The 102,675-nt window shown below is 33.3% G+C and overlaps 3 protein-coding genes and 1 long non-coding RNA gene across 5 annotated transcripts; all 4 read left to right on the top strand.

Moving 5' to 3' along the window:
- The first annotated feature begins 14,874 nt into the window (after nucleotides 1-14,874).
- LOC18435577 (plasma membrane ATPase 4) lies at nucleotides 14,875-26,634 on the top strand. 2 transcript variants are annotated; one of them, XM_088852976.1, is made up of 20 exons: nucleotides 14,875-15,244; nucleotides 17,928-18,047; nucleotides 18,164-18,262; nucleotides 18,348-18,485; nucleotides 19,013-19,443; nucleotides 19,825-20,031; nucleotides 20,119-20,238; nucleotides 20,329-20,448; nucleotides 20,541-20,663; nucleotides 20,816-20,920; nucleotides 21,142-21,286; nucleotides 21,378-21,542; nucleotides 21,787-22,025; nucleotides 22,138-22,170; nucleotides 22,944-23,025; nucleotides 23,158-23,318; nucleotides 24,114-24,287; nucleotides 24,631-24,813; nucleotides 25,605-25,786; nucleotides 26,298-26,634. In XM_088852976.1, the coding sequence occupies exons 6-20, from the start codon at nucleotides 19,873-19,875 to the stop codon at nucleotides 26,392-26,394; spliced, it is 2,088 nt and encodes a 695-aa protein (XP_088709102.1). In that variant the 5' UTR covers nucleotides 14,875-15,244; nucleotides 17,928-18,047; nucleotides 18,164-18,262; nucleotides 18,348-18,485; nucleotides 19,013-19,443; nucleotides 19,825-19,872; the 3' UTR covers nucleotides 26,395-26,634. The 2 variants fall into 2 exon arrangements, with proteins under 2 accessions (XP_088709102.1, XP_006845683.1); XM_006845620.4 differs by having other exon boundaries at nucleotides 19,013-19,327.
- A 5,986-nt stretch (nucleotides 26,635-32,620) lies between these two features.
- On the top strand, nucleotides 32,621-34,381 carry LOC18435578 (uncharacterized). Its single transcript, XM_006845621.4, has one exon. The coding sequence runs from the start codon at nucleotides 32,971-32,973 to the stop codon at nucleotides 34,045-34,047; it is 1,077 nt and encodes a 358-aa protein (XP_006845684.3). The 5' UTR covers nucleotides 32,621-32,970; the 3' UTR covers nucleotides 34,048-34,381.
- Nucleotides 34,382-46,835: 12,454 nt separating this feature from the next.
- Nucleotides 46,836-51,407, top strand: LOC148779633 (uncharacterized). The gene is made up of 2 exons (XR_016045367.1): nucleotides 46,836-47,103; nucleotides 50,978-51,407. It is a non-coding gene; the product is annotated as an uncharacterized LOC148779633 (long non-coding RNA).
- A 13,885-nt stretch (nucleotides 51,408-65,292) lies between these two features.
- LOC18435579 (uncharacterized) lies at nucleotides 65,293-71,150 on the top strand. Its single transcript, XM_006845622.4, has 3 exons — nucleotides 65,293-66,583; nucleotides 69,600-69,724; nucleotides 70,535-71,150. Exons 1-3 carry the CDS (start codon nucleotides 66,129-66,131, stop codon nucleotides 70,894-70,896), a joined length of 942 nt encoding a protein of 313 aa, XP_006845685.2. The 5' UTR covers nucleotides 65,293-66,128; the 3' UTR covers nucleotides 70,897-71,150.
- Nucleotides 71,151-102,675: the final 31,525 nt, after the last annotated feature.

Here is a 102,675-nt window from a genome sequence, read left to right on the forward strand (position 1 = left end):
ATTTTTTTTTAAAACCCCAGATGATTTCAACTTAAGCAAGAAGGTTTCACATATTTATAGATCAAAGATTTGGGCAAGATTTTTGCTGATTTCGCATTTTACTTTATTTTTTTAAATTGATAGTCTATCTTTGATGAAATTGCACCATAGGCCTAATTTTTTCTTTATTCTGATAATTTTCATATTTATATTATTTTTTTACTTTTTCCATATTTTTCCCCAGCCCTTGCTATACTTGGGCAGTACTTACCCATGGTCACTTAGACTCACGCTAGTAACTCCACAAGGTCAGTGCCGAGTTTCAAGGCCCGATCCGAGTTGAACATTAGTTTTGGTCGAAATATAAAATCTGGATTGTAACGTGGATGGGACCTTGGTTTGATTCACGTCCAAAAGAATTTGATCCATTCTAAGATCAATTTTCAAAGGAAAATTGTTTCATGCGGGCTGGACCGCATGATTGCATACGCGGTCCAAAAAGTGTAAAGCATCAATTTTAAAGATGGATGCAAGTAGGTGTTTCATCTAAAAACAATGAAAACATACGGTCCAAATATTTTTTTACTAGAATTATTATTTTTAGTTTTTAAAATTTATTTATTTATTCATATTCATGATCTCTATGTTAGAGATTACATGTCCTTAAAAATTAAGTCAAAAAATCTATCTCAAAAATAGATTTATTAATGGGTCTGCATTTGTACATATACAGGCTTGGCCACATAGAAACCGGGTCCATTTCCAAATATATTTTTATAAATTGTACTAAAAAAACTAAAAATAAAAAAGAGAAAAGAAAGTACCGATGTCATCTAGATTTAGTCTTGGAGGAGATCTGATTTGAAGCATTTTTTGAGCTCTAAATAATTTTGAATGAAATTAATCATTGAGTGGAGCACTTGATGATTAGAAATTTTTGAGGTCGCACAGGCACTCTTGCATACAGTGGCTGCTGATACATGAGGATTTAAAATAGGAAAAGAAATTGGGTGTGGATTGTACAAGGCTGAAGCCCTAAATAATCCAAGTGAGGAGCACTTTCAAATAGTGTCAAAAAAAATGTTTAAGTATTGGAAATATTTATAATGGTCTGAAAATTTATTTTTATATCTAATTATAAAAGTTAACGCTTCAAAAATAGTGTAGATCGAACACTCCGATGAACACTTGAAAATCTTGGAAATTGACAGCCTAGATAATAAATTATATGATGCATTATTTCCATGACTTGCAATCCTTTTTTCTCATTTTCATACATCTTGAGGTCAAGATGATCGATTTGAGGATTTTTGGGCATTGAAACAACTTCTTCTAGTGAATTTCTGAGGTGCACTTTAATTTGATTGTTTAGGGCCTCAACCTTATATAAACTTTTCCCAAGGAAATTTTTATTTTATTTTCTTAAACATAGTGGTTGATAGTATTATTTGAAAAGGTCAAAAGATTTCATTCTCCGAGCAGTAGTATATTTTTTATTTCCTCCCTCAAGCAAATCCACTCTAGGAATAATTTTAGGATTCCAAATTTTGAGATGTAATCTCTTCAACCTATAGATTAACGTCAATAAAAAAATATTTTCAAATTTCACTCTCTATAGACTTGAAAAAAAACAACATTAAGAAATAGTGCAATTTTTATGAGATGAGATACTAAGTGTTTGAAAACTCAAAATTCAATTTTTTTATTTTGAAAGCAATTATCAAGTAATGCTTAGGCGGTTCCCAAAATTTTAGATTGACATGTCTCCCAAGTAAATCTCCTGACCGAGGTAGTATGTGCACAATACATGCTCCCATGGAAGCATACTATGCATGCCCTTTGGAAGATACCAAATATAACAAAATTTAGAACCGCTCGGTGCCACTTTTTATTTCTTATATTTCTGCATTTTTCATTTTTTTTTTTACCATATTCCTATATACAAGTTTTTCCCGGGCTCCAAATGAATAATTTGGTCTCAGTCACCACTTATTGTTTTCTTTAAGGAGATATGATTCTCTTTTTGAAGGAAAAGTTAATTAACAGAAATGTGCCAAAAGAAGTAGTGTCCTCTCTTTTTCCTAATTTCCTTCCCTCTTCAAAACCTTTAGTTGCCCTTGTCTATAGGGTGAAATTGCAACAAGGTGACGTTTTATACATGTAGTTTTCATGTCGAAAACATGCTTATAGCTTTAAAATCCATGTTCAACTCTAATTATGAAATTAAAATTTCAAAAACGATGTAAATCGAATAGATCTATAAGCACTTGAAAAATCTTGAAAATAGATGGTCCAAATAACTTGTTACAAGATGCATTATGTCTATGATTTGAATTTCTTTTCTTTTTTTTTATATTCATACATCTTGAGAATCTAGATGATCAATTGAAAGGTTTTCTAATTTTAGAGCACTCATTCCTACTAATTTTTGAGGTGTACCTTACTTTTATAATATGAGGCTGCAATCTTAGATAAACTACTCCTTATATAAGAGAAAGAGAGAGAGGCTTGTGTAAGGAAGATGAAGAGACTGGGGACCATATATTTCTTCATTGCTCAGTTAGTCATGGGTTATAAATGTGGGCCATGCAATGAGTTGAATGGTTTTTGTCTTTGCCTCTTAGACACACATAAATTATTGATCAGCTCACTCTTATGTCGTTGCCCAAAATAGGGTTAACTTTGTCCGAGATTATTTGCATGGCTCTTCTTTGGGAGCTTTAATTGGAGAGAAATAAGCCGAACTTTGAAGGGGTGAGCCCAGTTTTAGTTCAATTAAAGGATAAGATCCTTCACAATGTATAGTTTTGTTTTTTCAATATAAAGGTAGTTTTGGTTTTTCAATATAAAGGAAGGTTATGGCGTGTGTAAGATGGATATCATTTTTAATTTGTCATTTGGTTCAACAATCTTTGGTGAAGGTTAGACCTGCCAGTATATAGATGTGTTAAGCTTAACTTCAATGGAAGTTCTCTTGAGAATCCAGAACCTATCGGAATTGGAAGAGCGGTTAGGTATTCCTTGGGAGTGGAGATTTTCACATATTTTGGGTTGTGTGGTGTAGCGACAGCCAAAAATGCAAAGATCGGTGTGCTAATTATGGTTGAATGGTAGATGATGATTCCTTAAATATGATTAATTAGAGCACTGGGAAGCGTAGGACTCTATGGAGTTTAAAAAAGTTTTGGATGGAAGCTTTGGATATTTGTTACCATCAAGTAGTGGTCTTTACCCAAATTTATAAGGAGGCAAATGATAAGGCAAATTTTTTGACTAAAAATAGGGCGTTATCCGACCAATTGCTTGTTTTTTCTTCTTCCCCTTTGTAACATAGTTGTTTTCAGTTATTAATAAAATTTTGTGCTCTTGTCAAAAGAGAAAAGGAGAGACGGATCAACACAGGAGACAAAGCTACAATGAGTAATAGCAACTCAACTACTTTGGCTGATGCACGCATGCTGGTCATTAATATTCACTTTTCTTTCTTTCACATTGAGGAGGCAAGCCTCTCTCTCTCGAATTGCTGGGGTTTCAAACCTTCCCTTTTCAATTTCAACATTCTAGATGAGAGTTTTTCTATTTGTTTTTTTGCTGACATACTTATTATGTGAAAATTTGTTTCTTTTTTTTATATTTTATTTTGATTTTTTAAAATCTTTAGACCATATATACTGAGATCGTTATTTTTGGTACAAACAAGTATAAACAATCTTTAGCTATCAAATGTAAAATTTGATGAGTTGAATATGCATAAAGTTTGTTTTTTGGATAAATAATGATTTACTTTCCTCTGTTGAATTTCACATTTAACGGCTCGGAGTGTGTTTTACCTTTATAAACCTAGGTAAATAATCTCATGGAATACACTCAAGCCCAAGCCCGATTCCCAAAAGTGTACCCAAAGAGTAGAATTTGCATCATGTTCTTTTAAGGCCAAAAATTGAAGAAGAAAATGGAACAAAATTTTTAGAATTAGCCACTCAGTTTTTAGTCATGATAATGACACTTCTTTCTCACAAGCCACAAAGTTGTTTTTTTCATAAGCTCATGCATTACAATTCGCCTTTTGCAAGAGTTCTTAAATGTAATGGGGAATTACAATTCGCCTTTTGCAAGAGTTCTTAAATGTAATGGGCAAAAACAGAAGCTTGGTGTACAAGTTCCTAAAATCAAAATGAAGGATCCATGTCACCACATTACGCAATTAAAAAACAAGATGGATAATATTTAGAAGTTTTAAAATTAAAATAAAAAATTAGATTCGAATTCGGACAACTGAACGTATGCCAATGACCACACTCAAGTAAAAAAAATAAAAAATTTCTCACACACCAAGTTGTCGGATTTGGCATTTAACGACTGAGTGATTGCGACCGCTTAACATTAAAGGTAAATGGACTTAGTCTGCAATCTCAATTAATGAGATGTTATACAATGTAATCCCAATTTAAAAAATTTTAAAATTGTTTTTTTTTTTTTTTTAATTATTTAGTGAGAAAGACAGGTCCCTACCTATTTTTTAAAATAGTTCGGGAGTTAGTTCTTTTAAAGATGTTGTGTAAATGGGAAAAAAAAAAAACCAAAAAAGTTATACCGATAACTTTCTCACTTTCCAAATTGAAAAGGAGGGTGCTCCCTCGTAGGATTACTTTCCTTAATAGGAAAATGACTCTATTTTAATGTGCATGCGCATGGGGGAGAATCTTGCCTAAGCACGCTATCTCCTTAAATATAACGTGTACAATAACAATATCCTTTGAGTGTGCATAGCTTACTCCCGCCGGAGCACACTATGCAATTACTTTGATTGGCAAAGGCCTATATAGAAAACTTTTTTCTGGTGTAAAATTTTGTGATCTATTTAAGACCACATGAGTATCGTTGAAAAAAAAAGAATTTTGAGTTCCTAAATACTTATATCTAACAGTCAAGAAATTGGACAATATTCATTTAGGATATTATTATTTTTAGTCACTGTGTGTATGTGGAAAAGTTACTCGTGAAAGTTGGTCGTTTGAGGAGGTTACATGCCCAAAATTTGTGGTCATGAGAATACTCCTAAGTAGGGTTTTACTTGAGGGTTTGAATGACCAATGCACTCCTGCGGGAGCATACAACCTTTTGGCAAATCTTTTTAGGAGATAGATCAAGACAAAATTAGGCATGTTAATCAAAGTAGTTCCTAGTGCTAAATAAGGAAAACGTTTATATAAGGGTGAGGCCCTAGGCCATCAAATTAAGGTGTACGGCATAATTTCATTGGAAGATATTGTTTTGATGCTTAAAAACCCTCAATTTGTTCATCTCCACCTCAAGATATATGGACATGAAAAAAAATAGATTTCAGGACTCGGAAATAATGCATCTTATAATATATTATCTAGATCGTCAATTTTCAATATTTTCAAGTGTTCATAGATATGTTCGATCTACACTGTTTTTTGAATATTTACAATTAAAGATAAAAATGAATTTTCAGGCCATCAAAAAGATTTCTGATATTGAAATAACATATTTTAACATTAAACAAGGGTGCGCCTTTACTTTGATTGTTTAGGGCTTCAGCCTTATACAAACTACACCCAAAAAGAAGATTGTTTGAGCATTTACTTTTTGGGTTAGGTGAGATGGATTCAAATCTTGGATGTTAGTGTGATATAAGTTAATCCAACAAGCCAAGAGGACTGGGATTATTAGTTTTTTACTTTCAAATTTCCCAGGAAAAAAAATATGCTTCAAGTGTTTGTACAATTAGTGATATGCTTTATTTAAGGAGACTATGATTTGAATCCATCTCACCTAATCCAAAAAGTAATTGTTCAAACAATCTCCTTTTTTTCTTTAAATAATCTTAAATTATGATTACCCAAACAAGCACAACCACATTGCACAAACTTGAAGGCAAAATTTGACTAAACTACTTTTTTATAATCCTATACCAGCAAAAAATTGGCTACCATACCTGTAATTTATCTAAAGACATCCTCTATCTTCCAATGAAACTTTGACATTGCCAAAGGTCTCCATGTTATAAAAAACCTTGACCCAGTTAATTGTTGTGCTCAATGGTTTGAGAGCAATAGGTTTGATTTAGGCTTCATAACACAGTTTCAAGACGATAGCTTTTGAGGGTCCAAAATCATAGATTGGCTCTTTTATTAGCAAGATAGAGTTAATGGTGACATGAGCTTTAGGGCTAGGATTTGAGAGGTTTGAGCAATGGTGAGCCTAAGGGATTCATTTGAAGTGATGGGGTTGACCTTTTCTTTTTCCCTTCTTTTCTTGCTTTTGTTCACAAGTGAGAAAAGAAATGGCTGGAGCTTGGGGCTTTGGCTTTAAATAGAGAAGGTGAATTGACCACTAAAAGCCTCTTCTACTGTTTGCCTTTTCTTTGCTCTTTCACATGGGTAAGTGGGGACTGAATGGTTGGACCCTAGTGTTGTGAATTGACCCCCCAAAAGGCTTGGACACTGAGCCAAGAGGCCCCTGTTTCAATTTCAATGCTACATGCATTCACTGTTGTGTTGAAAATTCCTCATTTTTCTAAAAGCAAGACAAATCTCCAAACCGGCTAGGACATGGTTCCTAGCTAAAGAAAGGTGAACTTTCTAAAAGATTGAGAACTCAAAAAGAAGAGGTTGCAAGCAAAATGGGACAAACATGCAGTTGTATGAACCTACTTGTGGAGACATGGCCACAAACTATCCGGAATGTCAACTCGAATTACTTCAAGAAGTGTTTCAAAAATTAGGAGCAAGTTTCCACTCAGTAAGGTCCAAGTCCAATTTCATGTGCCCACGCCGACTTGGGCGATTCGGAGTCAGACCAGACTATATTTCACAAATGAAATTTAATGGATAACGAGGGGATTAGGGTGATTACAAAATTTTTCGACCAGGAATAACCAACACCCAGATCTGATCCAATTCAGTGATTCCCAAGTCGGACGAGTGATTTCTGAAATACCCTGATTTCAAGGAGAGTGGCTCTGGAAAAGAAGGGCCAAATTGAACCAACAAAATGTTTTTAGAGGCAAATCCAAATTCTCGATTGAAACCTTGTACACAAACTTAGGGCCATCAATTTGATGAAAGGACCCCCACAAACCTGAACGAAAAGTGAACCTTAGCTTGTCTCCATAAGGCAGCCCTAATAGGCCTCAAAGGGTCAACCCTACATTCCAAATAGTGGTGCCTCTTCTTTTTTTGTCCTTTTTTTTTAGGTAAGTAAACAATTTGCAACTTATTGACCCCCCTACACAAGTGACGCTCATTTCAAATAGCGGTGCCTTGTCAACTTATGCCTCTCATTTCCAAAATAATATCCACTACAAAATTGCACACTTAGTGGCCAACTTTTCTTCTCATTTCTTCTTATACATGTAAGTTGGCCAATGCTTATTATATGAGAGAGAGATGAGGTTTTAGTCAACTATGAATGAGGTCTTGAAAGCCTTGTGACAAGGGCGGCATGAACTTTCAATGCCCAAAAAATCTTTATTTCAACAAAATTATTTAGAAAAACTCTAAATAAACAAAATTAAAAAATTTGGGCTCTTAGTAGAGCCAAAAGATGAGTCAAAACCCTATTACATTATTCCACACTTCGGGTCGTTTACCTTATGTAAAATAAACCAAGAAAAGAAAAAGAAAATTGAAAATATAAATAATTAAGGCATGAACCCGTGATGTGTAAAGGGACTAAAATTTCAAAACCCTAAAATATTGTTTAATGAACATGAATCACTCCGTTTCTAGCGGGTAACGTGACTTCTTCTCCAAAAATAAAAAATAAAAAATAAAAAAAATGCATGCACTCGTGTGACTTATTGAATGTATGGCTCGGTTAGTAGGTGGGTGTATCATTTGGATGGAGATGGACGGTCGAGATTAGACTTATTGGAAATGAACTGATGAAATACTTGGTCTAAGTTTCATGTGAATTTACGTGGAATTCAATCAATTTTATAGGCACCATGTTGGGGTTGGAGAAGGAATCAAGTTTAACTTTTGCCAGTTAAATTTAATATAATTATATAAAAGGATACAAACTATGGATAAGTTTCCAATAATGTTCGGAATTCATAATTCAAAATTCGATGGTAAACTTGAGGTTTCCATTAATTCAGGCTTTGTGTAATTAGGTCTATTCTTTCATAAATATTACCAATTGCAATTTACCCATAATTTCACCAAAATATTAGTTTATGATATTTTTTTTAGATAAAATATTATTTTTATGAAACATAGATTATGAATACAATAAAAATATTTTTTTTGTATAAGATAATCACAATCACTATTAGCCATTACTTGTAAGATTCAATCGCCATGCAATTTACGCTTGTTGAAGTACCAATTTGTGACATCCCTGGCCGCTTGATTTTAATGTGAGTGATCTTATAGTCATAGTTCTTAAGAGTATCAGACCGACCAGTTCTTAAGAGTATCAAACCGACCAGTCGAACTGCCAATTGGTGCTTTGATATATTTGGTCCAAAGGTAAAACTAAATTTGGTTGAAAATTTACCATAATAATGTTTGATTAATTTTTTACTGGTTAGACCAGCTGGTTTTTTAACTAATTCAATTTAATTTTTATGCATTTCATATTTTAAAATCCTATTTTTATTTTTTTAAATTTGATCTAGCCAGTTCGACTAGTGATCGGATTGGTTTTTACATGACTAAAACCCTCAACGGTTCAGTAGCCGGTCTGTATACATAACATTCTTTATAGCATACAATAATTAAAGGATATGGTTTTTATGAGTCCTCAGCCTCATATGTAGAAATGCGGCCCCCTTAATAATCTATTTTTGAAATAGATTTTGACCCTAATTTATAGGAAATGTATAATCCCTAAAATGAAGATTATTAATGTGTAAAAGGAAAATTTGAAATTTAAAATCATATTTTTTGAGGAAATATTGGAACCATAGGTATTACTTTCTATTTGGGGGGACCATCATTTACATCCATCTTTGGATGGATGATTTCTGCCTATCCCTGTGCATATAACACTTTTTTATAATTAAGAGGTATTTTTTGTCCACTAAATGTGAAATCCAACATATTTAAAGTATGTTATAATATTCAAAAAATTTTATTTTGAATTTTATATAAAGTTAATAATACCTCTCCAACCTCCCAAATTCATGTCTAATAATGATTGTAATCTCTTTATACCAAAAACAAAAAACAAAAAATTTATGTCTAATAATGATTGTAACCTTTTTATACCAAAAAAAAAAAATAGTCTTGTATGGATTTCTATTTAAAAAAAAAATTAAAGATTAAAATGACTTTATTTAGCCTAAAATATTGTGACTTAGTAGGAATCAAATTAATCATTGGCATCACGATATTTAGGGACAAAATACTAGCCGAAATTCACTGAAACACAATCCATAATTTCGTTGAATCCTAACGGTCGATTCTGATGGGAATCTCTCTTTGTTAATCTTATGAGTGAGGCGTATCAATACCTGGGGGCTTTCCTCATATAGCATGCCAATCCTTAAAATAACAAAAATAATAAATTATTAATAATTGCTACAATTTTTTTTGGAAAAAACAATTTAAAATACCAATAAATTAATAATATAAATTGTCAATAATTTTTTTAATAAGATGACGGCGATGATTGAGAACCGTTAGGCAGTAGAGACGGCGAATAGAAGTTTCCCTGTAGAATGGACCAACCTGACGGCATTATTTAACGGAGACAAACTGACCGTTAGGCACTTTGCTGGGGTTGTAAGGGGCACATGGCCCAAAAATAGTCTTCATTTACCCTTCTGTAAAGGGGTATAAATAAGGGGGCTTATTTCTACACCCACATTTTAATAATCCACCTAAAAGTTTTTTTTTTTCCCCTTGGGCATTTACTAAAAAAATAAAATGTGAGACTACTCAAAATTGCTCGAGTTGGCTTGACCAATGTCGAATGAAGGATCCCTCAATACCAAATAGCCCTGAACCTCTTTGGTTGGCTAGAACCAAGCAATTAAGTCCCTCCATAGTCGTAGATATATTCTTTCATGAATTTTTATTGTTTTGTTAGGTAGTTTTTTAAAGTTCAAAGCAGTGATCTGACTCGGGAACCGATGGTCCTAATTCAGATCTCTGAATATCTAATTTATATCCAAATTCTTGTTGTTAAACCAAAATCAAAACGTATAAGAAGCATGTTCCTTCTTTTTTTCGCTTTTTTTTTTCTTTCCTCTTTTTACTTTTTGTTCTTGATGTTCAATCTTTTTTGGTGGATTATTAAAAATATAGGTGGCCAACTAGGCCCTTATAAATGAATAATCGCCATGAAGTAATTAAATTAATGCCCAATTATTTTAGTCAAAAGCGGGCATCATGGCACGCTCTTCAACACCTTTTTTTTTGGAGTTCTTTTTCTTCAATTATATGACATTTTTAATAAAACATATATTATTAAATGGTGATAATTAAAAATGATGCAATTTTTATGAGGTCTAGGCTTTATGAAAACAATGTAAAGCCGCACTTCAAATCCTCGTTTGGAAAGCAATTTGGGCATCATAAATCCCCATACTCTAAAATCAATTTTCAACATCAATTATGAAATTTGAAGCTTAAAAAGAAAGGCAAATCTTGCGGATCCATAAATACTTATTTTTAAGGTGAAATAGACCGTCTATAAATGTGTTGCAATACACATTATTTTTAAAACTTGGAGTCTTTTTTTATTTTATTTTTTCCATTATCATAAGAGTCAAGAGATGAGTCGAAGGCTTTCTAACGTCATAACTATAAATTTTTGTGCCGTAGCCGTATCAAAACATTTTCCAATTAAAAATGAGAAGTCAATAATATTGGTTATCAAAGTTACATCACCTTAATCTAACTTGTGAGTTGCCTATTGATAGGGCCTGATTAAGATTTGGGTTAGTTACTTGATTTTATAGTTTTAGGGATTCCACATGCTTAGCCTTTTGTTTTCACAAGAATTATCCTTGGATTGAAAGGTCGGTGTCAAAACTAACTGCTAGAAATTGACCAATGGAAAAGGTCGAGAGATTTTCTTCCCACATTTGGAGGAAACTTGTTAAAAAAAAAAAGAGATTTTCTTCCCACATTTGGAAGAAACTTGTAAAAAAAAAGACTTTTGAAACTTGGGAAGAAACTTGTAAAAAAAAAAGACTTTTGAAACTTGGGAAGAAACTTGTAAAAAAAAAAGACTTCTGAAATGTTAAGCAAAGATTTCTAATATCCAAACGGCCTACCAAATTTGGCTTGAGAGAGAGAGGTGCTTTAGATTGGGATGAGAGAGAGCGGGATATAAGAGGGGGGTATTTTTCTTGAGATCCTATGCTTTTGTTAAAGGGTGTGGTTTTTATAGGCTATGCCCTAAACAATCAAAGTAAGGTACAACTTCAAATAGTATTGAAAGATGCTGTTTTAGTACCGAAAATTTTTATGATGGCTTGAAAATGTATTTTCATATCTAATTATAAAATTTCAAGTTTAAAAAATTGTGTGTATCAAGCAGATCTATGAACACTTGAAAATCTTGAAAATTAATGGTATAAATAATGCATTACAAGATGAAATATTTTCAAAACTTGAAGTCCATTTTTTTTTATGTTCATGTATCTCAAGGTTGAGTTGAATGGATTTGACGGTATTTTTTGTATCAAAACAACTTCTTGTACTGAACGTTTTAGGTACGCCTTAATTCTATTGCTTATGGCTTCACCCTTAGATAAACATTTTCTTTGGTTAAATCATTTGTTTTCTTTTCTTTGGGTAGGTAAAATGAAATTGTATGATATTTATTTAAAATAAATGACGAGAGTGGGATTTGAACCCACTCTTGTTTATTTGGTTATCAATTATAAATAAATCAACTCCTGAGTTTGCATATAAGAGGGGAGACATGTGAGCAATTGCGATTGACAAGTTTTCGGCTTACAAGGGGGAGGAGGCATGTGGGGGTGCTGGTTGGCAAAAATTCTATCTTTTCTCTAGAAAAACATATATTATTAATATAAATTTTAAATCATTTATGTCTAAATACTAATTGGACACATATACCATGCTCGGACGGCGGCGTACTGCCCTGTATTTGGGAGGAATTTTTTGTTTTTTTGGTTTGAAATTTTGGAAACTACCTAAGAATCAATAGATTACAATTGTCTTTTTTAAAAAGGTAAATTTTTGTGTTTTTGGGTACTTTGATCTCACCCTTAAAAAATTGGACGGTATTTGTTTGATTTTGATACAATATTTTGTTCTAGTATATAGAGAGTTAAATTAGGGATTTTTTTTTGCTTTTCAATTGAGGTTGTCTGTGGGTTGAAGAGGCTACATCATGGGATCCTAAAATTACCCATCTATTGAATTTACTCGATGGACTAAATGGATGGTATACTCATGTCGGAGTATAAAATTCAAATTTACTTCTTTTTTTTTTTTAAGGTATAAGATCCTCATAAACCAAAATTTATCAAGATTCCACATTTTCCAAATACCAAATTTGTTTATTTGAAAACAATACCTTTGAAACAGTGATTCAAAAATCACCTAGGATACATTTCGTACACATGAAAATATTTGCGTGAAAAAACTCTTTCATCTTATTAGATGTGGGAGCTTTTTTCACGCTAACTTATCCAAGCACTTTTTTCTACACCAATTGGTACACTTATCCGAGCACTTAACTATATGAGGGAGCTTTATGCGTAAAATTTATTTCGCAGAAGTATTTTCACGGATAGCAAATGTGCCCAAGTCCGACTTGAAATAATCCAAGTGATCTCGGCAAACAAATATTGGTTCTAGCGAAACATATTCTATTTTTCAAACACTATCCAAAATTCTAAAGAGCACATCTACCATGCTCCAACTGGAGCATACTATACTTACTCCCTTATGCAGAAGACTAACTTTGGGAGATTTTTTTTATCCATAATTGTGGAAAACACTTAAAAGCCACCAGGTGATTATCTTCAAAAGAAAAACAAATTGAATTTTTGAGTTTTCTAATACTTAAATCTCACGCTCTAAAAATTGAATGGTTGCAATTTACAAGGTTACATTTCTAAAATTTGGGATCCTAAAACTACTCTAAATTAGGTTTTGCCTGAGGAAGTCAATGGAGAGTATGCTCCTAGGGGGAATGAAATGTTCAGGAACCCTAAACATATTAACCGCTCAAATATTTTTAGAAAAATAAAAAGATAAAAATTAACTTTTATTTCCTTTTTCATTTTATTTAGGTCCATTGCGGTATCATTTAACCGAAATTTGGACGACATTTTGGAGGCTTTTCGGATGTGCATCACCTTACCGGTGACACCGGCAATAACCGGTCGCAAAGGCCCCGAAATCGAACGGTTGTATGATGGTGGCTTAAACGTTGAACAAGTCTTAAAGAATTAAACGGCCGATGCTTTCCAATCGTTGTCTAAGGGGAGGACTGCCGCTCCATTATTGTGGAAGCCGCTCGTGCTTTAAATCTAAGACTTTGTACTTTCTGGGTCCGACCTTTCCCGTGTGAAATACGGTTAGCAAGCGGTTAAGTAAGGACAAATTACTGATATAACCCCCAAAAATTCACAATTGCAGTTCTACTCATGGGATATCATTTGCACAATTAATTAATAAAACGCCATTTTGTTCACTATAGCCTCTTTATTGTTTTGTTCTTTTTTTTTAAAAAAGAAAATTTGTGTTGGGTTATTTTTCTCATGGATATTTTTATGAGGTTGAGAATGTTTTTCACCAGGAAAAACCTTAACAAATCTTTGAAATATTGAGTTAAATCACATAAATAGGCAAAATTAATTTTTGGTATTTTTCATTACTTTTGGCAATTGTCCTTTATTGCCATATTTAAGGGGTGTTCATTTTTTATTTTTTTTTGGTAAATAAGGGGTGCTCATTAACGCATATAATTTTTAGACTATATTTAATTAAATTCTCGATTTTTAAGGGTTAGTGGTAAAGTGCCTTAATTAACCATCATTGTTTTATTTGTTATTTTGGATGGTTAATTGCTTCCAACAATACCCCAAAGTGAATGTCAAGTTTTTTTTCTTTGATGAGGTTTGACTTTTTTTCCTCTATTGTATTTTCCTAAATTACCTATTAATTAAGAGAAACTATGACACCTAACATTTGGAATTTTGAACTAGTTAACATCGATGCTCTTGATCTAATTTATAATATCACGTCATGTTTAATCAAATGTAAATAACAACAAATGATACATCAAATAAGGTTTTGAAATTTATCGGATTTTTTGGTAAAATATTAAATGGTTCTACTTATAGAGATTATTTCGACAATTTTTTCCAACATCTAGTTAGTCGATTGCAACATAGAATGCAGATGAATGAGTTTTTTCCCACTAAATTCAAACCAAATTTAAAATTCCTATATCTTATTATTTAATAATAGTGAATTTTATCATGAAAAAAGTATCAAAATGCATGTAACACATTAAGTGTCCAACATTTACCTATTTATTTTGATTTAATTCAAAAAATTTAATAGGTAAAAATAAGTAAAAGAGTTAAGTAGTAATAACTTAGGATAAATTTCTCATGTGAACTAGGATAGGAATCAAGATTCTTAGTTTATTGAGGGTAGAATAGGAATCACACATAAATATGTCCTCCATTCGTAGAAGCCTTTTCTTGGAAACCTGACCACCGGCGGTTGACTGTTGCAAAAGGTCGGCGTGGGTCCCACAATGGAACATCGTCCTCGCTACGTTACAGTGGGCGGAGAAACGATTCCCTAGGCCAACCGACACGTGGCGGTCATCTAGGGCTGGAGGCGGGCCCTCGCTAATGCGCAATATTTAGGAGGTGCTTAACTCCGGGTATAAAAACCGCGCCTCTGGGGCAAACTCCATAAGAAAAGGGACCAAAACTCAGCCCTGGTTTTTCTCTATCTCTCTAAACTCTTCATCTCCCCAAACTCTATCCCTAATATCTCTCTCTAAAACTAGGGTTTCGTTCTGGTGGAAACTAGGGTTTCGGGGTTTTGCTGAGGATATAGGTTTTTTTTTTCCGTCGGTCGGCTCTGGTTTGTGGGTCCAGTAGTTGTTCACTGGAAAATGACGGGAATTTGGGTTTTCCTGCTTTGATATGGAGGTTTTGGAGTTCTGTGGTGTTCGATTGTTCTAGGTTTTGAGTTTGAGGAAGAGTGCTCAGGTTTTCCTATTGTTTTGGTGCGGCATGGGGATCAGTCTTGAGCAGATTAAGAATGAAGCCGTTGATCTGGTAAGAAACTTGACGAACTAGAAGTGGACTTACTTATCTGTTGATTTTTTTTTATTCGGGAAGAATCTGTTGCTTTTGATGATTATTGTTTGTTTTCAGTGAAATTTGAGTTTATTTTGGTTGATTTTGAGAAAAAATAAGGGTGGCTTGGGTTTCATTGAATTTTTTGATCGGGTAAATGTTTTATTAGATGTTTTCTTTCGTTTCATTTGATCGGGTAAATGATCTTAGAAAGGAAAGTTGATGTTGAAGCTCTTGACTTTCCGAAGATTTCAGTTCATTTTTGGTAGCCTTTCAATTATTTCCTTTTTTTAAAAAAAAAAAAATATTTGAGTTCATTTTAGGTAGATTTTTAATTATTTAGGGATGAATTTCGAATTATTTTAGGTGGATTTTGAATTATTTACGGATGAATTTTGAATGCTTTTGGGTGGATTCTGAATTATTCTGGGATGAATTTCTTTAGTGATCAAGAGAACCACTGGTTCTCAAGTATTCCTCATACGATTGTGTTTCCTTTCATCATTTTATTTTTATTTTTATTTTTGGACCTTGTAGTGCTCAAGGTTACCTGGCCATATTGAGATATTTTATTTTTTTTCTGGATATTTAATAATTTTTTGCTCTTTTTAATGCACGGTAGCGCCATGGCTTTCTTAAACAATCAGTTTCCTGTTAATTGGGTTGAAAAAGAGAAGAACTTTGCCCCAAAAAGTGAAGGAATTATGGTTTCTGTGCTTTACCTGTTTATTATCTTTTTCGAAGAACTGCAATAGAGATCAAATAGGATCGAAACAAACTTCGCAAAAAAAGGCAGAGAAAGCTCGATCTGTGGACTCTCTCCGTTTCTCTCTCTATTCCTCTATTTATTATTGTCTGTCTCTATTTTCTCTCTCATTCTAGTTTCTCTTTCTAGTCCATCTCTATTTTCTCTCTCATTCTAGTTTCTCTCTTTCTAGTCCATCTCTATTTTCTCTCTCATTCTAGTTTCTCTCTTTCTAGTCCATCTCTATTTTCTCTCTTTCTAGTCCATCTCTATTTTCTCGCTCTAGTTTCTCTATTTTTTTTTCTCTCTCTAGTGTCTCTTCATTCAAGACATTTCTCGTTCTGTACACTCTAGAAAATAAGTTCTTCCGTATTTTTTCTGTCCTATTTTCCCGAATTTGATTTGATTTCCTTTCCATTTCAGAGGATTGATATTTTGTTGTTTTTTCCTTTTTATGGTTAATATTCTTATATTCATTGAACAGTTCTTCGCAATAGATGGTCACTGCTATTTGCTTTTTCGGTTGAAAGTGCGGCATGCGCAATTTTGTGCGGTTTGGACTTTGGACCTTGGACTTTGGAGGAATCTGATTCGTTTTTTATTATTAAAGCACAGGTTCCGGGTGCGTCGGATTGTGCAGAAATAAGTAATGAGGTCTTGTTTGTTCAGACTCGAGAGAGACCTTCTGTGGTTTCTCTCTCTTCTTTTTCATCTCCACAAAAGAGAATATAACCCTAACCCTATAAATTTTCCAAATGACGGAAACTTTGAAGTCTTTTTATATAGTCAGTGCCACTTCAGGATTGTTCACCTTATAAAATGATGTGCTAGAAAGACTTTCGAAGTGTCAATTTTTTTTTTCTTCATATTTTTCAAAGTGTCAATTCTATGTGAATATCAAAGTTTTCGTCTCTTATTTAACCAAGTTGCACTTTTTAAATTGGGTCATCGCCTTTAAAGCTTTTTTTTCGATTAATAAACTGTCTTTTTGCATCATCATTGTTAAAGCTTTTTTTGAATTAATTGGGATGGGTCAGCCCATCCCAATTGTTAATTTAATATTGACATTTTTATCATGCACGAGGATCAAATCTAATATATACTATTCAGATACACTGGAAAGGTCTATAGAGTTGCTGTGAGACAAATTTTTATGAATTTATTGTCCTGATTATTTTTAAGATCCCCAATTACAATATTTTTTTATGCAAGTCAAAATCCCCAACAGTAGTGTCATTTACCAAAAAGATAGGGCTACTCCTAAATACAGGGTTTAATTTGGCCGATTCGTTAAAAGTTGGGAGTCCTTTTCCATGAGAAATATGTCCTATTGATTTCTTTTTGTTCTTTAATATTTGATTCTTTTATATATAATCAATAGTGGAGGTGGGTCCTCTAATTCGAAATTTTCTTTACAACACCCAACATGTTCTTTGTATGTACTCTTAACAAAGTAACAAGCATTTTCCTTTAGTTTATGCTTTGTACTCGGATGTACATATTCGTACACCAGAGAGCGCCACTCCTTTCTCCTTCCGGTCTATCGTCCTGAAGTTACCTCCAGTAAAGCTCATCTAAGCAAAAAGATGCTTCTCTTTTGTCCACTTGGGAAATTTAATATTTTTGTCCGACCCGAATCGCCAACCAATGGGTAACCGGACCAGTTATCCGATTTCTTAGACACAAGGCGTCACTCTGTTTTTACCTCGCAATAAACCCAGTGACCCAGTTGTAAAACCGTCGAAAGTTTTTGGTTTTTGGGTTTGGGGTTTTCACCCAGCTACTGGGATGGGGTTTCCACCAACCTACTGAGATGGAATAGAGAAGCTTGCGCTGCCATGGTTTTGGGTTTTGGTGGGTTTAGTAGTGGGGTGTTTGCTGTGATATTCCTTCACTGATCTGGGGCTTTGGTACCAGGAACACATACCCATCGAGGAAGTCTTCGAGCAGCTGAAATGCTCAAAAGAGGGTCTCACTTCAGACGAAGGAGCCAACCGGCTCCAGATCTTCGGACCCAACAAGCTAGAAGAGAAGAAGGTGGGTTCTTTTATTTAATGTCGTGTTTTGTGTTTTAGATTGTTTTGTTTTCTTTAGAAAAATTTTTATACCCTTTGATATGGATTAATTTGAGGGTTCCTGATAATCAATTGCAGGAGAGCAAAATCCTCAAATTCCTTGGTTTTATGTGGAATCCTTTGTCATGGGTCATGGAGATGGCTGCTTTGATGGCTATCGTCTTAGCAAATGGACAGGTGGGTAGGGAAACAATTTGTAATCGGCGAATTCGTAGAACAGGTTTAAGCAAACTGAGAAATTTCGCCTTTTTCTGTATAATAGGGGAAGCCTCCAGATTGGCAGGACTTTGTGGGTATTGTAGCGTTGCTTGTTATCAATTCAACCATCAGTTTCATTGAAGAAAACAACGCTGGCAATGCTGCAGCTGCTCTCATGGCTGGCCTTGCGCCAAAAACAAAGGTAAGAGTAGCAGGTTTCTAAATATTTCGATTTATTTGAAGGTGGGCTTCTTTGTAATTTTTTGTGTGACATAATCAACAATTCATGCATTGAGGGATGGGGTTAAGTTTGTAGTTGGTTGGATTATAAACTCTCAATGACTTGCTTTTCCCCTTTTTTTGAGGGGTTTTGTATGATATAAGTAAGTATATGCTATCTCGTCTTCTTCCCAAATGCTGCCATTTATCTAAAATCTAAGATCACCCCCTGCCTTAAATAGATTACATGTTCTGCATGAAATCATTAATTGTGGGGGCTGCCGCTCTTTATATGGGGAAGTCCTCAATCTCAATATCCGCTTCATCATAGCATTATCCCAATTATTTGGGGTCAGCTAGGCCTCAATCTCAATCTCAATGACTGTTCTGATTGAGTTAATTTCAATATGACTGTCATTATTGATCCTCTCTTTCTCTATCTCATATCTTCATCTTTAATATGTTCATCCAGTATTGTGTTAACTGGTGCTATTTGGGTTTGTTGCATAGGTCCTTAGAGATGGGAGGTGGAGTGAGCAAGATGCTGCCATTCTCGTTCCTGGTGATATTATTAGCATCAAACTTGGAGACATTGTCCCTGCTGATGCTAGGCTTCTCGAGGGTGATCCATTAAAGATCGATCAATCTGCTCTCACTGGTGAATCTCTTCCTGTTACCAAGAGTCCTGGAGATGAGGTTTTCTCTGGTTCCACCTGCAAGCAAGGGGAGATTGAAGCTGTGGTCATTGCCACTGGTGTTCACACCTTCTTTGGAAAAGCTGCTCATTTGGTGGATAGCACCAACCAAGTTGGTCATTTCCAAAAGGTTTGCTTGTGAAATCCTCTTGTTGTGTTAGCTTGGTCTTTTGCTATATATGGACCTTCTTTGGAAAAGCTGCTCATTTGGTGGATAGCACCAACCAAGTTGGTCATTTCCAAAAGGTTTGCTTGTGAAATCCTCTTGTTGTGTTAGCTTGGTCTTTTGCTATATATGGTTTATCAGTGTTCTAAGACTTGGGCAAGTCCACTAGGATTCAACCAAGTTGCTCGGACTCGACAGGGTGCTGAGTTTGTAAGGAAGCAGCCAAACCTGCCTGCTTCCTATATTTTACTAATATTACTTGTACAGACTCAGCCAAATCTCTGACAAACTTGGCTTCTGTGCAGATGACTCGGGACTCAGGACCCTACTGAGTCTTGAGTCCCAGCCTTCTTTTTGAACATTGATGGTGTGTTATGTCAAGAAGAGATTTGAAAGTTATTATGAGGATATACTCTGCATGGTATTATTTTTGAAATTTTCTTTTGGTGTTTTATCTCCAGGTTCTTACAGCCATTGGCAACTTCTGTATCTGCTCGATTGCGATTGGAATGATTGTTGAGATCATTGTTATGTATCCCATTCAACGCCGAAGGTACAGAGATGGAATTGACAATCTTTTGGTTCTCTTGATTGGAGGCATCCCAATTGCCATGCCCACTGTTTTATCTGTGACCATGGCCATTGGTTCACATAGACTGTCTCAGCAGGTAAAGTAGTTAATCTTTAGTGGGTGTTGATCTCAAATGGTTACTCCTTTACAAATCTCTCAAACTATTTTTTATCGCACTGAGCAGGGAGCTATCACAAAAAGAATGACGGCCATAGAAGAGATGGCTGGCATGGATGTCCTCTGCAGTGACAAAACGGGAACTCTAACTCTTAACAAACTGAGTGTTGACAAAACTCTCATTGAGGTAATTTGGTTTTGGGTGGATTCAACTTTGGAATTTAAATTATTCTCTCTCAAGATTGTGATGCATACGGGAATGGTGCTGAAATTTCAGGTCTTTATTAAGGGTGTGGACAAAGAGCATGTGATCTTGCTTGCAGCTAGAGCATCTAGAACTGAGAATCAGGATGCAATTGATACTGCCATAGTTGGGATGCTTGCTGATCCTAAAGAGGTAATACCAAAGAATCTCAAGTCTTGTCATATGATTTTATTGATTTTATTTAAAGTGATCAGCAGTTTCATTGAAATTTTTGAGGTCCACAGGCTAGGGCTGGTATTAGAGAGATTCATTTTCTACCATTTAATCCAGTGGACAAGAGAACTGCTCTCACCTACATTGATTCCAATGGCAATTGGCATCGTGCCAGCAAAGGTGCCCCTGAGCAGGTAAAATTGATGCTTTCTATTCTGGTGTTTCATTCAAAACTGTTCTTCTAAAGAAATTGTTTCTTATAAAGGAACTATAATATTTGACCATTAGATTATGGTTTATAATGGTTCTTGTCATTCTTATTGTCCGTTCTTGTCATGGGAAACAGATATTGAGCCTCTGCAACTGCAAGGAAGACGTTAGGAACAAGGTGCACTCTGTGATTGATAAATTTGCAGAGCGTGGGCTTCGTTCTTTGGCTGTTGCTCGACAGGTTATTAATTGGAACTTTCATTCTTCCTGATTGATTAAAATTTGATATTGGACTATCAGTTCGATCTCAACGTCTAAACAAAATAAATTCTTCTATGTACTTCAAGGAGCTTGTAAGCTCTCAATTTGTAGCTTGCACTTTCCGGATTTGTTCTATTTTTCATATAGCTATGACTACATATGGAACATTGCTAATATAATTTAGTTCAAAAACTGATGCAGGAAGTGCCTGAGCAAACAAAGGAGAGTCCAGGGGCACCATGGCAGTTTGTTGGTTTATTGCCGCTGTTTGATCCTCCTAGACACGACAGTGCGGAAACCATTCGAAGGGCTCTCAACCTTGGTGTAAATGTGAAAATGATTACTGGTATTTTGGTTTTTCTCTACCCTTTTTGGATCTCAGTTTGGACTTATGTTTTCTTCCTTGTTCTCACATTTTGAGGCGGCCGTATGTTCAGGGGATCAGCTTGCTATTGCTAAAGAGACGGGCCGTCGGCTTGGAATGGGTACCAATATGTACCCCTCCTCCTCATTGCTTGGCCAAGACAAGGATGCCTCAATTGCCGCTCTTCCTATTGATGAATTGATTGAGAAGGCTGATGGATTCGCTGGAGTTTTCCCTGGTGGGGTCGCATAGACAATCAATTGGGCTTATTTGTTTTTCACAATTATTTGAATTTTGATAAAATTTTAATTAACTTCACTACTCATAGCAGCTTGATCTTTTAACTAACCTTTCAAACTCCCAATTATTTACACATTTTATAGCATTTCGATCCTGCTGACCCCAAATAATTGGGATAAGCCTCGGATGATGATGATAGCATTTTGATCCTAAGTTCCTAACTCATGTGAACTGTGGAACAGAACATAAGTATGAGATTGTTAGGAGGCTCCAAGAGAGGAAACACATTTGTGGAATGACTGGTGATGGAGTGAATGATGCACCTGCTTTGAAGAAGGCAGATATTGGAATTGCTGTTGCTGATGCTACTGATGCAGCCAGAGGTGCATCCGACATAGTTCTCACAGAACCTGGGCTTAGTGTCATTATCAGTGCAGTCTTAACCAGCAGAGCTATTTTCCAGAGGATGAAGAACTACACCGTAAGCACAAACCATCCGAATTTTCAACCATCTCTTTTGCATCATTACTTCACTAGTAATTACATCAGAAACTTATTGATTCGGTGTTCATTTTGGCCCCTTATCTTTGCAGATCTATGCAGTCTCCATTACAATTCGAATTGTGGTAAGTACATATTCTTCATCGCATTTTATTGGATACTGGTATTCACAAAATATGACATTTCAATATTTGAATTTCAGTGGTTATTTAATTATCAATGGTTTTAAAAATAGTCTGCCCGGCGCCTAGGCGCCTACCTAGGCGGCCTGGACTAAAATACCGCACGCCCAAACCTAGGCGGCCCTACATGGGCGCCCAGGCTGGCCATGTGGGTGCCTAGGCAGGTGCCCAAGGACGTGGTTTTTCTTTTTTTTTAAAAAAAAATGCCCAAAAGGGAAAATGGGGTAATTTTGAAGTTTAAATAGGTTATGGGGGTTATTTTCATCCCTCGAAGTTGAAAAGAAAATTTCTTAAACCCTCAATCTCTTAGTTATCTCTTAGCTATACATGTTTCTGTTAATCAAAAGTATTTTTTGTTGTTTGAAGAACTTTCGTAAAGTTTTTCATTTATTATGAAATATGGAGAGTTGGAGACTATTACTAATACATATCCTATTAGACTTTTAAATTTTGTATGGTTTGAGTTTTGAAATTTTGAACAAATTTATTCTCAACATGCGACGTCATATTTTTGTACATAAAAAAAATATGTTACAATAGTTTCAAATGTAATAAATTCTAAAGTTGACACAAATATATGTATATATGCTACATATCTACATTACTTGTACAACAGGGCGCCTAGGGGCCGCCTAGCGTTTTTTGAAACCTTGTCAATTATCGAAGAAAATAATTTTACATCCGTCCTGATTGTTCTATTTCCTTGAATATTACAGTTGGGTTTCATGCTAATTGCATTGATATGGAAATTCGACTTCTCACCCTTCATGGTTCTAATCATTGCCATACTTAATGACGGTGAGTACTTTTCACATGGCTGAACTTTTTGAACCAGTTTGGGACCACCTTTTATTGTTACCTTTGCATTTGGATTACCCTTCCTTGCCATCTTCATTGATTTTGTTTTCATGTGACCACTTTTGACTTTAGGAACAATCATGACAATCTCAAAGGATCGCGTGAAGGCATCCCCCCTGCCTGACAGTTGGAAATTGAAAGAGATATTTGCAACTGGTGTTGTCCTTGGGAGTTATCTTGCATTGATGACTGTTGTTTTCTTCTGGGCTGTGCATGACACTGATTTCTTTTCGGTAGGTTAAACTTTACCCAACTTGTTTAAAAAGGAGATTCTATTGCGCATTTCAAACACGGTGACAAGTGAAACATTTGAATAGATTTTGAGCATATCACAGAAATTTAATTAAATTCTGATTGTAAGTGTTTTTCTTTCAAAACTTAGTGGCTTATATTTGTGGAATTTGTTGAATTTCAGCAAATAATTATCCATATATTCCATAGCAAAAATATAGAAACATAGATCACATGAAGAGGCATGCTACCTTTTTGCTATGTGAAAACTGGGTCTCATATTTTAAGTTGTTAATTTTTGCAAAGAAGAGGAATACTTTTATGCATCTTTGTAGAATAACTTGAAGACATTATGTGAAGAATGCTTAATTGATTTTCCTTTTTCTTTGGATAAGAATAAGAACCGCCCATTATCACGATTTCCATGGTCCGGGAGTATCATCTTCATCATCATTAGAGCCTTTTCCCGACTAATTGGGGTTGGATACACAACTCCCGGTCCGCTATTCTGTTCTATTAAGGGTCATACTTTCAGTTAGGCCATAAGTCCCTATATCTTTTCTCGCTATTTCTAACCATGTCCTTTTGGGTCTCACCCCTTGCCTTTTTTGAGCCTTACATTTAAACTAACTCACATCTCTTAACAGGCGCTATACTTAAAAATTCAGTTCTACTCTTGAGAGGGGAAATGAAAAGGGTTTAGAAATAGAGCACTTACTTTATTGTGGTGCAAAAGGTGCGCCATTTTTTTTGGGTTGCTGAATTTTAACCTTGTTGCTCTGTGTTGGCACTTGCAGGAAAAGTTTCATGTGAGACGAATAAGGGACAGTGAACATGAAATGATGGCTGCTCTGTACTTACAAGTGAGTATTGTGAGCCAGGCTCTCATTTTCGTCACCCGCTCTCGAAGCTGGTCCTTCGTCGAACGACCTGGACTCCTCTTGGTCAGTGCTTTCTTCGTGGCTCAGTTGGTAAGTTTCCGCCCCTCTGACAATAATTCTTTTATGGAAAGTAACCTTTTACCTCCAATTTCAGAAGTTGACTTTTTATTATTCAAACTTAATTATTGGAAAAGAAAAAAAAACCTAGAATTTTGAATACACTGGTTCACTTTTTGGGACTTAGGACGAGTCTCAATAGCTTGACATGTAATATGAGCAGATCAATTTTGGCTTTGTAGACTCATGATCACTTTTTTGTATTCTTGTTTTACATTCGTCTAGACTTTACTTATTCCAAGCCTACAAAACCTCTCCCTTCCTCCCTCTCTCTCACTCTTGACAAGTCTGGAAACTGATTAATGGGTTTCTTCAGGTGGCTACCCTTTTGGCAGTTTATGCAAACTGGGGTTTCGCAAGAGTCAAAGGCATTGGGTGGGGTTGGGCTGGAGTTATTTGGATCTACAGTATTGTCTTCTACGTGCCACTTGACTTGATCAAGTTTGCCGTCAAGTACATTCTAAGTGGAAAAGCTTGGGATACTCTGCTAGAGAAGAAGGTGCTCTTTCTCACTCTTCCATCTCTCTCTATATCTCTCCCACCTCCCTATATATATGCCCAAGAGTTGATGCATTAGTATTACGACCAACGGCCCATATTTGATCCAATCTGGTCAGACGGTTAAGATTGAGTTTCATATTTGAATTTCAATATGTTTTATTCAAATAACTTGAAATTTTGAGAGTCCACTGTTCTCAATAAGGCACACCAAATAAGTAAATAAATAAAATTACAATTAAATTAAACAAAATACCCCTGAATGTTTTGGGGGTATTTTGGTATAATTATTTTTTATAAAATATATTTTGTTTTTTTATTATTAGCAACTATTTTCAAGAGTGGACACTTCAAATTTCAAGTAATTTGTATTTATAGACAAAAACTAAAATTTAATAATAAAACCTGACCATGACTGTCTATTGAATCTAAGCCATTGGGTGTGGTACTATATTGTCATTGTTTAGGCTAAAAAACCATTCTTTGTAATTAGTTATATATAGAGATTGTATACTATAAGGCCATCTACATTTGGTGCAAGAAGGTGACAATGACCCCCTAGTCATCAGATGTGAAATCCCTACTGCTGTTACAAATATCTAAAAGAGCTTTTGGGAGTTGGAGCCCATTCAAAAGCGAGCCCTTATATTTCATTAAAGTTGGTTCTTGGGTTTTCTTTAGAACTATTTTAGTGAGATTGAAACTTTAGGAATGCATCTTAGCTTTTTAGAACTCAGAGGAGATCAATTGCGTCATCATTGTACATCAATTGGTTTTGTTTTGTTTTGGCAGACTGCTTTCACTAGTAAGAAAGATTATGGAAGAGAGGAGAGAGAAGCTCAGTGGGCTCTTGCTCAACGTACACTGCACGGCCTCCAGCCCCCTGAAGCTTCAAATCTTTTCAATGAAAAGAGCAGTTACAGGGAGCTCTCAGAGATAGCAGAGCAGGCCAAGAGGCGGGCTGAGGTTGCGAGGTATATTCTCCTTTTACTCTCATTTAAAAAGAACTCACACCCTCTCTAAAGTCTAAACTGAGCACACACTCTCTCTCTAGACTACATAAAAGTTGATGAACAAAAAAGTTAATCTCTCTTCTCTCTCTTAATATGCATGGAAGTAGATGAGCCCTATAGAATGAAGTATCTTTCCTAAACTATTAAGTGAAAATCTCTCTCGCTCTCTCTCTCTCCCCCGTGCTAAAGTTGATTGATGAGCATCTTAAAGTAAATCACTCTCTCTCTAAGCTACATGAGAACTTATGAATATAGTGTGAATACTCTCTCCAATTTACTTTGAAGTAGTTCAACATTATAAGATGAATTCGCTCCCCTACATGCATGAAGATTGATGAACATCATAGATGAGTATTCCCTCTCTTTGCTTCTTTGCTGAACTGGAAACTTGATAAACACCAAAGAGCCATTCTCTCTGAATTGTTTGTATTGGGTCCAAACACTAACATTGGTGGCTTGTACTGTTTCATAGGCTTCGAGAGCTGCACACTCTCAAGGGGCACGTCGAGTCGGTTGTGAAGTTGAAGGGGTTGGATATTGAGACAATTCAGCAACATTACACCGTGTAAAACACTTTAGACAGGATTCACAATCGTGTTAGAGAGAGAGGGATGGATTGGAAAAGGGGGAAAAGTGAGATCCCATAGGCTAGAATTAGATCTTGTTTTGGGGGTGCACTATAATGCTTTTAGCTTTTGCTGTGTTAAAATTTGGCAGTGAGAAGGCGAGGCGCCTAAGGCTGCTGCTTCTATGTAAAACCAAATAATCTGAAGCTGAAATTTCTATCTATTTTTTTTTTCCTCTTTAAATTGGATGTATCTTTGTTTTGGGTTATTCTCCATGACTCTTTCTCACACTTTACTCTCTATCTTAAAACTTCATCAAAAGAGTAATGATGGGATTGTACTGTAAGGTCAAGTTCATAAACACCCATACCCATTAGATGAATGGCGTTGTGACAGAAAATATGAGGAAAACTCTTTTGGGACTTTTAGCTTAGCCAAATGCAAATTCTTAATAGCGGAATATCACATCCAATGGGTCAGGGTATTGGATCAGGGTGATTGTGACCTTGTACTAAAACCAAAAATAAATGATCCAATCATCACTTTCCTTTTTTGTATATGATGCGTGCCTTGGATGTAAACATTTCATATTCTTATTTTTAGCCTAAGGTATATAAATTATGATTTGTGTTTCTACTTTCAGTCTTAACATAGATATTTTCCTTGGTCAAGTAAATGTGAGGGAAAAGAGACAGACTATGAACTAGTGATGTGAAGTGAGTCATGTATATAGCAAAAAAAAAATGTTGACATGTAAAATGTCGTGCATGGAATTAGAGCTGGGTGGGTGAGATGGAGATTTGAAATATATGATCGCCGCGTACCAATGAAGCTGAAGGGGAAGTCCTATAAGACAGTTGTGAGATCAGCTTTGTTTTATGAAGCAGATGAATGTAGTTGAAGTAAAGATGTTGAGATAGATGAGTAGCAAAATTAGACAGGTCATTCAATCAGTTAGGGATTTAGTTAAGTTAAAACAGGTTTAACCATTGGTTGAACGAATTAGACTTTTCTTTTATTTAAATCAAGAAGATACAAAAATATTACCCATAAAATATAAAATATTTTACAAAAGTTGCTCAAGACCATATTGGTCAAGTTAATGATCAACTATTTGACAGGTTCGAATGTCCAACCTTGCTAACATTAGTGTACCATGTGACATTCGCCAGTAGATGCCTTTGTTATTTAAACTACGATTTCTGCCCCTAGTGAGTGTGACCTAGGTAATCCTTTTCAAACAGAAGCCCATTTCCATTTTATTAGGTGGGCTCAAAAACGGCCCTATTCGTGGGCTTGTAATTCAAGCTCTGTTGCCGTAAAATCCCATTACCTACCCAACAATTATACAGGCCCTATTAACTACACAAGTAGCAGACGTGTTTAGATATTTTTGTGGTCCTTTTCATGCCTCATTGTACAAATGATTGAGGTTTGTGTAAGGTGTCAAACGGCACACCTCAAAACTATGACGAAAGATTCAGTATTGGTGCCTGAAAGCTTTGTGATGGCATAAAAATATATTGCCATCCCTAAAGTTTTAAAAATATTGACGATCAAGTTGATATACAAACACTTGAAAATAATGAAAATGAATAGTCTAGGTAATATATTAGAAGATGAACTATTTTTAAGACTTAAAATCTTTTTTTTTTTCATATCTATGAATCTTGAAGTCGAGATGATCAATTTGAAGGATTTCCAGTATTGAAACAAATTTTTCTGGGGTTTTTTTTAAGGCTCACTTCTAAAATATAATATTGGCCCCTTACATAAATTTTTTCCATGCTGAAAAACCGAATTCCTCCATTTAAATGTCGATTCATCCATACTTCCATTTCTTATAGAGGAAGGCTAACTCCTTATAGAGGAAGGCTAAGTGCTTGCTGGCTAGGAGCTGTATGAGCTGTAATGTCTACGTACGGCTCCATAAGAAGGGCGGTGGACGGAAATGGCCTTCTTGTACCTCACTTCCGTCTTTAATGGGGTCTTGACATTCGTTGGGCTTCCCTCTATGGGAGCCTGCGTCCCGACGTTTTTACAAATTGTTCATATAATGTCATGTAAATGTATATCTCGGTTATTGACGAAACTCAAATATGGGATTACAGGAAATTATGTGATCTTTAGAGCAATGTTAGAAAAATCGTGCGATCTAACCGTTAATCGCCCAATTAGATCGGAAGTGGTCGGTTTCGATTTTCGGCAATTTTGGTGATCAACTGGTATCTACAAAAAAAAAAATTTAAAAATATATATATATAAATTCCCAAAAATAAAAAATTTGGTTTCTAATGTATTTTTTTTATATTCTTTACATTATGTTAAAGATTAAAAATTGTTTTGGTCATTAATACTCACTTTTATATTATTCAATCTTTTTCAAAAAATTTTAAAAATACTCCTAACCACAAATTGATTCGTTAAGTTCCTTTTTTTTCTATTAATTTTCAACTTCATTTGAATGTGTTTTGTTTTAATCATTCTTTATATGCTTTTATATTTAAGTGTTTACTTCTATTTTTTATCTTTTTTATATTTCAACACTTTTTTGACCACCCAGGACTTATCGGGTTAGAACGATTGAATCAGCTGATTTATTGGTTAGGCTAGTTAAACTACTTCCGGACCCATGTCCGATTAACCATTCCAGTTCGATTTTACGAACATCGGTCTAAAGGCTTGGGGTGCCTGATTTTTGGAAGACCATTGCTTGAGGGTAAAGAGTTCAATTTCTCCATGACTGCTCTTTGGTGCAATTAATACAAGTAGAGCATTGGCTCTGAGGGTGCCAAAACTAATTTTTATAGCCATCTAATAGAATTTATCAAGTATAATCCTAATTATTCGAGGTTAATAATCTAATTTAATTAATTAAAAAAATTATATAATTAAATATGCTTATACTATAAGCCACTTTAGAAAGCATAGAATAGTTGGACCTTGGTTTACACATAGTTCAGTCATAAATAGTTGATTAAATTCAAAAAACAAGGAAAAAAAAAAAAAAATTGAAATTGTTAGGAAAGGAAAAAAAAAAAAAAAAGGACGGGATGGGAGGTGGGGTGGTTGTTCGTGACTGCGTGCCACCCCGCGTCAAACGATAATCTAAGCATTCAAGTACTCAAAATTGATTTTTTTTTAAATTTATTTCTTTTTCTATCAAAACCATTTCACTAAAAGTCATCCCAAATAAATTCTTCTAGCCATGCCTTTTGGAGCTTTGGAGGATACATCTCTCTTTTTTCTTGTTCTTATTTTTTTTAAATAAAAGACAAAATCATTTTGATGTAAAATTTGGAACGTATACACTTCTCACAGAGATACACCTAATTAAATAATTTTTTTTTAATAAAAATAAATACCCAAATTTTTATTTATAAAAATAAAATAAAATATATTTATTCACAATTACGAATGAAGCTATTCCAACTATCCATTTAAATCAAAAAATTGAGAATTGGAGTTGTACAAGTTCTAAATGTGCATAGTGCCACATAAAAATATTTCTCTTTTTTAATTTCAACTCTCTTATTTACATGTTTTTTTTGACATGACTCCCTTACCTTTCTACTTTTTTGTCATAACTAAGATTTTGTTATCATAAACCTTAACCCTATCCCCCAACATGGAGACATGAATAAAAAGAGGAGTGTATGTCTCTAATCTCACGAGTCACAACCATTGAAGGGGGTTGCAGTTGGAGGGAGATGGCCTTGAAAAAGCTAAGAGTATTATTGCCCTTGTCTTCCCTTTTGCCCCCCATTTCACACATACCACATCAAGCACTAATGTTGCAAGGACTTTCAACTCTTGTTATGGCATCCACAGAGAGAGAGAGAGAGAGAGAGAGAGAGAAATGACTTTCAATTATTGTTATGGCATCTAGAGAGAGAGTCTTCCCTCTTTCCTCCATTTCACACTTACCACATCAAGCACTAATGTGCAAAACACTTCCAATTCTTACTATGGCAGAGAGAGAGAGAGAGAGAGAGTCTTCACTCTTTGCCCCCATTTCACACTTACCATATCAAGAACTTATGAGCATGTACTTTCAATTCTTGTTATGGCATCTAGAGAGAGAGAGAGAGAGAGAGAGAGAGAGGAATTTGAGGCCAACTAAGTGACCATGTGGGTTTCAATGAGGGGGCCTGAGATTTGCACTCTTTTAGCCATGGACAGCACTAGGAACTTGTGGTGGCCTGGTACTCTTAGATGCTGGATGTGAGAGAAATGTCAATTATTCATCTATCATTGAAAAGAGAGGGCAGGCTCTGGTTTGGCTTCTTGTGTGACATCCTTCCTACATTGCTAGGCCCTCCTTGGTACACCCTCAAATTTTTTTGGAAAATGATTTGATAGGGCTGCAGCCTGCAATTCTATTAAAATAAGTTAAGCTTCACCTCGTGCCTCATCAAAAATTGTAATTCAAGTGTTGAAAAATCTTTAAATCGATCATCTTAGCCTGAACATTGTGGTCGTACAAAAAAAATTATGATTTCAAATTATAAAAATAATGTCTATTACAATAAATCATCTAAACAATGCATTTCACTATAACAAAAAGAGTTTACAAATCCGCAAAAATATTTTTTGAGTTTCAAATTTTATTTTAGGTGTTAAATATTAATTTTAGTGCCATCATTAAGATTTCGATTCCCAAAATGCGTTGAAGATGAGGATTTGAGGTGAGGCTTTATTTTGTTTTCATAAATCTTAGGCCCTCTGTAAACGTCATCAAAAAATTTAAAACTTTTCTAGGTCTATTGTCCCTTTCATTGAGTTTTTACTAAAGCGGCCTATATGAGGGATTTTTTTGTTATTTAGAGAGCGTATAGCATGCTCAGAGAGCGTATTGTATATTAATTCCCTTGGGTATGAAAACTACTTGTGAGGATTTTTTATTAAATCTATCGAAGTATCGCAATATTACTTTTAAAAAAGAAAAAGTTCTATTTGACTTCTTCAACGCCTTGCTCTCCAGGAATTGAACAATCCCTGTTTGTTCTTGGTAGATTATCGATTTTTTATTTTATTTTTTATTTTTTTAGGTTAGTCATTAGGTTCCAGAGGTTACACATCAAATTTTGGGTCCTAAAAATGCCCTTGGGTTAAAAATAAAAAAAAAGGTGCATGTGGAAGTATCATGCCTTTTCACTTTTAATTTTTTAAAACCAAAATTAAGTATATTATCAAAATAACGGGAAAGGAGAAAACTCATTTTCTAATTACCAAAAAAGAGGTTAACCGAAATTTTAATTACCAAAAAAAAGTTAAACCCTAGTTTAAATTACCAAAATTATAAAACAAATAGCCCTAAGTTTTAGAATATACTCATTATATTCAAAATAATAGAAAAGGGGGAAAACTAATTTCTATGTCATCCTATTGAAAGGAAAAGTATGCAAGAGACCATTTACTTTTAGTATAAAGAGTTCCCAACCATTATTGTTCACCAAATTTCAAATCAAATGGTTATAAATGCATGACTGAACTTAAAGCCAAAAAAAAAGTTTCTTGAACTTCATGACATACCCAAGTCATCCAATTGGACATCTAATGGTTAGCACTAATTGTGACCACTTTCTACTATTGATAGATAGTTTCATTCTATACAACCCCTATTGAAAAACCCCAAGTTTTAATTCCAAAATTCAACTTTTTCATTTTTTCTTTTCATGTTTTTCATTTGAGTTGCTACATTCCCAAATTGTATAGTAAAAATTCTCGTTGGTGACCTATCGTTCTCTTCCTTAATTGGATTAGACAGAAAAGGAGTGAACAAAAAAAAAAAAAAAAAGGCGGCATCCTTGGCTTCCTATTGTGAGGAAGTAGTGGGGTCAAACAATACTGTAGGGCTTGGAATGGGCCGGGCTGCCTTGGCGATAGGCCGAACTCTGACAAGACCAAAGAGACCCTGGCCCAGGCCTGGCCTGGCCTTGACCCTCTGACAAACACAATAAGAGTGAGTAAATGTAAAAATAATAAGAAAAAAGGGTCATGGCCCTATGGTGGGCTCTTTCCTCGGATATGGTGGGCTAGGCCGTGGGCCACATGTTGTGGCTGGGCCTTGTTTTCAAGGGCTCGGCCGAACACACCGGGCCGGGCCAACTGAAAGGTGGAAGAGAGAGAGAATAGGTGTTGGGGGGGGGGGGGGGGGGGGAAGAGAGAGAGAGAGAGAGTAGGTGTAAGGGAGGGAGGAGGGGAAGAAGAAATGACAATTAGGGAAATGGAAGGGGAGGTACATGGGTTGGAAGGATGTGAAGGCATTTATAGTGGCGTTGGTGTCTTGTTCCCCTTTGCACATGGCCTTTGCAATCTTCTGGTAGGTGTGAGAAAGCGAGGCATGTGCAACCATGTGATCTTCCAAATGCCCAGCATTCCACCAAATTTGGATCAATTGACTCATTTTATTTTGATTCCAATTATTTGCACCATGCCTCACAGCTACGTCAACTAGCTTGGCAGCTTTTGTTGCTGTGGAGAAACTAACTTTGAGCCTTTGGGCTTTAATGTGCCATCACTATTCAAACATCAACCTTTGCCTTTCTACGTACACTACTTACCCAACCTGCTTAAATGGAGGCCCCCAACTTCCTTTGTCATGCAAATTATATACACAACCACATAAAACTCTCTCTCTCTCTCTCTCTCATGGAGCAGTTGCAGATAGGTAAGCGCAAGAGGGTTTGTGTCTCCAGTGAAAACATGAGGTTTTTCGTCACCTTTGCGAGAAACTATGTGAGTTATCTCCTTCCTGCTCTCATCAAAATTGGTAGCATTGCTGATCCTGACTTAGAAGTTGAGAAACTCGTGAGATTCCAAGTAGACATGGCTCTAGTCCTCTCAGCTGGCTCAGGCTTCACATGGTGCAAGGCCATGAAATGCAAGCTCGAGAAAGAGACACATGGTATCATTAACATGTTCATGAAGCAGACACCAAACTCCACGAGTCCTCCCTGTGAGAATTCCATTAAGTTTTCAACTTTTTCACCATTCTCTAGGACTTTCCATCATGTTGGTCTCCTTAGAAACCCTAACCCTAATTTTCTCAGCTTAAGTTACCCTAGCCCCCAGCCTAAGTCACTGGTTGAAAATCTCTCAGAAAACCCTAAACCAAAGTCTCTCATGTTACTTAACCCAAACCGACATCCTAAGTCATTGGTTGTTCTCCTAGAAAACCCTAACTCTGATTCTCCCTTCATGGCTAAACCAAACCATGGCCATAAATCTTTGGTTAGTTTTGGTCTCTTGTCTAACCCTAGTCCTGATTCTCACATCATCTCCAACCCAAACCATGACCCCATATCTTTGGTTGATGCTGGTCTAGAAAAACCTAGAACAAAGTTCCTTACAATTAACCCTGACCCTAAATCTAGGGTCTATCGGGCACATCGGAAAAAATGCGGAAGAAGAAGAACAAGAAATATGGGATATTCAATGAGGAGGAGAATAGGGCTTGGAAAGCTAAGAGGTGAAGAGAAGGAAATAAGGAAGCGTTTGAGGATTTTAAGAGAAGTTACACCTGGTGGAAATGAGATGAGGGTGGAGGCTTTGTTTGGGGAAGTGGAAAGCTATATGCATTGTTTAGAGCTTCAAGTCCAAATCCTTCAATCCTTGGTCAGTCACGGTGCAAAAAGCAATGGCAAGTTATAGCCATTTCGTATAATTCTATGTATTTAACCTTTGCATAAACCAAGATTATCATGAAATTCCATAGCCTTGAAGAAATATTAGGGTTTTTTATTACACGACTATGGGTGCATTTAGAGGCATGCCATACATTTATTTGGAATTATGTTGATGGAAAACTCCCTTAAAGTATCAAGGAATCCCACATGCATGCCTGAACAAAGTTCATGTAAGCAGTCCAAGCCTGAATTTCACAAGGACTAAAGGAATCACACAGTATTATTTGTTGCATAACACTGTATTATTTGTTTTTGTAAGAGCAAATTTTGCAGTAATTCTACATTGCTTGTAGTTCAAAGTAAGTCCATAGATGGGTACTTTCTTCTTTTCCTCCTTTTCTTTCCAATGTTTGATTCTCCCTCCTTTTTCTTTTTTTAGATGTTAATTTTTACTTCGTTTGTCCTTTCCAATGAGAAGGGGAGGAAGATTTTAAAGGAACTTCAAAACTTGTAAATTCAGAATGGAAATATTACATCTTGTATATCTGCTAGGAAAGATTTTGTGCTCTCCCTTTGAGAATTTTGAGTCTCTTGTACTCCATTTTTTTTACCAATCTTCTAAATATGATTTCTTCCTTTCCTATTTATGGTATGAGTAAAGTAGGCGACACCAACTGTGTACAGTATGAGTCGGTCATTTCCTTATAATTGTAATGCTATGTAGGGATTGTCGTGCACACAGTTACCAAACCATGTAAACTTTCAAGTGAGATGGCCATTTACTCTTTTTTGTTTCCCCTGAATTATGGCCATTCTGAGGGAGTATATGGCTGTTTGTTTACTCTATCATAATCATTTTTTCCGGGTTGTCAATTACTTTATACTTAGTGTATACATGATGTCTTTTTTTCCCTAACTTGATGTATAACTTTCAATACCTAACAAAATTGTTGTACAAGTGTATTGGCTTTACAAAATTGTCTTTTTGATGACTTCACAAAAACTTCGAACCTTGTAACTATGAGGGAGGTGTTAGAGACCCCCTCCTTCACTAAGGAGTCTGCTACTGTATTTTCCTCGCTATAAAAAGATGACTCAAAGAGACCAACAAAAATCTAAAAATAACTTTGATTTCATCAATAATGGGGAGAGATTCCATTGTTGATTTCATCACTTATGGTTCATGATGCCATTTCGGTTCCCCAACATCACTTACCAAGGTATACAACACAAAGAACAGGACAATTACTAATTAGACCTTAAAAAGTGATTTGCCTTCCTCTGTGATAATGTTACTTCATTCACCATGTCTTAGGCGAATGAAGTTCCTCTTTGTGATTCACTCTAATGTAAGATACCCATTCATATTTTATGCTTCCCAAGTTATCGGTTTCGGTCACATGGAAGTTCTACATAAATCAGCATTTTGAGAAACTCTTGTTTCCTCACTTAGTTATGGTCACCCTTTAACAATTTGGACACTCCAATTCCAAATGTGAGCTTTGAAGACTGAAAAATCAACCTGAACTATGAAAACTAAAAAGTCAAATCATGGCTCAATTATGCCAAATAGATTAACTCTAAACAATCTAAATTGTGTTTAAAACTTCATAACTCAGCAATGGATATCAAAATCATGTTAAAGAAAACTTCATAGCTCAACAACAAAATTATTTTCCTTAAAGAAATCTCTTGTTGCATAGAGGTGGCCATGCTAGTGTGAAGCTTAGGACACAGCCCAGAATGTCTTGGAAGTTTCAAAAAACCCAAACCCCTCTCCTCTCTATTTTCATTGGCAACCTATATCAGGTGAATGATCTTGGGACATGTTTGGATGCCTCCGTTTTTCGATTCAAGAAATGAGTTTCTTTTTTTTGGGTAAAGATTCAAGAAATGAGTTATTTGAAAATAAGTGCAAAACAGCTTTTTTCAGCTTGTAGTTGTGACAGTTTTGGCAAAAAAAATTTATATTCAGAAATAGAAATGGCCCATATCCTTGAATAGTAAAGTGGACCAGGCTACACCCATTTGCACTCCCGGATGGGGAGGGAGTAAATGGCTTTAATGTGGTGGTTGAAATATTTTAACAAACAAGAATAGGCTCGAAGTTGAATTTTACTCCAATCTGTCAAGCATATTGTTTATATTAAGGTATAGGAAATTCTAAGAAACTCTAATTGGAAACACCCCCAAAGTACCCCATATTTTAGCCTATTTTAGCAACAAAAAGTGCCACCAAGCAACTCACAAAAAAAGAAACTATCACAACTCACAAAATTCACATTGAAGGAATTTTGAGATGGAAGGATATCCTAACAAGCTATGGAAGTTTCTTTGTCATAGCTCTTACTGCAATGACCTAAACTTCTTGGTGAAATCTATCGGAATGCCATCGTTGAAGGAGACTCAATCAATGTTTTTAAATGGTGGTCTCCAATCATATCTTGAATGAAATCAGAGATCAAGGTGAGGAAAGAGTGATGACTTTTGTTCACACATATAGAAAAAACAATGCTTAGGCAGATAACTAGGCTAAACTAGGGTCACCATTTAGCTGTAAATAGATTTTGGAGATCTGTGTTTCTGGTGACTGCATTTCCATAGCAATCAGCCCATATGTAAATCTTTTAGCAATAAGCCCATCTCGTGATAGATATTTTGAGCAACTTTTTGTAGAAGCTCCTTTTATCTCCATAAAATGCTACATTTAAAAATATTCTATGAAAAAGTCAAGGTTAAGAGTACGAAGATTATTAGTTTAAAGCTGATATGTTTTGACTATCTAATCTGTAAGATCCCTTTTCCAAGCTCCATTGCTATATCCTTCTAGAGTTCATCTTACCCTATAGCTTTGAATAATTCTTGTACCATAAGCATCCACCATATGGCCAGTGATCCTCTCATAGTCTTTGTTCCTTCATACATATTTCATTTGTAAAAATATATCAGTTTTCATAAATTGTTGAGTCAATTCTTTCTTGTTTAATAATTGATGGCATTCAAAATAACTTCTTAGATGACAATCATGTTAGTTTAAACAGATTTAAAACTGGATTATTTGGTGTTTCAAACAAACTTAAATAAAGGTTTTGGGTGTTTAGGCTAGAACCACAATGAATCAATGATTATCCTATATCTGATCAAAAGAGCAAATTGTTTGATTCAATCATTCTATTTATTAATAAGTTCAATCATATTTGAATTGTTTAACTTCAAATTTCCTACCTAAAACTCATTAAGAACATTAGAATGGGTTCTGTAGTCTCCCGAAGGTTCTCGAGAGAGTCTCCCAGAGTTCTTTGATGAGTATTTCACTTGGGAGTATATTCACTCACGAATACAATGCATTACAGGCCTGGTTGATGATGTCCAACCATTTGTGGCTCTGGGTCCAATCAAATCACTTTTTAAGGATTTTGAAAGCCAAGTTATCCTACCATATGTGCTATTTTGTGAAGAAGGGATTGTGATGCGAGGGCTGAGAATTTACTGGGTTTGGATCTGAAACCCAAATTTCGAACCCTATCCGGATCTGGGTATGGATCCAAATCTTGGAATTGATGGATCTGGATCCAAATCTTAATCCGGATTGAATATGGGTACTAGGTGGATCGGACCCGGATCCGGATCCGGCACAGTTATTAAAATATTACAATATATATATACATATATGTTATATAGTATTTTGGGATTGTGTATAATGAGACCATTTAACTTTTATACAAAGAAGTCACAATTACTTGTAATCATTCGATGTGAAATTGCATAGCTTAGATGTGTCACAAAGTTTGACAAAATTTCTTTTGAACTTTGAACTTGGTCGATGCAATAAATGTAGCAACCCAATTTTACATCCAATGGTCAGATTAATTGTGACCACCTTGTTCCAAAGATAAATGGTCTCATTGTATATTTTTCTTAGTATTTTTTTCTTATGTATTATTTTATATCATTTTATAGATATAAAATAATGCATGAAATAATTTTTTTGGATCTGATTGGGTCTGGATCTAGATCCAGATCCCATATATGCTTTTTGGATCCAAATACAGATCACAGTGGATCCAGATCCGATCCGACCCATTCTCTGTCCTAGTGGTGTCACACATGTTATCGTTCTCTTGGTAACTTTGGTTACATGGAGAGTTCCCCCTATTTATTTTATTTTTTTTCACTTGATTGAGAGAGAATTTTATACACCTTTGAATTGGATGTATGCCATGGTTTTTTATTCTTAAACCTTAATTTAGGTATAAAACTAATCTATTAGATTGTAAAATGGCTTCTGAGGCTGCCAAAAGATCATTGAGCATCAATCCTGAAGTTGGCAGAAGTTTCTAAAACTCAAAATCCGAAGGCAACCTCTCTCCATAGACACAGAAATCTCAATTTTTGGCTGCTGTTTCAGAGAGTTTGCACATGTTCGGCCACAATTTAACTGGAATATCATTCCCATTCAAACTGTAGTTTCAAGATTAATGTGGTAATTTGTATGAAGGCCTTGAAGAACCCTAAAGCCAATAACCAGGGATTGGGCTCAAGGGGTACCACTCTATCCAAGTTCAAAGCTTGGCATTGAGATACCCAAAAGAAAAAGAAAACATTATCTATCTCAACTAATAGGTGTGGATGCATCAAGGGAGAAAGTAAAGTATTAACTTCATAGCAATGTTAGAAAAAATGCCGATTTAGTCGGACTCATCCTATCTAGGTCGGTTTTGGGGTGCCAGTCCTGTTCCCTCGGTATATCAAGAAAAAGGCAATTCCCCAGAGGAATGGACCGATTCTATTATGGAACCGGCTGATCCAGCCCCACTTTATTCTTTATTTATTTTTTTTTCAAAATTTTTAATTTTTTCTCAATTTTTTTTTTATTTTTTATTGGCCGATTCTCTCAACTAGATTGCTGATCCAATCACGGATCCACCAATTCGGATCGGTTTTCCTGATGGTCGATCCACTTCACCAATCCGTGTTTTCAAACCTTGCTTGATAGTAAATAGCATCTTGGGAATCCTAACAATAAACACCCCTTGTTATATCTTATCTTTATTGGCCATGCAAGAATTTAATCAATTCAATGAACTTATAATTCCACCAAATTTTCTCTTTATTTGAACATGCAAGTGTGTTATGAAATCAAGGAAACTTACAATTCTAAAAATTTTCTCTTTGTTTGAACATGCAAGTGTGTTATGAAATCAAGGAAACTTACAATTCTAAAAAGGCCCTTTTTTATAACTTTTTTTACTATTTCACTGAGAATCCCTAAGAATTCTTAGGATTCTATAAACATCAGGAAAGTTGGTGAAATCACTTTCTCCAATTTGATAACTTACTAGCTAGGAAATCAGAGCAATCAGTATTCCTTGTTTAAGAACCTGTTTGAAAATTTGTTGTAGTCAGTTTCATATAGGAAAAAAAAATGGATTTTTATAAAATAAACAGAAAAAGGGGAGAAAAAGAAAAAATGGGGTAAATATAGTAAAAAAGAAAAATAACAGGAAGAGTGGAGAAGAAAACATTGTTTTATTTCAAAAGTGTATCTACTTCCTTTTTTCTATGCACAAAAAGTGTAAATTTTCCTTTAACAATGCCACTATTCCTTTTACGATGGCTATTTCTATTCTGAAAATTTGAAATCCATTATGATGAGCACAAGACGTTATATAATAGTCTTTGTAAAAGGAAATAATGGGCGTTATTTGGTATCTGGACTGCGTTTTACATCCCTAACTTTTACCTTTGTAATGTCACAGGCAGGATGAGAATGGTTCCTTGTATAACGGCCATTACAACAGTTGTAACAGCCATTACAACAGTTGTAACAGCCACTTCTCTCGGTTCTCTCGGGAAAAAAAAAGGGACTCATTAAACTTTTACCCCTCTCTATTTAGGACTCGGTTTTTACGAGTCCATGTAAAAAGAATCACCTCTTACAAAATTATTTTTGAGATGGAGTTTTTGACCAAATTTTTAAGGACATGTAATCTCTATTATGAAGATCATGAATATGAAAAAATAAATAAATTATAAAAATTAAAAATAATAATTCTTTTAAAAAAGCATTTAGACCATTGGTTTCAATTATTTTTAAATAACGCATGATACATTTTTCCCTCTATTTATTGTAGCTGCCCAAGGGATTTGCTTCAAGATGTGTCAATTGTGAAGAGATGCCCCTACCCGGATTTTAATAGCAAATCAATTGTAGCTAACCAAAAATCTGGACATTTGATTATTGTTTTTGGTAATTCAATAGAGAAGACATGCTCGTACTTGATTTTTTTAGATAGATTAGGGAATTAACTTTTTTTTTTAAGGTGTCAATGGGTGGTGTCATGATAGAAAATCACAACGTGGTAACTAAGTATGGGGGTGCTGCTACTTCGACCCATCCCCTTTCCTATCTGGACACTTGAATGGTATACAAATACCCTCCCAACATTTCATACTAGATGGGAAGAAAATAGACATCCATTATCACATACAATATTTTAAGTTTGAAATTTTCAAATTAGATTCCTTGAAATTTTGGGCATTCACACTTTTCAATCATACGCATCTATAAAAATAATTTGGAAATTCCGTTCAAAAAAAATAAAATTTAAAACCATTCAAAAATAATAATTTGGAAATTTAAAAAGACCAAATATCTAAGAATATTTTAGAAAATTTATTTTTAAAATTTATTTTTAAAATTTATTTTTTTATTTATTTTTACTTTTTACTATTTAGGGGTACTCATAACCTTTAGAAATTGATGTACATTTAATATGTAAAAAAATTTAAAATTAAACTACTAAATATATCTGTGACTATTTATTTTCTTCTCTTCTAATCTAATCTGAAAGCCGAATGCTGTTTGTACATCTTCAGACGATCCAGATTATGTCGACACTATACTATCCCTTATACTAATCCAAAGCATTACCCAGTTAATTTTATTGATCATGTACATAGGTAGCATCCTTTCTCTCTCTCTTATTGGTAAATCATGAATGATTAAAACAATATTGTAAGTTCAACTCAATGAGACTAACATGAACGATGCAATTTTTTAAAAGGATGCAGTTTATACAGTATCTACGTTTTATAAAAATAAAGTAAAGCCTCACCTCAAATGGTCATCCAGGAAACACTTGACATTATAAATATTTGTGATGGCTCTAAAATCAATTTTCAATCTCTATAAATTTTAAAACTGAAAAAATTCTACTGATCTAGTGGATCCATAAACACTTTGTTTTAAGGCAAAATAAATGGCCTAGATAACAATGTACAATATTTTTGAGGTTTGAAATTTTTCACGAGCATATAGTCAAGGCCAAGATGGTTGATTTGAAGGATTTTTACACACTAGAATTACATTGTTGCGGTGAGTTTTGAGGTGCTTCAGCCTCATCAAACCATTTTCTTTTTAATAATCTTAACTTGATCAATCAAATTTAATGGTAGTTTTGAATATTTTATTTATAGGTGATCAATTTGTAAGAGAATATTTTAAGATATTCTGTACTTGTTTACATTTTTTTAATCAGGAATTCACGTGTCACTCTTCCATTGGCTCCTAAGTCAATGCGAGTTGAATATTTCAGCTTTTGTTTCACTGCCACGCGCACCTTATGCTCCAATATTTCAGAAATACTTATCTTACCCTGATATATTCCGAAATGACAAACATATCGTACCTTTAGCTCAAAAAAAAAGAAAAGAAAAAGGGGGTTGTAGTTTGCCTAAAATTGCAACCTTAAATAATGCAACTCCAAATATGAGATGCAATATTGGTGTTCGAAACTTTTGGGATGGTACGAGAATCTATTGTTATATCTAGTTATAACATTTTAAATTTAAAAAATAGCTCAAATCAACCAAATTTATAGATACATAAAAATTTCAAAAATTGAAGCTCTAGATAATATGTTGCAAGATGAATTATTTTTAATATTTTAATTTATATTTCTCTATATCTATACATATCGATATCGAGATCATCGATTAGATACTTTTCCACCATCAAAACAACTTTTTTCGAATGATTTTGGAGATGCACCTCAATTCTATATTTTAAGGAGTCCCCTTATATAAAAATTTTCCCAAAAAAAATTCAAATGGTTACCAAAACATCCCCAATTTGGTGTATCTCTAAAATTTGTTTGGAAGTGTACTTTTGGTGTCGGAAACTCTATGATGGTTAAAAATCTATTTTAAACCCTAGTTATGGAATTTAAAAAATTAAAACTTATACAGATCGAACATATCTATAGACTTTTAAAAATCTTGAAAATAAATGATACAGATAATTTGTTACAAGACACATTATTTTTATGACTTGAAATTGTTTTTTTTCTTCATAGGCATACATCTCAAACTCACAATGATCAATTTGAGGGTTCCAAAATCAAAACACTCTCTTCTAAAGGATTTTTTAGGTGCACCCTACTTCAATAATATAAGGTTCCAACCCTGTATAACTTTATAAGTACTACCAATATGTGCACCTTTGTCTATGTTGTGCTGCACTTGATTAAACCCATTTTCTCTATAGAAAATTTAGGGGGGGGAAATTTCACCGAAATTTCGGGATAATTTCGCTAAAGGGCAACACAAGTTTATTATGGTAGGGTACTAGGGGTATTTTAGATATTTTGGTTTTTTATTTGTGTACGTGTATGGCCAAATTGGAGAAGCGTGGTCTTTCTCTGTCCACAAATATCAAAATTTGATTCATCCTTAAAAAGGTCAAATTTATCCTTGCTATTTTAAATTATAAGTACCTTTGAAATTTGAATTTTTAAAATTTAAACACCTAATACCCAAATTTTGGTTTTGATTGTATATATATGCTCCATCGGAGCATATAGTGTATATTTACTCCCTCGGATAAAAGACTAACTTGTGAATATTCCGTTGATATAAAATTGTGGTAACCACCTGAAATCACAAGATGATTACTTGCGAGAGAAAAAAAATTGAATTTATTGGCTTTCTAACACTTAGATCTCCCTTTTAGAAATTGGATGGTTTTTATTCAATTTTAGGGCATTATTTTCTTCAATACAATGGAGAATGCAATTTAGGAAACTTTTTCATAGATTTTAGCATATGTGTTGGAGAGACTAAATGGACAACATGCTCATACGGGAGCATGAAATCTTTTGGCTTTGGTTTAAATCTTTTGGCTTTGGTTTATAGGGAAATGCAAAGTGCATCGTTTGGGAAGGTAGCATGTAATATGGAATTTTGTTCTCTTTGATGCAATTATGCACGTATAGTGGATGGTACACAAGCTAAGCATCCGCCGTCCATCCTCATCATCAAGAGATAGTGGAGATGACGCTCGGAAGAAGAATTGAGGCACATCTCCACCATCCTCTGAATCGTGATGTGAATGATGGTTCTTCATTTTCATACGGGTTTGTACATTAGAAATTAAATGTACATTCTTTTTTTTTGGAGAAGGACCAGGAGTAGTTTAATCGTAGGAATGGAACTTGAGATGTAGAGCTGCAAAACTATATATGGAGATGAATTCATGTTCAACGCAACGATCGTTGTTCGACTTAAAATAGGAAAATCAGTTTTTATCCACCATTGATGAAGAAAAATGGTGTAAGACCGCTCATTACATCATACATAGATAATGTGAAGATCATATTAAGGTTACTTATAAAATGAGATTATTATTTTTACTACACAAAGGTTACAAACACTACATGCCCCCAGGTATACAATCAGATGGCTAGGCCATGTAAATTTTCTTTACGCTATGGGAAAATTTTCTCAAATTATGAGTTTAATCGTTGGTATCAATGTTCGTAAAATCGAACCGGAACAGTTAATTAGACGTGAGGCTAGAAGCGGCTTAACCGATAAACTGATCGATTCAACTACTCTAACGGGGTAAGCCTGTTGATACGTATAGCCATGAGGTCTCACATGGTCTTGCCTACAATTGTGGACTTAGAGGAATCTCATGTTTCATTATATAAGTATCCCTTCACAAAAGTATAAATATTTATTTATACTATAAAACTTTTTTCTCCAACGTTCATATGGTCCAATGTTCACATGGATGAGTATCTCTGATATCAGCGAATACATTTTCTCAGATACCTATTGGAGAAAGATGGACATTGGTCCATCTTCTCCCCATAAATATGGAAAGCCATAGAGAAGGAGATACAGAAAACACACGGCATATTATATAGTCTCCAAAAGTTATTCTTCTCTCAATTGGGCCGTTCTTAAGTAAAATCTTGATGATCGCACCAAAAGTGATCCTTCTCTCAATTGGGCCGTTCTTAACTAAAATCCGGGCTCTACGATCATCAGCCTCACGGCATTCCTCTCTTTAATCTCGGGTTTGGTCTCATTTGTGCTCTATCAATTTTTTTTTACTAACACTAGTGTTAGAAAGATTTAGGCTTAATCTTACTCATATCCTAGAAAATAAATTTTTTTTTTTTGATATAACATTATGTTATTTACAATGTCTCTCTTCCATGCATTGGTATATATTTTCTTTCACAATCCGTGCATGAATTTATTTATTTTTTCTGTATATATTGATCATGCTTCGGCATAATTTACAGGAAAAGAAAAATAACCATAGAGGCAAAGTCTCATAATGATAAAGACATTGTTATTAAGTTGATAACTATAACTCATTTAAGAGCAATTTATCTGTTACATCTCATCCCCTTAAACCATGAAGGGGTGTACGTGATATCTTATATGAGGTTCTTTCACCTTTTCAGCCATACGACTCCCGTGTCTCTTTGATTTGTTTCATTATATTTCACGTTACATTTCTCTGTGTAACCCATTAGGATTTCACAATAAAAGGGAAGAAGATAATGACGATAAGAGAATAAGCGTTGGTAGTTTCCTGTTATTGTTTCCTTGTAATTATCCAAATTTTTTTTTTCTCCAATCGTCCGGGTTGCTTTCCTCTCTCTATTTTTTAACCATATCAAAACAGGGACATGCAAGGGCTGGTTTTTGGTGAGAGAACCCACTTCCTACTCAAGGGAAAAACCCATTGGTAACAAAATATTGGATCCATATATATTAATTTAAGAGATTGCTTATAATTACAGAAATATATTAAAATGATGGAAGGATAAAATATTTTAACTTTAAATATTTTTATGGTGGAATTTTTTGTTACAAAGATACAGTCACTTTGATACCGTTGTTAGTAAAATAAAAAATTGATGGAATGCGGATGAGACCAAATCCGAGATCAAAGAAGGGAATGTCGGGAGACTAGTGATCGCAGAGCCTGGATTTTGTTAAGAGCTGCCCAATTGAGAGAATGATCACTTTTAGAGACTCTATAATATAACCCTCTTAGAAATGACTAGATACTTTTCGGGGTATCCTATAAAATTGTAAACTCAGAGTTTTGTTTTCTAACTTATTTCTATGCTGATATGGAATTAGAATATGCACAATCGATCCCTACTTCTTTAAATTGGTTAGTTCAAGTTTTCTACCTGTCCACAGTTCATAAGGGGTATAATCTTTTGTCTTAGTTAGAACCCTATTAAGAATATACATGGATGTGCTTATTGCTTCTCCCAAAAAAGTCTAGGTCTTGGGTAGATTAGTACATTTTGGGGAGATTAGGGTGAGCCATTATGGATCTAATCATTTCTGCGATTATGGATCTAATCATTTCTAAGATGGTTCTATTATAAAGGCTCCAAAAGTATCATTCTCTCAATTGGACAGTTCTTAACTAAAATCCGGGTACTACGATTACCAGCCTCACAACATTCCTCTCTCTGATATCGGGTTTGGTCTCATCCGCACTCCATCAAATTTTTTTACTTTTGGGATTTTATATATTTTTTGAAATTATATTCTTTTAACTACTGGTCGATCACTAAAACTGTCCGAAACCGGAACTGGCCCCAATGGCGGATCTAATCTTTTGCATAATGTAAAAAATATTAAAAAATATATTACACATCAAATTCTTTATTTTTGGGATTTTCTATATTTTTTGAAATTATATTCTTTTAAGTACCGGTCGATCACCAAAACCGCCCGAAATCGGAACTAGCCCCAATGGCCGGTTGCGATCTAATTGGGCGGTTACCAATTAGATCGCCCGATTTTTCCAACATTGATTGGTATACACTAAACCTCCAATTTTACATGTAATAGCTCATGATGATTGGGACCATATGGTGCAAACTGATCTCACATCTTAATATTGCAAGTCAGTGTTCACAAAATCGAACTGGAACGGTTAACTGTACATGGGCTCGGAAGCGGTCAGACCAGCCTAATTGGTATACCAGCCGATTCAACCGTTCTAACCAGGTAAGTCCCAGGTGGTCAAAAATGTGTTCAAAAATTAAAAAAGATACAAAAAATACTACTAAAATATGTAAAGCATATAAATAATGATTAAAACAAAACACATTCAAATGAAGTTGAAAATTAATGAAATAAAATGGATTTTAACGAATCGATTTTTTAATTAAAGTGAGTATTAATGACTAAAACAATTTTTAATCTTTACCGCATGTAAAGAATATTAAAAAATACATTACAGACCAAATTCTTAATTTTTGAAAATTTATATATATTTTTTTAATTTTACTTTTTAAATACCGATCGAACACCAAAACCGCCCTAAACCAAAAATGGCCAATAGTCGGTTCTGATCAAATTGGGCGGTTAATGATTAGATGGCCCGGTTTTTCAACAATGCTCCAGGCACGTGTGATGTTTTTGTATAAAAAACAAACTTTGGGCAAGCAATTGAGTTTGTTGCGTGCGTAGTGTCCACATAAACTACAGAACATCAGCCCTTTTCTTTTGATCCATAAAACTACACTACACAACATCTCAACCGCCTGTTATCTACAATGGATGGCAGATGTGGTGTAGATCGCTATTCGGGAACTACAATGCATCTTAAATTATTTTTTCAACAATATATTTCCTCTTCTTATAGTAAGAGTAGTTTCTCAAAATTTGCGGATCCTTACAGGGAATTGGAGGAGACCGATCCACAATAGACTCATCCGGTTCTGTAGAAGAGCTCAACAAGACCATCAAGGTACGGGGTGATACAATTTCCACTCATTTTAATTTTAATTTTAATTTTTTTTATTTTTTAGCTATAATTTTTTAAGATTATTAATTATTTGTTTAAGGCCAATTCTCTGAATTGCTCCAACTTACTTATCCAGGCCTCCGGACCCATTTACCTTGCCAATCTAGATTTGAGACATTGGCTAACCAATGTGCAAGTCTCTTAGTAATACATATAGAAGATAATCCGGTGCTTACCTTAAAAAAAAAAAAAAAAAAAAATATTTGCTTGGTCTGTTTTCTGGTAAAACAAAATAGATTATGGTGACAGTGGTCCATCAGGGTGTAAGCACGCTGCTTACATAGACTTCTCTCTCTAAGCCCCTCCCTCTCTTTGAAAAAATGTATGTAAGGGTGAGGCCTCAAACAATCAAATTATGATGCACCTCAAAAATTCATTAGAGTAGCTTGTTTTGATGCTGAAAACCCTCAATTTGATCATCTCGGTCTCAAGATATATGGACATGAGTGAAAATATATTTCAATTCTTAAAAAATTTTTTAAGGTTTTTAAGTATTCATAGATCCGCTCGATTTACACTATTTTTAAAATTTTATAGTTAAAGATTGAAAATAAATTTTAAAATCGTTACAAAGATTTCTAATACTGAAACACGGCAGTATTTGAGGTGCGCCTTGATTAGTTAAGGCCTCAGCCTTATACAAACTTACGAATCAAAACCCTCTCTCTATCTAAAACTCAACAGTAACGCGCATTATTCTCCTCTCTCTCCCTCTCTCTCTCTCTCTAAAATTCAATAGTACCATGCATTATTCTCTAACTTTTACTCAGCATTCTTAATTACTATTCTACCCTTAGCACTTAAAGAAATGCCTGGCTGTAAGAGATATGTTCCCCGAAACTTTGAACACAGAGAGAAAATTTGTTTTCTCGGCCGAAATTTAGGACCGAAAATAGTAGAAAAAGACAATAATGCCTTTGGCGTGCTCCAAGGGTTTGCGGATGGGGCCCGCTTAGTTATGCCATGTGTCAGATTGCAATCTGTAGTTCAGAGCCTCGATCTGACAAGGATCTCCTTGCGCTCTTCAGTTAGGGGCAATTCCGTCATTTCCTACTTGTTTAAATGTTCAACGAAAAGGTCCAATTCTGTATGCATATTTTGTTTGTTTTTGCGTGCGCGCGCCCGCGTGGGGCTTGTATACAACCGAGCTCTAAACCATCTAAGTAAAAAGCTCACCTTCAAATAGTGGCGGGGAATGTGGTTTTAATATTGAAAATATTTGTGATAATCTTAAAATATATTTTCAGTTCTAATTATAAAATTTAAAGTATAAAAAATAGTGTAGATCGAGCATATCTATAGAAACTTGAAAATCTTGAAAATTGACAGTCCAAAAATGTATTACAAGATGCACTCTTTCCAAAATTTGAAATCCATTTATTTGTCATGTCTATACATCTTGAGGTCGAGATGATTAATTTGAGAATATTTAAGCATCAAAATAACATCTTCCAAAGATTTTTTTAAGTGCACTTTAATTTGATTGTTTAGAGCCTCACATCATTGTTATGTGATTTCAAACATGGATTGCTAATTTGGATGAGTCTTACTCAAGACCAGTTATGAGATGGTACCGGTGCCTACCTGATTTCCCCCAGAGCCCCCTCTTTTATATTATTTTTTTTAAAGCATATATAATGTGTTTTATTTGGTACCCTCTAAATCCCAACCTTATATATTAATTTTTATTTTATTTCATTTTTTTTAGTTTTTCTGTATCTCCGATCCATACCTGATCCCAATCACCTATTCAACAATTTGACACAAATATGTCGGCAAATATTTCGCCTCACAAATTCAAAAGTTAAAACACTGGAAAATATATAAATTGAATAATTTATCTCTAAAAAAGACGTTACAAATAAACTTAGCCATTTTACACAAAATCAACGAGTTATATTGACCAGTTTGAAGTTTAAAAGAAATTTTTTCAAACTGTGGTAGACCCCGTGATGGCTACAAGTGATTTTGACTTGTGGCCTTGGCAGTTGTATTGCTGAGTCCCTTTTTTTTTTTTAGAAATAATTTGGACCTCCTTATACGGAAGAAAAATACCTCCTTATACGGAAGAAAAATCTTCTTATAATATATAAGTCCTTTAAAATAAGTCCACCCTTCATCTAAACCCTATTGCCAAATCACTTGACTTAAGAGTTTTAAAGATTTTTCACATTTTAGCATGTAAATGACAAAAAAGAAAATAATTGCGAAAGAATTTCACTTGTTACAATAATTGAAGGATGTTTATTAAGTTATTGGCAATTTTTTGCATGACTAGATCAATAATGCTATCTTCTTGTCGTCAAACACCATCCAAAGGATATCGTAATCCATTTACTTGAGTTAGAAAACAAAAGAAAGAAAAAAAAAGAAGAATTCGTCGAGCCTATTTAGCAACGCTCGGGTCAACTTGCAACTTAGGTTCCCTATTCTAAATCAGGAAATCATCTCATTTTGTGAAGAACCGTGTAGTGTTTAGTGCATTCCTATGTTGACTCGAGTAATTTCAAGTTTGAAAAATTGTTTTTAGAAGTGGGTGTTCGAGCTGATTGGATTTCCATTGCCCCTACCTGGACAACACACTCGTATTATAGACCACTTGTCTCTTCCTTCCTTACCAAAGCTAGGTGTGCTAATTCGACAATTGATTAGAGTCTCAATTTTTTGGAAGGTTTAGCTGGAGGGTAAGTTTTTTATGCTTGTTCTACAACATAAAACTTATATACTTCCCCTTATCCAACTTTCATTTTGAATGGAGGGGAAGCATAGATCTTCTATGCTGTAGGGAAAGTGTAGAAACCTTTCCCTTGGCTGTAAAGGAATAAAAGGATTTTTTATAGTAAATGTTTGGAGGTCGCTCGTATTAAAGAGAGGATTATGCATAATGTTGGGCTATGGTTGTCGATTACCAAAGAAGGTTTGGGTATTGCTTGGATTAATTTACTTCGGAATCTTCGTGTACTGATGCTGCTTAAGGAACACAAACATGTTGTACGCAGAACTTGGTTACCTCCTTGCAATGGTTGTATTAAGTTAAATTTCGGTGGTAGTTCACTTGGGAACCCTTGGCCAGCAGGATTGGGGAGTGTACTCTCTAATTCTAATGGCATGATTATTTAATTTTACTGTGGACCATGTAGAGTGGATATAGCCAATACTGCTGAATTTTAGTAGTATTACAAGGAATTAAAATATTGAAAGAGTGATATCCGAATATGGGATGGGTGGTGGAAGGGGATTCGTTGAATGCCATGAACTAGTGTCCGAGGAAGGCTAGCCTCCATAGAATTTGAAGAAGTATTGGTTGCATGTCATTGATTGCAACAAATTTCATATGGTCAATTCAACCCATGTTTTTAGGGAGGCTAATGGGAGAGCTGATTTGTTGGCTAAAGGTGGGGTGCATGCTAGTTGTTTGGGTTGTTTCGTCCTTATCATTGTAACCGAATTGATGTTTTTTTAATAAAAAGTTACGTACCCTTGTCAAAAAAAGCTTGAAAAAATTGCTGAAAACCCCTTAAAATATATTTTCTAGACACTCTATCCCCATCCTAAACTTTTTTTACTTCTTTTTCTCACAAACCATCTTTTCTAAATAATACCCCCAACCTAAAAAAATAAAATAAAGATAAAATTACCCCCTCTTTTTAACTTCTATGTTAAAAAGGGCATTTGTGTAGGCAGTCCGACATTTACGTAGGCAGTCATGTATTTTGTGACTGTCGATCCGGCATTTACGTAGGCAAGTCCGGCATTTTGTGGGTGCGGTCTGGCATTTTGCGTACTGTAATAAAATTACTCCAGCGTTTTGATGCAGTTGTCGGACAGTGTATGTGTGCGGTCCGGCGATATGTTACTGTAATGTGGGAATTCCGGCGATTTGAAGTAGTGCTCTGGCAATTTACTTATTGGAATGGGGTCAGTCCGGTGTCTGCAATGTGGGGTCCGGCATGTGTTCTGGAATGATGTTAAGTCCGGCATTTCACAGCTTCGCTCCGGCGCTATGGTCTATCTATCTGGTACTAGGAGGATGCAGTCTAGCAATTTCTTACTCGTGGTCCGACGTTACAGAACTTTGCTTCGAGAATTTTACTTCTGGAGATGTAAGTCCGGCATTTCATGGTTTCGATCTGGCGTTAGTAGTCTACGGTCCGTTGTATCGCTGTCTAAATAAGCAGTCCAGTATTGTAGAAATGTACTCTGGCATATGTCGTAAGTCCAACAAATAACAACCGCGGTCCGACGAAGTATTATTGGGGTCCATCCAAATGATTTATTCGTAAGTTGAAGTCACGGGAAGGGGTATTTTCATCAAAAAATATATCACTTTTTGAGTTAGGGGGTTATTAGTTAGAAAATATGGTTTTTGAGAAAGAGAAGTGAGGAAAGCTAAGGGTGAAGGTAAAGTGTCGAGATAGTATATTTTAGAGGCAGCAATTTTCCCAAAAAACATTTCATGTTCAGAAAATTTTCTCTTTTTTTTTGGTAATTTTTTGTTGTAAGCCAAGTTTCCATTTTTTTATTGTTGAAACCGGGTATCTAACTCAAGAACCAGACATTGCTCAATGGATCCCTAAGTTGGCACTTGATTTGTATTTTAAATACTTGATTTCACATCCAACAATCAATAATGATTGTGACCTTGTATCAAAAGTGAAGTCTTATTCATATATTTTCAAAAAGTATTTGTATGCAAACGAGTAAAAAGCGTGCATCATCTTTGAAATCTTTTGAAATTTGAATGTAGATAACCGAAGACGCACTCGCACATTGTCACACCCCAAGTTTTTTTATTTTTTATACATTAAAACTCTTGAGATGTCCCAGTCAATTCTTAAATAACAAAACAAAATTTTCCATTTCTAAGAATATGTACAAAATCTACTCAAAATTGATATTAACATGCAGGTCTAGATATACACATCTGTTGACAGGGCAAAATTTACAACGGTGAATTTAAACAAAAGGTACAAAGGAAAATTTAATCATGACTACAATTTCTCCAAAGCTGGTCCCATTGTGCATTCACACTATGAGAGTGCAATTACCCTGAAAAGAATTTACCAAAGTTTGATGAGCTTGGCTACTCTGTAAGTGATCATCATAGTCATCAAAATAGTCACGGTTGGAAGATATAAACATTTTCTAAAAAGATGTCTATTGAAACAATATGATGAAGACCTGTCACACCTCAAGAATTTACAATACTGTTATTCCTGAGATGTGACAGACAAAACATATATACATCTATTGATAGGACAAATTTACAGTGGCGAGGTCTTACAAAGTAAATAAAGAAAGCTAGTACAACAACAGTATCTTCCAAGGTTGATCTTGACTAGCACTCAAAATGAATCCGCAGTTATCCTGAAAAAATGTTTACCAAAGTTTGATTAGTTTGGCTACTCAGTAAGTGATCATCATAATCCTAAAAATAATCATGATTGAAAGATATCAATATTTTCCAAAATGAGATCTATTAACAGAAATGCATCAACAGTTTCACTTTCAATAAATGCATAACTAAGTATAATCCGGGTAATTGAAATGCTAATAAAACTTTTAACGACAGTACATAATTCAAAGGATTTCACAAAATACCCTACTGGCGTCCCAAGTAGGTCACCTCTATACCCCATCAGCGTCCTGATGGGTCCACTTAATCCCTATCGACGTCCCAGATAGGTCCACTTAATCCCTGCAGGTCCACTTATACCTCACCGGCGTACCGGATGAGTCCACTTAATCGGCGTCCCAGATAGGTCCACTTATACCTTACCGGCGAACCGGATGAGTCCACTTGCATACTTAAATTATTTTTAAATCTCTTTAAACATTCGAAAGCAGCAATATCATGTACTCAACATATCACTGAAACCATTAATATGAATTTCACTTAAACCATTAATAACAGTCACTCTCTATAACATTTCAAAAATAACCAATCAAATATTTTGGGCTCAAATTTAGAAAGGTAGCAGTTTGTAAAAGCATTCTAGCATAATTGCCAATTTAATATGTATAGAAAAACTCTTATAAAATTCAAGAATACGGAATTATCACAATTTATGGGATATCAATCCACAAATAAACATTTCACAACAATACTATAATCAATTACAAAAATGTCAATTTTTAAATAATAAGGCAGTCATTTGCACATGAATTTTTCAATGTCTAAATATTCAAAACAGTAGAAAGAAATATCACAATTTTACTAAAAGCAGAAATATCACATTTATTTCTAACAATAGATAAGAAAAATAAATAATTTTATTTTTCTAATTTACAGCATTCAAAATTTCTAACATAGATAAAATATCACAATTTTTATTAAAAAGATTATTTTTCAAGATAATGAGGTCACGTGCGCATAAAATTTATCCCGTCTAAAATTCATGATAATAAGCATAAATAACTATTTCATTTTATTTTTAAAAAGAATGGATTATTTTTCGAGACAATGAGGTCACTTACACATAAAACTGATAAAATAAAGATCCTAGACGAAAATATCACTATTTATTAGAAATAGACTATTTTTCAGGAAGACGATGTCACTTACTCACAAATATTTGAGAGGGAACTTCGATAAAATTCGGCTAGAGAGAGAGAGAGATCTCAAAATTTTCTAGGGTAGGAGTGCTCACCTCCCCTATTTAAATTCTTAGAACGTATTATTATAATATTTTATTACGCTCTACCTCATACCTGAGGTGTCGCGTTAAGCGTCTGCTTTTAACATACGAAAACCACGTCCGCTAAAGGACGTGGCGAGCAGCAGGCAGCAAGAAGCAGGCAGCAAAAGCAAAAGCAAAGGCAGAGGCAAAGGCAAAAAATTTTGAAAATAGTGATGGTCCCCAAGGACCATCATACTCAAACAGACCATCACCTATTTAAAAGCATCATTTCTTTTTTTTTTTTTTTTTTTTTTTTTTTTTGAAATTTTAGGATTGTTACAAGACCATTTATAAAGAACAGTTTCACTTTCAATGATGCACAATTTAGCATAATCCAAAAGATTAAAATACATATAAATACTTTAACAGAGAGCCATAATTCAAAATATTTCACAAAGTACCCTACTGGCGTTCTGAGTAGGTCACCTATATAGCCCACCAGCGTTCTGAATGAGTCTACTTAATCCGTGCAGGTCCAATCATACCTCACTGTTATAATGGATGAGTCCATTTAATCTCTACCGGCATACCGGATAGGTCCACTTATACCTCATCGACATACCTGATGAGTCAACTTAATCCCTACCGACATATTGGATAGGTCGACTTATTCTCACTGGCGTATCAGATGAGTCCACTTGTATACTTAAAGTATTTCTGAAACTTTTTAAACATCAGAAAGTAACAATATCGCATATCCAAAACATTATGAAGTCATTACCATGAATTCACTTGAAATAATTTAAAACAACAACTTTCATTGAAATTCTTACAAGTAACCAAGAAATTCCTATAAGTAACCAATTAAACATTTTGAGCAATGATTTCACAAAGATAGCAGTTTTGAAAGGCATTCATGAAATGTAACACTATGAACAATCTATTATCAATAGATGAGCTTTCATGGAAATCCAAAGTTAAATACAAAAATATTACAATTTTATAGGAATGCAAATTCATAGATCATCATTTTTCAAGAATAAGTAAAACTTATAGCATCTAAAATTTATAGACAGATAAAAATACAATTAAATACAGAAATGAGTAAAGCTAACAGTATTGGTAATATTATAATTAAATGCAAAAAATATCAAATTTTTAAATAATTAATTTACAGAAAAATGAAATAATTTACACATAACAGTTTATAAATATAATGAATGGAATATCACAATTTTATTAAAAGCGGGCTAATTTTCTGGAGAATGATGTCACTTACACATAAAACTTACAATATGTAAAATTTAAAATAATAAACGAAAATATCACAATTTTGTCCAAAGAGAAAATAGAATAATTTACAATATTTAAATTTTATAACAATACACAAAATATCACAATTTTATTAAAAATAAAAATAACTATTTTATAGGATAATGAGATTATTTACCTATAAAGCTTAGAGAGAACTTTCGGTATCCTAAAATTGGGCTATAGACAGAAAGATCTCCCTGTGTTTTTAAGAGGGACAGAGTTTCAGCTTCTTTTTAAAACTGAGCCCATAAAGGACCTTGTACGAGAGAGAGAGAGAGCTCTACACTCTTTTTCTTCTTTTTTTAACGAGAGAGGGAAACAGAGAAAGGCCTACACATCACAAAAGGAGGTGCCCAAATCATAAAAGGGTGTTGCCAAGTAGGTGGTAAATGAAAAATAAAAAGAAGAGATGGTGGATTAAAGGTCCACCTTATAACAATGAACCATCATAATGAATTATTAATATTATTTAGTTTCAAAAAAATTTGGATCGTCGCATACATACATACACACACAAGCAAACACACGTTTTATACATAGACTCTTGGTGTGGGATTTGAATCTCATTGCTATCGTGATTCTTTGTCCCGAAAGAGAATTCGTGAATACATGTATGTAAAAGTGTGACTGTGTTAGTTTAAATTTTTGATTAATTAATCCACTACAAAAATATAAAATAATACAAGGAAGTTCATCAAAAAGAACCTATTAGATGAACTATTTAATATTTTCCACATTTTTTTATTTAATTTAAAAAAGCACATGAGAATAAGCATGATTGTAAGTGGGGAATTATTGAAAATGGGTGAAATATTACATAGTTGATAAATTAAGTGTATTATGATAAATTCCCTGAAATACTTAGGTACATATATAGCTTGGACTTTTCTTGTAAATGTAAAACCAAATCAACTACGTAATCCATTATTATTATTCTTCTTAGGTTCCGACATGAATATTAAGGAAAAACAAAACATTTGATACAATTTTGTTTCTTTTAAAAAAGCTAAGCATTTCTTGCCCTAAAAGGCTAAGTTTTAGTTGGTTTCAAATAAGAACTTTAATGAGAGAGAACAGCAGCCACAAATCCGTCTCTTTTGAGCTTTTTAAGGAAATTCTAAATGTGTGTCACATATGAAACATTCCTTCCACATCTACAAAAATGTGAATATGTAAACTGTCTTTTCATGCATTGTATTCCCTCATACTAAATAGGAAAAAGCTCCCCAAGCTGCAATAATATATTGGTTTTTGCCTCACCTAACAATATTGATAGGCGGTAAGAAAAACAAAATTTACCCAACTAATGCTTGGCTTATGTCATCAAAATTTACGCATGTACATTCTCCATTCATGGTATACTTGACCCACAACATGATTGGGGTGGCAATTTTGACGGGTCAACCCGTGCAACCTACATTCAGTCCGACATGAATCTGGGTCTAGAACCAAATCTCATACCATGTAATTGGGTTTGGGTCCAAACGACCTAAACTTGACTTGGATCGGGTCCGAGTTTGTGTCCATATTGGAAGCTTATCAGGTTCGGGTCAATGTCGATTTGACCCGAACTGACCACGATATTTATATGTTGTATATGCATATAACACATAACATAGTTAGAATGCTAAAAAAGAGCAAAAGGTAGGCTAAAAGAACATGGTTGGAAGTCGTGAAAAAATGTTTTGAGATTTATGGCCTCACGGAAGGTATAATCCTTAATAGAGTAAATGATGGACCATAACTCGTATAGCCGATTTTAATTAATTGAAAAAAAACATTGACAATGATGATGATATGTATCACTTTTCATATATTATGAAAGGGTGCGGTTTCTATAAGGTTGCAACCTTAAACAATCCAATTAATGTGCACTTCCAAATTTTATCATAACATGCGATTTTGGTGCAAATAAATCTTAAAATTATCTTAAAACCTATTTTTTGTATCTAATTATAAAATTTGAAACTCCAAATTAAAATCAAGTAGATCTATAAATATAGAAAAAATCTTGAAAATAAACGGTCTAGATAATGTGTTGCAATATGCATTATTTCCGATACTCAAAATCTTTATTTTTTTATATTCATATATCTTGATATTGAAATGGTCAATTAGAAAGTTTTTTCAACATTAAAACAACCTTTTTTTGATAGAGTCTTGTATATGTGATTCTACATTTTTAAGGTTCCAACCTTATACATAAACTTTTTCCATTATGAAATATTTGGAATAAGATTTATTTTTCCTTTATCTAGACATAGACCTAATGCGAACTAGCTGATCGGGTCCAACTCTAGCTCCAATGGCCTAGACCCTATCTAGGTCCTGTCTTTGTTTTGGCTACTATTGACATGAGGGATAGGTGTGATGTATAGATTTTATTAAACATCTTCCGGAAAATTCAATGTCAAGTAATTTGATGTTCGGCTCGGGCCTACATGAGAGCGACCGAGGGTCTGGGTCGGGTTAGGACTATCAAGTCACTACGGGGGACCCCACCCAACCCCTTAACACGCCGAAAATATGATCTTGGCAATCCAATCATACTTATTTCAAAGTTGGAATGATGATGGTTAGGGCATTGTATCATAGTAGGGTAATGCATGGATGAGCCATCGCATGCAAGATGTGTGAGATAGACGGCTATCACATCATGCTACAATGATGGTTATCATACACTGCCACATGCCTAACCTTTTATGGGAGGAAACATGGAATGTGAAAAACTGAATAGCCATATGCTTCAAGGGAGAAAGATACTATAATTTAAGCTACAAAATTCAAGTGATTGGTACTTTGATGCCAGTGAGCTTGAACCACTGGAGCCAATTGTGTAGAACGGTACTTTGGTGTGAAACCAAAAAATAATTAAGGGAAAATATTATTGAAATGGGCAGGTCAAATTTGTAATTTTATGACAGAATGACAAAATGAGCCACTTTTTAAGAAATTTCATTTAGGTTCATGGTGAATTTACTAAAAAATACCCAATATCCTCATAGTTCTAGCCCCAAACAAAATAATTGAAGTGGTACTTAAGGGAAATGATTTTTTAAAGTAATCATTTTGCTGGTGACCAATCACATCGAATAACTCGGATGATGAAATATATTGTAACCATTTATTTAAAATAAATCCCTCTTCTCTATTTTTTTACGAAATTCAAGTACAATGAACTTTTATCTTCTTGTACCAAGAAGCTGCATCTCCTTTTTTATCGATGGGTAATATGCCATATCTATATAGAACTGTAATTTGAGAATAAAAAAAGTGCAATTTTATTCACCATCTGGCTCGTGTCCCGAAGAGATTAGAGCGTATTTTGGATGCTTTGAAATTTTAAACACGTGATGTAAACTCCTGATAGATTGTGACAAGGAAGGTTTCCAACCTCAGAAAAAAAGGTTTTTTTTTTCCATTTCTCTTTTTTCTTTTCAATTTTTCTCACGTTTAATGGAATATCACCATTGTGCTACTCCTTTTAGTTGGAGATAAGCTTTCCACAATAATCTTCAATCCTTTTTTTTTTCGTCTTTAAGATTTACTTTTTGGTTGATAGGGTGAATAATATATTTTTTATATTTATAAGTTAGAAATAGAGCAGAGTGGTGAATCATAATTTATATAATCAATTTTAAATATTTAAAAATAATTTTATAAATTTATATAATCAACTCTAAATATTTAAAAATAATTTTATGAAAGTGAGAGATATATATTTTATTCTCCTTATTCCCTCTAAATTTATAAAAGTAAAAAAGATGGGTCTTTCTTCATTTCTTCTCTCATAATAGAAAAGGGGCTGGGATGTAATAGCACCTCCCACATGAGCTACGTTGTTGTTTCTACTCCCCTTAAAAAAAACCGGCTAGAAGCTATTTTTCTCACTAAATTATCAAAAAAAAAATTTAATTAATCCATTTCTCCCCTGATTTCATGAAAAAGAGAGAGGTCACTTTCCAATTAGAGAGAGAAAGAGAGGTCGCTCTCCAATCCTGCCTCTCATCTCATCCATTAATGGTATTTGTCTTATTAGATTTCTTTTAGTGATCATCATTTTTTTGTCACAAAAAGCCATCATCATAAGTCACAATGATCCATTTATTCAGGTTAGAAAGCTTTGCTCCATAACTTTCCGACTCAATTCATGGTACAACATTCCTGCCATTGTTGTTTAATGAACAATTTATTCGCACCCTCTCGTCTTTTTCAGGCTTCACTTCCAAAAATTTTCTTGAATTCTAACTTGCTTTCTCTAGATAACATGTAAATTGAACTCTCTCTCACTGGATAACATGCAAATTGAACTCTCTCTAGACAACATCCAAATTAGACACTCTCTCTCTAGTTAACAAGCAAGGAAAACACTTTTGCTTGTTTTTATGAGGGTCGGATATAAAGAGACTATTTATTTTTTATTTTTTATGCAAAGAGGTTAAAATTATTTACAACCATCCGATGTCAAATCTGATAATTTGGGTGTGTCATAAAGTTCGAAAAAATTTCACTTGAAGTTTAAGCTTGATGAATAGAATACATACACACATTTAATTTCACATCCAATGATCATGATTAATTGTGACTATCTCACGTCAAAGATAAATGGTCTCATCATGTACTTTTTCTTATTAAATTAAAGCTCATAAGCATATCCCATAGCAATAGATAAGACATTTTGATCCTTTTAGTAATTTAATGAGATCATAGTTACTATAACTAGATTGGATTGGTCGAACTATCAAAACGCATCATGGCCAATTTGATTTAAGAAAAAAAAAGTTTGATAAAAAACCGTTGTAACCAATGTTTGATCAATTTTATTGATTAAACCACCAAGTTTTGACTAATCAAACCAGTATAACAAAGTTGATAATTTTTCGGCATTATATTTTGTATTATAAGATTATTATTCCTATGTTTTTGCAAATTCGGTGTGGTGAGTTCTAGAGAAGGTGAGACCATTTTTTGACTGGACCAATACGCCATCGATTCGAAAGTCGATTCGATACTGATAACCAGTGTTTTAAAATTTGGATCAACCATTCAAAATTTTGGTATGGGAAATCGATCTTTATTTCCGAATCTACTATGTGATCGATTCTTTAAGGTCAGAATCAATCCTAAAAAATTGAAAAAAAAATAAAAGATAAAAGATGAAAAAATATAATATGATATGATATGTAAGAACCAGGTGACCAGGCCATCCTCAATCATTCCCTAATGCATCATAGGCTTGAATCGATTCCCAACACTCACTTGAAACCAATTCTTTTTAAGTTAGACTCTCAATTTAAGTGCCATAGCATAAAGTTTTGAGTTTCATTTCTACTATAGGGAAAAAACCGGACAATCTAAAAAAGAGAAAGTATGGAATGAGACCATTTACCTTGGTACAAGGTGGTCACATTAATCTTAACCATTGGATGTAAAATTGGATGGTTGCAATTATTCCATTGATCAAACTCAAGCTTAAAAAAAAAAAATTTATTCATATATTATGACACATCCAAACTATCAAACTTCACATCGAATAGTTGTCGATAATTGTGATAACTTTATATCAAAAATAAATTGTATGATTATAAGTAATTGTGAACATCTTGTATAAAAAACCAATAGTATCGTAATATACAATCTCCCAAAAAATAACTAAATAGCCTTTCTTTTTTTTTTTCTATTTTTTTATTTTTAAGGATCAATTTCTTGTAGGTAAGTACCAGCAAAATATCCGCTCGATCGTCGAAGACTCGTCTGTCTTTCTCTAAAAGACTGGAAGTTACTTTATAGCATTCGCGGATCGCAGATAGGCACACGCTGATAAATTACAGCCGTCCATTCAATTCTCGATACGATGCAAGTGCGTCCCACAAAACTTGCGTGCCACGTGCGGCCGACTGGGGAGAGATGGCGACCCTCCAATAGGTGAGATGTTAGAGAGAGAAAGAATAAGATAGAGATAGGTGTAGGGTGAAGGGTGGGTTTTTAGAGAGAGAAAGGCAGAGAGATTTTATAAGAGAGGGTTATGGGGTGACAAGATTAGAGACAGGTTTTTTCAGAGAGAGAGAAAGATTTTTAGAGAGAGAAAATATGAGAGAGAGAGAAAGAGTGTAGTGGCAGTGGAAAACGTCAACCCAAACAGCTGAAAGCGGGGAATGCTTTCAACTCTTCGTACGCATATCCCTATCTCACATCTGACACATTCATCACTCAACAACCATCAATCACCCTCCCCTCCCCTCCCCTCCCCTCCACAATAAAAACCCTAACCCTAGACCAAGTGACCTGCACCACGCTACGTATCTATATTAACTTTTAAATAACAAGCTTAAAAATCATAGTGGTCATATATACTCCTGCATCAATTCTTGAATGCCCAAGACGCCCTTTTTTATCACTGCGAGACCATTTACTTTTTGATATAAAACGAGCCCAATTATTGGTGGCCATGCGATGCGAAATCTAATTTATTGAAATATGTTACTTCGATAATTTTTATTGTAGACTTTTCATTTAATCAATAACACATCTCCAATCACTTTAAAAAACGAGAGCCCAACTGTAATCGGTTAACGCTTGACGATCCACAACACTCCGTCTTAGGTTCAATTCTTATCGAGGAAAGGGTCCTTCTCCCCCACTTACTCTCAAAAAAAAAAAACATCTCCATCTACCCAATTTTATATCCAACTCCCAATTTTATCACCCGATTGGACCCTAAACGGTTCAAGCCAAATTTGACTTGGATTTGGCCCAGGTCAGACCCATGCATCCGAATTGGCTCCAACTTGGGTCTAAAAGTTAAAATGATTATATTATATATTTTGACCGAGCTTGACCCGATAGGGTTCAAGCTGGATCTGAACCGGATCATATCCACGTCATTTGGACTCAAACGAAATGACGTTTTGAGGCGTCATGAGGTGCCGGCCCATTTGACGTTATGAGGTATTGGCCCATTTGGCTACTATTTCTTCAATATTAAATAACTTACATGTCATTGTGATCATCAGTTCAGCCTTTTCTCAATCACTAGATAAATTCTATTTGCATGCTTGTTCCTGTGGCTAAAAAGAGCCTCAAGCACTAATTCCTCCATCAATACGGAAGAAACATAAACTAAATTTGTATTAATCTGTCCCTTTCGTGATTGAATACTGCGTTGACAAAAGAAACCGATAAGCATGTGATCATTGATGCAGAAAAGTTAGTGTTGGCTGAGTTTGATGGAGAAGTTTTCATTTTTGTAATAAATTTGCTCTTTTGACTAGGAAGACGTGTTACACATTTGTGAATAGTAGTATCATATGAGTTCGTTGTCCAAGAAACAATAAGAATAATAATTTTGAAATATAGAACTAAAATTTTTATATTTTATTTAACCAATTTCAGAGGTCAAATTCAGCTTATCCCTACCCTGCAAATATCGATTTTATCAAACTCAATCTTTGTTTTAAACTACACGATCTATAACCAATTTGCTGTCCAACCAATCAAACTAGGCTATCTAATCCGGTCTAATAACTATTCATATGCATACCCACTGATGAAACGACTCACAATTTAGAAAGTAGGATATAATTGATAAAGCAATAGCACTCTTTTTAATTCCCTGTTTGGGTTTACAAAATACACTGTTTTCAAACACGTCAATTCGCTGATCGGAATCAGTCAGGACCGAAATGGTATGGGTCTTGGTGTAGTGCCCCCTAAAATCCCCTCATAATTATTATTATTTTATTTAAATTTATCTAATATTTTTTTGAATCATTTTAAATCCCTTATTTTATTTATTTATGTTTTTAGATCACTAATTTGGATCGCTCCAAACCCGATCTGGATCACCGATCGAAACAATCTGCCGTGGATTTGTGAATGAACAGTTTGCCCCATCAATCTAGGTTTTAAAATACTGCAAAAAACAAAAAAAAAAACAAAAAAAAAAAAGAAACAAAAAACTGAGCTCCGTTCACCACAAATATAGCCCCATGAAATGATATACAAAATATTTAACTGCTTAAAAATAAAATATTAGGAAAGTATTTTATTACCGAATTTTACTATAAAACTAGCTAATGGCACGTTGTTTGAAGCCCTAATTCATGGAATTTTTACCATACTTTCTTATATTTTGATTATAACCATTTTATATTACTAACTTATCCATGATGAAGCAAATTTTGTTTTTCAACTAGTTTTAAGAAAATGTCCTAGTTGTAAAATTTAATATATAACAAAATTCTTTTGACAGATATTATTTATTTAGATGTAACTATTTTACGGTTTAAAATAGAAAATTAGAAAATTTAAGAAAGAGATGAGATGGAGTCTTACTATACACCTTTTTTTTATATATTTCATTTTCACTATACAACGTTTTTTTATGCTCATGAGAAAGAGAATCAAGGAATTAGTTGGATTTAGATATAGCGACATATTTATAGAAGCCAAAAGATTTCATTTACTCCCTCAGGCAAGACTCATGCAAGGATTATTTTTTAGATCCCAAAATTTGGGATGTAATATCTAGAAACTTAATGACTAATACCAAAGAAAACGATTTTTTTTTTTTTTACGAATTATACAAAATTAATCTCATTCTACTTGATCCCAAAAAATTTATATCCAAGATTGACCACGGTCGTCCAATCTTTCGAGGGAAAGATCTAGATGTTCGAGAGCTCAAAATCCAACATTTTTCTTCGGGAATTATCATGTAGTCTTACTTACATGGATCACAAAATTTTGAATAAAAAAAAAATCCTCTTAATTTGCTATTGTGCCCGAGGTAGTTTTTGTACAGTATATGCTCTAGCAAGAGCATACCATACTCTATCTTTACTTTAATGCTTTTAAAGATGGGATGGTATCGCATGCATACTAGCTGTGGACGTGCACAAGCACCTTTGAATGGTTCGGATTGGACCAGCCACATCCAAGGGTAAAAAATGATTTTTTTTTAATTTTTAATTTTAAATTTTAAAATTTATTAATATTACAATTTTTTATTTTTTTTATAATTAAAAAGTAATAAAAATAAAAATATCTTAAATAGAAATATTGTGTAAAATAATTTATCGGTGTTTTAGCCATTTTTATTTAGTTATATTTATAAGAATGAACTTACAACCGATATTTTAAAAAATATCTCATTTAAATAAAAATACAATAAAATGCTAAAACTAATTTTTGTCCATTAGAGATGGCGTTGTGAAATCTCAACCACGGGATGTGGACGGTATACTCTGCCTTTAGGGATAGAATATGAGGAAAGGGTTCATATTAGGATTTTAAACTTTACTTGTTCCTTCTTGGTTGAGATTTGTATAAGATGCCTATCTTGCACTATACAATTAAGACATACCTCTACAGTTTATCAAAAGATGTAATTATGATGTTTAAAACCTTATTATGGTTTCAAAATTCATATTCAACTCTAATTAAAATTTTCAAAAGCGGTGAAGAATGAGTAGATGTGTAAATATATATAAATCTTGAAAATAAGTGGTCCAGATAAGTTGTTAGAAAATATATTATTTTTAAGATTTAAAATTATTTGTTACCTTTACATATATAGATTTTAAGGTCGAGATGATCAGTTTTCCAACTTTAAAACACTATTTTCTTTTGGATTTTTGATGGGCACCTTAATATAAGATTGCAAACCTAAAAAACTTTCTCCTTTTCTTAAATTTAGATTTAAAAAAATTTTGATAGAAAAATTAATTATGAACAAAAATTCAATATTGAAATTTCGATTCATTCTCTCTTTCTAATACCCGAAGAAAAATGGTTTGATAGGGCTGCAACCTTGTTAAAATAAGTACGGCCTCATATCATAACCCACTAAAATTACAATTCAAGCATTGAGAAACCTTTGAATGGATCATCTCGGTGTGAAAATTATAGCCCTCAAGAAAAATAAATTTATTTTCAGTGTTGAAAATTGAGTTTAGAGTGATCTTAAAGATTTTTGTTGCTCAAAATGCTTTCAGGACGATGATTTAGGATGAAACTTTATTTTGTTTTCATAATGTTTAGGTCTCATATGAACTTTATCTAAAAGCTCAAAAAAAAAAAAAAAATATTTCACATTTTCACATAAATCAAAGCTCATATGTCATTTCAAACATATTTAAGGGTACTTTAGGCACTCATAAAAACTTTTGGCTTTTTGAACCATTTCACCTTTACTGTCAGAAAGTCATTTAAGTGATCCATCAAATGAGACTTGCCAAACGCAGTACAAGTGTTGAGCAGTGAATGGCACATTGGGTTACTCTGGCTCTCTAACTTCATTTTTCTCTCTACCTTGGGATCTTAATCTTTTTGGGTACATATACCGCCCCTTGAAATGCCTTCACAGGTTGCTAAAATGGTAAAAAACTCAGTACCAGAAGAGAGGTGCATGCGTTTCTGAGTCGAGCATCATTCCAAGCTTTCACCAAATCATGGTTTTCTGATTGCAAGATTTTCCCCATTTTAGGAGTGAAGTTTCTTGGTCATTGTTTCTCTCTCTAGACCCTGCTCCAATGGCTCTTTTTCCTTCTTGGGGTAAAAGTTCTTACTATTGTTTCTCTCTCTAGACCCGGCACCCCTGCAAAACTGAGTGGTAATTGCACTCTGTATGGCCGTGGTCCTCTGAGTGCTCGTGTTCCCTACAGTAGTAAATCTCTCTCTCTCTCTCTCTCTCTCTCAATCCCCCTATAGTAGTAACTTCTCTCTCTGTCTAAAATAGCAGTAAAGCTCTCTCTTTCTTAATATTAGTAAAGCTCTTGATTCTCTCTCTACAACAGCGTTGAAGTTCGTTGCTCTCTGTCGCCCTCTATCTACAGTAACACTGCACTTGGTTCTCTCTCTAAGTTGCAGTGCTCTCGGCTTTCGTCTCTCTCAACAGTAGCATTGCGATTTCTCTCTCTAAAATAGCATAGCATTGCACGTTCTCTCTCTAAAATAGCAGTGAAATTCTCTCTCTACCGTAGCAGTGCACTCGTCTTTCTCTGTCTTCCATTGGGTTTGCAAACTTTCTCTCTCATGAATCACACAAGCGACCTCTACATGATGCCCCTCACTTGGCCCGAACCCGCCTCGCACTGGGAAAACACCAACCCTCTCCTCTCAACACAACCAGAAAACCACTTTCTTTCTCCGTTCTCCACATTTGGGGCCTCAGAAACCTCTATCTACAACACATTTTTGAAGAGAGAGAGTGGATTTGAGGGCGCAGGCATGAGGAGCAACGGCCTGGGCCTCAACTTGGGGCAGAGGACTTACTTCTCGTCGAGCGATGGGGGCGTTATTGTGAGGAGGAACTCGAGGGGCTTGTTTGGTGGTCCCGTGGTTCCACGGTGCCAGGCTGAGGGGTGTGGAAATGATTTAACAAATGCAAAGCATTATCACAGGAGGCACAAGGTTTGTGAGTTTCATTCGAAGGCGACGAGGGTGATTGCTAATGGGCTTGAGCAGAGGTTTTGTCAGCAGTGTAGCAGGTGAGAAATGGGGCTTTCTCATTGGTGGGGAACTGGGTTTTTTTTTGTAGAGAGAGAGAGAGAAAGAGAGATTTGGGTTTATTGGTTGTTATCACATGATTTGTTGTTCGAGAGTTGGTGTATGATTTGGTTGTGTGCGTGGGTGTTTGTGTTGGGGACCTCTCTCTCTCTCTCTGTAGGTTTTTGTGATGGGGCATCTCTCTCTCTCTCTAGACTTTACTCTCTCTCGGCACCTCTCTTTGCATGTCTTCTGGATTTCTCTCTCTCTTTCTCTATCTGTGGCAATACTCCTGCTCTCTCTCACTCTGTGTAGCTACAATCTCATTTCTCATGCCCCCAAGGCTCTTTTTTCTCTCCTCTCTCTAATGCCCTCTGTTCTCTTTTCTCTCACTTTAACTATATTCCTATTTCAGTTCTCTCTTTCTCTCTCTAATGCTCTCTTTTCTCTCTTTTCTCTCTTCTCTCTCTCCTATGCTCTCTCTTCTCTCTCTAATGTTCTCTGTTCTCTCTAATGCTCCTAATTCTCTTTCTCTTCTCTCTGTAATGCTCTCTTTTCCTTTACAAACTCTAATACTCTCCTTTTTCTCTCTGATGCTCCCATTGCTTTCTCTCTCCTCTCTCTAATACTCCCAATGCTCTCTCTCTAATACTCCCCAATGCTTTCTTTCCTCTCTCTAATGCTCCCCAATGCTCTCTCTCGTACACTTGGGCATTGGTGCATGAAATTCACTCTCCCAAGGGCTTATTTACTTCTTGTTCATTTGGCATTTGTAGGGTTCATTCTCTTCTTTGTGGTTTGGCATTTACCTTGTAGTTTTTCTTTGTTCGTTAAGATTGATTTTTATGTTGGATTAAATCAGAGTAAAAATAAGTACAAATCTTAGATGTCTAGTCGTCCCTTGCTAATGAGAATAGATTCATTGAAGGACGAAGGCATTTAATTCTTTTGTCAAAAAAAAGCGGCCATTTAATTCAATGGAATTTGGAACTTTTTTATTTTTTTGTTGGGCATTTGCTTGATTGAAACTTTGTTTCACCCCTCTTTTCGTTAATTTTTGTTTTTCTTTTTCAAGTTGTCCTAGTCTTAGTGTTTAAGTTAGTAATTGATATATTTCGTAGGGTTTAACCCCGAGGGAGTAAATGCATATTATGCCCCTGCAGGAGAATATAATTATTTGGTTCAGTTTTGTGATCCCCATCTCTTTTTGTTTTGGTTGCTCAAGTTTTATCTACTTGGAGCACGACTTTTCATTTTAAATTAAATTGAGAAATTTATCCAAATGCATCAAGAGATGAACTATTTAATATTACGATCTAGTAAGTACTTCATTTATTTAATTAAAGTCTTACCGAAATAAACATGATTATGAGTTGAAAGAGTTGGAAATGAGTAAATTGTTAAATAGTTAATTAATTAGGTGTATTTTGATAAATTTCTCTTATATATCTCATACATATAAGTCCGTAGTTATATGGGGCTGACCAAATTTGATGATTTTGTAGTTTAATTATCAAGTTTCCTCTTGCTTGGATTTTTCCTTGTTTTTCTTTTCAGTTCTTATCCCATTGATATATAAATGTATTGAGCTTTTCAGAATTTTTTATCCAACCTCAATTAGTTGGAAAAATACTTTGATGATGATGATAAGTTTTTTTTTATTTTATAAAGTGGTTCTGTGTTTTGGTTTTTTTAGGCTTTTAGTTGTATTGAATTAATATCTTTCTTCTTCTTAATTGGTTGGATGTTTTTTATAAACATGATAAACATGTGTTTACATACTTATAGAGGAGGGAGCAAATTTGATCATTTTGTGGGTTACTTATTGCGTTCTATTTGGGCCTTCCCTTTGTTTGTCTCATTGTATACATTTCTTATGAATAAATATATTGTGACATAGTATAATGCAACCACACCTCTTATAAACCATGTTTGTGGTAATTTTAAAATTTTACACACACTCTCTTCATCTCAATAATGAATCCAACGAAAAAAAATTCAATTTGAATCCTAGATATGGTCAAAATAAGTCTCCTTCCAACAACGGATCTAAACTATTCATTTGGTGAATTTTAAGATCTCAGCCTTTACATACTCAAAATCATTTTTTTCTTTTAACACTATTCATTATAATAAAGCCGTCTGAAAAACTGAGAAGAAAAAATCCTTCTAAGGCTTAGATCTAAGCATCTTCTCGAAACAGACGGCTTAAGTTAATTAGGCTAAAAAAATATTTTTTAGGTTGTGTTTTCAAAATTTACATTTTGTGATTATTCATTAGAATGAAAAGAGTGTATATTTTAAAATTTGGATCAAACAAATTATCTTAATATGGTTTTTGAATCTTGTTGCATTATACTATGATACAACAGTAGCATGAGATCACTACCCTTTTTTGATTTTATTTCAGGGCAATTCAGGGGGGAAGATGGCCCCTATTTTTTTTTTTTTTGTTATTGGGGTTTTAGATAGATTAGGGAGTTTGCTTTTTGGAAAGTGGTAGTGGGTTAAGTTAGCAGGATTGGAAACCACGACGTAGCTCCTTTCCTATATCCATTCACTACTTTTGGCAAAACCCATTGCAAGAGATTATTAGGAGCCCAAATTTGGGGATAAAATCTCTTCAAATGAGCTCCCAAATTTAAAAGAAAAGAATGAAAATAAAGTGCATTTTGTATTGCCGTTAAAGGTGTATACGTAAGTATGAACAGTCTCCCACTTTTTTATGGCCAGATCTAGCTCTAAGAACTTGGAATCTGTTTTTCTTTTTGAATAATTATCTGATGATTCTTAGATGAATTTGAAATTTCCAGTTCAAAAAAAAAGAAAAAAAGAAGAAGAAAAGAACTGGTGAGCCGATATTTAATCTGAAGGAGTGATGAACAATATGCTCCCTTGGGAGCATGATATATTCTCCAGATGATGTAATTACATGCGTTTTAATTTTGTACGCTTTTGTTTTGTTGTTATATGAAAAAATGATGATTTGTAATGTTTTTGTGATTTTTTGGGTGTTAGGTTCCATGTTTTGGCGGAATTTGACGAAGTAAAACGCAGTTGTAGGAGGCGCCTTGCGGACCACAATCGGCGAAGGAGAAAGAATGGATCAGATAAGCTTGGTGATGCCACCAAAAATTCAATTGGTGTGTCTCTTTCTCTCTCTAAACATCGAAAAACTCTCTCTAACATTTTTGCAAAGAGGGAGAGAGAGGAATGAACTCAGTCCAGCTTCATGTGTGAGTAGAGAGAGATGAATAAATTCATTTCGGTGCTTTATGGCGAGTGGGGATAGGTAGAGGGAAAGAGAGAGGTATGAACGCAGTTCGGCTTCATGAGAGACTTTTCAGCTTGATGTGTGAGTAGAGAGTTAAATAAAATCAGTTCAGGCTTCTATGGGACAGGGGGAGGGATAAGTTACTTGTGTATCAGAGGGAGAGATAATAAATTCAGTTTGCTTGAGAGAGATGATGAATACGTTCTGTTTTGGACGAGGTTCAAACCCGCAATAAATATATTTTTTAAATATAACTTGATCGTAATTTTTAAAGAATATATAATCTTAACGTGAAGATCATGAATATTAAATTTTTTTTAAAAAAAAATCATATTAAAAAAACATTTGGAATGATATATCTTAAAGACGGATGCTTTATACCCGGCATGAAACAATTGTTGTTCGGTTTTTATATCTGTGGATAGAGAAAAAGACATGGTACTTACGCGTGTGCAAGAGAGAGTGGGTAATGGGGATTTTAGAGGCAAGTTGGGGGGAGTGAACTGTACCTATTCCTAGAGAGAGAAAAGTGAACTGTACCAATTTCCTAGAGAGAGAGAGATTGTGTTGTGGGGATTCAGAGCCCAGGTAAGGGAACTGAACTTATTCCTTTCTCCTTTTTGCATCACCTCTCTCTCTCTCTCTCTCTTACATTGTTGTTATTTTCTCTCTCTTGCAGTTTCAAAAGCAATTGTGGGTTCAGTCTCCAAACTAGAAACTGAGAGCCCCCAAAAGGCTACTGCCTCTGCACCCCTGTCCCTTAGCCAAGAGTCAGCCACTTTTGCAGAAGAAGCTCATCACTTGTTCCAATTCCAATCCATTCTATTACCCAACAAAAACTCAAACCTTAAAACCACTAGACTTCCCTATGCTTCTTCTTCTCCGATTCAAAATCTCTTGTTCAATGAGAGCACAGGCTTTAGAGCTGATAATGGCCTTCTTAGCCACCATAGCTTCACAACCCAACAAGAAGATGACCAAAAGGGAGAGGTTCAAGGGCTCGCAAACCTCGGTCACTCGATATTCAAGGTGCAGCTATGATGAGAGAGAAGGGGGTATGAATGTGTCATGTAGAGAGAGAGATGGTCAAGTGAGAATACTTAGGACAGAGATATATAGAATTGGAGGGAGAGAGAGAGTGAGATGGGTCATGTCAGATCCTTGTAGAGAGAAAGGACCAACGAATTTTGAGAGAGAGAGAGAGAGACTTGGGGTCATGTCAGCACTGTGTGAATGGCCCACATCTTTTGTTTTTCTCTTTACTTTGCAAATTCCATTTTCTACTTTTCCCTGTATGGTTATTTATGCCTTAGATGCTACAAGAAGTGGAAGAGAGGGAGAGAGAGCCAAAACACCCTTTTTCCTGCAAGTCTTTATGGTAGCAAAACAAACGCCGAGCTTGGCCTTTGAGAAACCTAGAGAGAAAGAGAGAGAGAGAGAGCGAGCTTCTAGTGAAGTGTGCTAAAAACTCTGCACTTCTTTGTTGCACAAAAGCTTGTGCAATGGCGTTTTGATTTCTCCTAAGGTTTTTAGTTTTGGCCTGGTAACCTTTTTGTATGTACGTCAGCCTATTGCTCTTCTTCTGAAAAAAAATATAATAAAAAATTACGGCCTGTTTGGATCCTTGGATTTTTCAGTAAGAGTCGATTATGGAATTTAGATTTACTGGAATTGATATTTTTTAAATATGGTGTTTGCTGTTTGGATTGTATCTGGTAGGATTCAAGAAAATATAAATTCCCTAGTTGGATTTCTTAGATATCTTCTTTTTTGAAAATGTAAATCCTTGGTCTCTAAAAAATTTGAGATAGTTTTTCTCAAAAACTTAAAGTTGAAGGTCTATATCTCTACAAATTTTCAGATGGTTTTTCTCAAAAAAGAAATTTATATGCTATCTAAAGATTGATATAGTTTTAATCTAAAATTTTGATATATTTTCTCTCTTTAAAATTTATAATTTGAGATGGTACCTCTTTATAAGTTTTTTGAGATAGTTTTTTTTCTAACAATTTCAAGTCGTTTGTCTCTCTAAAATATGTACTTTCTCTCTCTAAAATATCATGGTGCTTTGTCTATCTAATACTTAAAATTCAAGAACGCATCTTTTTTCAAAATTTTAAGATTGTTTTTATCTCTAAGAAATTTTTTGTACATTCTCACTCTAAAATTTGATGTATTTACTTGTTTAAAAATTTTAAAATGCTTTTTTCCTTTCTAAAATTAAAATTTTGAGATAGTCTTTTTAAAAAAATTTCATGTAGTTTCTATCTAAAAGTTTAATATACTTTTTTTCTCTAAAACTTCAATTTTGAGATAGTTCCTCTATCTCAATTGTAATAGGTTTTTTCTAAAAATTTCAAGTACTTTTTATTTTTCTTAGGTTTTAAGAATTTTTATCTCTTTGAAGCTTAAAATTTGTGATAGTTTTTTTTCTAAAAATATTTTGAATAGTTTCTCTTTATAATTTTAATAATCATTCTCTCTAAAACTTAAATTTAAAGATAGTTTCGTTATCTAAAATTTTTGGAATAGTTTCTCTTTTTAATAGTTTTTGGTACTTTTTCCATCTAAAATTTGAAATAGTTTTTAATCTCAAAAATTTTAATATGGTCTTTCTTTAAAACTTAAAATTTGAGATAATCTCTCAATATGTCTTGAGATATTTCTCTTAAAAAATGTTAGATAGATCCTCTCTAAAATATTATGTAGTTTCTCTCATAGAAAAAATTTATATATTCCCTCTAAAAAATTATATGTACTTTTTCTCTGTAAAATACGATGTTTCTCTCTCTAAAATTTTATTATGTTTTTCTCTCGAAAATTCTAATATGTTCTCTCTAAATTTTGATATAGTTTTCTCTTTAGTATTTTGTTATTTTTTTTGTTCTTCAACAATGAAGTTTTCATTTCCCTAGAATGTCAATACCTTTTGGTTCGGTTAACTCACGGAAATCTCAATTCCAACGGAACTGTCAAATTCTAAGCCAAGCAAACATGATTAGCCCAGCTTAAAAACGATTCCTAAAAATCTGGGTTCATAGAACCAAACGGCTCGGGGTTTTCGCTTGCTTCAATTTAATAAAGGGGATCTGTCTCTCTCCCTCTCACCTTATCTCAATTGAATGTGTGGGTCTTTCTCCCTCTCTCTAAAATGACGGGCATTTTGAGAAGTTGAAATGTGAATCGGTGGATCACCCACTGGTTTGACTTGACTCAATCAACTCGTGAGGTCACTCTGTCAGACTCTGCCTGGAAGAAAAATATATAATAGTAAAGGTGCGGTTTTTGTAGAGCTTAGGCTCTAAACAATCAAATTTGATTGTTTAGAGCTTCAGCTCTATATAAAGTTTTTCCTAATAATCATAATACCAATAACAATATAATAATAATGATAATGAAAATGATATTAATAATGATAATGATAATGATGATGATGGAAGATCAATAGTAAATTGGAATATAGATGGATTGTTTGAACAACAAATATTAGACACTATGAAACATATGACCATGTATGCTTCTGTATGCAAAATAGTAGGCAATCATGATCAAGAAGTTGCGAAAGCCATTGTATGTGGCTTCACAGGATGGTTTCAAGGTTGGTGCGATTTTCAGTTACTTGAAACTACCAAACAACAATTTCTTAATAATATTCGTCAATGGATAGCTAAAAATGAAAATAAGCAAGATATTTTATATTCTAAAAGTGATGCTGTCAATACTCTCATTTATACCATCACACTTCATTTTGTGGGGAGTACAGCTTTACTTGAAGCTCGATATGAAGATTTGTTATCTAATTTTCGATATCTAACCCTATCCCATTATAAATGATACAAAGATGTTTTCTTTTTTAGATTATTAAGCCGAGAAGATAGCTAACAGGATCATTGGAAAGAAAAATTTATTGCTGGATTACTATATTTATTTGTTGAGAAAGTAAAAACTAGATTGAAAAATAAGAATGGAGGAATCATACCATATTCTTTTTATACAATAGGAGAATTATCTGCAGAAATATGTGCAAAAGGTTTAGCCTTATGCACTGATATGAAATTAAAAAAGCACTTAGATAAACAGAAAATGACTGGTAAAAAAGAACTAGGAGACTTTTGTGAACAATTCGGATATCATATAGAAAAATCTAAAAATAAATTTCATAAAAAGAAAAGATATAAGTCAGAAAGAAAGGACAAGAAATCTTATAAAAAATATAAAAAAAAAAATTTATAGAGAGATTCTCTCCCAAATACAAATATCATAAAGGTAGAAAAAAATTACCTGTATGCTATAAATGGGGAAAAATTGGCCATTATAAAAGCCATGTATAATAAGCCAATGCTTATTATACTTGGATTACTATTAATATTACTCATGTATCTCTTTTACGCATCTTAATTATGGGTTTATATTTTGGTTATTTACGCAAGATTTAGAACTATTCTAGGAAGGTAGATCTTGAGGCGAATTTGGTGTCAGAGCCAGACCACACCTTCTTCTTTAAATAGTATCCAACAGTGTAATACTACTAGGATTAATACTTTAAGAGATAGAAACCTAATTAAATTCCTCCATTAAATAAAGTTGGTCCGAGAGTTGAGGCCAGAAAGCATCCAGTCGAGAGACCGTTAAGGCCAGGGAGCCGCTGAGGTAAAAAAGACGTAAGAGATAGCTAAAAGAGCACTCATCCGCAACCTAATAATGGAGAATTTCATTAGGAATCTGTCAAATAAAGCATTACCCCAAACTAGTAATACTCTAAGGATAAAAAATAAAGAAGAAATAGTTATCGATAATATCGAAAACCAAATACAAAACTGGAATTTACCTAAAGTCCTTATAAGTGATATTTATAAAAAAGAAACGTTTGAACTCAAAATAGGTTATGCTATCAAAACAGTAGAACAAACTTTTTCTGTAACAAGTACCCAGGAAGACTTTCAGTTATTAACTAATAAAATAATACAATCTCATAAAGATAAGAGTAATAACTATCTTCATATAGGTTTAATACATGTAGCTATTAAACAGGTTGACTCAATAACTCAATACTAATATGTCTAAGGGATACTAGACATAATAAATTTAATGATTCTCTATTAGGTATGGTAGAATCTTGTCTATGTAGTGGTCCAGTAAATTTTAATTGTTTCCCTAATTATTCTATATCCTTAAAGGATCTAAATATTCTTAAGGTATTGACCCTAAACCTAAAAACCCAAGGTCTTGATATGATCGCAGGATCCCAAAATATAGCCATAGTATATAGAATATATTATAAAGTCATGACTACATTATGTCCTAATGTTTTACAATATGATACAAAGGGAAAAACAGTATCCTTCCAAACCAATATTGAGAAATCTAATACAATATATACCAAAAACCATAGAATAGTCAGAAATTGTCTTATCTGAATCTTGGTCAATCTATAATGAAAACCATCAACACCAAGCCCCAACAATAAACACTATTCCTGATAAGATTATAGAAAATCCTAATGGTAAAATACAAATCCAATTTACCAACAATAGAAGACATAATAGTAAAGATGATTTTGAAATAAAATCATCTACTAATCCTATAATAGAATTACCAAGGAGTTCTTCTTCGTTTATACATCCAAAATTAGAAAGCTTATATAGAACAAGCAAAAATATTGTCATCCGACAATATAAGTTAGCACAAAAAACTGAACCAAAATTAATTGATTCAGAAATGGATTTTCAAGTCTTAACTCTTCAAGAAGAAAAAAGGCTCAATAAACAATTTATTGAACAGGATTATCTGTCTGAAGAAAATAAGGCAATTAGAACTTGGTATAAACAAAATTTTTAACCTAGATTAGTAGAATTATTCCATATAAAATATAACAAGGCACGAAAAAGAGAACACTATAATAAAGGATTTTTTGTATGGTTAAGAGAAATATGTAAGGAAAATAAAATTCATATTCCTAATTTTGAAGTAAATACACTGCAAAGTCAATATAGTTCATATGATACTATAGATGGAAATACATTAACTAGTGTCCATCCTCCTGAAAAAAGTATTGTTATAAAAGGATCAAATCCAGACTTAAAATTAGAAACAAAATCTACACCATATAAAATGACTACAAGAGAAATAGTACAACATAAATATGAATTAATTCCACATGTGATTGAACAAAATAATTACACTAATCTATATATGCAATCATTAGGAAGGCAGACATCCAGAATTGAAAATATGTTAAGACCTGTACCTCTACAAGGAAAACAAAAAAATGTTTTATTCAAACCACCTCCATCACTTGACAAAGAAAGATTTAAACTTGGAGAAGATAATAAGACTTTAATGGATCAGTTAATATCAAAATTATCTCAATTAGAGATTCAGGATAAAAAACTAGAAATTCAGGATAAAAAACAAAAAGGTAAAGTTATCCTTGAATCATCTACGTTAACTCTACAAGCCGAGACACCCATAATAGCCGACACAATAGAAAATATGGAAGAAGCATTTACTGAAAGCAATCATAGTCAAGATAACAATAACATACAAAGGATAACATATGGAAAATCGTGGAAACCATTGACAGCTAGACTTTATCATCATAGACCTACTCATGTAGATATACAATTCGAAGAAGACTTAGTAGCTCAGAATATTTCTTACTCTGGACGATCAATAATAAATTGGAATATAGATGGATTGTCTGAACAACAGATATTAGACACTATGAAACATATGACCATGTATGCTTCTGCATGCAATATGGTAGGCAACCATGATCAAGAAGTTGCTAAAGCCATTGTCTGTGGCTTCACAGGATGGCTTCGAGGTTGGTGGGATTTTCACTTACTTGAAACTACCAAACGACAAATTCTTAATAATACTCGTCAATGAACGGCTAAAAATGAAAATAATCAAGATATTCTCTATTCTGAAAGTGATGCTATCAATACTCTCATTTATACCATCACACTTCATTTTGTGGGGAGTACAGCCCTACTTGAAGCTCGATCTGAAGATTTGTTATCTAATTTGCGATGTCCAACCCTATCCCATTATAAATGGTACAAAGATATTATCTTTTCTAGACTATTAAGTAGAGACGATAGCCAACAAGATCATTGGAAAGAAAAATTTGTTGCGGGATTACCATATTTATTTGCTAAGAAAGTAAAAACTAGATTAAAAATTAAGAATGGAGGAATCGTACCATATTCTGTCTATACATTAGGAGAATTATCTACAGAAATATGTGCAGAAGGATTAGCCTTATGCACTGATATGAAATTAAAAAAGCAATTAGATAAACAGAAAATGACTGGTAAAAAGGAACTAGGAGACTTTTGTGAACAATTCGGATATCATATAGAAAAATCTAAAGATAAATTTCATAAAAAGAAAAGATATAAGTCAAAAAGAAAGGACAAGAAATCTTATAAAAAATATAAAAAAGAAATATTTATAAAGAGATTCTCTCCCAAATACAAATATCATAAATGTAGGAATAAATTACCTGTATGCTATAAATGCGGAAAAATTGGCCATTATAAAAGCCAATGTAAATTGAAATAGAAAATTGACACAATAGTCTTAAAGGAATCAATTAGAAATAAGTTATATGATATCATACAAATTTATGATGATAACTCTTCTGAAACTTCCACTGATACCTCTTTATTAGGACAAATAGAAGATGAAGAATATTTAATGTCCTCCACAGAACAATCTGAATCTGAATAAAACATGGAAGAATGTTTTTGTAATATGTTATCAAAAGAAGATACATTAATTCTAGACCTCATAGAAAAAATAAATGATCGAGAGGAAACAAGAGAAATCATTACCCAATTTATTACCTTAACAAAAACAAAAAATAAACCAGCCCCTCTACTAAAACCCCCAGAAGATTATAATTTTGCTGAAAGACCCAAACGAATTAATAAAAAAGATATACTCCAAAGAGAACCCACAATATTTGAATTAAGAAAAGAAGTAAACGAAATAAAAACAGAAGTAGGACAACTAAAGACTAGAATCAAAATATTAGAATTACAAAATGACATATCAGGAACCATAACTGATACAGATGAAATTGAATTTGATCAACTAGTAGATATTAACCATATAGAACCAAAAACTTCAGGAACAAAAGAAGTTGAAGATAATATATCTGTAAATTTAGTAAACAAAATTATTTCACAAAAATGGTTTATATTAGTAAAAATTGTCATCAAAGAGGAATATAGTTTTCAAACATTAGCCTTGGTAGATTTTGGTGCAGATTTAAATTGCATTAATGAAGGTTTAGTCCCATCCAAATATTTCGATAAAACCACTCAAATACTTAATACTGCTGATGGTAGTAGATTATTTATTAAATATAAATTATCAAGTGCCATGGTATGCAATAATGGACACTGTTTCCCAACACCTTTATTATGGTAAAGAATCCAAGTCAGGCAGTAATACTTGGAATTCCATTTCTAACATTACTTTACCCCATAATAATTAATAATACAGGTCTCGAAACATCTAGAAAAGGACAAACAATCAAATTTGAATTTATAGAAAAACCAAAGCTCAAAGAAATCAATAGAGTCAAAGATAAAATAGATAATAAAAAAAAGTTTTTATGTTCCCTTAAAATAGAAATTAAATATAAACAAATAGAAACTGACTTGGAAAAACCTGAAATAATAACAAAAATCAATAACCTTAGAACCCAGATAGAAATAGAAATATGCAGTGACCTTCCAAATGCATTTTGGGAAAGAAAAAAACATATAGTAGGATTACCTTATGAAAAAGGATTTGAAGAAACTAAAATTCCTACAAAGGCTAGACCTGTACAAATGAATACAACCCTATTAGAATTTTGTAAAAAAGAAATTGATGAATTACAAAGAAAAAACCTAATCAGGCCAAGTGCATCTCTTTGGAGTTGTGCTGCTTTTTATGTAAATAAAAATGCTGAAAAAGAAAGAGGGGTACCAAGGTTAGTAATAAATTATAAACCTTTAAATAAAGTTTTACAATGGATTATATATCCAATACCTAATAAAAAAGACTTATTAAACAGACTTGCTACTGCTACAATCTTTTCTAAATTCGATTTAAAATCAGGATATTGGCAAATGCAAATTAAGGAAGAGGATAAATATAAAACTGCATTCAATGTTCCATTTGGACAATACAAATGTAATGTAATGCCATTTGGACTAAAAAATGCTCCATCAGAATTTCAAAAAATAATGAATGAAGTGTTTAATCCATATTATAAATTTATGTTTGGTTATCTTGATGATGTCTTAGTATTCTCTGATACTATAGACCAACATTTAAAACATATTCATACATTTATCCATGCAATAAAACATGCAGGCTAAGTAGTGTCTACTAAAAAGATAAATCTTTTTCAGACAAAAGCAAGATTCTTAGGTCATCATATTCATTATGGTACAATCATACCAATTGAAAGATCTATTCAGTTTGCTGATAAATTTCTTGATATTATTCTAAACAAAACAGAATTACAAAGATTTTTCGTATGTTTAAATTACATAGTAGACTTTTATGAGAATTTAGCAATAGATGCTAGACCTTTATATGAAAGACTAAAAAGAATCCTCCCAAATGGACGAATGGACATACCCAGGCTGTAAAGAAAATAAAACTCAGGGCTAAAGAATTACCTTGTTTAAATTTAGCCAATCCTAATGCTTTTAAAATCATAGAATGTGATGCTTCTGAATTAGGCCTAGGTGGTATCTTAAAACAACGTCTTCATTCTACAGAACAATTAGTACGTTACACCTCTAAAGCTTGGAATCTTACTCAACAAAATTATTCAACTGTTAAGAAAGAAATACTTTCGATTATTCATTGTGTTACTAAATTTCAAAGTGATATTTCGAATACTCATTTTCTTATTAGAACATATTGCAAAGCCGCCACTGATATTCTTACTAAGGATGTGCAAAACCTTGTTTCTAAGCAAATCTTTGCTCGATGGCAAGCAATCTTATCATCTTTTAACTTTTCCATTGAACACCTTTTATTTGCGCATGATTTAGAACTCTTCTAGGAAGGTAGATCTCGAGGCGAATTTGATATCAGAGCCAGACCACACCTTCTTCTTTAAATAGTATCCAACAGAGTAATACTACTAGGATTAATACTTTAAGAGATAGAAACCTAATTAAATTCCCCCATTAAAGAAAGTTGGTTCGAGAGTTGAGGCCAGAAAGCATCCAGTCGAGAGACTGTTAAGGCCAGGAGAGCCGATGAGGTCAAAAAGACATAAGAGATAGCTAAAAGAGCACTCATCCGCAACCTAATAATGGAGCATTTCATTAGGAATCTGTCAAATAAAGCATTACCCCAAACTAGTAATACTCTCAGAATAAAAAATAAAGAAGAAATAGTTATCGATAATATCGAAAACCAAATACAAAACTGGAATTTACCTAAAGTCCCTATAAGTGATATTTATAAAAAAGAAACGTTTGAATTCAAAATAGGTTATGCTATCAAAACAGTAGAACAAACATTTTCTGTAACAAGTACCTATTAACTAATAAAATAATACAATCTCATAAAGATAAGAGTAATAACTATCTTCATATAGGTTTAATACAGGTAGCTATTAAACCATTAACCAGGTTAGACTCAATAACTCAATACTAGTATGTCTAAGGGATACTAGACATAATAAATTTAATGATTCTCTATTAGGTATGGTAGAATCTTGTCTATGTAGTGGTCAAGTATATTTTAATTGTTTCCCTAATTATTCTTGTCATACCCCAAGAATTTACAGTACTGTTATTCCTGAGATGTGACAGACAAAACATATATACATCTATTGATAGGACAAATTTACAGTGGCGAGGTCTTACATAGTAAACAAAGAAAGCTAGCACAACAACAGTATCTTCCAAGGTTGATCTTGACTAGCACTCAAAATGAATCCGTAGTTATCCTGAAAAAAATGTTTACCGTAGTTTGATGAGTTTGGCTACTCAGTAAGTGATCATCATAATCCTAAAAATAATTATGATTGAAAGATATCAATATTTTCCAAAATGAGGTCTATTAACAGAAATGCATCAACAGTTTCACTTTCAATAAATGCATAATTAAGTATAATCCGTGTAATTGAAATGCTTATAACACTTTTAACGGCAGTACATAATTCAAAGGATTTCACAAAATACCCTACTGGCGTCCCAAGTAGGTCACCTATATACCCCATCAGCGTCCTGATGGGTCCACTTAATCCCTATCGGCGTCCTAGATAGGTCCACTTAATCCCTGCAGGTCCACTTATACCTCACCGGCGTACCGGATGAGTCCACTTAATCCCTACCGGCGTCCCAGATAGGTCCACTTATACCTCACCGGCGAACCGGATGAGTCCACTTACATACTTAAATTATTTTTAAATCTCTTTAAACATTCGAAAGCAGCAATATCATGTACTCAACATATCACTGAAACCATTAATAACAGTCACTTTCTATAATATTTCAAAAATAACCAATCAAATATTTTGGGCTCAAATTTAGAAAGGTAGCAGTTTGTAAAGGCATTCTAGCATAATTACCAATTTAATATGTATAGAAAAACTCTTATAAAAATTCAAGAATACGGAATTATCACAATTTATGGAATATCAATTCACAAATAAACATTTCACAACAATACTATAATCAATTGTAAAAATGTCAATTTTTAAATAATAAGGCAGTCATTTGCACATGAATTTTACAATGTCTAACTATTCAAAACAGTAGAAAGAAATATCACAATTTTACTAAAAGCAGAAATATCACATTTATTTCTACCAATAGACAAGAAAAATAAGTAAATTTATTTTTCTAATTTACAGCATTCAAAATTTCTAACATAGATAAAATATCACAATTTTTATTAAAAAGATTATTTTTCAAGATAATGGGGTCACGTGCGCATAAAATTTATCGCGCCTAAAATTCATGATAATAAGCAGAAATAATTATTTCATTTTATTTTTAAAAAGAATGGATTATTTTTTGAGACAATGAGGTCACTTACACACAAAACTGATAAAATAAAGATCCTAGACGGAAATATCACTATTTATTAAAAATAGACTATTTTTCAGAAAGACGATGTCACTTACCCATAATTATTTGAGGGGGAGCTTCCGATAAAAAAATTCGGTTCGAGAGAGAAGTTCACTGTGTTTCGACCAGAGAGAGAGATCTCAAAATTTTGTTTTAGGGTGGGAGTGCTCACATCCCCTATTTAAATTCTTATAACGTATTATTATATTATTTTATTACGCTCTACCTCATACCTGAGGTGTCGCGTTAAAAGTCTGTTTTATCGTACGAAAACCACGTCCGCTAAAGGACGTTGCCAGCTGCAAGCAGCAAGAGGCAAAAGCAGGCAAAGCAAAAGTTAAACCAAAGTAAAAGTTTTGAAATTAGTGATGGTCCCCAAGGACCATCATACTCAATCAGAATATCACCTATTTAAAAGCATATTTTCTCCCTTTTTTTTTTTTTGAAATTTTAGGATTGTTACAATTCTATATCCTTAAAGGATCCAAATATTCTTAAGGTATTGACCCGAAACCTAAAAACCTAAGGTCTTGATATGATTGCAGGATCCCAAAATATAGCCATAGTATATAGAATATATTATAAAGTTATGACTACATTATGTCCTAATGTTTTACAATATGATACAAAGGGAAAAACAGTATCCTTCCAAACCAATATTGAGAAATCTAATACAATATATACCAAAAACCATAGAATGGTCAGAAATTGTCTTACCTGAATCTTGGTCAATCTATAATGAAAACCATCAACACCAAGCCCCAACAATAAACACTATTTCTGATAAGATTATAGAAAATCCTAATGGTCAAATAGAAATCCAATTTACCAACAATAGAAGACATAATAGTAAAGATGATTTTGAAATAAAATCATCTACTAATCCTATAATAGAATTACCAAGGAGTTTTACTTCGTCTATACATCCAAAATTAGAAAGCTTATATAGAACAAGAGAAAATATTGTCATCCGACAATATAAGTCAGCACAAAAATCTGAACCAGAATTAATTGATTCAGAAATGGATTTTCAAGTCTTAACTCTTCAAGAAGAAAAAAGGCTTAAAAACAATTTATTGAACATGATTATCTGTCTGAAGAAAATAAGGCAATTAGAACTTGGTATAAACAAAATTTTCATCCTAGATTAGTAGAATTATTCCATATAAAATATAACAAGGCACGAAAAAGAGAACACTATAATAAAGGATTTTTTGTATGGTTAAGAGAAATATGTAAGGAAAAGAAAATTCATATTCCTAATTTTGAAGTAAATACAATACAAAGTCAATATAGTTCATATGATACTATAGATGGAAATACATTAACTAGTATCCATCCTCCTGAAAAAAGTATTGTTATAAAAGAATCAAATCTAGACTTAAAATTAGAAACAAAAACTACACCATATAAAATGATTACATTAGAAATAGTGCAACATAAATCTGAATTAATTCCACATGTGATAGAACAAAATAATAATAATACCAATAACAACAACATAATAATAATAATAATGATAATGATAATGATAATAATAATGATAATGATAATGATAATAATGATAATAATGATAATGATAATGATGATGATGATAATGATAATGATGATAATGATAATGATAATGATAATAATAATAATGATAATGTAAATAATAATAATAATAATAATAATAATAATAATAATAATAATAATAATAGTAATAATAATAATAATGATGATAATAATAATAATAATAATAATAGTAATAATAATAATAATAATAATAATAATAATAATAACAATAACAATAACAATAACAATAACAATAATAATAATAATAATAATAATAATAATAATAATAATAATAATAATAATAATAATAATAATAACAACAATAATAATATTGTGTCTAATATCTGTTGTTCAGACAATCCATCTATATTCCAATTTACTATCGATCTTCCGGAATAACAAATATTCAGAGCTACTAAGTCTTCTTCGAATTGTATATCTACAGGAGTAGGCCTATGATGATAAGGTCTAGCTGTTAATGGTTTCCATGATTTTCCATATGTTATTCTTTGGATGTTATTGTTGTCTTGACTATGACTATTTTCAGTAAAGGCTTCTTCCATATTTTCTATTGTGTCAGCTATTATGGGTGTCTCAGCTTGCAAGGTTAACGTAGACGATTCAAGGATATCTTTGCCTTTTCCTTTTTTATCTTGGATCTCTAATTGAGATAATTTTGATATTAATTGATCCATTAAAGTCTTATTATCTTCTTCAAGTTTAAATCTTTCTTTGTTAAGTGATGGAGGTGGTTTGAATAAGACATTTTTGGTTTATTGTATAAGTACAGGTCTTAACATATTTTCAATTATGGATGCCTGCTTTCCTAATGATTGTATATATAGATTGGTGTAATTATTTTGTTCTATCACATGTGGAATTAATTCAGCTTTATGTTGTACTATTTCTCTTGTAGTCATTTTATATGGTGTAGCTTTTGTTTCTAATTTTAAGTTTGGATTTTATCCTTTTACAACAATACTTTTTTCAGAAGGATGGATACTTGTTAATGTATTTCCATCTATTGTCTCATATGAATTATATTGACTTTGTATTGTATTTACTTCAAAATTAGGATTGTGAATTTTTCTCTCCTTACATATTTCTCTTAACCATACAAAAAATCCTTTATTATAGTGTTCTCTTTTTCGTGCCTTGTTATATTTTATATGGAATAATTCTACTAATCTAGGTTGAAAATTTTGTTTGTACCAAATTCTAATTACCTTATTTTCTTCAAATAGATAATCCTGTTCAATAAATTGTTTATTAAGCTGTTTTTCTTCTGGAAGAGTTAAGACTTGAAAATCCATTTCTGAATCAGTTAATTCTGGTTCAGATTTTTGTGCTGACTTACATTGTGGGATGAGAATATTTTCTCTTGTTCTATGTAAGCTTTCAAATTTGGGGATATAGATGAAGTAGAACTCCTTGGTAATTCTATTATAGGATTATTAGATGATTTTATTTCAGAGTCATCTTTACTATTATGTCCTCTTTGTTTGGTGAATTGGATTTTTATTTTTCCGTTAGGATTTTCTATATTCTATCTGGAATAATATTTGCTATTGGGGCCGGGTATTGATGGTTTTATTATAGATTAACCAAGATTCAGGTAGAGTAATTTCTGACCAGTTTATGGTTTTTGGTATGATAGTATTAGATTTCTAGATATTGGTTTGAAAGAATACCGTTTTTCCTCTTGTATCATGTTGTAAAACATTGGGACATAATGTAGTCATAACTTTATAATATATTCTATATACTAGGGCTATATTTTGGGATCCTGCGATCATATCAAAACCTTGGGTTTTTAGGTTTAGGGTCAATACCTTAAGAATATTTGGATCCTTTAAGGATATAGAATAATTAGGGAAACAATTAAAATATATTGGACCACTACATAGACTAGATTCTACCATCCCTAATAGAGAATCAATAAATTTATTATGTCTAGTATCCCTTAGACATACTAGTATTGAGTTATTGAGTCCTAACCTGGTTAATGGTTTAATAGCTACCTGTATTAAACCTATATGAAGATAGTTATAACTCTTATCTTTATAAGATTGTATTATTTTATTAGTTAATAACTGGAAGTCTTCCTGGGTACTTGTTACAGACAAAGTTTGTTCTACTGTTTTGATAGCATAACCTATTTTGGATTCAAACGTTCCTTTTTTATAAATATCACTTATAGGGAATTTAGGTAAATTTCAGTTTTGTATTTGATTTTCGATATTATCGATAACTATTTCTTCTTTATTTTTTATCCTTAGAGTATTACTAGTTTGGGGTAATGCTTTATTTGACAGATTCCTAATGAAATTCTCCATTATTAGGTTGCGGATGAATGCTCTGTTAGCTATCTCTTACGTCTTTTTGACCTCAGCGGCTCTCCTGGCCTTAACGGTCTCTCGTCTGGATGCTTTCTAGCCTCAACTCTCGGACCAACTTTCTTTAATGGGGAAATTTAATTAGGTTTCTATTTCTTAAAGTAATAATCCTAGTAGTATTACTCTGTTGGATACTATTTAAAGAAGAATGTGTGGTCTGGTTCTGATACCAAATGTGCCTTAAGATCTACCTTCCTGGAATAGTCCTAGCGTAGTTCTAAATTATGGGTAAATAACCAAAATATAAACCTACAATCAATATGAGTAAGAAGAACAACTGTTTATTACAATCTTCTGATAGTAACTGTTTATTACAAACTTCTAACAAGAGTAACCATAAGTACCAAACTTAAATTTAACAAACTGTCACAAACTTCAACAGGCTGCTACAGACTCAAGCTGCTACAAACTCAAACTAATACTGACTCATAACAACTGCACAACAACCACATAACAACTGTAAAAATACTTACAGGGTGCAGATACAGTAACTGCAAAATAGTTTCCACTCTTCTGGATAATAGTCTGTAAGGCTTTGACGTTACAATCACATATAATCACACATACATATAAAAGAAGAGAAGAAGGGAAAAGAAAATAAGGAGTAAGGAGTAAGAAGAGATGAGAAGAAAGACTGCTCTCTGAGTTTGCCCGATGCCTTGGACTGAGGAGGTTCCTTCTATTTATAAAGGATTGGGAGGTGTAAATGGGTGCCAAGTAAGTGACACGTGGTTGGCCAGGATTGCAGAGAATCATTCATGTTTATCTTCGGGAATCTTCTTGTTGTGAAAGACAGGTTGATGAGATGGTTGGAGCATCTTTTGGGTGATCGTGGAGGCAGGTGGAATCGTTTTGAAGACAGGTGGCCTTGTTGGTGGCTTATTTTACTGTAGAAGGGTCACATCGGCTTAGCTTTGGGTCACATCTGCTTTTGCTTTTAGTCACATCTGCTTTTGCTTTTAGTCACATCTGCTTTAAACTATTGAAGGAGATAAGGGAGAATCTTCAGTATGTACATTTGAAATTGGGTAGGTTAATACAGAGTATGCTTTTAGGACATTCCGTGTTCTGATGAAACTGGCGTATCCGGAGGTACTTTTATTTCAGGAGTGCTGGATGTGCCAGATGCATCATGTATTTGGGCAGTTTCTGTCTCTTCTTCAAATATTTTCATTAATTGTTTTTCTAATTCTTCCTTGGTGGTTTTAAGATTTTGTGTTTTCATCATGGTAATATATTCTGCCAAACTATTTGGGTTGGAGTATGAGTATGAGCCATAAGCTAAAGGGATTTGTTTCAGCTGTATATTATCTGGTTCAATATTCTGGTGGACAAAGACGCCCACCATTTGATGGCAATTTGTTTGCCTAAACATGGCATATATTCAATATTATTGATAATATTTGGGGATATCACAAAATTCCATTTTACAATCCATGGTATCTGATACATTGCAATAAAATATAAATGGTAATCTATGTTGGGATCACTTCTATTATATTTGCTGGAATAATATCCAACGAGGTTTCCATAGGGGCTTTTCCTCGTTGTTCAGAAGTAGAAGTATTACTATTCTTATTGGTATTCATATTTGCATAAAACAGAGTTAGTGGAAAAGACAGACCTGGTGGATCAAAATGATCAGTATTGCCCCCTACAAAAATTCACGAGTAAAAAAATCAGGGAGATGGTGAGTAGCACCTTTCAGGTGTTCAATGGAAAAATCAAAGGATACTAAGATCGCTTGCCATCGACCAAAGATTTGCTTAGAGACAAGGTTTTACACATCCTTAGTGAGAGTATCAGTGGTGGCTTTGCAATCTGTTCTAATAAAAAAATGAGTATTGAGAATATCACTTTGAAATTTAGTAACACAATGAACAATTGAAAGTATTTCTTTTTTGACAGTTGAATAATTTTGTTGAGTAGAATTCCAAGCTTTAGAGGTGTAACGTACTAATTGTTCTGTAGAATGAAGACGTTGTTTTAAGAAACTACATAGGCCTAATTCAGAAGCATCACATTCTATGATTTTAGAAGCATTAGGATTGGCTAAATTTAAATAAGGTAATTCTTTAGCCTTGAGTTTTATTTTCTTTACAGCCTGGGTATGTTCATCCGTCCATTTGGGAGGATTCTTTTTGAGTCTTTCATATAAATTTGTTTACTAAATTTACATATGTATTATTTTTAACTTCTTTTGTTCCTGAGGTTTCTGGTTCTATATGGTTAGTATCTACTAGTTGATCAAATTCAATTTCATCTGTATCAGTTATGGTTCCTGATATGTCATTTTGTAATTCTAATATTTTGATTCTAGTTTTAGTTGTCCTACTTCTGTTTTTATTTCATTCTTCTTTGTTTAATTCAGATATTGTGGGTTCTCTTTAGAGTATATCTTTTTTATTAATTCGTTTGAGTATTACAAAATTATAATCTTCTGGGGGTTTTAGTAAAGAGACTGGTTTATTTTTTGTTTTTGTTAAGGTAATAAATTTGGTAATGATTTCTCTTATTTCCTCTCGATCATTTATTTTTTCTATGAGGTCTAGAATTAATGTATCTTCTTTTGATAACATATTACAAGAACATTCTTCCATGTTTTGTTCAGATTCAGATTGTTCTGTGGAGGACATAAAATATTCTTCATCTTCTATTTGGCCTAATAAAGAGGTATCAATAGAAGTTTCAGAAGAGTTATCATCATATATTTGTATGATATCATATAGCTTATTTCTAATGGATTCTTCTAAGACTATTGTGTCAATTTTCTTTTTCAATTTACATTGGCTTTCATAATGACCAATTTTCTGCATTTATAGCATACATGTAATTTTTTCCTACATTTATGATATTTGTATTTGAGAGAGAATCTCTTTATAAATTTTTCTTTGTTATATTTTTTATAAGATTTCTTGTCCTTTCTTTCTGACTTATATCTTTTCTTTTTATGAAATTTATCTTTAGATTTTTCTATATGATATCCGAATTATTCACAAAAGTCTCCTAATTCTTTTTTACCGGTCATTTTCTGTTTATCTAATTGCTTTTTTAATTTCATATCGGTGCATAAGGCAAATCCTTCTGCACATATTTCAGCAGATAATTTTCCTAATGTATAGACAGAATATGGTATGATTCCTCCATTCCTATTTTTTAATCTAGTTTTTACTTTCTCAGCAAATAAATATGGTAATCCTGCAACACATTTTTCTTTCCAATGGTGCTGTTGGCTATCTTCTCTACTTAATAGTCTAGAAAAGGAAACATCTTTGTACCATTTATAATGAGATAGGGTTGGACATAGCAAATTAGATATCTACCATACGTAATATAGAATCATTAGATTTATTATGTCTAGTATCCCTTAGACATACTAGTATTGAGTTATTGAGTCCTAACTTAGTTAATGGTTTAATAGCTACCTGTATTAAACCTATATGAAGATAGTTATAACTCTTATCTTTATGAGATTGTATTATTTTATTAGTTAATAACTGGAAGTCTTCCTGGGTACGTGTTACAGACAAAGTTTGTTCTATTGTTTTGATAGTATAACCTATTTTGAATTCAAACGTTCCTTTTTTTATAAATATCACTTATAGGGACTTTAGGTTAACTCCAGTTTTGTATTTGATTTTCGATATTATCGATAACTATTTCTTCTTTATTTTTTATCCTTAGAGCATTACTAGTTTGGGGTAATGCTTTATTTGACAGATTCCTAATGAAATTCTCCATTATTAGGTTGCAGATGAGTACTCTTTTAGCTATCTCTTACGTCTTTTTGACCTCAGCGGCTCTCCTGGCCTTAACGGTCTCTCGACTGGATGCTTTCTAGCCTCAACTCTCGGACCAACTTTCTTTAATGGGGAAATTTAATTAGGTTTCTATTTCTTAAAGTTATAATCCTAGTAGTATTACTCTGTTGGATACTATTTAAAGAAGAATGTGTGGTCTGGTTCTGATACCAAATGTGCCTCAAGATCTACCTTCCTGGAATAGTCCTAGCGTAGTTCTAAATTATGGGTAAATAACCAAAATATAAACCTACAATCAATATGAGTAAGAAGAACAATTGTTTATTACAATCTTCTGATAGTAACTGTTTATTACAAACTTCTAACAAGAGTAACCATAAGTACCAAACTTAAATTTAACAAACTGTCACAAACTTCAACAGGCTGCTACAGACTCAAGCTGCTACAAACTCAAACTAATACTGACTCATAACAACTGCACAACAACTCACATAACAACTGTAAAAATAATTACAGGGTGCAGAAACAGTAACTGCAAAATAGTTTCCACTCTTCTGGATAATAGTCTGGTAAGACTTTGACGTTACAATCACACATAATCACACATAGATATTAAAGAAGAGAAGAAGGGAAGAGAAAATAAGGAGTAAGGCGTAAGAAGAGATGAGAAGAAAGGCCGCTCTCTGAGTTTGCCCGATGCCTTGGACTGAGGAGGTTCCTTCTATTTATAGAGGAGTGGGAGGTGTAGATGGGTGCCAAGTAGGTGACACATGGTTGGCCAGGATTGCAGAGAATCATTCATATTTATCTTCAAGAATCTTCTTGTTGTGAAAGACAAGTTGATGAGATGGTTGAAGCATCTTTTGGGTGGCGGTGGAGGCAGGTGGAATCTTTTTGAAGACAGGTGGCCTTGTTGGTGGCTTATTTTACTGTAGATGGGTCACATCGGCTTAGCTTTGGGTCACATCTGCTTTTGCTTTAGGTCGCATCTGCTTTTGCTTTTGGTCACATCTGCTTTTGCTTTTAGTCACATCTGCTTTTGCTTTTAGTCACATCTGCTTTAAGCTATTGAAGGAGATAAGGGAGAATCTTCAGTATGTACATTTGAAATTGGGTTGGTTAATACAGAGTATGCTTTTGGGACATTCCGTGTCTTGATTGATCTGGCGTATTATGAGGTACTTCTATTTCAGGAGTGCTGGATGTGCCGGATGCATCATGAATTTGGGCAGTTTCTGTCTCTTCTTCAAATATTTTCATTAATTGTTTTTCTAATTCTTCCTTGGTGGCTTTATGATTTTTTTTTTTTATCATGGTAATATATTCTGCCAAACTATTTTGGTTGGAGTATGAGTGTGAGCCATAAGCTAAAGGGATTTGTTTCAGCTGTATATTATCTGGTTTAATATTCTGGTAGACAAAGACGTCACACCATTTGATGGCAATTTGTTTGTCTAAACATGGCATATATTCAAAATTATTGGTAATATTTGGGGATATCACAAAATTCCATTTTACAATCTATGGTATCTGATACATTGCAATAAAATATAAATGGTAATCTATGTTAGGATCACTCTCATTATATTTGCTGGAATAATATCCAACGAGGTTTCCATAGGGGCTTTTCCCCGTTGTTCAGAAGTAGAAGTATTACTATTCTTATTGGTATTCATATTTGCATAAAACAGAGTTAGTGGAAAAGACAGACCTGGTGGATCAAAATGATCAGTATTGCCCCCCTTGCAAAAATTCACGAGTAAGAAAATCAGGGATATGGTTAGTAGCGCCTTTCAGGTGTTCAATGGAAAAATCAAAGGATGATAAGATCGCTTGCCATCGAGCAAAGATTTGCTAAGAGACAAGGTTTTGCACATCCTTAGTGAGAATATCAGTGGCGGCTTTGCAATCTGTTCTAATAAGAAAATGAGTATTGAGAATATCACTTTGAAATTCAGTAACACAATGAACAATTGAAAGTATTTCTTTTTTGACAGTTGAATAATTTTGTTGAGTAGAATTCCAAGCTTTAGAGGTGTAATGTACTAATTGTTCTGTAGAATGAAGACGTTGTTTTAAGATACCACCTAGGCCTAATTCAGAAGCATCACATTCTATGATTTTGAAAGCATTAGGATTGGCTAAATTTAAACAAGGTAATTCTTTAGCCTTGAGTTTTATTTTCTTTACATCCTGGGTATGTTCATCCGTCCATTTGGGAGGATTCTTTTTTAGTCTTTCATAAAAAGGTCTGGCATCTATTGCTAAATTCTCATAAAAGTCTACTATGTAATTTAAACATCCTAAAAATCTTTGTAATTATGTTTTGTTTAGAATAATATCAAGAAATTTATCAGCAAACTGAATAGATCTTTCAATTGGTATGATTGTACCATAATGAATAAGATGACCTAAAAATCTTACTTTTGTCTGAAAAAGATTTATCTTTTTAGCAGATACTACTAAGCCTGCATGTTTTATTGCATGGATAAATGTATGAATATGTTTAAAATGTTGGTCTATAGTATCGGAGAATACTAAGACATCATCAATATAAACAATCACAATTTTATAATATGGATTAAACACTTCATTCATGATTTTTTGAAATTCTGATGGAGCATTTTTTAGTCCAAATGGCATTACATTCCATTCGTATTGTCCAAATGGAACATTGAATGTAGTTTTATATTTATCATCTTCCTTGATTTGTATTTGCCAATATCCTGATTTTAAATCGAATTTAGAAAAGATTGTAGCAGTAGCAAGTCTGTCTAATAAGTCTTTTTTATTAAGTATTGGATATCTAATCCATTGTAAAACTTTATTTAAAGGTTTATAATTTATTACTAACCTTGGTACCCCTCTTTTTTTTTCCAGCATTTTTATTTACATAAAAAGCAGCATAGCTCCAAGGAGATGCACTTGACCTGATTAGGTTTTTTCGTTGTAATTCATCAAATTTTTTTTTACAAAATTTTAATAGGGTTGTATTCATTTGTACAGGTCTAGCCTTTGTAGGAATTTTAGTTTCTTCAAATCTTTTTTCGTAATGTAATCCTACTATATGTTTCTTTCTTGCCCAGAATGCATTTGGAAGGTCACTACATATTTCTGTTTCTATCTGGGTTCGAAGGTTATCGATTTTTGTTATTATTTCAGGTTTTTCCAAGTCTGTTTCTATTTGTTTATATTTAATTTCTATTTTAAGGGAACATAAAAACTTTTCTTTATTGTCTATTTTATCTTTGACTCTATTGATTTCTTTGAGCTTTGGTTTTTCTATAAATTCAAATTTGATTGCTTGTCCTTCTCTAGATGTTTCGAGACCTGTATTATTAATTATTATGGGGTAAAGTAATGTTAGAAATGGAATTAATAAGGAAACATAAATATACAACATGAAATACTAAACTCAAAGCTAATATGAATGTAATTACATGCTTCTCAAAATTCTTTTGGGCAGTCAAACGTTGTTGGTTCTCTAATAACTTGATCAATGACTCGAAGTTCGATGTCGTTGGCTCTAATATATTGCAGTCTTGGGAGTACCGGAGATCCATATCGACCAACTCATACCATAAATTACATGATTTGCACTTAAAGGTACTTCTTGTTTGGATTTTGTTGGCTTCTAGATATGCATATCTCACATTTGTATATAGATTAAATTTATATTAGTGTATTGAACATGTGGATTAAACCAAACCTTTTGTGTGCCTTTAACTCCTCATTAGAAATCACATGATTTTAATCTGATAAGACTTTGGAATAACATAACATACATAAATTATGACATGCTTTTATTTTTATTATTTTCTCTTTTTTATACTATAAAAACCATTCAAGTATCTCTCTAAAGATACTCTTTCTCTGTGCGTGTTCAAATAATTACAAACTCACAAATTAAATATAGTGTATAATAATTTCATAGTGTAGTAATGTTGTGCAAACGTTGCATACTTCGTATCTTTTTGTTTTGTTATGCAATAATATTGTTGCAGACTGCACAAGTTATGGGATGAGCTGTGTCAATAAATTATTATCGATTTCAAAATTAATGTTGGGGATTGCTAATCTTGACTATTATTTTTACTCTCCGCATCTATATTTTAATTTTACTAGTATATAGTATATAGTTTAAATTTATATTAGTGTATTGGATTTAACTCCTGATTAGAAATCATATGCTTTTAATATGATAAGACTTTAGAATAATATACATAAATTATGACATGCTTTTATTTTTATTATTTTCTCTTGTTTATACTATAAAAGCCATTTAAGTATCTCTCTATTGAACTTCTAGTTAATTTGTGAGGCTAAATTAAAAGTTTTTTCAATGAACTAAAAGAGATTACATTAGAAGATAAAATGTGTTGAGGTTGGAAGAGAGGCTAAAAGAAATAGAAGATAAGCTAGACATCTTGGCTAGTAAACATAGAAGGAGATTAATAGGAATAGAGACTAAAAGCCTAAAACATAAAATATGTTGACGAGAAGAAATAGATGATAAGCTACACATCCTTGCCTAGCGCCTAATAAAAAGAAGAGGAGACTAATAGGCATAGAGACTAAAAGCATAGAAGATAAAATGTGTTGAGGCAAGACTAAAATAAATAAAAGATAAGCTAGACATCTTGGCTAATAAAGATAGGAGACTAAAAGGCCTAGAGATCCTATCCAACAATTGGTTTCGAATGTAACAAACCATCCAAGGTAAAAACCAAATAGATAAAAAAGTAAAAAATTACAATGAACTAATCAAACCAAAAAATGGAAGAAACCAAACAGATAAAAACATTTTGGCTAATAAAGATAGGAGACTAAAAAGCCTAGAGATCATATCCAACAATGGGTTTCCAATGTAACAAACCATCTAAGGTAAAAACGAAAAAGATAAAGAGTAAAAAATTCAATGTAACAAATCAAACCAAAAAGAAGGAAGAAACCAAAAAGATAAAGAGTTGGATACAACACCATAAAAAGCCTATTTTTTAAGAAGCAAAAAACTTTATTTTCTATTTATTTCAAAGTTAAAACTTTATTTATTTTTTAAGAGTTGTATTTGACTTCAGGAATATATATATATATATATATATATATAAAATTTAAAGGGCCATAACTCTTCACAAAATTACATTCTATTTCTTTAAAAGTTTTTTTTTTTTTTTGAAGAATTGTATTTTGACTCTTAAGAAAAAAAAATATCATTTAAAGGGCCATAACTCTTCACAAAATTACAATCATTTGTGGGGCCATAACTCTTTACAAAATTACATTAAAGGGCCATAACTCTTTGTAAAATTACAATAATCAAAACATCATAATCAATCACTTCTTCAAAAAAGTTATCCTTAAATACCATATCCTTAAAACACCCTAATTGTATCTTTAGAGTTGGAATCCTATACAAGTTCGTTGCTAAATTCCATTATACTTGAATTTTTTAAGGGCTCAATTTCTATGCGGCCAAGCCCGCATATGTAGAAACCTGGGCCTCTTAATAAATCTATTTTTGAGATAGATTTTAAGACTTAATTTTTAAGGACATGTAATCTCTAATATGGAGATAATGAATACGAATAAATAAATAAATTTTAAAAACTAGAAATAATAATTTTAGTAAGAAACATTTGGTTTCCATTGTTTTTAGATGGAACGCCTACTTCAATCCATCTTTAAGATGGATGCGATTGATGCTTTACAATTTCTGGACCGCATACAGCCCACATGAAACAAGTTTAGGGTGCTCAACATTTTACAATGGAAAAAGTTTATATAAGGTTCCAACCTTAAAATGTAGAATTACATATGCACCTCAAAAATCTATCAGAAAGGTTGTTTAAATAATGAAAAACCCTCTGATTGATCGTCTCGATAACGAGATGTATGAATCTTAAAAAAAAAAAAAAAAAGAAGTTTTTAAGTCTCAGAAATAATGCATCTTGCTACACAATATCGAGACCGTCCATTTTCAAGATTTTCATATGTTTATAGATCTACTTAATTTTAACTATTTTTGAAGTTTAAAATTTTCTAATTAGATATGAAAGTAGATTTTAAGATAATCATAAGAATTTTTTACAACAAAATTACATGTTATGATAAAATTTGGAGGTGCGCTTTAATTGGATTGTTTAAGGTTGTAACCTTTTAGAAACCCCACCCTTTTATAATTGCATGGGTTATGTTAGGGGTATTCATATTATAAAGCATTTTATAATTGTTGTCAATAAATTTTGGATATTTATATACCTTGTTTTGTACCTAAATCATTTTTTCAGTAAGGATATTTTTAATTATTAGGAGGCGTGTGGCATCATTTATGTAGGTTGTGACATCATCGCGCTCATGTGGGTAATGTAACATCCTATTTACATGATGTCACACCCCTCATAATGAGGAAAACTATTTTTATTAAAAAAATATTATGTCAAAATAAGGGTATAAAAGTGTACGAAATTTATTAATATTATATTAAAAATAAGGTTATGTAAGTGTACAAAATTTGTTAAGTACAATTATAAAATGCTCTATAAACATCCTAACTTAACACATATATATTACCACTTCTCGATTCTCCCTAGATAGATCCGGCCCATGTCCGACTTAGCTACCTTATCTGGATTTAAAAGCTACCTTATCCGCATTTAAAAATACTATTCGAGATAGAAAGGCTGAAACCCCTCTAGATGTCAAACCCAACAAGGAAACCCCTTCAGATGTGACACACAAGAAGGAACAAACATATACAAATAAGTACCCTTTCATCAAGGAACCTCTTCACTTATCTTTCAAATAATTTTGAATAAGAAGTCAAGTCATCAAATCCATGTCTCTCTAATCTCCAAGTTCCCATCAAATCCATATCTCTCTAGTCTCTAAGATCCGAATAATAGTTAGCAAGTCGGAGAAAGCCAAAACATCGGTGAATTGGTTTTTGAAAATTGGTTTTGTTTTAGAAAATCGGTGGAAAAAATCGGGTAAAAATACGGATCGGCAAAAAAGAGGTAAGTTATAAAGTCGTGAATAATTCAGATTTAACTAAAAAAAAGAATGAAAAAATCAGATAGGTAAAGATGATGTAATATAGGATTATGATTTGTAGTTATTGTATAGATACATTAAAGCCATTGAACAATAATTTTATGACCTTTCGAGTGTCGTTAGAGTGACACTTGACAATTGTCTAAACTTTCAATAAGTCCAACAACAATGCCTACTCTGTTATGACAATATGAAACATATTATATATTTATTTAGAGCATAAAATGAAATATAAATAATATTTGAAAAAATATGGGATTAGCCCACTAGCTCATATGAACATATGAGCCCAACGGCTCAGATTGAATCTGGGCCGATCTGACAATCACGGATGTTCGGTAGTATTTGAATTTTAGTTTTATTTCTATAAATTTAAATACTTTAAATTTTAGGCATGTGTTCATAAAAAATAGGTGAATCTTCAAAAAAAATATCAAAAAAATATTTACATGAAATAAATTGACCAAAATACCCCCAAAAAATTTCAGGGGGTATTTTGGTAATTTTATTTTTCAAGAATAATTTTTTAAATTTTTTTATTAGGTGCGCCTTGATGAGACGAACATATACTTAAAATTTCAAGTAATTTGGATTAGTAAAAAATAAAATAAAATTCAAGCACTACCAGACATTCGTGATAGTCAGATCGACCCAGATTCAATCTGGACCGTTGGGCTCATATGTTCATATGAGCTAGTGGGCTAATCTCATCTTTTCCCATATTACTTAACACAAGAACTACATTAGTAGATAACAAGAACTGTAAACTAAGACAGGATTATTGTGTGAAGAAAAGAAAAACACAAAAAAGACCTTTAGTATAAGATTGCAATTAACTAAAATAAAATACATACCCAAATACATAAAATAGCATTCCATCCAAAATACTATGTTGTATACACCAGTAATATAAAAACATAAAAAATTAAAATTAATCAAACTTCTCTATACAAAAAGAAAACAACAAAATGTTTAAGAAAATTCGAATCTCACATTGAATTCTTAACTACTTAAATCTTTAGTATACAAAATCTTTGAGTAATTTTAAATCTTACACAAAATACTCTTTATAAAGATGCACTGGGCCTAAAGAAACAAAAAACAAAAATATTTTTCATGGGGTTAATCTTTGCCTAGATATAGGATTGTTCTGATATCTTACTTTTGGAGGAATATATTGTATCTAATTTTTTGTAAAAAATTTTTTAAGAGAAATTAGTGGTGAAACGTTTTATGAAATTTTATTTTAAATCAAGATTCTTAATTTACTCTTACTATTAATTTGTTTATCTTTAAATAAAAATTCAATAATATTAAATCAATGAAGAAATAAAGTTATAGGTAAGAAGTTTTTTTGAAAAGTATATTTTGAATAAAGATAAAATACAGGTTTACATTGGTTCCATAAAAAAACACAGTTTTTTGAAGATCTTTTGAAAAACTCGAAGCTCTAAACGGATTTCAAAAAATCAGATATTTTTTGAAAAAATCATGTTTTAAACGGAGACTTGCTAACTATAGTCCTAATTGGACTTTAACCACAAAAAATAAAAAATATTAAACTAAAATAAAAAATTTCTCAATTTTCGTCTGGAAAATTGTTTCATGCGAGTTGGACCTCACTCATGACTACATATGCATAGGTGTTCCATCTAAAAACAATGGAAACTAACGGTCCAAATGTTTTCTTACTAGAATTATTATTTTTAGAGATTACATGTCCTTAAAAATTAAGTCCAAAAATCTATCTCAAAATAAATTTATTAATAGGCACTCATTTTTACATATGCGAGCTTGGCAGCACAGAAACCGGGTCCTTTTGACTTTTCTTCTCCAAATCGCCCTCAAGTCGGTGCTTCCCAGGCACAATCAAGAGTTTCTTCGCATTCATAAGAAATGTTCCGCATTAAATAAAAAAACCTATAAACATGAACAACTATGCCATAAACCAATGGAGTATAATATTTCATGCTCCAAAAATGTATTAGTATGCCATAAACATATGGAGCATAGTATCCAAGAAAAAGTAGGGTTGGCAATTGGGTCAAGGGTTGGTGGATTGACCTGAACCTGGTTGGAATGCAGGTCCATGTGTTGGACTTGGAAAGTTGGATCCGTGTCCAAATGACTTAGACTTGAACCAGGTCCGGGTTGTAAGGGTTTCGGAAACCCCTTGCAAGACCAAGATTAGGACCCCACTTAAGATTGTGTGCACAATTGGCTAAATGTGAAATAGATAAATACAACTACAAATCAAATGTAAGAAATAGAGCAAAAACTAAAATTTCATAACTTCGACGAGTATAAAAAACCCACCGATCTTCCTTTTTAAACCTGCTCTCCCGAGCGAGTAATACCATCGATCAATATCATATTTCCTACCAAACAGCACCGCTAAACCGCTATAGAAAGATCCTCCAGCATTTCTCGTTCATCAATTGGTACACCCTTTTGTTTCTAATGAGGAACGGCGTGGATTGATCAGAATTGGATCAATGGGCCATCACAGTTGATCTCCACTGCCTCTTGCCAAGAATTCATGGTGGTTGGAGCACCATACAACATACTCCATTGAATTATATTAAATTTCCATTCATATTTCTCTAAATTCATATTCATATCATAGTTCCAAAGACTACTAAGTATAAAACCAATAAAAAAAAAAATCCCACCCATCAGTCTTACATGCCTTCATTCATGGGATATTAAAAGACTCAGTACAAAACAGTGTTTAAAAATCAAGAATTGGGTTCTTGCAAACCCGAGGTGGAGATTCATGTGAGTCAGTGTAAATTACGAAAGAAAAAATGAATTAATATTAAAAAAAAAAAGTCCCTATACTGAACAATCAAATCCTTGTCAACTCAGGCGACTATCTAGTCCAAGGACCATCTGCTGGGTCCAATCTCGAGTCGGCTCGCAGATTTTTCAATCCTTGGATATAAAAGACAAATATAAAATTAAAAATAAAATAAAATAGAAACAATGGAATTCAAATCCACAGCATGGAGAAAAAACTTTGCTTACCTCCAATCAACGTCCCCAACTTGCAACATGTCATTCTCATGGTGAACATAAGCTATGCGATGCTTTCGAATAGCATTGGCAAGGTCAAGTCCTCTCGAACTTAATCTTGGGATAAAATTTGTAATAAACATGTCTCAAGGACCCTGCCAAAGAAGTGTAGTCCCCATGGTCTCAGCTTATATTGATATGATGTTTCTTGATCACATTAAACTTCATGTTGTTTCCTTCCTCAAGGCCCAAAATTTCCACATCCAAATTCAAGTTGTCTAGTTTCTCAGGAAAGAAACATAAGAATTGAGGTGACTCCTCCACCTTCTCTTCATAAAACTCCTCTTTATTTCTCTCTCTTCTTCCCCCCATCTCTCTCTCCCTCTCCACATTATAGACCTCAGGTTCCTCTGGATTTTTCTCTCTTCCTTTCCCTATCTCTCTCCCTCTCCACATTAAAGATAAACCCTCAATCTTTCTTTTACCAACAAGAAAGAAGCTTAACGTGAATGAAAAGTACAATTCTCCTCTTTTTTCTTCTCTCTCTTTTGATCTTACACTGAAGAAACATGCCTAAATGGATTGTGGTGTAATGAATAATAAACCTTTGGTCGTTATGAAGCCTCTTCAGTTTGTTACCGTAATATTTAGGAGCATTTTAGGTAGGGTTAGATTTTAATTTAATGGAAAAAAAAGTTGTTATGCATTTATTTTTGGATATATTGGAATGATATTACTTAGGATTTAGAGTTGATATAAATTAATCTAATGTTTTTAGAACCCATCCAAGCTTGGATTTTTTGCTAAGAAATAATGTAGAGGTTGTTATGCATTTATTTTTGGATATATACTTATTTTTTGATATATCATGTATATTTTTGGATATATCATCTAGTGTTGGAATGATGTTCCTTAGGATTTAGAGTTAATCTAATGTTTTTACAACCAATCCAAGTTTGACATCCTTGGACCACATTAGCTCTTTTTTTTTTGTCCTAAAAAATAATGCTTTTTTATCTCTAAGAAAAAGCGTTTGGAGGATGCTAACAAGTGTACCGCCCTTCTAATGAAACAAACTAAAAATAATAATAAATTAAAAAGCACCATCCTCAAACCAATAGGAAATTTTGAAAAAAAATAAAAAAAAGAAATTGACCAACCTTCCGTATAAATTGTGTCCAAAATTAGCCATTCTATTTTTTTTTTTACGTACATAAATGACTCTATTTTATTTCATTTATCAATACTCTCTTCTATTTTTATTTCTTTTGTGTCTTTATTCTATCCATTGTGTTCTTTCTTACTTATTTTGAATGATAACTTCTCTACATCAGCCCATTGACCATTTGTGTTTTTATTCTATCCATTGTGCTCTTTCTTACTTGTTTTGAATGATAACTTCTCTACATCGGCCCATCGACCATTAGTTACGATTGGAGAGGATAGAGATTGTCAATATCTAATATTACATCTTTTATATATTTACATTTAAATTTTTAATATTTTGAAATTTCATTTAAGATTCTTTTTTTTGGAAAATTATCACAAATATATTTTAATTTTTATTACAAAAAAAACCCTCAACTTTTATAAACCTTAAAACTCTTAACTTTTATAAACGTTGTCAACACCTTCTTTTTCTTCTTTTCTTTTCTTTTATTTATTTTTATTTTTTTATTTACTAAAATATCTTTTACAGTAGTCGTATTACCGTGAAGCACCATTACAGTAATTTAACCACCGTAATATTTAGCATATTTTATAGGACACTTAGAATACTGTAAGTCTCTAACTTTTTATTAGAGTACTCGAATTACCGTAATCTCATGATCCATAGAGTTTTGACTTTCCGAGAGAACGAAAATGAATTAAGAAAGAGAGAGAGCGGGTGTTTTAGCTTTTTGCTTCAACAAATGGATAGAAAGAGAGGATGATAAATTCCACAGAACCCGAACACTGAAATTGTTGTATTTCGATAGTCTAGAGAGAGAGAGAGAGAGAGAGAGATTTGTAGACCTCCTAAATTCACGGATTCTATGAGCTGAAAAAATATGAAGTTTTGTGTGCTGGTCTAAAGTGAAACAGAGAAGAGAAAAGGTTGTAAATTTCAGAGAATCCTTGAACAAAAATCGGAATTGGTCTACATTGGTAGAGATTCATAGAAAGAAAGAACCGAACAAAGAGATATTTGCCCAAGACAGAGAGAGATACAAAAAAGAGTTGTAAAAATTCAGAAATTCAGATCCCACGAACTGAAAAATTAGAAATTCAATGCACATTGGTGGTTTTTAGAGAGAGAAGATGAGAGAGGAGAGAGAGAGGGGGGGAAAACCTTGATGGTGCGAGTTTAATCAGCATTGATGGAAGCCTGAGCAAATGCCTCTTCATCCAAATACATAGCTTTTGTGAGCAAAAGCTTCGGGAGAGAGTCAAGTGTAGCGCCCGTCTCTCCAATATTTACGAGTGCAGCTTTTCATCTCTCTTATCCTTTTCCCACCGCTTGCCCCTCTCTCCTCCATTCCTCTCTCTCAATTATTCATGGCTTCATAAGTTGTGTTCTTCTACCTCTTTCTAAATCCATGCTCCCAAAATGGGTTTCTCTCCTTCCCGTGTTCCAAGAGCATTATGGTAGTTAAATTAAGATATAATTGTGATAATTTTTTTTTAAAAAAAAAAACATTTAAAATATAAGCATTGATGTAATATTTTTTAACAAATTTTCCATGTTTTTGAAAATAGTTTATAGCCAATTTCCATATGTCAAAGCACGAATTTTTATAAACACTAACTGCTTTATGACTAATAATTTTATGGAATGTAAAATAGCGAAAGAGATATAGAGAGAAGGTTTAGATTCCAACGATGTGTTCTAAATAAAAAAAGCATGTGGGGTTAGGGTCTAAGTAGAAAAGCATGGACCCTCCCTTGTATATTACGCGA

Source organism: Amborella trichopoda, chromosome 12 (assembly GCF_054954075.1).
Source record: "Amborella trichopoda isolate Santa Cruz 75 chromosome 12, AtrichopodaSantaCruz75HAP2 v2.0, whole genome shotgun sequence".
Taxonomy (NCBI): Eukaryota; Viridiplantae; Streptophyta; class Magnoliopsida; order Amborellales; family Amborellaceae; genus Amborella; species Amborella trichopoda.

Coding starts and splice junctions, on each gene's coding strand:
- LOC18435577 (XM_006845620.4), top strand. CDS start 15,200: ATGGGGATCAGTCTTGAGCAGATTAAGAATGAAGCCGTTGATCTG. Junction 21,287..21,377: donor AAATGTGAAAATGATTACTG/GTATTTTGGTTT, acceptor CCGTATGTTCAG/GGGATCAGCTTGCTATTGCT. Junction 22,026..22,137: donor AGAGGATGAAGAACTACACC/GTAAGCACAAAC, acceptor TTATCTTTGCAG/ATCTATGCAGTCTCCATTAC.
- LOC18435579 (XM_006845622.4), top strand. CDS start 66,129: ATGAATCACACAAGCGACCTCTACATGATGCCCCTCACTTGGCCCGAA. Junction 66,584..69,599: donor TTTTGTCAGCAGTGTAGCAG/GTGAGAAATGGG, acceptor TTTGGGTGTTAG/GTTCCATGTTTTGGCGGAAT. Junction 69,725..70,534: donor TGCCACCAAAAATTCAATTG/GTGTGTCTCTTT, acceptor TCTCTCTTGCAG/TTTCAAAAGCAATTGTGGGT.
- LOC18435578 (XM_006845621.4), top strand. CDS start 32,971: ATGGAGGCCCCCAACTTCCTTTGTCATGCAAATTATATACACAACCAC.